Raw genomic sequence first — 121,896 nt, 5'->3', positions numbered from 1 at the left:
ACTAAAACCAAAGTATTGGTGGATAGCCTGATCCAAGTAGAACAGAAGTTTGGTCTGAAAAGCATTCTGAATTAATGAAATGATGAAGTATCACTGTGAAAACTTCAGGGATTTGTCATCCAGACAGCATCAAATTTCAATGTGTGAAAAAAAAAATCTTAGAAAGTATTTGATACATGAAGCAAAAAATTCACAAATACCATTTAAGTATCCTTAACTTCTGAATTTCAGGTAAGTCAGAGATAGTTGAGCAGAGTTCCGCCGATGACCTGAGGCGGAAAAACCGTGCTGTGAATTGAATTTGACATGAATACATCCTGTAAGCTGTCATGAACGCTGCTCTGCTCATCTGACAGAGATATTTCTCAGTGATCGGTTCTAAGAAAACAGCGGAAGGATGATGCAGCTGTGCCAAACGTCATATTTAATTGAAGTCGCTTTGAAACGGCTCCGAGACAAGAGCATTTTATTTTAAATGCCCATTTCCTTAAATCCCCTCTCCTTGTGTCTCTTGCTTTTGCATCTGTGGTGGAAAAGAAATAGAACTGAGTGAAGATTTTTTGCGCCCCACTAACACAACAAGTCCTGAACAAATTATTTTCAGTTAATTTTCACAGAAAAAGTGCATTGAATTGAATTGGTATCACTGACTCTACACAATAGGTGTAGTTAGCATGTGCAGATGGGGAAATGTGTCACTTTGGTGCATCTGCAGCTCATATGCAAGTTTAAAGTGAAAACAGTGCTGCTTGAATCACATCTAGATTCTAAGTTTGAAGTGAAGTTGACCACAAGTAACTGATTTCACTAGTTTTTTTCCTCCTTGTTTTAACTGCTAATCCTCCACTTTATTAGCGGCACCTGCTTCATGCAATTATGCATTCAGCCAATCATGTGCTGTCCAAAAAATCCTGCAGATGCAAGTCAGGGGCTTCACTTCTGCTCACAATCAGACATCAGAATGACTGTTAGCGCCAGATGGTGGAGTGTGAATATTACTGAACTTGAGCTGTGTTTAATTTTTCCTCAGGATGGTGCAAAAAAACCATCCAGTCACATGGAAACGCCTTGTTGCTGAGAGATGTTAGAAGGGAATGACTGGACTTGACACAAAGGTTCCCTCAGATAACCCCTTTTTACTTGAGTGCTGAGCAGGAAATAAACAGCTCAGACCCACAGCAGCACCTCCTGTCAGCCGAGAACATAAAACCGGAGGTCGCAGTGGACACAGATTCACCCAAACCGGACGGGTAGCCTGGTCTGAGGGCACGCAGATGGTTGAGGGATTTTAGCAGCAAGGAGCCACAAGCCCAGGCTGTCCTGTGTCAACAGTCCAGGCTGCTTCTTAGGGGGGGTGTGACGGTGTTTTCTTGGCACACTTTAGGCCCCCGATCAATCATGGTTTGGATGCCAGGGCCTTGTGAGGATTGTTGGTGCCAGTGTGCATCTAGTCATGACCGCAGTTCACCATCGACAAATGGCTGCTTCCAACCAGAGAAGAGTTCAGCGGCGTCCAAGTCACCAGATCTGGATCCAGGAGAACATTTTTAGGATTATGTAAGTAAAGGAATACTTCCACGGTGAAGAGTTGAGGCTGCCATTTAGATAGAAGAATCCCACCATGAGATGTAGATCAAAAATGTAAATACACCACACTTTTCTTCCCCCTCTAAGCGTAAAAAGATTCCAAGAACTCCCTTTGACATGATGAAATGTGCCTTTGTGTTCTTGTCAAACATGGAGAGGAAGACTTGTGCAGATGAAATAAGAGCAGCAGGAGAAAAAAGAGAGCTTCAAGCAACAGAAAGCAGACTGGAGGCTTCACAATGTACCATCAATTCCTATGAGTTTCACTTAATGATCTTCTGACCCCCTGACATTAAACTCTGACCCGATCAGTCAATACATTTCTATCTTTACATCTGCTCAGCTTACAGATCAGAGTATTTCACATAGGAGCATCCTTCCCCCTCAGGATACAACTTCACTGATCCCTGCCCTGAATTCTTACCTCCTCCTGACATGAGACACCAGAGATGTTCTTTTAAACACGTGTACAGTTGGACTGCAGATCGTCCATGAGGTGTGTGGCTCTGAAGCTGCGCCTGTCACGCAGTGTTTCAGTCTGTGTCCATGAATTCTGTTGTCTGACTGTTGTTGTGATGCAGGTAGCCTCGTGGTGAGGGTCTGACGGCGGCTTCAGACTATTACGCACACACGCGCACAAACACCACCCCGCCGCCCGCTGTTGAGGTTTTTTTTCCCCCCGGGGCGTTTTAAAGGCGCTGTGGGTGATAAAAGCTCAGGCGCACTTATTGCTGAGCGGTGGCCGCGCACTGAGGAAGGAGCGCACCTCTCTCCGGAGCGCACGGCGGAGGGGCGGATCTAACAGGACACCGGCATCTGCTGCCCCAGTCCTCATTCACCCGCCAAGTCTCGGACTGGACAGCTTACAAATTTCTTCCTTTGAGGCGCCACATGTGCGCAAGCCACGGACCGAGATTCCTCCGTGCGCCTCCGCTTCTCCAAATGAGTTGACCGAGTGAGAAAAGCACCGAGACCGGATGGTTCCGTCCCGCGGTGCAAACTTCCGACAGGTCCAAACAGCCCGGCATGATCATTTCCAACGTGAGCCTGAGCTGTGCGCACTGTCCCGGGGGAGCAACCGGCGGCACCGCGGCGACGGACGCGTACGAGGAGGTTTCCGGTTCTCTCCCGCCTCCGGTTCTCTCCCTGAGCCCGACGGGGCACCTAGTGGTGGCGGTGTGCCTCGGCTTCATCGGTGCCGTCGGGTTCCTCAGTAACTTCCTGGTGATCACGCTGTTCTGCCGGTACCGGGCTCTGCGCACGCCCATGAACCTCCTGCTGGTGAGCATCTCGGCGAGCGACCTGCTGGTCAGCGTGCTGGGCACCCCGTTCAGCTTCGCGGCCAGCACCCAGGGGCGCTGGCTGATCGGACGCGCTGGGTGCGTTTGGTATGGCTTCGTTAACGCGTGTTTGGGTAAGCAGCTGCCTTCATTATGTTTTGGCATGAGAGCACCTGGTGAAGTCTGTAAATCTAAATCCAATCTTATTCTCCCTCCTCACTTCACGTTCAAAAACTGAAATCAGGGTGAAATGTTGATTTTTGTTCCTACTTTTGCTGCAAGTTGCTATTTTTTCTCAGCACATTTAGGTAGCATGCTGCAGAAAGTGTTCCAGTATTGTGATTTTTTTTGCGGTTTGGCCACTTTGACGCGACCAAAACTCCAAAAGTCACAACATTTCTCTTTTTTTTTTTGACAAAATCCTTTCTTTTTTGATAGCAGCTTGCAAGAGAATAGAGAAAATATGCATTTCTTACCTGCAGCAGTGGGCAACATGCAACTCAACTTAATTAAAATCCTTTAAACTCATTCAATTATCTGCTTAATTCCCGTTTTTCTTCAATCCTGTTAAGTTTTGAAGTTGCAATCTGCTCCTCTCTGCTCATAATATTCAGGTTACTAACAGAATTTCCTTTAAATGGAAATAAAATACACCATCTTCTCAGTCCCAGAGGCATCAGTGTTTGGGACAAAGACACTAAAATAAACGTAAAACATGGAAAAAGCATTTCTGATCGTATTACATAATGAATCTGCTCCTGTCAGACTCTGCAGACGTGGAGTCTCTTGCTCAGATTGGTGCACAGGACTGTTGACAGAGCTCTCCACCATTGCCGGACTCAAACCTGTGACCTTTCAGTTTCAGGACAATCACTCTAATTACTGTCTGGGATTGATTGATGTCACCCCTCTGCTCACAAAGCAAAGCATCCGAATTTTCTAAGCACTGGAGCGATGAGACGCAGCGCAGAGAGATGAAGACTGGGGTTGATCCTGCTGTGCCAGTCAGCGTTTTTCATTCTCATTCTGAATTTCGATGTTCTCCCTTTTCCCTAAAGGGATTCTCAGTTTTAAGTGAACAATCAATCTGCTGATAGACTGAAGCACAGACCTCTCTCTAACCTGTACTCACCAAATCAATATACATCCTTTGTTTTATCTTTGTGGAGTCTGGACTCCAGTAAAGCGCTGTTTCTCTTAAATCAGTTGAGTTTGAACTCGCTGTGATTGAATCACCTTTTTTCTCTTTGGAGTTTGGATTTGTTTAGGCGTTGCTCTTAAATCAGGTGTCTTTTCTTTTTGAGTCTGGACTCGCAGTAAAGTTATCCTAGTTGCTATATCAGTTGTTTCCTCTCAGGAGTCTGGAGTTGACTCACAGTCGTTACTATTAAATCTTTCGTTTCGACTGTGAAATTTGGACTTTCAATAAAGTTCAGTTAGGTGATGTTGCCCTTAAATGTGTGTTTTTTCCCCTCTCTTTGGAATCTCCATCTACAGCAACGTGTTTCTCTTAAATTAGTTGTTTTCTGTTTGGAGTCTGGACTTGCAGGAACATGCAGTAAGCTGTTGTTGCCCATAAATATGCTATTATTTCTTGAGTTGAACTACTGTAAGGTGCAGGAGATTGTTGCTCTTAAATCTGTTCTTTCTTGAGAAGTCTGGAGTACCTTTGCTGTAAATGAGCATGTTTTTGTTGCTCCTAAATCTGCTGTTTTCTGTCTGGAGTCTGGACTTGCAGTAAGGCGCTCTGAGGTGTTCTGAAATCTATTGCTTTCTGTTTGGAGTCTGGACTTACAGGAACATGCAGAAAGGTGTTGTTGCTCTTAAATCTGCTGTTATTTCTTGAAAAATCTAAAGTTGAATTACTGTGAGGTTCAGGAAAGTCTGGACTTCCTTTAAGGGGTTATCACTCTTGAATCCGGTATTTCCTCTTTGCAATCTGGACCTGCAGTTAACAGTTTCTTCCTTGATTCTGTTTTCTCATCATTTTATCATTAAACTGAAGAAACCAAATTAAATTCCACCACTTTGCAGCTACTTGCTGGGCCAACAGTTTTCCAACACCATCCTGGATTTCTTGTTTAATGAGACGCACACAAATCTAATTTGTAGTTTATTCATAGCCAGAGAACTTGCATTATTAATTTTGCACAACCTTTCTCTGTGGTGCATGTTCAGGAGCTACTGTAACATAAAACAATAACCAACGAGATCAAAGACAAACTGTCGAATAAGACCTGAAATAGATGCTTTAGAGATTCACTTCTGAGCTGGAGAAGTCATTGGAGCTGTGGAGCTACTGGAGTGGAGAGATGGGCAACCTGGCATCAAAGATTTATGAGAGTAGTGAGTGACTGATGACAGTTTGGGTAGAACTGATCACATCATGGAAGAAGAAGGAGGTCTGCAGCTCCAAAATAACCTATAGGGTGAAATCACTTCAATTCATATTCAGTGAGGTAATCTTAATGAAATGCTGTAGGATTTGATCCTTACAACTTGAAGCGGAGTGAGACATCAAGCTAGACTGTGTTTTAAGTGGCATAAATTGCAGCTTGAAGAGAAGATGTTTGTTGCATCATCAGAATGTATATTTAGATTTAATTTCTTTATGTAAAGTGTCTTAAATTGGTGCAGCAGAGTAATTTCTGTGCATGCAAGTGAGAGTTGAGAGTTCAGTTGTTGCATAAGGACACAAAGGAAAGCTGCATTTCTATTGTTCAGTCTGTTGGTTCTAAATTATATTCATGCAAAGTCAAACCCGCTTACAGCCCTGGATAAGCAGTGATTCCAGCTGTAAGAACCGAAGAAGCGTACAAAAACCTAATCAAGTAAAGTAATAGAAGTTCATGTAATTGACTACTTTAATCTGTCATTTGTCAATACGTTACCAGACATTTACGTCAAACTGGACATTGGATCCCTTTCAGGCCGATTAAACAGCGAGTAATCTATTTATTTTGGTGGAGGTCGAAGTGAAAATAGAACTGAGACCCCTTGTTTCACCCTCCGCCTACGAGAGCTGATGTGAAATCCTGTCTGTTTGTTAATTCACTAATGAGACATTGTTCGTCCCTCTGCAATGACCCAGACAACATGAGAGCTACTGTAGCGTGCCGTCAGGGACAGTTAGTGAGCTTGTGATCAAGCCTCATCAGGTCACCGTCGCTGGAGCAGGATCATCTTCATGAAGTCACAGAGGACAGCTTTTCATATACTAGTGTTTCTCACATTCTCTCTTTCTTGGCCTGTTTCTCTGTAAACAGTCCAACAGTAGAGTGGATGGATAATCTATGGAGGGAGACATTTATTAATGGGCACGGTAAAGACAGAAATGTTAGCTGTAAGTTTATCAGACATGTGTGCATTCTTTAAACTGGCATGATGGACAAACAGTGAGAATAAAGAGAAGCTGCAGGAAACATTTACATGTACACTACCAGTCAAAAGTTTGGACCCAGCTTCTCATTTAATGTTTTTATTTTCATGACTGTAGATTCTCACTGAAGGCATCAAAGCTATAAATGAACACATATGGAATTATGTAGTAAACAAAAAAATGTGAAATGAGTCAAAACATGTTTTAGATTTTAGATTCTTCCTTTTGCTTTGATCACTGCTTTCCACACTCTTGGCATTCTTCTATTTTACAAGAAAACTCAAAATAAGTTTAATACAGCTCAAATTAGGAGGTTACATGAAAGCAAAATCTATTTTTGAGTGAAAAACTACTATTTTTTTAGCATGTCTGGCTTATTTTCAGACACCTAAGCTTGACAATCCTGGTAAAAAATATATATATAAGTTTTCCCAGCTAATTTTGAGATATCAGTATTCTAAAAATCATATCTTATTTCAAGAGATCTTACCAAGCCATTTTTCACTTGTTCTATTGGCAGATTTTTTCACTTATTTCAAGGTAAAAGTTCTTTGAAATAATTTTTTTTTTCTTGTTTTGAGACGGGCATTTTTTCCAGTGTAATCTAACAATAGATTCCATAGAGGGATCATTGGACTCATTAAAGCCACAGATAAGTTTGTAGCTGTATATATTGCTCTTGTAGAAGTTTATTAAACTGATGACAGAAGCTTGTGTGATTTGGATCAAATCAGCATCACTGGCACATGCTGCTGCCAGAGTTAATGTGCAAATCCACTCTGAGGACGGATGTGTTAGAAAACAGATCAACAAGTGCAGTGAGCTGGAGTCTGGGCTTTTCCAAAGTGCTTTTACAAGTTGTTCAGGTCCTGAACCTGCTATGAAATCTGATTCAGTACTGGAGGTTTGCTTTTTCCCACAGTGGAAGGGATTTTAAAAGCAGTAGCATGCAGATAGCAGAAGTGGAAGAGAATGAAATATGTGCCAGATGTACACTTTTTCCCCCTTCTTTGTATGTGCAGAATTGCAGGATATGAGTAGGAGGATGTTCTTACTGACTGGGAATGATGTGTGGGAATTATATGTTCTGATAACGCCTTTTGAATGCTATGATAATGTCCAAATTTAGTGACATCCAGTGAGTCAGACTACATCTGGCTCAAAAACAACTCTTCACACAAGTCCCAGCGCTGAACAATACCATCATTCTGCAGGATATTGTTCTTGTCCGGCATCTCCAGTACCTTCTGTACCTACGTGGTACTGTAGAAAAACACAGACTGTCGCATTTTCAGTATTTTTGCATTGAATTACCATGAAAGTATAGCATTTTCTGACATCCATGTACTTCAGTGCAAAGTTTTACCTTCCGGGAAGAAAATCACTGAAACAATTGGTCAACTAAATTCTACAATTGAAAACTAATTTTGAAGCAAAAATATTCATGTTCCTACTTCAAAGTGAACATTTGCTGCTTTTCTCTGCTATTTTGGTGTTTTATTGAAATTTCGAAATGATGAATTTTCCATTAGGCTGCAGAAAGTAATTATAAAATTCAGGGTATTTTATTAACAAAATGAGAAAATAATTTGCATGTTAATCAGAAATTAAAATAACATCTCATCATACTGCTGTACCAGTGATGCTTTCCATTTTTAGTTTGTGACACGCACACATGTGAAAAGTCAATCACACAAGGTTGATTATTATAATAACGTGGCCCAGATCCTCCTCCGAGAAAATCCAGAAATCAGGTTTCGCTAATCCCCTAACCTGATTTCAGAAGCCAGGTTTGTCATTTACAGGACACTGAAGGAATTAGGTTCCCAGTTACTTACAGTAAATGCATGTAAACACACTGATGGAGGTTGAACCGAGAGGGCAGCGACGGGGTAAACACATCAAAACGGTCTGATTTGGCTTTAGCTTTCCCTTCAGCACCGGGACCTGAAGCAAGAAATAAAAGAGGCTGAACTAAGAAAGGGAGACGCATGCAAAGAGACACAGCAGGAGGACAATACAGAGGCAGCAAAGACAAAAAAGTAGTATGAGAGAGACAAAGGAGAAGGAGAAGAATAATGGGTGGAGATAGAAAGCATGGAGAAGCGAGAGACAATGAAGCATGATTAGCTCCTGTGCTGACTCAGACCTGGGACATTGGGTCATTCATTTTGCCGTAAATCTATTCCACACCACCCTGGACTTGGGTGAAGAAGAATCAGGCCTCAGGTGAAAAACCCATTAAAATGCATGCTGGAGAATCAAAGTGGGCCATGTTTGAATCAAAGCCAACATTGGGGACTGATATTCCCACCAGGCTCAGAGTACAGACTGCAATCATTACAGGAAATGAATGGAAAACTGGTCGCTGTTAGGAGAAGTTGCCCAGTTTGCAGAGGCAGCAGACCATTTATATTAAAAGAATCCACTGTAGGAGGCTGCAGAGGCCCTTGCCGATGGTATTTTTAGGATTTATTGACACACGATTATAGAATTTTGGTTTTCTTTTCCATGTCTATGATAATCTGGCAGGGGACAAACGGTTTTCAGAAAGATTCTCATGAACAAAACATTAAAGCTGCACCAATCGATATTTTTTGTATTAGAAACGGATCAAACTATGACTGTGATGCAAGCGACAAACATAGGGGGAACTATTGTTGAAGATGCCGGTCTTCTGAACTTAATGCAGCTTTTTAGCCTCTTTTAGCCCTTTTGTTTTGGTTTTCTGGCCCACATCTGGTGCTTTTATCAAAACTAAAACTAAAATCCTCTATAAACCACCTGCTTAGCACCAGACTGAAAGTAGTCAAAGTTAGCTTCTATCTAGTGGATACGAAATGTGATCAAAACGTCTGAGCAACAGGTCCGCATTTGAGATTTTCACCATGGAACTGCAGAAGCAACACTGTGTCAAATGTGTGAGGATCTCCCACTACGAGTCAAATGTCATGTTGAGGATTATGACTGAGTTGGCTCTACGATTACACCCCAGAGACCTAACGGCAGTCTACAGTCTCCAAGATCAAAGGAAGTCATGTCAGGAGCCCAGGGAGCGCGTTACCGTCACTTTCTTCAACATTCACAGAGTTGTAAACTGTGAATTTGTCCCCCAGGATCAGATTTCCAATGCCAGTTTCTATCACATCCAGCAACATTCGCTGCATACGACATGAACTGCAGTGTGACTACATCAGGTGCTTCATGACGATGCACTCGCTCAGAACACATTGAAGAGGTTTTTGGTTGCACAAACACAACTCCTCACCTGATTCTCATGTGATTTGGTTCCTTCAGACCTTTTGCTTTTCCCCAAAATGAAATTCAAATTGAAGGGTCAGTGTTGTGACACAGTGGAGGGGATCCAGCACACTTTACAGATGCTGCATGAGGACTTTTCCAAGTGAGGCAGGAGAACTGGGAGCAGTGGATCGGTGCACAAGGAAACCACTTCGAAGGAGATGGTGACCAAATTTAAATCAGGGAGGACTTTTGCTTTTTCAAGGACTCAGAGCGTTCTGATCACACTTCATATAATGGAGCTGAAAAGTCGGATATTTCCCTCAGGAGATAAAAATAGAGTCAGTGTTGGAAACAAAACTCTGCTAAACATGTAACTATGCAATGTTTTGCCAACTTTATAAGGTGATAATATATCCAACAGCTTTATAAAATAAGGACATTTATGTTTTTTCAAGCAAATCACCCCAGCAAAAGAAGTTGAGACTAATTTATACAATAAATAAAAAATGGTCAAAAGTTATAATAATACTCATAAAATAGAAATAACAAAGACAACAGTGTGTTTAGGGAAAATAAATATAGGAAAACTAATAAGGTACCCCCAGAGCCCCCAAAGGTCAAAGTGCAAATGTTTGTCTTATTCTCTGAAGATTTGTTTGTTTTCTTGCTTATTTTTTCTATTTTTTGTTGTTGTTTTGCATTACCTTCCAATGAGCTGCGTTATACTGTATCATACATTATTAATAGGGTATCTGAACCCTCAGCTGTGTCTGTCAGGCACAAGTCTGCACCAAAGAGGTTAAAAAGATAACTGGAGAAGCAGATTGTAGTTGTGAAAATGACTGCAGTCATGGGATTACGTAGCTATCACTGTGTGATTGTGTTCATGCTCCGGTTGTTGTGATTCTGTCTGTAACGCTTCACTTTTTATTGGTTGTTAAGCTGCCTCCATGCTGCGTTTGGATGCGCAGTGCTGTTCGGTCTGGCCGAGCATCCCCTTCCTGAACTCCTGTGGCGTGTTGGTAACATATTGGACATAGAAGCGCCGCAGGTTCAAATAGTAACAGCTGAATAAAACCACAGCGCCACAGATTGAACCACAGCTGCAGCCGAAGTCTGAAAAAATCACCACATATCCAGCAACAGCTTCACCTTCACAGCCAGGCAGAGCAGCTGCAGCTGTACTCACAACCAGCAGCTGTGTGTCTCACACACACACACACACACACACACACACACACACACACACACACACACACACACACACACACAGTTTTCACACTAATATCCAGCTTGCACAGACACACCAACATAAAATCATTTCCATTATTCTCAAGACTCTCACTCTTGGCTGTTCCTCTCAACACGTCCCACGGCCCCAGCTTTCTGTCCACACCTAACAAGGCACGGTTTCCACCAATCAGAGAGCTCCATTATGCACAGAGGTGCTGTGATTGTCTGTAATCAAAGTGTCTGTCCCTGGTAGACTCGGCATAATGGAGGTAAAGTGCCTCTGCACCAGCACTTTAGTCTGCATGTGCTGATTAGCTCTGATTTAAGACTTAAGTCACTTCAACAACTGTTTACTGTAGTGTTGCACGTTCATCAATTAGCAATTAACACGGAGGAAGAGAGTCCATGCAGCAGTGCTCCTGTCTGAATCTGTGACTGTTTCACTCGTTGCTGTTTTTAATGATGATTGATCTAAGAGAATGGTTGGACTTGCTCGTTATACTTTTAAACAAAGTTTGGCTGAAAATAAACCGGAAGAAACAGAAAATTCCTGATTTGTTTTCCTTCAGAGTTCACAGGAGCTATTTAATTAGTTGGCTAATCGATCAGTTAATTTACTAAGAACTGACTGGCAACAGAAAATAATATTAATGATAAGAAGAAGAAGAAGCAGGAGATAATTAACTGTTTAAGCCATTCTTTTCAGTAAAATTACCAATGAATTTGCTGCTTCTCCTTTTCTTACAGGGTAGCAAGTCGATGTTGTTCAGACAAAGCAAATCATTTATAGACATCTTTTGGTGCCTAAGAAAGTGTGATGTGCTTTTTAAAATTGTTTTCTACTAATAGAAAATAGGAAAATAATGAGCAGGTTAATCAGTGATGAAGATAGGTCCAGCTGCAACCTTGTTTGGAACATTGCAACATCATGAAAATAACAGAATCATAAAATTAAACTGCATAATTAAAAGGAACACCTTGATTGGACGTCCAAACTCTAGCTAGACGAAAGACTGCAAGGAAAGTGAGCTAATACAGACAAAAATAGAAGAGTTTTGCTTGACAAGCTGCAATCACACATCTGCATGAGTTGAAAATGTCACAACTTTACTCGCATGGCTCCATAAATGCACGTTTGGTAATTAGTCCGTGGAGCTGTTGCGCTCGCTGTAGTCGTCACGTCTTATCTGCGGAACATGTCAGCTCATGAACTTGTCAGTTTTTCTCTGTTGTGCCCTAAAGATGCAAAAAAATGAAAAACCATTAAGATGATCAAAGCCAGCGTAAAATCTTTGTATCTCAGTAATTATCTGGGAGGGAAACGGAACACAAGATGCTGCAGTTTGGAGAAAATCTGCTCCACGAGCATAAATGTTGATAAGATTTTTGCTGATATCTTGATCCGCTCTCTCGGATCTTGTCACATTTCTGCATTTTACTCCACACCTACTGACCCCCTGTCCTCCCTCAGGTATCGTCTCCCTGATTTCTCTGGCTGTTCTGTCCTACGAGCGTTACTCCACGATGATGACTCCCACGATGGCCAACAGCAGAGACTACCGCTCGGTGCTGGGAGGCATCTGCTTCTCCTGGCTCTACTCCGTGGCCTGGACTGTGCCTCCACTGCTGGGCTGGAGCAGATACGGGCCCGAGGGTCCCGGCACCACCTGCTCAGTCGACTGGAAGACCCAGACGGCAAACAATGTCTCCTACATCGTCTGCCTGTTCACCTTCTGCTTGGTCCTGCCGTTCGGCGTCATCCTCTACTCCTACGGCAAGCTGCTGCACGCCATCAGACAGGTGGGATCCTGCAGAAACCTAGATGTTGTTTGAGAGAGTTTGTTCCAAAGTGAGAAAATCAGCCTTTGGGAAAAACACACATGCTGAGTCTGATGAGTTGTGAATCTCTCTTTTTTTTTTTTTTTTTTACTCCAGCTGTCTGGGAATGAGCCAGTAAAATCACTCCAAGGTAGATTTGAGATAGCACGGCAGGATAAAAAAGTTGATCTATATGTGATTTAAATGCACGGCGGCAGTGCGCTCACTTATCTGTGACTGATCCTTGCCTGTATCAAAAGCCTCTGTCCAGTTTGCGTGTTCAGCCCGAGGCTGCGGAGCTGACAAGAGAGCAAGAAGTATGGGTTCAAACGTTTCAAAGAGTCGAGCTTGAAAGCTGGGAAATTTCAATCTCCAATCAGGTTTGACATCTCAACAATGTCGCGTATTAAAGCTGCCAACATCAATTTCTTCTCTTGTCTGCAGTTTTACACCATCTCTGACTGAGCGTCGGGCATGCTTAGGCCAAACAGCCCCTGTGAGATGTTTTTGATGCCGTGCCGTGTTTGCAGAGGCATAATTTACACCTCGATGCACGAATAGCAGCAGACAGGGGAGATGTCAAAGCATGACCTGAATTCTGGATGATCATAATCCATAATTTGCGCCCTGATGCCGCTGCTGAACCGGTGAGGTGTTTGTAACTGCTCCCGTCATGTTTTCCTAACAACGTCAAAGTCAGTTTTGTGCTAGCTGAAGCTCAGGCTTTCCTTTTTAAACTTTAATGCCTGCGCTGCGTGGTACGAGCAGAGATGATAGAGGGTGAAAGTTTGGGGCGAGACCTGAAGATGTGTATCTCATTTCAAGATGTTTGCTCAGAAATAATGCATGTTTTGGGTCAGATGTAATCTTTATTTTGCTCCTCTCACCAGACTTACAGTATCATTGAAGTGTTTGCTTGCATCATTAGGTGCAGAAAGGAGCAAAAGTGAGCAGAAACCATGGAAAAAAGCACAAAATCACCAAAATTGCAATCAGTGCTACAAAAGTTCTGCAACTCAAGGCTTGTTGTACGATTTTTGCAAAAAAAAGAAAAAAAAAATCAGTAGGGCTGCTGATTATCTAGAGATTATCTGATAATCAAATGCTTGGTTATCAAGTGATCTTTCTTTCTAAATTAGTTGGTTAATCATTTATCTGTCAGTTCTGTTTCTGAATGCTGGGTTCTGGCAGGTGCAATATACACATGTAGCTGAAATAATCATTTATTAGTCTGAAGTTACAGTGAAACAGTTTCAAGTAGCAGCTGAGAGATTTTCAAAGAGTCGAGTTCGGAAGCTGAAACTAGTTGGGGAGGGGAGTAGAGAGCAGCACAGACGTCGAGTCTGCAGGCTGGTGTTAATGACAGGATTACAGACAACTGTCTTCATTATACACTGCTGTGGCGCTTCATTAAGCCTCAAGGCTGCAGACCTTCGCACCCACTGTCAGCTAATCACAGGAGACAAAAAAAACTCTTTATATAGCTCAGTGTGTGTGGAGGACCAGAGCTGTGATGACACCGAGAGCATGCATTCATATTGTCTCTGGCAGTGTGGGGGCTCTTTACTGGGTGTTGAAAGTCAATTATGATATTTTTAGACTCAATAGGCCTCATGCAAAAACCACTTGTACCAGCAGATTTGTTCTAATGTGGCACGTTCAAGTGATTCAAGGGTTTTCTTGCATGTAGAATTTTGACTTTGATGCCATTCAGCTTATATTAATCCTTTGTAACTGATACTGACACAGCTAAGCTTGTTGGCTGATTTTCAACAGGAAAACCTTAAACTGTGCACTGTAAAGGCCTTTTTTTCTTTTTAGTAACGGATTTCTGACTGAAACTCTCCCCAAAACACAACAGAACATGGAGCTTTAGGTTTCAAATCTGGAGCCACAGACTATGACAATATGGGATGTCCTGAGCCCGATTAAGGCCATTTTTAACTGATCGATATTGGCAAGAACATACACTACCGTTCAAAAGTTTGTCACTTACAAATGTCCTTATTTTTGAAAGAAAAGCTGTTTTTTTCAGTGAAGATAACATAAAATTAATCAGAAATACAGTCTAGACATTGTTAATTTAGTAAATGACTATTCTAGCTGCAGATTTTTAATGGAATATCTCCATAGGGGTACAGAGGAACATTTCCAGCAACCATCACTCCTGTGTTCTAATGCTACATTGTGTTAGCTAATGGTGTTGAAAGGCTCATTGATGATTAGAAAACCTTTTATTCATGTTAGCACATGAATAAAAGTGTGAGCTTTCGTGGAAAACACGAAATTGTCTGGGTGACCCCAAACTTTTGAATGGTAATGTACATGCGCTGGGTGGAGGTCATTAAGCCTCAGAAAAGTCTTTGTCATGGTGCCCCTTTACTAGCTAAACTCCCACAGCACTCTCCGCTTGCTGACGGGGAACTGTCCATCGTCTCTGGCTGATACACCATTAAGCTGTGAAAGGCAAAACTGTATAAAATTTAAGGGGCATGTGGTCACACTGGGACCCGGCAGGAGGTTGATGTAGCGAAGAAATTTGCTAAGAAGTTTGTTGTGTGAGTGGCAGCATCTGGTTGTTCACTGTTGTGGTGATTTATTCCGCGTTCGTACAGTTGTTTATATTTTCAGTCAAACATCTGCTCAATTTCTTTTTCTTTTTTTCAACTTTTGGAAGTTTTTCAAGCTACCACAAATCCAGATTTCTGTTTCAATGGCAATGCATTGTTTCCAAGCAATATGTGCCGTTCAGTCGCTCCTTTATTCACGCTTTTAGGATCTTACAAACCCTGAAGCCCACAGCTGTGACAGCAGTTAAGTTTACTGCTCAGGCCTGGCGGATCTTGAGATTGGGACCATAGTTAACCGTTTCTGTAGTATCTGCTGGTGTGTGGACGCCTGCAGTGACTTTATATGTAAAACAAGTTGCTGATTAAGCAAAACAGAGATCTGTGTGAGACAATCGCTGTTCTCAAAACTATTTAGCAGTTTATAAGCTACGAATACCTGAAATTAGAAGTTTATAGGCACCACTAGTGTTTTGTAGTTCGAGTGCATCATGTGTACATCAAGGTCTTACTACTTTTATACATCAACCACAGATTTAGTAGACTTTCGAATAAGATGTGCGGGTGAGAAAATGTGAAATTTATAGCGTTTTATAATTACTTCAACAAAAAAATATTATTTTCAAAGAAAGCTGCATATTTAGTGAGTGTCCTCCATTCTCAAAGAGACTAATAAGTAATGAATGCTTTAAAATATCAGTATCTTCTTCAAGGTGAGTCATTAACTGTCTCTCTGTGATGTTTACCTGAGAAGTTATTAAGCATTAAATAGAGCAAAGCAGCTGATGCAGAAAGAGAGTTTAGTAAATCTGATTTGGACACTCATTCAAACTCCTGGAGAGAAACAGGAAACGTCAAGGACATGAAAATGGTCTTGCTTGAGGTTCAATACCTAACAGTTTTAAAGCAAAACAATGTTTCTTAAAGCATTTCAAACTGCATTAAACACATGTTGGGCGATAAAAGTTACAAAAGGCATTACTAATCTGCAGAATGATTTAAAAAATGTGAAAAAAGCGATGTGCCGTGAACAGGATTTCCAAAATCCTGGCTGTTCACCTGCGTTGTGTGCCTGTGAATGACTCCTTGTTTTGATTGTTTTCCTGTTGATAAATTATTATTTTAAAGCTCATCTGTTGAAGACAGAGTGTGTCTAAGAATTGGGCTCGCTTCAGTGTTTGGTTATGTGTCATACGTCTTCACACTAACTGTGTGGGATGGTTTAATTGATTCGTAACTGCGAACCACGCTGTTCATCTCTATGAGTCCTGGGTGTTGTTGTGTTGATGCTGTTTGCACAAGAATTTAATTTGCCACATCATTTGCTGGTTCACGTGTCGTGCTCCTCTGGGTTTCTGCCATGCCTCCGAACACAGGGAACTTTTGTGAGCTTCACTTTTGGAGCCGGGTTCTCGATTAAAGTGTAACTGAACAAATTTGTGGAAACAGATGATTGATTAAAATTTCCCCCTTGTACTGCAAAGTGTCAACAAAATGTTTGGCCTCAACAGGAAAAAATAACAGTTTTGTGTGAATCATTTTGAGTTGTGTTCAAATTGGGTTCAACCAATAGACGATATTGAGTTAAGGGAACTAGATTTTCCTCTAGAATCAAAGGCGTTTTTGATTTCCACTCAATGATTTGTAGCTGAAGCACAGTTTTGTCAGTCAGTTCAAATTTTCATGTTATTTGACAGGAATTTTAAAGCATTATACACTTAATTATCATCCATTTCCACAGAGATCTAATGGAGCCAAAAGACGAGTCAATACGATGAGCCGGTTAAGAACACTTCAGTACAATTTTGGTAGATGACAGTTACTTAAATAAGAAAGAAGTCATGTTTTCCTGTCAAAGGGATAAATAAAAAGCTCTCTCTAGCTAGACAGATTTGTAAAATGAATCCTTATCAGTGTTATCCATGAGTAAACCTAACTGAAGGGTAGGATGGCCATATTTCACCACTAAATATGACTGAACAGCTTTAGCTACATGCAGTAGGACAACATATTCCACCAACTGTATTAGCAGGTGTAGCTAAACTTTTTACACAAGTCCATTATTGGTCATATCCCCACTGAAAATACTCCCAAATTAATTGCTTTAGTGTCACTTATTTGAAAAAGAAATTAAACTTACCTTGAAATGTCCTTTGTACTGCATATTCAGCAGGTTCGCCCACAGGTGGTGGATTGTGTTTTCTCAGAAACACAACTGTTGTTTCCTCTAGCTATCAGTAACCATGCCAGACCCCTGAAACCGACTTACAATCCGCTCTTTTCACTCACAGCCTTAATTGGACCTTTTAGACCGACGTAAGACGGCTGCGTTTCCTCATTTGGAGCGGTTGAATTCACATCTGTTGTCGCTAAATGCCTTAAGACCCCGGGAAGATGAGGAGTGGGGGAGCTAGGACAGAGGAAGAAAGGGATGCTGCAGTTACTTCGCCGATGACGCCACCAGAATTAATTAAACTGAAGAAAACAGAACCAGATGTAGTGAGAAGTGTCTCAGCTTTCTGCTTCCTGTCAGCGATGGCAGGTGGTTGATGGATCCTCGTAGGTGTAGAGAGGAGAAGTGAACAGAGAAGGGTTAGTTGAGAAAGAGGTCGGTGATGGAAGAGTGACGGCTGTGATTTTTCTAGTTTGTCAGGCTGGCAGCTTTACAGTTTCATCCCTCTGCTTTTGAATGTACTTCAGAGATTGATGGGGTCGACACCAAAGCCTCTTGATCCTTTGCAGAAATACATACTTTTAACAGAAACATTTTCTTTAAGGCCTGGTTGGTTTTATTCTCAGTTCCTCAGGAAGCAACTTGACAATGAAGTGTTGAGAAAAGACCTAAAGATGCTTTAAAGACGAGTTCAGTACCATGAATGAAACAGCTTTTGGGTTGGAAGGTTGTAAAAAATCTCTCTTCCTGATGTCTTGATTATCTTTTTTTTGAGACATGACATTTTTCTATACATTTTCAGTCACCTATTAACACTTATAATTGCAGCCGACTTATTAATTTAAGCTGATTCCTGACTGAAAACCTTTAGCAATAACTTATTAGCTGGAATCCAGGAAACCAGGAATGTTAATTAAGTTCTTTGACAGCTAGATAACATTGACATTCATCCATATTTATGAGTGAGATATGTTTTATTTCATTTTATTTAACCTTTTTTTAACCAGATAAAAGACCCTTTTAGGGGTGACCTGGCCAAGAGAGGCGGCAGCAAACGTTAAAGTAAACAAAAAACAGACAGATAGCAATAACAACAAACATTAAAACATTAAATACAAGCAATTAGAAACATAAAATACAGGAGTCATTTTTACAGCAACAGTTTAAGAACACAGACACTGTTTGAGGGATATCCATTGTCGATATCTGGTTGAAGCACACAACATCGCCATAATCAAGTATTGGCAAAAAAATGTAGCTGACATCAGAAGCTTCCAAGCTCTGAGGGAGAAACATGATTTGTTTCTATAGTAGAAACTGAGCTTCACCTTTACTTTAGAGATCAAGTTTTTGACATGAACTTTTAGAGAAAGGTTCTGAAATGTTCTGATATAAAGAAGAGTTCAGTCTTTTGAAGAACTTGAGAAACATTTTCAGCTACGACTTTGCTGGACTTTTCTCATCGACAATTAGGTGCCTGAAAAGATACTTGGCTTGTATACAACTTATTCTTGGAGAATACATACAAATACAAATGCAGTTAATTGATCAGTTGCCATTAATAATTCATCCAATTGAAAATACACTAACTAGTAATGCAGAAAATGAGTGCTGTTAGGTGGAACTGTTAGAAAACCAACCATCATAGATTTGCTGAAGTACACATTGAGGCCACTAGATTGAGGCTTGTTGGCGACAGAAATGTTGGAGCGAATGTTACAGGTTCCTGATTCTGCTAACTGGAGTAATTGTGTTGATGAACACAGCAGCTTAAAGTGGATGTATTTGGACCTGGGTATTCAGGGTTACAGCCTTGGATGCTGCACCAGACCAATTAGTCTGTCAATCATGCATTAAAGTCCTCACAAATAAGATGAAATCATCCATCAAGTAGCCTACAGGTTGCACCCACTATGCGTCGTGTAATCAGCTGATGAACTTCACACTTCTCGGCATTAACGCGTTTTGTATGAGCATGTGTGAGAGAGAAAGCACCAGCTGTAGAGTTTGCTATTGTTGGCATCTGGTGGTATCCAGCTAACTCATTCACTAAGGGAGGAAGGGATCAGATGTAAGAAGACTGTTCAAAAAGAGAAAGGATGAAGACAACAAGGTTCACATTGTAGTTGAAGATGTGGAGGAAGAATCTCCTGTCGCTGTAGATGCAAAATGTCTCACTTTAATTTAAAATCTACTGGTGTAAAGTGCATTTTAAATTAAATCTACTTTAGCTAAGACACACAGTAGCTCAATCTACTACAGCTAGTTGATACAACTGGGAACCTTTGTCCAACTCAGCAGTTGGCAAAGATTTTTGTCTCAAGGCAAACCTTTACATATGATTCTAATTCCGTAAATCATCATAAAGTAGACTAATTTCAAGACACACAGCATGAGAACCACCAGTCTAACCAGCCTCAGCTCACTGTGATATAATGTGCAACATGGGCTGAGCATAGAAACCAAGTAGGATGACCTACTTTACTCTACTTTGCTGGTGTCTATTCATCAGTATTTACGCAAAACGACAGACTAGACTGAAGTCTGCTGTGAGAGGACACTGGGGTAATACAGGTCCTGTATCTATTCAGTAGCATAGCAGGTTATTACTGTTGAACAGTTTCATTTGTTAGATACGTCCAACAGTTTTAGTCTGATCTAATTTATTTCCTCTGTTGAAGCCTGGAGGATGTGCAGCAGCTTTCTGTGTTTAACACTTGGGGTTTTGTCAGTCCTTCCATAGCAGCAGACAAAAGCTTTAAATTATGTCATTATTTTTTGTTCTTTAAACAAAATGCTTAAAAATGGCTATTCAAAATTATATGACATGTTGGTAAATGATTTAAAATAAAGCCATGATATAATTTCAGAACTTACACTACTACTGTTGGAAGGTTTGGTGTCACCTAGACAGTTTCATGTTTTCCATGAAAACTCACACTTTTATTCATATTCTAACATAACTGCACAAGGGTTTTCTAATCATCAATGAGCCTTTCAAAAGCATTAGCTAACACAGTGTAGCATTAGAACACAGGAGTGTTTACTTGTTGCACTGCCTCCATGTGGGCAAAATATTCTACTAATTCAGGTTTTAAGAAACTATTTGATGCGCTGTTAGATCACTTTTATTCTCTGTTATTGAGGAATAAAGTAGCTGGTATCATTATTTTTGCTTTATTTGAGCAGAATAGTCTCATCAGACCCATCCAAGCACACTTTTGTCCTTTCTTTTGGCCACATTAAATAAATCTGCTGAGCAAAATAAACAAATAAAACAGAGTGCTGTTTTGGTACCACATAATGACACTGAGGAGAGGTTGAGAAAGCCTATTTGTAATGTTGTCGCTTAATAAAATCCAATTTTTGCGAGTGAGCCCCGAAGGCATCAAGATGACGGTCTTTGTCTCATCTATTAGTTTTGCAACTTGCAAATCTTTATTCCTGCTGGCGATCCACTTTGAGTTATTAAACTATCTTCTTAATTACCAAACGATAAGTGATTTAATAAAACAAACACGTTACCGGAGTGAGAAAACAAAAATTGTACAGATAGCTGCTTTAGTTAATGGACTGATATTGATCCTAATCATTTATACAGCTTTGTTTTGATGTGATGACTTCACAATCTAATGGTCTGTGAAGATCTCTGGCAAATTTGCTAATTAACCACAGCAAAAATCTTACCTTCATGTGGAGAAAGACAAGAGGAACTGCTCAAGGTGATGGCGATTGGCATCAGGCGTGGAGTGTGTTTCATTTTGCTCTGCTGGTGTGTGGATGTGCACGTGTTCAGCATCGTCTCGCGGCTGCTGAGGTGTAAGGTTACCTGAGGGGAAGATAATCCGTTGCTTACACACCATGCGTTTTTCGCACTCGCAGGGCAAACACAAACATGAAGTCATTCGCAGAGTTTTGGGGAATGCGATTAAATCTCATGAGCGCGTATCAGGCTTTTGCAGTATTTCCTCTCGCTGTGAGCTTTATTTGTTTCTATTCTCTATAATAGTCGTTTTATTTTCCTCACAAACCTCGCAGCACTTTATTTGAATTATTTGAGTGATAATCCACATTACGGTGCATTAGAATTTGATCTAAAATAGCTTTTCTTTGGTGATTTAACATGTAAAGCATCAAAAATACCGAAACAATGACAGTAACAGATTTGCCACTCATGTCAGTCCTCTAAGCAATATTAAATCTTTAAAAATCTGAACTGCTGAAATCCGACAGCTTCCACAGCGTTTGCTCCTCTGTCCTGCTGTTATTTATGTCTGAACCAGCTGCAGCTCCTTGACTCATTCAAGTTGAGTTGTGACGTTCAGACCATAAACATCCCCGGCTTATGTGACATAATGCTTCATAGGCAAACAAAACACATAAATGTTGCATAAATACCAAAATTTGAAACAACTATGTGGGTGCAAAAAGCATTAGTTTCACAATAAAGACTGTAAAATTGTGTGATGCCCTCATTTTTGTGGTCATATCATGTGACTTGCAAGTTTCACAGCAAGTCACTTGTGAGTTTTGTTTTGCTTTGCACAAAAAAGACACACAAAGTCCACAATAGGAAGTTGGAGGAGTGCTTTAAACATTAATAACAGAACTTTGAGGCCAATTACCCATTCTTTTTGTATTATTTTTACACTTTTTTCTGTTTTCTGTCATTTTCTGTCTGTTTCCTTTGGTTCACAGTGTAAAACTACTTGGTTAGATTTAGGAAAAGATCATGGTTTGTTTAAATTCTTCTCTGGTGCTTCTGTCAGGGAAAGTTACAGTGCAGCAAAGGAGGAATCGCTCACAAAACCAACAAAAAGGGAGCTCAGGTTAAATTCTGGATTGTAGATATTTCACACATTACAGGGCTGTACAGACAGAAGAATGTTCTAAAAGTGCAGACATCTGCACTGAGTCCATTATGGATCCTGAAATTTGCACTCTTGCACTCTCTTGCCCATTTTCCATTGTCTGTACAGCCCTATAACGCATCACATGTTTGAAACTCCTGTTCTAGCAAACACTTGCCACAAAGCTCCAGTTGTTGGACGACAAGTTCTACCGCAACAACAGCAACAACATTTCACAATTTTACAGCTTTTGTTAAAATAATGTGCTTTTCTGTGAAGCAGCATAGCTGTTGCACATTTTGGTGTGAGACTGGGGTTAAACAAACCTGTTCCAAGGCTGTATTTTTAGCTATTTCACTTCACACGCTCTCTGAATAAGGTTACTGCTGCACTACTGTCTCCATAATCTCATCTCTAATCAAAATATTGCAAAATCCTGATTGGAAATTCCCCTTTAAACCAGTGAGAACAAGCACGGAAGGAAGAAAATCAGAAAACTTTTAAGAGAAACAACCAAGACAGTCGCAGAAAATTGCTCATTATTACAAGCTAATTGCTTTTCAAATCCTTGTAAAGCCACTTTCATGCACGCCGCTCCAACATGTGGGCTGAACAGTCATATCAGGACACATCATTCATTTGGGCTTTAGATGCGGCTACAACCGTGAAATGTGACTTTTCTGGCAATCTCGCCGCCTTTTGCGACTCACACCTTGCGTCATCCTGGGACCTCCAGTCCTCTTTGTGATTTACACCAATCTTTGTTGTTGCTGATGCTGCTGTTTTCCCATCGCGTCGTCTCTCAGGTGAGCTCAGCCATGTGTCTTTTGAAATGAGAAAAGGAAAACGTGCAGGTATATGAATTTGCCCTCCTGCACCGCAACAACTTTTTTTTTTCCTCTGCTCAGGTGCAGAGTTAAGATTCAGCACGCATGCTCAAACTTCTATCATGCACACAATTGTACAAATTTATTCGCGTTCGTCCTTCAGTCCCTTCAGTATAATGGACAACCTGGTCACAAACTTTCCCACCTATTCAGGTCTTACCGATGATGCATAGACTGCCTTCTTAATTAGTTTTGTTTAGGACGAATGCACAGGAGGATTGAATTGAAAAGGTGCCCTTGGTACAACCGTCAAAAAGTTTTACTTTTGAAAGAACTGATTAAATTACATTGTGAAGGGATATGTACATCATAAGGTGTGTGTGACAAACTTTCATTTGTCACACAGACACAAGATTAGTCTTATTAATCTTATTCTTAGCAAGAAAAACTTCTCCAAAAATGACTTCATCAGACCAGATTTTAGCCTTTTCCATTACGATTTCTTCCTTTTAACTGTGTTCTTGGTGCCTTGGTGGTCACATGTGCAGCATCACTGAGGTTTATTCCTATCAAGAGCTATGTTAACACAAATAAAAGCAAAATAATAGCTTGTTTTGACATGGAACTTTTGTGTGGATCAAATAAACAAGATATACCTCTCAATTATTAAACTTTAATTTAGCTTTTAGTTTCCATTTGCTTCCAGGCTTTGTGCTGAGCTATCCAGCCAAGGTACACACAACAATGTTATTGATCTGTTCTTCTTAAAATTTATTTTAACATCTTTATATCTGAAGCAAGCCACCTTTACTAATTTTGTGCTAACTTTTAGCTCTTATTTGCCACGTAGACACAACATTAGTGTTAAACCAGCTCCCCCAGAGTGACTTTACCAGACCAGACTGTAGCTTTTTCTCTTATTTACGATATTCTTGGTACCCTGGAGGTCACATGTGCAGCATCTCTGAGGTTTGGCAGCCCTGCACCATGATGGATCATGTCCTTGATCTGCGTTTGCTCTATCACTGACCTCACGCTGTCACATGTCGTAATGTACTACAGTTTCTCCTGCACATGCTGCAATAAGAAGCGACTCCACTGAGCCGGCGGGAGAGGCCTGGAATACTCTTTAAACATCCCCGACATTCAGCTGACACAGCAGCTGTCACCTGGATTGAGAGGCTACAGTTTGCTCAGTGTAGCGCAGACGCCATGATTTATTTCCGCAAATAATTGTTCAAAGGTTGACAGCTTAAAGATTCACGCATGATGGCAACGATGCTCTCTGTGGCTCCTCTGTGCTTTTTAAAGACAGTCACACTGATAAATTTATGTCAAGAGTTTTGGCTGCTCTGCAAATACTATAAAATTGAATCTCCTTATAAGTACATTAACAATGCGTGCTATAAATACTTATCTTTCCAGGTTCAAATTTATGTTGTACTGCTTAGAAAAGTAATTTTTAAAGACTTTAAACCCTTTCTTTATTGTCTGTTAAAGTAATATCTCGTCATAATAAAGAAACAGAGACAGCTTTGCTCCTTGCGGTTGCTTTCAAGGAGATTCCGATGTCTAAAACTTGTGTAGGGCTATTTTTACTCTGCCTGTGTTCCTTGAAATTTCATTACAGATATAATACCACAAAATGAATCTTTCAAGGGAGTTACAGTGCCTATAAAAAGTATTCGCCCAGCTTCAGAGTTTTGTCCTTTTATTACTTTTTTTATTGCTTTTCAATTCGATTAGTTCTTTTTTCACAAGAATTTACAAAAAAAGTCTCTTTCATGTCAAAGTGGAACTAGATTTCTGCAAAGTAATGCCAATTAATTAAAAATACAAAAGGAGTGATTACGTAAGTATTCATCGCCTCTCAAAAAAACATCATTTTATATGAACCTATGCTCTGTAGAATCTGAAATTCTCTAATAAACAACTAACTAAAGCTGTTAAATATAGTTGTTTTAAGAAGTATTCACCCCCTTTAGAAGTTTTGCTCTTTTATTGCTGTTAAGCATCGAATCGTGATCAATTTAATTGGCCTTTTTGACAAGAATTTACAGAAAACATGCTTTCCTGTCAAAGTAAAACCGGATTTCTACAAAGTAATGCCTGTTAATTAGAAATATGAACTAGGTGATTGCATAAGGATTTACCCCCTTGAAAATGACTCACCTAATTTAACACAATTGCAGAAAATTGGTGCTAGAAGTCACACAATTAGCGGAATGGAGATCATTTGATTGCAGCAAATGAGACTCAAGTGATTGTAGTTTAAAGACACCTGTATCTGGAAGGTTCAGTCAGCGGTGAATCACTACTACACCATGATGACCAAATAAAACTCCAAGCAACTCCACGAAAAAGATATTGAAAAGCATAAATCAGGGGATCGATACAAAAACATTTCCAAATCATTGAATATCCCTTGGAGTACAATTAATTCTAGCATTAAGCAATGGAAGGAATATTTCACAAATCTGTCTAGAGCAGGTCATCCTGTGCAACAAAGAGACTCTTGAGGATGGCCACCAAGACACCTATGACTCCCCTGAAGGAGTTTTTGAGGAGAATTCGATGGTGAAAAAGAATAAAAGTTGAACATTGCTAATTTACATCCGTAGTCCCTAGGCAGGTAAAAACACAAAACAGAAAAAAAACATAACAGTGAAACACAGGACAATAGGTCACGATTGAAGGACAACCGGTCATGGTAACAGGACAATAGGACACAATAATGGGACAGTAAGTCACAATAAAAGGACAATAGGACACAATAATGGGACAGTAAGTCACAATAAAAGGACAATAGGACACAATAAAGGGACAATAGGACCCAATAAAACAATAATCGCAATAAAAGGACAATAGAGCACAATAAAAGGACAATAGGTGACAATAAAGGGACAATAATCACAATAAAAGGACAATAGGTCACAATAACGGCACATTACAAAAAGTACAAAAAGAAGTTAAGGGTCAATGGTCACCAGAGTGGTTCACTTTCAGCCACTGTTTAAGGTTTAAGGAGTTTTGAAGGTTGGTAACGTGGGACCCTCCCTTATGGAGAGTGGAGGACTGTTCTACATCTTACTGGCCTTTTTGTCCGAAGGTGGTTTTTCTGTGTGGGACCTCACAGTCCCCTCTAAAATAGGCCCTGGTCCTGAGACGGCTGTGAGCTCTTCTTTTCACAAAGTCAGACATTCTTTATCCATTTCTGTTGCTTGCAACCAGGACCTGAGTGCTAATTTTGTGTCCTGTCATGTGAATACATGTGCTGGTATGACAATAAAGAACCTTGAATCCTTGGAAGGTTCCTAAATGGCAGCCGTTTATAAGAACTGGTTGAATTCTCTAAATGCTAAAGAAAAGGTGCCTCTCTTATCTCCCTTTGCATAGGATACACTGTGCTTTCACAAAGAAAAGGACTATCACACTTCATATGAATATCAACAACATCCTCCTTTACATAATTATGCAGCCTTTTGTGAGTGGAGTCAGATTCTATTAGCACTGTAGACGTCTTTTCTTTCCTCCTTCACATCCTTCCTTGACCTCTTGGCATTTTCCATTGAAGTCAAAGAAAAGTGTTTAGGAAAGTATAGAGAATAGAGTTTTATGGAATATTCAACCACAACCTATGACCAGGTCATTTTCAAAATGCAACCTTCTGCCTTTATCGGAGGCTGTGAAGCCTTGCATATTCAGCGACGAGCCGCTTGTTGTGCTTCATTTCTGTTGCATTACATTTGGTGGAGTTGAAACTTTATAGATCAGGTTCATCAGTGTCACCACCTCAATGTTATAAATCTCATATTTACTCTCATTTTTGATCAATCAAAAGTAAAAATGTATTTTTTTCTGCTGAAATTTTTCAGATCTTACTGTGGTGTGGTGATAAACAGGCTTTATTGTATTTCAAAATCCTTCCTGGTTTCTACAACCCATTGTGTTAATAAGTTTAGCTTTACAGTTGTTGCTGATTGAGTTTGGGGATGTTTGTTCTTCTCGTTCTGCCTTCTGACTCTTTGGCAACCAGTCAGAATGACAAATGATGAGCTGTCACCATGACATTAGATCCCCAAGACGCATTTCTCTGAGTTAGAATTTCTGACAGAACGCTGTAGTTCGTCGAAGTAATAATTGATGGCAGCCGGCTTTCTGTTGTTAGATATGGAAGCGTCCTTGAATTTGCTTTTCTCTGCTCATGAGAACCACATTTTTGACCATAAATTGGGCACACCAAAGATTGTAAAAATTCTTTAAAGGATGCAAAGTGAACAGTTGCAGGAATGAACTGTTTCTCTGCCATTTTTTGCAAATTGTTGATCTCAAAAGCATCAAGAAACAAGTTTACTTTCAGTTCATTATGAGCAAATACAGATACAAAGCTTTATATTAAACTGTGCATGAAAAATCATCTAAATTGCACTTGACTTCATATTTGTGGACTTGGAACCAAAAGCGGCTTCCCTCAGAAGAAAGTTGGCAACTTCAGTGCTGAGTTTGTCGCTTTTTGTATCTCTCAAGTCCAAAAAAATCAACTTCAGCAAGACCGCATCTGCACGGTTCTCTGCTCACATTTTTGACAGTAAACTGTAAACACCCAGGATTTTGAATATTCTTGAAAGCATGCAAAACCACTAATGTGAACACCTAAAGGAAGAAACAGTATTTATCCATTTTTTGCAACTTGTTTCTCTCCAAACCCCCAATGAACAAGTTTACTCTCAGTTCACTGTGAGCAAATACAGATATAAAGGTTTATATTAAACTTTGCATGAAAAATCATCTAAATTGCACTTGATATTTGGAGACTTGGAGCCAGAAGCTTCTTCCCTCAGGAGAAAGTTGGCAACATTAGCGCAGAGTTTGTCTCTTCTTGTAACTCTCAAGTCCAAAAAAAAAATCAACTTCAACAAGGCTGTATCTGCACAGTCTTTCTCTTTTTCTATGTTTATTTTTGACTTTAAAATTATATTGCCATGTTTATGAACATTTAGGCGTTTGAATAAATGCAATATTCATGCTTGGATTGTGTAGGTTTAAATGTCTTTGTGGCTGCCGGTGATGAAAATTTCCAGGAGATTCAGTTTTCATCTCAGGAGATCAATCGATGAATTGATCCGCCGCGTCTCTCAGGTTGTGCTTGAGTTCCATAAACTAAGCTCAGAGTGTTTCATAATCCGGTTTCAGTTAGAGCAGAGAAGATGATATGGAATGGAATTTATTTAAACCAACAAAACCTCATTGTACAAAGAGGGGAAACCAACAGGGTTAACTAGACAAAACCAAACCTAACTAAAACAACCACAAGGACTAATATAACCTTCACAAATAAGGCAGAATAATATTACTAAGTTGGGAGACAGAAACTCAGGGCCAGATAACAAAGGAGGTGAGGGGTAAACTAAACTGAGACCAACCAAATTTAGTACAGAAATCAGGAAAAATTACAAAAGGCCAAGGAACAGCACTCACTGCAAACAGAACATGAGCTAAGGCAATCGGATACGAACAAACTGAAACTAGACTAACTAAACGGGGTGCTCACGAAACAAGGGGAACTAAACTAAAGGGACAGGCTCGGGGGAATCCAGGGTCCGGCGAGCGCATCGTCAATGCAGGGCCATTGAAAAGCCAGAGCGGGACCAACAGCAGGCAGGGTCAGAAATGGCAAGTGTGTCGCTGATTCAAGTCCACCAAGAAGCAGCGGCTCGGGGACGGCAGGAATCCAGGGCTATGACTGTCTATGGTCTGGCGGCAAGTAGATGACTGAACTCGGCTTTTGTTGACTGAGGTGATTACAGGCAGGCGAGCCGATCCCCACAGCTGTCTCCAATCGCTGCAATCCGCCGGCTGCACACAGAGCAGCAATGAGAAGGAAGGAGAAAGAGGGGCTGGAGCGAGGATCATGGCAGTAACAAGAGGAAGCAGCAGGGATTCAAACAGGTGGCAGTTTCATTCCTGAAGCCTCCTTTCAGTGTCTCGACTTAAGGGCTTCCCCCCCTGCTAGTCGGTAAAATTGAAGAACAAGTGGAATACCAGGACGCTAACATGTGGATGGACCAAAATAGAATTCGTTTCAGGCCCTCTGCAAACCTCCAAAATTACTTCTTGACACCACTGCTCCTACAGTTTGCTTGGTTTGTCTGTAAATTCACAGCTTCCAAAAACATGTGACATCTACGTGTTGCTGTTTATCGGTTTGGAAACAGAAATGAAATTAACTTAGGAAGACGAGACTGTCTCTAATATTAAACCCGGCAGCATGAAATTAATTAAACAAAGGGTTGTGTAGGCAATCAAAAGTGCATTTTTGTGACGTTTTGTCCATTTTCAGGCGTCTGAGCTTCCGTTTAAGGTCAGAAGAGTGTCATGTGAGATCAAATGAGGCAAGAGAAGCGCAAAATAAGTCTGGCAGCATCAACCTTTTCAGGATGTTTTTGATGCTGATTCTCCACAAGGAGAGGCTGAGTTGTGTAAGCGTGTTTCCAGCAGTGCAAACCTCCTGCCTGCGCTCTCCATCAGATTCAGGTTAGAGGTCTCAACAGGTCTCAACTCAAAGTCTTCTCAGTCTAATCGGGTTGGACAGGGTCTCGTTTTACTGCCACAGGTCTCAGGTCTGGGTGTGAATATCTGTAATATAATTTCACTAATAATTACTCTGCTTGTTAGTGCAGGAGAGACAAAGAGGCCTTTTAGTTTTTTTAAATATAAATTGGTTTAAATGTCTGGATTCACAGCTGCAGTTTATTATCATTGTTAATTATTATTTTGCTGCTTTTTCCCTTGCTTGTAAAATGATTTAAGTTGCTACTGTTTTCTCTCTGTTGGGCCCTATTTAGTGCAGGGATACAGCTACTACGTAGTTTTATTATTGATTAATCTGTGAATTGTTTTCTGGATTAGCTGTTTGGTCTATAAAATGTCAAAGAATGTGGAAAAATGTTGATTACTGTTCTCAAATGTCTGGTTTTGTCCACAACCCAAAGATATTCCGTTTGCTGTCATACAGAACTACAGAAACCAGAAAATATTTGCTTTTTTAAAATTATTTTGTTCTTGAACATACTGATTGATCAATTATTAGATCAGATTTAATTTTATGTCATTGCAAAGTATACAAGTACTAAGACAAGAAAAAGCAGTTTAGCTTGCAACTAGAAATCTAAAAGCAGCAGTAAAGTGCTTTGTGTACAGTATGTTACAGATTATCAAACTAGATTAATTTCGTAATTTAAGCTTTGATTTGGGAAAACCGTATTATTTTCTGAGTCCTTTTGGCTCGCTTACCATCCGTTCTCGCTCCCACTGCCCCTTTTTCCAATCACACTGGAATATGTGTGGAGTCACTTTTTGTTTATTTCACATTTACAGAGCCAAGACTGAGCACAAACACCTGATTTTTTTTTCTTCAGTGCACAAACATGAGGAGATATTCAGCAAATTTGACAAAAAAATTAGACAAAGTTTGGTTAGACGTTGCATGTGTTAGGTGGAGCTGTGGTGGTTTCTGATTGGTCAGACTACCACAGAAACAAAAACAAGAAAAGCACTCAGCGCAGTACTTCGCCATGGCTGCTCAGTCATTGTATCATTACCGACGGCTAAAATTCAGAAAAAAATTGTGGCAGATATCATGGCAACATAGAATGTGTCCATTTAATATAGATATACCCACCAACAAAATGACCTTGCGCTGAGCTATGCATGGATACCGAATCGTGTGACCTAAAAATGCAGCGGGCAGCGAGAATTGATGGGACTTGGAAACACCCCCACAATTTAATCAATTGTTCCTTGGATCATTTCTGACAGATAAGTCCTGATAAGTCCGAAGCTGTCAATTTGTAGTAGGATCACAATCGTGATCATCAGCATTCAGCTGACGTAGTGTTCACTTGTTGTCATGGTTACAGTGACGCCGTGACGCTATCTCGCAATGATACAGAAATCTTTAACAAATCCATGGATCCAGAATATAAGCCGCATCACTGCCAAAATCTAATCACTTGGTCCTTGTTTCATTTCTGACCTTCCCTGAAAATTTCATCAAAGTCCATTTTTGAGTAATGTTGCTAACAGACACATAGACAAACGTACGCCGATTGACATATAAGTCCGCCGTTCCTTGGCGGAGTAAAAACGCTTTGATCTATTGACGAGATTAAAGCTACAGTTGGGGAACAGTCAAACATTTTGAGGGAAGACTTTGAACATTATGAGAAAATAGCCATAAAGTCATAATTTCTGGTAAAAGTTGTTCAAGCCGGTTGTTTTCGCTTCACCTTACTGGAAGTTTTTCCTCCTCTCAGGTTCGCAGCGTGAGTTCGGTGGTGAGCCGTCGCAGAGAGCAGCGGGTGCTGGTGATGGTCGTCACCATGGTGGTGTGCTACCTGGTCTGCTGGCTGCCGTACGGCGTGGCGGCGTTGCTCGCCACCTTCGGCCCTCGCGACCTTTTGACCCCGGAGGCGAGCATCACGCCGTCGCTGCTGGCCAAGTTCTCCACCGTCATCAACCCTTTCATCTATATATTCATGAACAAGCAGGTGAGTGTTGGCCGTCATTGCGTGCCTTCTGCCCGCTTTGGGTGAAGCAGCATCTTTGTATGTTCATATAAACCTGTCCTAGTCTCTCATACGTTGCTTGTTATCTAATTACGCTGCAGACAACCGAACATTCCAGCTTAGCTTGTCAAAGTCTGAACCCGTTAGTGTTGACAGCTGGGAGATTTAATCATACAGTGTGTGGTGTCTAATTATGCATAACTGAACAGAAGTGGGTTACATTTCATAAACTGGTTCTTATATTGATCTTACTTTCTACTCATTGTTATACACTGCCTGTCCAAAAACAAAGTCACCGCTTGGATTTAGCTAAGCAAACAGGGAAGATCCTTCCATTGGATAATTACTGCAGTGATGACTACGTTTCAGTTGCAACAACTTATTTAACTCTAGCTGATGCAGTGAGGAGCTTCTCATTTCTTAAACGCCCATGTTGGAAGACATATCCTGTGGTCATGGAAAGGATGCTAATCTGTCTCAAATTATTGGCCCGTATCAAGCAAAGAAAACAACTAAGGAGATTTCTGAAACTACTAAAATCAGGCTAAGAACCGTCCAACACTTATTAAAACCTGAAGGATAGTGGTGAACCATTGTCTTTGAGGAACAAATGTGGTCGGAACAAACTCTTAGATGATCGTAGGAAGTCAACAGGTGAACTCACAGCTATGTTTACTCATGAAACTAAGAGTATTTCCACACACACAATGCAAAGGGAACTCAAGGGATTATGACTAAACAGCTGTGTGGCTCCAAGAAAACCACTGATCAGTGAGGTTAATCAGAAAAAAAGGCTTCAGTTTGCTAGGTAGCATAAAGATTTAAACCTTACTCTGGAGCAATGGAAGAAGGTCATGTGGTCTGATGAGTCCAGATTTAACCTGTTCCAGAGTGATGGGGGCATCAGGGTAAGATGTTTTACATGTTGGTTCTAGTTTTTTGTTTGTTTATTTGTTTCCTGTGAAGTAAATATCCAACAACTGTCGTTTTGTTCATTTTTTTTAATTTATGGTATTAGAATTTAGGTAAGCTGCACAAAAAACATTCCTGAGTTCCTTCTACTTCAAACTATGGTTGTGATGCTTCCACAGAGGTGCAGGAGTTTATGCTGCAGTGAAAAATGAGCCCAGAGTGAGTAAAAATAACACCCAGAAACTGCTTGGAGTTCAGAGTCTCAAATTAACTCATGACCTGAGACTTTTCTAGAGAGGATTAAACCATTTCCACGTGCATTTTCCAAAGTTGACTGATAGAAGAGGGTTAGTTGGTGGTGGTGGAGGCGTGTGGCATCTGCTTGAGTCTTCCATTATCATTAAAGTCAAGGTCAGATTCTCAGAATCAAACTCAAAACAGCAGACTTGCATGTGCTTCTGTACATATGACAGTCAACGGCAGACATGTTGCATACTTGCGCACCAGAAAACATGATGGCAACCTCCTGACAGTAATGAGAGGAGCCGCTTTGTTCATTGTGTTTGGCGGAACAGCATTAAAAAAAGTGAAAACAGTGCGTGCCACCACTTAGCAAGAAACAGGACATAACTGTACTGCACAGACGCTTTGAATAACATCACGAGGATTCATGCATGTGGATTCAGAAACAATTAACTGCCGCTGAAGGTGACGGCATGAGACTGGAAACGCGTCTATCACAGGAGACCGACCTTCTCCGAGCTTCTCTGCAGCTCTGCGCTTGTCAATAACACCTGGTTTATCAGAACATGTGCAGAGTGTTTCTGTTTATCGAAGAGTCAGGGCTGCTTTCATGTCCTGTTACAGATAACTGAACAGGACACATCCGTGATTCGCGTTTACCGGCTGGAATAAATTCAGTTCTGCAGCTTCTTGTGTCATTAGCAAGCTCCCAAAGCAGGGTTTTCAGAATAAATTGGAATAAAAAACAAATAAAATATCAACAAGCCCTGATTGTAGTTACTAAAAACTTTTTTAAAAGCTGGAAACCAAATGCAAGGTGTGCTCTCAGTGAGAAAATGGTCTAATCCTGCTGATCTGGACCAAATTTTACCAAAAGTCCTTCTCATCCTCGTATCTATATCCACTCTGAATTCCAAACATTTTAGCTTTTTGCTTGGAAATACGGCATAAATTACTGCTTTTTCCGAGGATGTCAGTTTGTTTCTTCTGCATAATCTTATTTTTTTGACTGTTTTCTTGTGCATTATCGTCAGTATTTTCACCAAGTTCTTCTCTGAAGATTAAACTAAGAAAGTAGTCTTTGAACTGTTTCATGTCTGCTGTAGAATTGCCTCTGAACAGTGGTTTCAAATGAGCACAACGAGGCTAAACAATCTCTTGTCAAACTTTTATCTTGAGTGCTGCCAATTAGAAAACATTTCCAGTAGTTGATGATATGAGAAGTCGCTGATTAACATTAATTCCATACAATACTCGTCCAAAACCAAAATGACAGATGAATATTGTCTCGTTCATGTGCTCAATGGAATCCAGTTTCTCTACTGGCATGTTTGGATGAATTCAATAAAGGATGGATGGATTTGATATTAGACTCAAATTGGATGAAATGCTATTATGTCCCTGCATTTCCCAGGCCAGAAATAGTTATTTGTTGTTATACTTTCAGGCTATTTGGGTAACAGTGCTTCACAGTAACCATCTTATTAAGCATTTCTAAGCACTGTTAGGTTAAGCTTAGGCACCAAAATGACCAAACTAGGTCTAAAATACACTAATTCACAAGATTAACCATGTGTGGAAGTCAATCAGATGTCTATTCATGTTTAAAAATGAGCTCAAATGTGATCCCATGAGGTCCTGACAAAGTAATTCTAAGTAATCTGGAATAAGTAATAAAAAATGCATCTTTATGGGTCAATATATAATTGAGGGACTTTGGAAATCCATGGGATATATCTTGCACACATTTTTATTAAAAGTTAATAAACTAATGTTTTTATGTTCATTATGATCATGTCTTTACAAATTCCACTATTATTTATTATGGAAACAATCACTTATTAATAAAAATGACTGGATATCACTAAAATGTCAACGTCTGAATATATTAACAGCCACCTTCTAATTAGCTAAACAATAATAAAATGAACTTATTCAAAAATAGTTTTGATTGTGTTCTTTTTTTTAAAGTTCAGATAATCATTACAGATATTTCTTTTTTGGCAATCTATCAAATTTTATATGGAAAATAATAAATTGTATCTGTGTCCCAGAAATCACTTTGAACTAAGTTACCCATTACAAAAACACCTCTCAAGGAAGTGTGTTAATTCCAGATCACATGACCTGCTCCACATGATGTCATTTCCTCCTGAAGAAAAGACTGGCCAGACTCCAAGGCTTTCTGACTTATTTAATATAAAGTAGTGTGTGAGTCAAGTGTGGATTTATGGCATGTCAACAGGTTTACTACAATATCTTTATAAATAACTTTGAATTTCAATTTTTTCAAAATGCCATGTGGTGTTTGGTTATAGGCGGCCATGTTGATTTTAGGCCTAAAAACAGCAAAAATGTTAACTATGATACCTGTCAACTAAGTTACAAAAAGTCCTGCAGTTATATATTGACCCTTATAATACAAGAGTCTACAAATAATGACAAATACTGTAGATTAATTTGCTTGAGGCTTCATTACAATATGTTGAAAAGCAATTATTTATTGTGTTTCAGTTCTGATGGGTAAACACAGGAGACAAGAAGTTGGTTTAAAGTACAAAAAGTGAGCTCTACATACAAAATTCCTGGTCCAGGCTCTCGTAATATCATGCATCGACTACTGCAACTCCTTTCTGCATGTACGGTCAAACCTGTGCAGATGATCCAGAATTCAGCAGCAACCAGCCAAAAACAGCACATCACCAAGCTGTTCAGATCCCTTCACTGGCTTCCAGTTGCTGTTTGCATATAATTCAAAACTGTGACACTTGATTTCAAAACTAGAATGAAAACAGCTCCCTCCTACCTGAACTTTCTCATTCAGGTGTACACTCTCTCCAACAAAAGGCGCCTGATACAACCACCACAACAGGGCCAGTCGATAGACTCCCCCTCTAGTCCCTCTCAGTCTTTAAGAAAAGACTGAAAACCCAGCTCTTCACTGAACACCTTTGCACTTGACAGATTGCAAAAAAAAATTAAAAACAGTAAATACTAATACATCTGCACTGCCTGTATGCACCACGGTCCTACTATCACACATGAACTTGTTTTATGGCTCTTATCCAGGTTGTTGTCTCCTGACCAGATCCTTGCTTGTGTTGTATCTACTCTCAGATTTATGTCGCTTTGGTTAAAAGCGTCTGCTAAATAAAATTGTAGAATTGTAGAAATATTCTAGATGATAAAAACAGGCAGGCAACAGAAAAAAACAATGAAACTCGTGAGAAATCAGGAAAAAATACTACTAAACCTCATACCATTACATCTGCATAGTGTTTGGAAATGCTCAATGGGGAGGCATTAAAGTTAAGTAGAAGGTTTTTGGGTTAAAGAGAAAAAAATCTGAACTAAACTCGGTGTAAATCAGAAATCATGCGTTCTGCGTCTAATTATCTGCTCCTCTTCATTCAGTCAGCAGACCCGACACCCAGGGGAGGGCGCACACAGACGCACAGATAAAAGACGGAGCTGTGACATTATTATTATGATGGTGTCAAAGTCGTAACGGCATCAACGCTCCTCCGCCCCCCGTGCAGCTGCGATACAAATCACTGACATTCAAGGACACTGCGCAGGAAAAAAAAGTAATGAAAAAGAAAAGGCAAAGTAATCTGGTTGCTGCTGCTTGTAATTGACAGCAGAGCAAACTTCAAAGTGCTTTGTGCAGCATTTCAGCATCAATAAATCATTAAAGGAGTCATTAGTAGATTAGAATGATAACTGTAAACAAATATGAGCAGCGCAGGGAGGACGGCGTCACACTGCTTTTGACATTTTGAACTTTTCATGCTGTACCTGCACAATTTTCCCCTCCTCATATTGTCAGCATTATGATTGTTATCAGCTCCTATTGTTGCACTTTGACCCTCTGAACCATAACAGGTTTGAAATACATGTCATCTTTTATAAAACAAACTAAAAAAACAACAAAATAACACAAATTATCACAGCTAGAAAGTGCACAAACTGAAAAAAACATCAAATTTTCTAATTTTTGTGAGGTGTGTTTGCATCTGGAAATATAACCAAATCTAAGCTTAATATGATCTTAATATTCAATGTTTTAATGATTTTTTTAATATGTCATGTTTGACGTATGGTTCCATCAGGAAAAATTAACCAAATCTAAGCTTAAAATTATGATATTTCATTCAAATCGCTTTATGCTACATGTCTCATTCAAAAATTTGACAAAAAAATTTTTTTTGCCTGAACTAGATTTTCTGAAAGACAAAAAATTTTGCACTATTTTGCACAACTGTGGTGCTTTTAGACACTCGGCTACAACCAGCAGTCATGTGACAAAAAATCTGTGACTTTTCAGTTGAACTGGGCTGAACTGCAGGCAGTGTTTATACAGAGCAGATCAGAAATAACTGTGGAAGATAATTAAAAATAGCTTGTAATATACTGCACAAAACATGTTTAGGTTCTCTGTATTTCTAGTCATGGTTGTGTGTAAGTTGTGTTTAAATATCCTCCAAAAACCAACTCTTTCCTCTGACCAAATTCTGTAAAAAACATAAAATTCAGTGCTCCTTGACACAACTATGGAGCCATGGCTGACTCTGCTGCGCTTAACAGTAACATGACAAAAATTCAAAGACTTTTCTGTGGAACTAGGCTGAACTGCAGGCAGTGTTTACACAGAGCAGAGAGGAGACAGGCATGGAAACAAATGAAACATGTGAGTAGTAAAATATCTACAATACGCAGAGTTACCACATTTGTTCCCATTAATCGTAACACTTGCAGTAGTTTCATTAATGGAAGATGAACAGATGATTGTCATATAAATAAATGATAGCCTAAGTGATTACAGTTCATTTTACTTTCATAAACTTTTGTCCTTGCCCTTCTGGAAGAGATCCAGACATCCTTGTGACATCTGGCAATTTCTTTTTACACTTTTTAGCCTCTTTCCTCTAAACTCCAAGACTCTTTTTTTTTTATCTGGAGCATCCAAATTACCAAACCTTTCTGGGACACTTCCCAGGTTTTGCCAACATTCTCCAAACTGCTGAAATTCCTCCTCTTTTCACCTCTTGCAAACCAGTCATTGCCGGTTGTTGCTTCCAGTGCACCAGAGATTTAAAACGCTACCTGGCAGCGTTAGGCTTAATGAGCACCGTGTGAACTTGTTAATGAACAGCCATTTGTATGCAAAAGTCCCACACTGTAGCTTGAACTGAAGCTCCTGGACTGTAGCTGCAGAATTTGATGCGTTGCACTGCTGCCGCAAGACGAGACAAATGAGCACATGTTCCCGTGAAAAGGAGAATGTGACGGTTAATTTTTAGTAAGTCGGTGGTTTCTCAGACTTTTATGAAACGTGTCACTTTGCATCACCATGTCTCAACCTACAAGCTTACAGAGACGCTCATACTGAGGCAGCTGCATCCAGTGGAACACATCTTGTTCATTAAAACCTACTTTTAACACAAGGTTTATATGTGTATTCTTGTATTTTGTGTATATCTGTGATATCTTTTTTCCAGCTGTTGTTCACAGTGTGAGATCTCCTGGTATTTTCTTTAATTTGTTTTGTGCCCCACAGTGTCTTGTTTGTATTAATCTGTCATGGTAGGATGGTCCTGTCATGAGTGGCGCTTTTTAACATATCATCAATGAAAGGGGGATATGCAGGATGGAAATACACCGATCAGGCATGAGATCATGACCACCTGCCTAATGTTGTGTTGGTCCCCTTTATGTGGCCAAAAATGTTCTAAACCATTGGGCCTGGACAAGAGGACCTCCCAGGGTGTCCTATGGGGTCTGGCACCAGGATGTTGGCAGTGGATCCTTTGGGTGCTCTGGGTTGTGAATCAAACTTGTTCCACTGCATCCTGCTGATGCTTGATCAGAATGGGCTCTAGGAAGTTTGGAGGTCAAATCAACATCTTGGGCGACTGTCATGTTCCCCAAGATGTTCCAGATTGTTTGATGTTTTTATGACGTGGTGGGGTGCATTTTCCTATGGGGGTAGGTTGGTAACATTTAGGATTTCCCTTTGCATGAGTGAGTGTGGTTGTTCTGGGACAATGTTTATTTGGGTGTCTAAGTCTCATCAACACGGACGCCAAAACCCAAGGTTTTCCAGCAGAACACCACATAGCACCAATATGATCAATGTTATTCATGTCACCTGTCAGTGGTTTTAGTGTTCTGGCTGATCGGCGTGTAGTACAAGGAAAGAATCCATCCATTATCTATACACCGCTTAATCCTCATTAGAGTCATGGGGGGCTGGAGTTTATCCCAGCTGACTCAGGTGAAGGCAGGGGACACCCTAGACAGGTCACCAGTCTGTCACAGGACTACATATACAGACAAACAACTCACATTCACACCTATGGACAATTTAGAATTAACTTCAGCATGTTTTTGGACTGTGGGAGGAAGCCAGAGAACCCGGAGAAAGCCCACGTTTACACAGGGAGAACATGTAAACTCCATGCAGAAAGATCCTGAGAAGGCCGGGATGCAAACCGGGTATCTTCTAGCTGCAAGGCGAAAGTGCTAACCACCAAGCCACTGTGCAGCCCAGGAATGAAAATAAGAAGGCAAAATCAAGCCTGAAGGGTTAAAAGAAGCAGGTGAAGACCATGAAAGGGGTGAAAAGAAAGAAAAAAGAAAGACAAAAGGTGCAAATAGGAAGTGAAACTAGTGGGAGGGTTTGGATGCAAAGTAACAGCAAGAAGATGGACCTTTAAAAGGAGCAAAGAAAACTGAAAGCAAAGAAGAACGTCTGATGAAAGAAGGAAAAGACAGGATGCAAATAGGAATTTGGAAGGAACTGGCAGTGAAAGAAATCTAGTAGAAGTTGGAAATGAATGCGAGATGTGGGGATGAAAAGGTGACAGGGAGGAGGTGTAAAGCACAAAAGTTCTTTTTAATCTCCAAAAGGTAGCGCCACTTTGATTCTGATTAACATGTTACTATCAGTGAGCGACACGCTGCGGCGGTGACCTTTCTTCCCCCCTCCACAACACTCTTTTATCTGCCCGTGTCTCTTTTTATCTGCCGCTGCCTCCGTCTGTCGCTCAGCGTTTCCAGGTTGTCACTTCTGAGCTTGTGAGACATTTAACTTCCTTTGATGGCTGACTTGTTGCGACGGCGGAGTAAAGTTTGGTTCTTTTTCTCGCTCCTGTGGGATGATTACGCCGCTAATGTGAACTTTCCGGTGGCTGCAGGTAGAAACGCTCAGGAGGCCGCACTGTGTGGCGCTTTCAGTCTTCAGTTCCTCCCAGCCCATAACTATGGCAGCAGTGTGTTGAGGCGAGTTGAAGACTTCAAGCGCTGCGCAGATTCACGCCCCGGACCTCAGCTGGCAGCCAACAAATTACAGCCTTGCACCTTTCGCTGGCATGTTTCTGCACAAGGTGTCATTACCGATGTCAGTCTGGGAATCTATGTATTCACTCCTTATAGATTTCCAATTGGTCGTGTCAACTGCCATATTTCCTCAAACGCTGACTGGGGATTTTTATTTGAAGCAGGTCCTTATTTTCTATTTCCGCCGTCTGATTATTATAATATTAGTTTGATGTGCTCCCATTTGCCTTTGAAAGTTACTGCAATATGCTGTTAGCATTGTGGACAACCCAAAAGAGAGTTTAACCCTTAGATACACAAGTGATTGAACCCTACGCTCTTCCATAAGTGGGTCAAAAATGTATTTTTATGTCATTTTGGTTGAGAATAATAATTTACATTATTGTTTGTGTTATTTTTTTCTCCACACAAGAATGATTTCATGTTTGAAATATGTTTATTTTTCACAGATTTTGAACTTTTTGATGATTGAAAAAGACAAATATTACACAGAACAGCAATAGAAGAATGTCAACATTCATTTTTTTTTAAATTTTCCCTCCAGCTGTTGCTGCTCTCCGTCCCTCCAAGTTTGTGCATCACCTCTTGTATGATATTATCAGTGATAAAGAGCTTGGGGTAGTAATGCAAATATTACAATTTCTTTAAAAGTATAAAAGGTAACTTAAAAAATTTACGTTGTTACGTTGAAAACATGTTTTTTGAGGAATAGCAGGAATATGAAGTGATAAAATCCTTTCATTACAAAGATATTGCAAGAAAATGACCTCACCGGGTCATTTTAGACCCACTTATGCATCTAAGGGTTAAAAGGGAAATCACCCTTAAGAAAAAACTTAAAAATAGCAAATTCTACTATTTATTAGATCAAGAAACTGTAAAAAGAGAAAGATAAACTCATCAAATCTGACCTAACTTAAGCTTAAAATCATATTTCCTCAAAATCACTTTATTCTACGCGTCACATCTAATAAGTCACCACAAATAAACTGTTTGCACCAGATTTTATGAAAAAAAACCCCAACAATTTGACAACAATTTGGTTAGTTTTCAGTTGAACTGCAGGCGGTGTAGTGGACAGTAGAGTTTGAGAGGCAAATATAACATTTCAGATACAGCATGGCTGAAATACTGTAAACAGAGGAGCAAAGTGTTTGAAAGATACATCCAGTATGGTGAAATATGTTTCCATAGTTGATGGGATTTTAATTTTATTTGTGAAAAATACCTAAATTGTAAAGGTGAGGGTAAAATATCTATAGACATGGAGCCATTAATACTTTCACACCTGTGGTTACTTTAAAAATGGTGAATTTTTTTAAATTTCAAGATTTGTTTATTTACTTTTTGAATGCTAAATAATCAAAAGAAATCAATCATTTCATGTTTTATGGCATTTTATCTGTGTCATACTGCACAAAACCCTTTTTTTAAGTTCTCTTGATGTCTAGCCATGGTTGTGCTGTTTGGTTGTTGTTTTGCTCAGAAGATAAGTCATTCTGCATGATGAGTATTTTAAGGCTCACTCGAGTAAAGAAATGTAAGTGTAATTTCAACTGGACGGTATGTTCTTAATTTAAGTTTGCACCAAACATCAGCAGACCTTCTGATTATGTACATCAGTTACAATTTGCATCATCTACGTTGCACCGTAATCAAATTTGGAAACTAAAAAACACAGAATATGAATTTTTCAACTGACTAATCCAATAACGAGCGTCCTCAGTTCACCCCACATGTATGTTCATTGAAGGAAATGGTCTGAATGCTGCTTGCATAACTAATAAAATGACATAGTTAAACTGAGGGCTGTAGCCAGGATTATACAAACACTGAGGTAAAAAAGGTAAAATAAAAACCCATTATGTATAATGCTAGCGATTTCTTATTAGTCTGGATATTTTGATTTCATTTTTAAGAAATAATTTTGATCTTTTCATGTTATTTTTGCTTTCAAATTGCTTTTAAGTTTCTCTTTATGTTCGCAAAACCACGCTTTTAATTATTTTTTTTTAGCTTGCAAGTCATTTAAATTGAAACATTGTCTACATATTCAATAACCATCTGTTATTTTATTACTGTTTTTTATGCACTACAATTCAAGTTTGAGGTCACTTAGAAATGTCCTTATTTTTGAAAGAAAAGCAGTTTTTTTCAATGAAGATAAAATTAAATTAATCATAAATCCACTGTAGACATTGTTAATGTGGTAAATGACTATTGTAGCTGGAAACAGCTGATTTTTAATGGAATATCTCCATAGGGGTACAGAGGAACATTTCCAGCAACCATCACTCCTGTGTTCTAATGCTACATTGTGTTAGCTAATGGTGTTGAAAGGCTCATTGATGATTAGAAAACACTTGTGTAGTTATGTTAGCACATGGATAAAAGTGGGAGTTTTCATGGGAAACATGAAACTGCCTGGGTGACCCCAAACTTTTGAACGGTAGTGTAATAATTACTTTTTAGAGGCCTAAAGATGTAAAAATGTTCACGAAAAAGCAGCAAAAATGAGAGAAAAATCTTTAAAAAATCAGCACAAATTTGTGTGACAGAATGTTATGTTATCTTGTTTGGGAACCAACTGTTTTTTATGAGATTTCTCCACACTGTGTCTGAGAACGTCTAAGAAAAGGTGAAAATCTAAAAGCACTGACTGTAAAAGATATTCACTTTTTATTGAAAAATCCTACCAGGTTTCATTGTAACCTCTGCAGCATTTTATTGCTTCTTCGCAGTTCAAATGTCACTTTTGTTTCCTCGTGAATGAATTTGTCTTCTGGGATTCATCCGGCACCCTGCAGTCTTTTTATCAGCTGCAGTAGATAAGTGAGACATGCAACGAGAGTGGAACGCTGCCGTTACCTCATTCTGACTGTTTGCATCGATGCATTCTGTTGTTGCTCTCAATATTTCGGTCTTTCTGTCAGAGGAGAAGCTTGAATTATTGGGACGATGCACAATCTTTTTACAGCACTAAGAAAAAAAATAACAAAAGCAGTTGAGCATAAGGACTTTCTTTTGGGATATTTTGGTTGTTTTACTTACAATCATGTTTATGTTGTAAACTGCTAAAATACTCTTAGTGAAAATACATTTTTAGGGACATATAAGGACATTTTGTCATTACTTTTTCTCTATATAATACGCAATATGCAACTGTAGCTAAAAGCGTAATTTTAACTTTTATTTCTTAGTTTTTAGGCATCCAGAAGACTTTAAATTTAAGGTTAAAGAGAGATTATGGTCTTGATATATTGGAAAAACTTCACAAAATATATATTATTACTGCATAGTTGATGAGAGGATTATTAAGACACAGTTCATTAATAAATACTAAGATGAAAATCTTAGTACATTGCTGTATTTTTACTATTTTCTACATTTTAGAACAAGATTGAAGACCTGAAAGCAATAAAATGACTTACGTTGAATTAAATAAGTTCAATAAAAGCAAATTCATACATTAGATTCCTCATAGCAGCCTCCCTTCGCTTTGAAAGTTGCTGCGTAATTCTTCACCTGGAGCTTTTCCAGCAGTCTTGAAGGACTTGTTGGTTGTTTTTCCTTCAGTTTGTGTTCCAGCTCGTCCTGAACCTTCTCAGCTGGGTTCAGGTCACAGATTTAGAGGTCAGGTCACCAGACGCAGCACTCCTTCAGTCTCTTTCTTGGTCAAACTGAGCTTGTAGATGTTTCAGGTGTGTTGTGGCTCCGTGTCCTGCTGGAAAAGCTAACAAAGGTGCCACTAAGATCAAGCCAGTTTGGATGGTGTGATGCTGCAGAATGTTATGGGAGCCATGATGATTAAGTGCTTTGGAAGTTTTCTGCTCCTGGATTTCAAACTGAACCAACAAGGCAGCTTATATTATAGACTTTTGCACATATTATGTAGATAATTCACTGAAATGTGTTGCTGAAAAGATTTGAAGGCAATAATAAGTCATGCCGCTGTTGAATCTGTCTTCATTTAAGATCAATAAAAGTTACTTTGAACTCAAGCTAAACGCCTAAATCTCAACTTTATATTGATCAGGAGTGTCCAACTACTACTATCATAACTATCTCTGTACAGTTACTAACTTACTTACCTACTCTATAAGCAGAGGTGGTAGAAGCACTCAAAAAAGTAAAAGTACCAATACCACATTGTAGATTGTTACAACTAGAAAGTCCTGAATTTAAACCTGGAAACTAAATGTTAGCATCACAATCTACCTAATGTCCAAAAAGTAGAAAAAATAAGCTGTGCAGCTGCTGAATCTGTCTTCATTTTAGATCGATGAGTGCTACTTTGTAGTTTTTTGGGAGTTTTCAGAGGTGGCAACTGAAGCTGGACACCCCTGATGTGCATAAATTGGCCTAAAACTCAACTTTATATAAATAAGAAGCGACCAGCCTCTCAAAACACAACACAATGCTACTGTAATGCTTTGTCGCATAGAAAATGAATGGAAAAAGTGGAAATGATGAATTGTGTGGACACCATTACAAACATATGGTCAATGTCTGTTCAAATGTTTCATTGCATTTTCAGAAGTTTGTGAAATTCCAATTGAAGACAACATGAATCAAAGCATGTTTCCATCAGCTGACAACTGCAAATGTGAATATTTAAAAGAATTTAGTGGCAAAACTGCTTATCCTTCCTTTATACTTCTTCTCTGCTCCATTTGAGTGGCAGATATTCTACATTTTACTTCACATTTATGTGATCAGAGCAAAGTCCAGGTCTTCACTGGTCCCTTGTGTTTGAGTTCTTCTTCCTCTTATTCCCTCACTAGTTGTTTCTTTGCAGCAGTTCAGCCATAAGTGTCTGATTCCTCCAGCTGCTGATGCTGAGATGCGTCTGCTTCTTGAACTCTGAGTGACATTCGCTGACAGTTTCTGAGTCTCTAATGAACTTCTGGCCTGCAGCAGAGGGAACTCTCGGCTCCTGGATCGGTTCTCCTGAGAGCCAATCACTATTTGAAGAAACTCAAATATCCAACTGACCTTCAAATTTTTGATAGACGTCATTGTTGTTTCTCTTAACAGAGTCGAACGGCCGCTCTGAGGAATCTGAAATATGAAACATAGCAGATGTGTCCATATGTTTGTCTGGTACTGTATTAAAATATATTATCACAAAGCAGATTATCAAGAAGATTTGAAATATTGGCCATAAAAGTCTAATTCATAAGTGATATTAAGAAAATTTCTAAACAAGCAAGAATTTACTTTTATTTTACAGCTTTTCCTTGTTTTGGGACAGATAACTAGTTAAACCACAGAAAATAAATATTAATTTATATCAACCATAGAAAACAGGCAAAAAATTTAATGTCCACAAAAATAACGAAAACTAAACAAAATAAATTATATTTGTATATATAAAATAGAAAAAATATAAAATGAGAAAACATACATGTAAATTTATAAATAATAGATAATAGTAATAAAAAAATAAAACTGATGTTGTATTTCTGCAACAGTGGGAATTACAATGTTATTTCCAAATATATATAATTATTTATTCTTATTTTATTTTTTAATGTATTTAAACCAGCTTAAAATATTATTTTACAGATATTTGTTGTTGTTTTTTTTTAAAAGAACATGTATGTATTTTAAGGACAGCAAAATGTTAAATCATTTTTAAACTATTATTTTACAGACTTTTCCTGTTTTGTTAAATTACAGATAAAATCTAGAAAAATGTCAGAGAAAAAGTAAGAAGTTACATGTTGACTGTTCAAAAAAGGCCAAAATTTTACACAATGCCCATATAACAAGTTTGTATTTTTACAAATAAAATTTTATATATTTATTTTTTCGTTTTTTACAGTTTGTAAAATTTCTTCATATTCAGCTTTTTTTTCCTGATTTTTTTCCAGGCACCTTTACTGCCATATTTTCACAGTTTTTTTTGTATGGATTTTATTGATTTATTTATGTTACAGTGTACCATATGACCTGTTTGACTGACCAGCCTGGATTTTACTTGTGAGGTTAATTCACTGCATATATCAACAATAACAACAAAAAAGAATTCCTGCAGACAGTAACTCAGGTCCATCTATGTTGTGACGTAAAACAAGACCATCAACAATCCTGAAACCTGACAAACAATCCCAGCAGTGTCGCATTTTGCGTTTGGTTTGTGGTGACAGGTGAGGATTTGGTCGCTGCTCCGTCTGAAGATCTCCATCTGATCTGAGCTCTAATCCCTCCTGACGTCAGCTCGTCCTCCTCTTCCTGCTCTTCCTCTCCATTTTCCCCTCACTTCTCACCCCCACTTTGCACATCTGCCCTCTTTGTTTCCTCCGGGGTTTCACTTTCAAACCAGCATTTTCTGTTTTTTTTTTCCTTCCTCCTCCTTCCCCTCCAGCAGATTAATAAACTGGGATTTGAAACACTAGAAGATTTAAGACGGAGAGCTAATTTTGAAAGCTGCATAATTTCCTCCGGGTAACAGAAATTAATTGGCTCATATTTGACGAATTGGCTGCTGAAGTGTCTCCGTTAGAAAGCGCCACAAACTGCTCTCATTTGTCATATCAATCAGTGGATGTCTTTTTCTGTTCCTCAAAGGGTGGAAACACGCCGGAGGAAAGAGGCTGTGCACTTTGATGATGTAATAAGACGTGGAGAGGTGTTGTGTTTCATGCAGCACGCCTGTTTGATCTGCGGCTCTCTGGGGAAATGTAGTAGACTTTAAGTATACGTGTGGAACTGGAGAGTATACTAAGTACACTACGTTTATCCAGGGGAAGCCTGCTGGACGCCGGAAAGACGACAAGAAAACCGAATCCAGAAGCTGTGCTTTATTTTCAACGACAGAAGTCACCCTAACTGTACTGCATGCACTGTTGTGTTGCTTCAAATAATATTTTCTGCTACTACAACACATTTACTTTATTGCTTCTGCTACTTTATCTACTAAATGTTCCATTTCTACTACTACTATCATAACTATCTCTGTAATAGTGAACCTACTCTATAAGCAGAGGTGGTAAAAGTACCATGAGTAAACTGCAGAATTAGCCTGTTACAAGTAAAACGTCATGCATTTAAGTTCAGAATAAAGTACATATGTTATTGGATTAAAGTAATGTTGTTGTTAAAGGTCATTTAACTTTTTTATACAGTTTATCTGCTGGATAATTTGTGATTTTCCTTCTGGGATCTACAAAATTTCATCTCAATCTATAATATGACTTCATAATTTATTTGTAGATCATATTTTGTTATTATTGAGTGAAATCTGCCAAATAACTCAAGTTAAAAGTGCTATATTTGCCTCTGAAATGTGCTACAGTAGAAGTATAAAGTAGCAAAAAAAGGAAGTACTGAATGTACTTTCCACCTTTGTTTATAAGAAAGTAACTGATGTCCTTTTTTTCCAGCACATCCTGGGTTATTTGAATGAGTGTGTTGATGTAGTAAAGCTTGATTTATACCCCCAAAAACAACTCGGTGTAGGTCCATTTTCTGAAAACTTGTTGCCCGTCTTCAGGTAACAAACACTCGAATGTGTTAAGTCCTGTAGTTTACAACTGGAGAGACTGCAGACGGCTTAAGAATGTGTTAAGGGTGTAAAAATGAAAGTAAAGTTCAGTTTCCTGGGTGAAAGTTCTGCGTTGGACCAATCCTCCAACCTCCGAATGTGGAATTTGAGTCCATTTCTTTCAAAATACAATTGTAAATGCAGTTTAGTTGTGTAGAAACGTAATTTTCTGTTGCTGCTGTTACCACGCTGCTATAATGACAGTAATCCGGCGTGTTTGTGCAGTTTTACAGGTGTTTCATGGCGTTCTTCAGCTGCTCCACCCCCGAACAAGTCTCCAGCATAAAGACATTTTCTCGGGTGACCAAGACCCTCCGCACCGCCCGCCAGGAGAAGGAGCACCACGTGTCGGCCCCGGCCCCGTCCTCCGTCATGCCCACGCCCAACTCCGTCCACGAGTCCTCGCAGGGCGCCAACCACGTGGGCGCATCGGCGACGAACCGAGACAGCGGCGCCTCCCAAACCCCCGCTGCTGTCAGCCCCAAACCCAAACTGATTCTTGTGGCTCATTACAGGGAATAAAGACGGAGAAACAACAGGAGCCGGGAAGAGAAGGAGCTGGGGCGCAGGTCTCCAATTAAGAAACAAATCCTCTTAATAGCAGAAAAGAGCGAGCGCAAAGTGAGCTCAGCGGGAGTCTTAAATGCAAGCTGGGACGTTGTAATCCCAGAACAGGTTATCGTTGCTGCGAGATCGACAAACAGGGACACACACACACACACACAGACACACACAGACACACACACACACACACACACACACAAAACATCTCATCCTGCTTACCGGAGGCTCTGTGTACAAAGCAGAAGGAAGATATGAAGATTAGGGCTACACATTCTGCTTTGTTTTGAGGTTACACCCTTCGTCTGCCATTAGGATGTACTCGCCACAACACAACCGTCGTGCACAGGAGCACAAACGTTGCATTCAAAGCTCACTTACCTCTACAGGTTTGCAAAAAAGGCCTCGAGGGATTCGTCCCAGATTCACTCTCAGCAAACCTGCATCCGTTTGTTTCTTTCACACAGCAGCAGGGCGGTTAATGTTGAGTTGATTTTGTGGAAAAAGATGAGAATTGTAGGGTCAGAGACAGGCCCACGCAGAGCCAGTGTGGAGAGGCTGATTATGAAACAATCGGGATGCCTGTTCTTCTGGAAAAAAAGAACAAAAAAAAACTGATACGTACTTTCACAAAGTGATTACTCATGCTGGAAGGTGTGCTCTGCTTGCAAAAACATGTTTGTGGGGACAAAAAGTACATTTAAAGAGGATGCAACGGTAACTCTTTAATCTCCTATTTATTATTTAGCAGTTATTAGCAGTATGTAAACATTTACTAAATCTCACTATAGTGTGTTTGGAAGCAGACATTGCAAGTGTTTGTTGGTGTGCATCATTGTCAGCAGCTAGAATTTCCATAAAAGCATTTAGTAAATGTTTCTGTACTGCTTAAAAAATGCTCATTTGGAGACGCGGGGCTGATGCATTCGGATCCGAAATGAAGTGCTTTTGGAATTAAACCCTTTAATTCAGACGTGTATATTTTTGGAGGATTTTGTTAATGAATGTGCAGCGTGCAGCATCTCCAGGGGGAATGTGTTCGCTACGAGCCAAGAATTAGCATGTTTATTAGGTTGCTATTAGCTTGTTGGCAGCATACATGGAAATAAGCACGATTGCACTTTACCGATTTCCGAAGAACTGCGGAGAGGAAGACATGAAATCGCGTTCACTCTGCCCCAGTTAATTCAATTACAAAAACAAATAGAAATAAGCAAACAAATCCTCATAAATAGGTCAAGCTTTTTTGCTTGCATTGATGTGTCTTTGTTACATAACTAAATGACGTTCTTTCTTAATCGGAGGAGTAATTCAGGAGCATTTCAGAGAAGCACAGTGTTCTTTGGTGGCGATTTCAGAAACTATTTGGTGTTCTTTTTTGTTACATTTTTTTTGTAAATGGGGCATATTTTGTCGGCTTAAGTGTGTAGCGACTGTAGCAGAATTATTCTTTTTTTTCTCCTCCACAACAATAATTTAGTCAAAAAACCAGGTGAGTATTTCTCATGACCCCGTTTCCATGCCTGATATTTTGGGATTTAAAGATTTGTTGAGCAACTCCATGCATTTTTAGAAGTGAGAAAGTTTTTATTATGCCTTTATTTACACTTTGCTGTGTATCTCCCCATCACGAGCGCTGGGACTGTTATGAAAGCCATTAAAGGGACATTTCACCCCGTTATGTGGGACATGTATAGAGATTTCACAGTTTTTGAGTTGTCTAGATGTTCCTGAAGCTGCTGTTTCTCTTTGCTTGGTGGAAATGTGGTTTTGTGTTGTCTCCTAATGTATTTTTTTCCTTTACTTATGTAACATAAAATGAAATCGTATCACAAACGGATTGGGATGTCTCAATCTTTTTTCTTTTTTTTTTTTCCATTTTCCTCACTCAAAGTGTGTCTTTGCTTGAGAAACTGGAGCTCGGTTTCTCTCGTTTCTCTCTTTCTTCCACATTCACACGTGTTGATTAATCCATGAATTATTAGCGCGGGCATTATTACAGGCAGGGAAAGCAGATTAGCGCTCTAAATTACAGCCTTCGTCTCGGTGAGAAACAAACAGCATTTTGAGCGTGCGGATGGGATATTGCAACTGCCAGCCATGAATGCATAATGAGCTGAGGGCTGCAAACACACGCAGGCGAAATAAGGCAAAAAGTCAATAATAGAGTTTGCAGAACGTATTGCTCAATCTCATCTACTGGGTGTTCGAGCTCTGCAAGACTGAAAAGTGGCTGTGGATAAATTCCCAGCAGCGGGATTCGAAAAGTGGCACTTGCAAAAACGCTATTTCCATGAAAATCGCTTAAAAACCTCCTGCTGCACAATCCAGGCCTCCTTTATCCGTTATATATGTGGATCTAAACGGTTATCAAAGGTGGAAGAAGCACCAAAATCTTATATAAAAGTAGCAGCAACTCAGTGTAGAAATACTGTTACAAGTAAAAGTCATGTATTTAAAGTTTTACATAAAGTATCAGCATCAAAAGTATTCATTGTGCAGAGCATTATTATTATTACTAAGGAGCTTTAGTTGAAAAAAAAGCAGTGTAAAGGAGTAGAAACTACAATATTTACCTCTGAAATGTGGTCGATCAGTGGAAAAGTATCAGAAACTGGAAGTACTCAAGGAAATGAATGGACTACTTGAGTAACTGAACAGTTTATAGCAGTTCTTTATGTTAAGTAAGTATAAATAAATACTGGATTAACTGCACTCAGATGATCTAAAGTCACCAACTTGGCTGCTTTGTGTTGAATTAAAGGAGTCGCCTTTTTATATGTTTAAGTATTTGGCATTATTTTGTAGAAATCTGTTTTCACTTTGACATGAAAGAGTCTTTTTTAAACATAAATTCTTGCTCAAAAAGCCAGAATAAATTGACTATAATTCAATGTATAAAAGCCACAATTGTCACCATTATTTTTAACCAACACGCTAGTTTTACTTAAGTTAATTAAAGCAAATGTTTACATAAATTTCTTTGTTCCTTTTACATTTGAGACACCTCAAGATGATCTAAATTGCACTATTTGTGGGAATTTTAGCTCCTATTGGCTGCATTTGTGTTGAACTAGAATCGCCACTTTTTATATTTTAAATTATTTGACATTGCTTTGTAGAAGTCTGTTGTCACTTTGACATGAAAGAGTCTTTTTAAGATAAGTACTCGCTCAAAAAGCAAAACGCAGACGTTTGTTGCCACATGATTGCATCAAGCTGCATCAAGAGTCGAGCCAATTAAAGTTTTCTTCACTGCACACTGGACCTGTCTCTTCTTCTTTCTCTCTTTTTATTTTTGCACCCCTGCTGCACTATTCTGCGATTGGGCGAGGAGGGTTATCATGGAGATGAATGCAGAAATGGCTCTCATGTGCATTTGAGGATCACACTTTGCTTGAAGTTAGTTTAAAAAAAAAAAAAAAAACAGCAGCATTGAAACGTTTCAAAGGTTGAACAAAACATCTCGAGTATAATTTGGGTGGACTGACCCTTTTTGCACAAATTGGCTCCGACCTCATTCAACATTAATGCGATGCTGGCTGCTTTGTGCACGCATGTGTGAGTTTGTATCGAGTCTTTTTGTCTGGGATGTGGTTATAAACAGTGCAGCCGTGGCCTTATCGCTCGCAGAGACACCTATTGCGTAATCAGACAGATTAGATACGATTATCAGTTCCAGACATCTGCGACTAACTGCAGCGGCCTTTGTGTCATACTCTATCATAAACTGTTACTCTGTTGTTATGGAGTGTCAGGACACAGCGCCCGCATTTTAATCAAATTAGACTGAGAATTTGCAGGAAATGAATGCTACAAATTGAAGTAGCAGGCATGATGCCGCTCGGCTAATATTCTGTGTTTTGAGCGCAGATCAGGCCTGTTTAACTAATTAATGCTTCGGAATTAGACGTCTTGGACCTCGGGTTCTTTAATTAGTTGCTCCAAGAAGCCGAAATATGTCACTTTAGTAAGTTTGATGTCACAGCAGTGCAGAAGCTGAGCATATACCACAACAGTATCATCAAATATTAACATTTTGGAATGAAATGAATCACGTTAAGGCAAATCTAGGTTCATATGTACAAAGCCTGAACATGATTCCTCACAGATCTGTGTGTTTTTATCAGAAAATGGTTTGTCTCCAACCTCTTGGACCCCTTTTTCGCTTGAGAGATCTAGTTGATGAAGTAACACAGGATATGATGGGTATGGTAATCAACGCAGCAGTGAAAGTTTTCATCAAGGGCAGGACCAGCCGCTAAGATCGCCTCCGTTTTCATTATACTGAAGAGACACTTCACAGCTGGGCACCCTTAGCCTGTTTATTATCGTCAGGTTCGGATATTTAATGCACGCTGTCCTCAGTTTACCTCGTCTGCTGCAGGTTCTACAGCAGAAGGAGAAAATACAAGCAGGTCAAAGCTGTCACCAGCGCTGGGGAGCACATTTGAGATGTTTTATTTCATTCTCAGCAAGCAAGCAGGGACAATATCACAGTGTTATGAGCCAAAGGTCTATATTTAGGGTTGTATGCTGCAATAAACTTTGATATATGTATCCTAGACTGAGCCGCACTGTGGTTTCCTGGCCTGACCCTGCTACCAACCATGCACATTAATCAGATAAACTTTTCTTTACCAAGAATAAAGTAGTGCACAAATGGAAAATGCCAGTTTTTAGACACAGATCTCTCCCGCAAGAGACTTCATCATATTTAGAGTAATATTTGTCTTTCCTTGATGGAAAAAAGCAGTTTTCTTCTCCAAAAGTACATGAGGTTCCATGTAGGAAATCTAAAAATGTGTTTATTATTTCATCAACCACAGGAAAGCCATACACCGATCAGGCATGACATTATGACCACTACAGCTGAAATAAATAACACTTATTATCTCTTCATCATGGCACCTGTTAGTGAGTTGGATATATTAGGCAGCAAGTGGACATTTTGTCCTCAAAGTTGATGTGTTAGAAGCTGGAAAGATGGTAAGGCATAAGGATTTGTGTAAGTTTGACAAGGACCAAACTGTGATGGCTAGACAACTGGGTCAGAGCATCTCCAAAACGCCAGCTCTTGTGTGGTGTTCCTGGTCTGCAGTGATCAATATCTATCAAAAGTGATCCAAGGAAAGAACAGTGGTGAACCAGCAACAGGGTCATGGGCAGCCAAGGCTCATCGATGCAGGTGGGGAGTGAAGGCTGACCCATGCTGACCCCTGTGCGCCGCTGAAAGACCAACAATGGGCACCTGAGCATCAGAACTGGACCACAGACCAATGGAAGAAGGAGGCCTGATCTGATGGATCGTGTTTTCTTTTACAAAAAAGAAAAACATGCAGATCTTGCTGGTATTCCTCATTGTTTACACTGTTCTTCTCCCAGCTGTGCACATCATTGCAAGTAAACAAAAGCACTAAAAAATGCCCAAAGTTATCCAAATCTCGTCAAAAATAACCAAAACTAGTCCCAAATTACTAAAATTTGTCCAAAATGCATAGAAAATTGTCTAGAATGACCCAAAATTAGAACAAAACATGCCAATGGAAGAAAGAAGGTGCAAAAATAACATGGCCTTTTGTGCACTGTTCTGCTTCTAGTTGCACACATCATTGCAAATGTACAAAACTAGACTCAAAATGTGTCCACAATGACAGATCTTGTCAACAACTACCCAGAAATAGTCCAAAATGACTAAAACTTTTCAAAAATTTGTCTAAATTGTGTCAGACATTAGGTGAAATACATCCAGAAAATTGATCCAGAATGACAGAAACAAAAGTCCACTTGTGTCCTGAATGACTACAACTTTTTCAAATGGCTCAAAATTAGTCTAAAATGGCATAAATCTTGTCAAAAATGTTTTTCTAAATGCCCCAAATGACTTAAACTTATCAAAAATTCCTAAAATTGGTCAAAAATGAGGTGAAATCCGTCCAAAATGGCCTAAGTTCATCCAAAATTTATCCAAAATGACTAAAACTTGTCCAAAATGCATCTGTGGGATGTGCTGGACAAACAAGTCCGATCCCTGGAGGTCCCACCTCACAACTTCTAGGACTTGAAGGATCTGCTGTTAACATCCTGGTGCCAGATACCACAGCACATCTTCAGGGTCTAGTGAAGTCCATTAGACGGTTCAGGGCTGTTTTGCAGCAAACCAACACAACATTAGGCAGGTGATCATAATGTTATGCCTGATCGTATATATTTGAAAGCAAAAAAGCAACTTTTAGGGATTTACAGTTCTGAAAAGCTTTGCTGCTGTGTAGAATTACATGTTCCACAGTATGCTTACACATAATTTAACATCCCAGCGTGTTGCCGGACGCTGTGTTAAAAGCTGAGTCAGGCATCTGTTTCAGCAAAAGCTACTAATGATGAATGCTCACACAGATTGCAAATGATGATTTGGCCACATTTCACAAATACCTGCAGGTAAGTCTGCTCATATTTGGGTCGTCGGTGTGCTGTTTGCTTTGATTAGTGGATTGTGTTGAGACGTGTGGGAGGGAACGATTCCGTGTCGCAAATCACAGCTTGAATGTTTCCAGTTTTGGAGAAGCAGGCCACGGGTTTAACGTTTTTTTTTGCCAGATGGCTGTTTGTTTTGTTTGTTTGCTTTTCACTGAAGCCCTGAACAGAGGTGTTTTTAATTCAAATGAGGAGGTAGAGATTTATAATGCAGTGTAATTATAGGCTTCAATACAGATAAATGACATGTGTTTAAACTCAGAAGTGGATTATCACATAGGGAAAGGAAACAAGTACCCCAAGGCAACCTGGCAGACATATTATATGTGTTTTTGTTGAAGATTTTACAGGAAATTTGCACAACTAATGTACTAAAATAACAAATAGAGCATAATTGCCTAATGTAGCCAAAGACTTTATAGAAAAAATGGAAGTTTGGCTTCAGATTTGAACAGTAAAGCAAACATGGAAGCCATCAAGAAAAATGCTGTGGCTTCTTTGCATTTTTTAAAACCACTCACAATCATCTCAGGAGGAGCTAAGCAAAGTATCTGGCTTTAGAGTTGTCTCAATATAGTGAAGGGTAGAACAGTTGTGGTGGAACATCTGCATGCACTGAGGGCAGAACTGTGATTAAATTGGATAATCCAGCCTCCAAAAAACTTGAACTTTTCAGCGCGGTAGGTTGCTAGCCTGGAGGTTGTTGTTATTTTTGTCTTCTGTAGCTGATTTGACTTGTAGCCTCCGTCTATATCCGGTGAGTCAAACTAACTCGCAAGTGACTTAAACCTGCATTCTTTCTATCAGCCGACAGGGGGCGACTTCTCCGGGTGCAAAAAGAAATCAAACTGTACAGAACTCTGTTAGAAAATTACATTATTTCTCTCTTGATTGTTTATGTCAGTAAACATTTCCCTTGTGAGTTTATGGTCTCAATCACTAGCTATGAGTCTCCTTCAATACAGCATGATGCTCATTTTGTGAATTTTGGTCCCATTTAGAGTAAAACAGCTGATAAAGTAAGATACGCTTTACCTTGTGATTGACAAGTGGCCACCATATCAGCATGTACAGCTTCCTCAACTACTCAGTCATGGTTGCTTTGACAGACAGTTCTGTGGTTGTGGTGAAAATCCAGCTTTTCTGTCAATGTCGCACATCATTCACATACATACTCTCCTCCACCTTATATTAGCCCAGAGGGTGTATCATCATCCATGCTTCACCCGAAAAATCCTGTTTTAAACCCTCTTTCAGTTTACATTAAGAAGCCATAATCTATATTCCTAAATCAAGTTGTATTACTTATAATGTGTGTCCACGTTGGCATCTTTGGATGGGAGGATTTGCACCATTTCCCACCATTATGTGCTTGATGTGTGTGCGATTAGGCAGCGTCATGAGAGATGATTGACTTTCCTTCCCTAAAGGAGGTAACCTGTACAGAATACGCCCTCCTACAGCTGCACAAACACTGAGAGCACCTGCCTGGATGAAGACTTCACTCCCAAGCTGTATGGAAACAGTTCACTTACATGTGTTGCTGCTGAATATATCTTCATTTTCAGATTAACAGCGGTTGCTTTAAAAGCTTTTTCTGGAGTTTCCAGAAACGGCGAGTTGTGCCGGACGCCCCTGATTTGCATAAAGTAGCCCAAACCTCAACTTTATGCAAATGAGGAATGGCTGAGGTGACGTTCCATCTCTTTGCAGCTCTACCAGACTGCACTGCATGGCTGTTGCACCTTGACAAGTGGAGCTTTGGTAGTTGTTTTGTGCAGCTCTACAGGCTGTAATGTGGAGTTTGCTGTGACAATGCACACGCAAAATATGATTTTGGCCCCTGAATCAGCTCACCCTGACCATGATACCACATCCATCCATCCATCCATTGTCTAAACACTGCTTAATCCTCATCAGGGTTTCGAGAGGCTGGAGTCTATCATACCCTGGACAGGTCACCAGTCTATCACAAAGATACATATAGAGATGAACAATCACACTCATTCACACCTACAGACAATTTAGAATCACCAATAAACCTCAGTGTGTTTTTGGACTGTGGGAGGAAGCCAAAGTACCTGAAGAAAACCCATACATACACAGAGAGAACATGCAAACTCCATGTAAAAGATCCCTGGAAGGCCGGGATGCAAACCGGGGATCTTCTAGCTGCAAGGGGACAGTTCTCGCTCATGATACCACAGTTTTATGATATTTTATGAAAATGTGATGCTAATTCAGCGCACTCTGGAGGCATCATTAAACGACAGCTGTGATACTGATGTTCATTGTGAACAATTAAATGAGATGAACTGCCGTTTCACTCGGCAGCGCTCTCCAGACTGTTGATGCCGCTGTAGGGATCACGACAAATGTGGATTAACGTTCGTCCACACAAACAAACACGATAAAAAATGAGCCGCAAAAGATAAATGAGCTAATTTGCGACGTCCCTTCGTTTGCCAAACAAACAAAAAAAAAAAGCATCAAAGTGGAAACAACAGGAAAACACCTCCATTATTAACAAGTGATTGTTTGACACGTCCTCAGCCTGTCCCTCCTCTCACTCAGTTATAATTAGATTGAGCAGAAACGTCCCCTCGTCACATCGCCGCCTCATTTGTAACTGGACCGAATCCAAACCTTCTGGGAGGAATGTTGGAAAAGTGAGCGCTAAATCGCTACATGCATCCTCATTAGCCCATTGATAAAGAGAGGAGGGAGGGGATTGGTTTAACTAATCGCTGCGCTTTCAGGATGAATGTGGAGGGAAGATGTTTTCTGACTCTGACTTTGGAACATTTTATTCTCAACTTCACCTGAAATATTATTGGCTCCTTTATGGATTGTGTTTTGTGCACACAAGATAATAAACTGTGGCAGGAAGATATATATAAAAATAAAACTTTTCAAGGACTTCTGTAGTAGAGAGAAAAGCTCTTGCTTTGTTTTAAGTGTGTGGGAGGAGAGTTTGATTCCTAAAATGCTTGTTTACATCTATAGTATATGTGTAAATTTCAAGTAAAGGTGTTTTGTTTGATTCTTGAGTGAAGCCAGGTGTGGATGATGTGTCACTCAGGTGTGGCCGTTTGGACTTCAAGTGAATCACAAAGGGAGCCACAATTAACATTATCATTTCTTCTTTTTGTTGCTTCTGTCATGAGCAAAGAAGGTAGGCAAGTCTTTAAAAATGTGGGGGAAAAGTGATGTTAAGGTGGAAATTGCATGAACATTTCTATATGTTTTTTGATGCCATTTGTTGCTTTGGTTTGCTGTTCCCTATAGATAATGTGAAAAATGCTTTATTTATTTCTCCTGGACAACTATGACATCTGTGTGAAACTAAAATGAGACTATTGCCGAATAAAAGGACAAAATCTCAAATTAGCCTCCGTTTGAGTTTCAAAAAGACCTCATTAGATTGGTGTTTTGGACCTGATTCTCATTTCTGGATTTAAAAAAAACTATTTAGAGAAAGACACAGTTACATAAAGTTTGCATTAAGTTAATATAGTGTATTTTCACAGCTCAGACTGAAGCAAAAACAATCTCAATTGCGTCGCTGTTGTGTAGCTTTTCAGTTTCTAATGTGATCCTCCCTGCAGCGGTAATTTGAGGAGGGATGAAAGGCGACGATGTCCCCCTTGTTAACAAAATGACCCAAATACGTTCCCCTTGTTAACCTGCCATCCCCTCTGTGTGTGTTTGTTGGTGGTGTTGAAACAAACAGGGCTCAAATTGGACCATCTCTCTTGTTAAAAAATAACAAATCTCCCACTGGTTCGCCCAGTTGTCGAGCAAATGAAGATGTTTAAATTTCCATTTTTTTTCTGAATCCATAGGAGATTAAAGTTAAGCTTGGAGGGGCAGCAAATTTTACAACTGATTGAAGTCCGTTGCTACTTTTCAGCCTCGTGTGCAGCGCTGCAAGCTTAAATACGCCTTAGTTTGATGGAATAGTTGGAAAATGAGGCAGCTTCTTAAAAAAAAAAAACGACCTGGAGTGGGACTTTTTTGGCCCCAATTTCCCCGTTTGTAATCCTTTTTTGTTATTTAATTCCACCTGTGCCTGTTTTTTGTTGGCAGAGAAAGTACAAACCATGATTTTCAGGTCCCACTTCAGCTTTAATTTCCCCAAACAAAGCTTGACTCTTCTTTTCTTTTAAACTACTAGCCACCTCTCAGTCAGGGATAAAGACCTCCAACTAACAAATGACCCTCATTCAGCCCAGCGCTCCCATTAACTCCTGGTCGATAAGCAGAGGTCCTGCTGAAAACAACACTTGAGAGGAGGCAGAGCCAACTCTGATCACACTTTTTTTTTTTACCCCCAAAAAAAGCCACTGAGGGTGAAAATCCATCACAAAGCCGCAGCTCGATCAGACATAACTGCAGTTAAAATTTATGGTGTCTGTTGTTAAGGTAGAAAATTGATTTCTCCTCCCTGAGCGCTTTAGCTCCTGATGGGGCGCCGGGATTATGGGTGCTGAAAATGTGCCAAAAGTAAGTGATAAATGGGGTATTTATGGTAAACAAATTATGCTAAAAAACAAATTATGAAATGCAGACCAAACAGAGTATGACAGAGCGAGGGGTTGGGGGGGCTGGTGAAAGCAGAAATAGGACGAAGATAAGAGCTCAGATAAGCGAAATGGATAAAACGGTTAATTATTGTGGGAGATCTCTGTTGCAAATGAGATCTGAGAATAAATTACATGAATTCTAAAACACAAATGCAGATATGAGGCCTAAACTAAATGAAAATAAATCACATCTGGTGGTGTTTTCTGATAAACAGGTTCTGTTCTAAACCTCCAGTTTGGGCTTTTGGACAATCAGCTGCATAATTTCTAAGTATTTATGATGCTATATTATGTAAGTTGAGTGGAGAATGAACACCATTAGTTTACATTCATGTAAAATATGTTCTATTTTTAACTTTTGAAGCTTTAAATGATGTCTGACTATATCACACAGTATAGTATCATACAGTTAATGCGTTCTTATGGTGTATAAACTGCAAAAAGGCCATATCAGTAGTTTAACTAACAGCAAGTATGATGACTTTAGGCAGTTTTTGGGAGGCTGGCCTTTTGGACAGCATACCACTTGAATTTCTTGTCCACACATTAATATATTGTTAAAATATCTACTAACATTAGCTGTTTCCAAACTAAATCTGAACCACTTTCTTACCAAAAAGAATTTCTTATTCCGGTACCAGCATAATTAAATTCACCCAGCTTTGGTCACAAGTTTACAAGTTGTTGCTAAATTGCAAATAAGTCAGTCTATAACTTTTTTTGAGAATTGTAATAAACTGACCAAAAATGTGCTATAGTTGATGTTAGCTGCCATCCCTGCTCAACTGCTAGAATGTAGTGTGCACAACTTTTTAGGACAAACTTTATTTTTATGTTACAAAAGCAGCTAAAAGTGCTGCACAAAGACAAAATTGCAAGCAAAGTGTTTCACATTAAAACAGATATTAAAGAAGAATAAATGGAAATAAAATGCCATAGTTGGTATAATATAAGACTGGAAATAATAATATATAATAATATATGGTCTAAAAATAAAAAACTGGGCATACATTGGTTGCACAACATTACATGGAAAATTATGCAAGATTGATGGTCTAGAGGGACTTTTTGCACAAGAAAAAATGTATCCAAGATTAAATATAGACTGGAAGAAAATTCATATTTAAGTCGTTAGTGAAATAAGATCATAGTTTCAACATTTTTGCAGCTTGTTCCGCACTTTAATAGTGTTTCATCTCAACAACAACAAAAACCTTAACGGTAAAGTTTGCATCAATCTTTTTGAGTTGAGACAACTTTTAACGAAATTCTGTTGAACCAACAAATTGTGCCAAGTTAGAGGAATTAACTCTTCCTCTACAACCAAAGGGGCTTTAAATTACCAGTGTTAATGGTCTTGAATTGTTAAAATAGAGGAAGCGATTTAAAATTCTGAACTCAAGGAGAATAAAAATTAAGTTCCGAGGCCAGTTTCATGAAGTTACATCAACCTGAATGAAATTTTAAGTAAACTAACACAGAAATTTGAGTTTAAATTACACACAATATTAAGTTGATGCAATCACCAACATCATGTCAAGTCAGCCAATCAAAATATTGTTTGTAACATAAATACTCCATCAAAATCGGTACGTTACATTTCTATTTTGCAACCATGCATTTAATTAAGCGATGGGAATAGCTTCCTGGAATTACTTTTTAAAATGCATTTACATCTGAAAGCAGTTTATTTGAATTATGCTAATGCTAAAGCAATTAGTTCAGACAGGTGGTTTGCAGTTAACCATTTCAAACTGCTGTGTTTCAGTCTTTCTTGGCTTCTTTGCTCTACAAATCAGTTCAGTTGAAACCAGGTACGGTAGGCGTTAATGGAGAAAGCCTCACTGCTGCTTGAATTTGTCGACTCACCTGAGTTGTGTGCCACCTCAGACAAGAAAACACAGATTTTAAGCCACCTGGACTGTTGAGGGAACTTGTTTGATAGTTAAATTATGCCTGACTTGAATTAACAACTCAGTGCAGCCCATTTGTTTTCTTTAGAGCCTTTGTTCATGCTCGTTTCTTCACTAAATATAATTAGTTTCATTTCATGGCCTGTAAATTCATGAAGCTCCATGAATGTATTGCTGATGCGGTTATTAATTTCAGGTCAGCAGTCATGCATTAGTCCACTTGTAAAAACTCCCAAACCTGCTGCATTTTGTAGAGTTTAATAGTCTTTTTATCTTTTTTCCCCCCCTATCTGCCTCATCAGTGTTGGTGTCATTTGACCAGTAAGTTAACCAACAGATGAGTTTCCTCAAACTGCTGGGCTTTCTCTGACATCATACAATCCTCTTGCCAGAGCTTGAGCTTGCAGTTTATTTCTCACCTCCCTGTGTGATCATTAGCACTTAGCATGCTTCATTGCTTCCCAAGCTTTTAGCCCATCTTCTCCGCATCCGTCTCTCTCGCTGATTAAATATTCCATCTTCCTCTCCTTGCCTCTCTTCTGTGTTCTCATCCGATTCTAACTTTTAGACCAAGCTAAGCCGGTTAAGTCCGATAATGCCATTTGTGTGGAAACAACGTGCAGTTTGAGGTCTTAATACACTTGGAGACACACAAACAGTGCAAATGATTTCTCACAATGCATCATGTGTGGAAAACTGTAACAGGTGTGAATGTGTTTGTTGATTGTACACATGAAAAGTGATGGATTAAAAGAAGGCTTCAGAGAATTCAAATCCTACTTTGTCGCCTTTCCACATTGAACCAGCCAGACGTCTGTTTGTGGAAAGTTGTGATAATTTTCTGATGCTGCTTCCTCAGATAAGGTGAGATGTTAGAAGAGCGATAGCGTATAGCATCAGACACAAAATGGTTTGAAAACTTCCATGAAAACTGTCCAAATGGACTTTTTTCAGCTGCACGATCAATCATCACCTCTTTGTTTTAATAAAGCCAAACTGATCACTTCTGTCACTGTTTCCAGACAAATAAACAAGCAAAAAAACATAGTTTGACTCAGCCTCATACTGTACTGTTAAGCCCAAAGTGATTCATAGTCATGCGGAATTTTGATTTACAATAGAATTTCATTGGACATTGTAGGGTTCCTCTGGTTGGAAATGACAAACAACTGACAAAAGATTCGTTGTTGCCTAACATCTAGAGATATTAATCACAAATTCTAACCATTTCTGTGGATATTTTTCCATTTTTACTAAATATCGTGTCCAAAGTTTATTTCAATTCCCTTGAAATTGTCACAGTTTTTGGAGACAGTGCAATTCCTATACCATTTCAAATGTTCCTGGTCATTTCTACAATGTCCAAGGCCATCCTGATGAATCTAAGCAACTCTGGTAGCAACTTAAGGCAGATAGTCCAGTAGACACTGCACAAGGCTGACCTTCCTGGACACCAAAGAGGACTTTACTACTTCAAGATAGGCACACAAAGTTCACAGTCTTTGCAGAACTTGACCTAGACTAAGAAGAATGCCTTCTGTGGTTAGATGAGACAAAAACTGAGTTGTTTGGACACAGGGGCGTGACTTTTATTTGAAAGAAGGGAAATTAATTCAACCCCAAAACACCATCCCCACAGTCAGGCACGGTGTTGGGAATATAATGCTTTGGGGGTGTTTTTCAGCTGATAAAATGAGAAAAGAGGACTACAGTAGGAATCTCTGAGGAACACATCAGGCAGTCTGCAGGAATAACTTGGCCTTGGGCAGGATTGTACTGTCCAACAATGCAACAATCTGAAACATACAACCAGACTGGGCAAAAAAAAAAATGGTTAAAAGACAACAAAATCATTGTTTTTAGTGGCCCAGCCAGAGTGCAGACCTGAATTTTTATTAAGAATCCATGGAGGAAAGTGAAGACCAGAGAGTGATCCAAAATCCCAGCGGAGACAAACAGCTTGTTTGCAATTCTAAGGACTGCTTGATTGCAGTCGAAGAAAATAACGGCTTTGCCACTGATTACGGAGAGAGGGCATAAATAATGCTGGTCATGGCATTTTTAGCAAAAATGAAGGAAAACATAGGAAATATTTTTTAAAAATCAACATCTAACACAGTGTCTTAGTGTCTTTTGTCACTGACTGGTCGTTTGTTCAGCCAGAAAATCATTATAAATCAAAATGTGGTATGAATATTTTTAGCCTCAACAGTTACTATGTTTTATGGTTGAAGTTAAATAAACAGGATGAAAAAATGACACTATATTTGATCAACTATAAAAACATTTAACGTGAGAGATTAGAGAGGTGACAACACAATTTTACTGCAACACTTAACATGGCAAAAGCTAAATGCAAAACCATACTGTGGAAACTCTTCTCAAAAAGTCCAACTAAAAGAAAGATTGAGAACATTTTCTCATTTCTTAACTGGCAAAAACATAAATAGGCTTGTTTTCTTCTCGTTTTACTGTCTTTCTTCTGCAGTGCTCATTGTGCTGCTAGTCTGTAATCACAGCTGCGAGTTCATACATTTTTCCTGTAAACAAGACTTTAAACACACGTATCTATTATGCACATTCATCCACTCGTTTTGTGTTTGTCTTCGTCGTCTTCGCCGCTCCCCAATGGGCTCGGGGAGGAAATGTCAAAGGTCGCATTGAGTAATGATTACATTCATCACAGCAAATTACTCTCGAACAGTTGCACCCACTCACACGCTGTCGGATTTCCACCTGAGCGTGCACACACATGCGACACGAGCACGGCCACGTGACGCTTGTTTATTGTCCCGCCATTCGCTTCCATCCATCATCCCTCACCTTTGTCCTTCCCTCCATCCTGCGCCTGATCACAGCGATGAAGACAAATGCTGCCGCTCATCCGCACCTCATAAAAACATGCTCGCAAATATCCTTGACCTGCGTGGCTCCTGCTTCAATGCTCTCCTTCCTCCTCTGCCGGCCCTTTTCTGCTCGCACTCTCCCTGTTTGTTAACCTCTTGTGCTACTCCGTGTCGCTTAGATACAAAGATATCACGGAGGCAAACAATTCGGTGCCGCTCAAGAGGCAAAACACAGTGGAAAAAGAGGCGAGAAGTCTTACAGGAATGATTAAAAATTACTATTTATTGGTCACTTTTGTGCCTGACCTCTCATAAGTCACTTTCTCCCTTTTTGTCAACCTCCTATTTTAATGTGTACATTTGTGAGTTCAGCGCTGGTTAGACGCCTGCCAGCTGTGAACAACTCGGCAGACGACGACACTGAACAGGAGAAGCCGAGCTCAGCTGGACTGTGATGGATACTGTGGGGAAAATTGTGGGACTAATTGTGCTTCCTCTCACGTCGGCTGCTGTTCTTCCTCACTTCTGGAAGTGAGATGTGATTTTTAGGATATTCGAGGTGTTGTAAGATAATTCCTCTCCTCTAAAGCAGCTATTATTTTTAGCTTTGAACATACATTGGAGTGTGTGTGCTATTGCAGACTTTGCACATGTTCACCTGGAAGGACTTAAATGAACTTTTGAACACACGGTTTATGATGAAATCCTATATTTTACTTGTTTTACTATATTCGGCTGCTGATATTAAGTGTATTATTCCTTTGTATTTCTCATTAACCGTATGCTCTCTCCCATGAAGACTTGCCGCTAATCCGGCTGACCAGGAGGCCTTATCTTGTCTCTCTTGCAGATGTAAATCACAGGACATAGTTTCAGGGAGGATGAAAGATAATTTTGTGGAGTGACAGAGTGTCTCATTAGTAAATAAAGCTTGATCTGTATATAACAACTAGACAGATGAACATCCATTCTAAAGTAGTGCGTCAAGGTTTGGTAAACACTGAGTGGAGATTTGTGGTCTTGTATTCAACATGTTGGATGCAAGTGAGGAAAAAATTCTAACTACAAGGCTTTTGATGACTCCAGACTCACTTCTACGTATCCAACCCAGTCTTCACAAACTTGTGTTCCTATACAACTAAACTGCTTTCTCCAGTTAGTTTAGAGAGAAAATAAATGTTTGCCAGGTTACGTTAGTTTGTAATGTCAAATATGTTGCTGATGAACATGCTGTATTTTTGCCATGTATTTTACTGCTTCAGTCATCTGTCAAGTAACCCAGAAAATGGAGGAGAATCTTCAATTATGTCGTGGGAAAAGTTGTATTTTAATGAAAAACCCAAGCATTTATCCTAACTCTACCCAGTACTTTTGGTGCCTAACCTTCTTCCCAAATTTATTACATGTAAAAGGGTTTAGCAAGGTGGGACATTTTCCTAAATCTAACCACAGTTTTGGTGCCTGGACTTAACTTCAAAGCAAATAAAAATTGAAAGTAAACGACAGAAATCAAAACTTAACTGTGAGACTGATGGTCTCTCGTCCGCCACAGGGCATGAAACTATAGGCTCATCTCATTTCAGACTCCTCGGTCCTCTGGGTTGTGACCCGGAAATCGATCTTTGTGCATCATGACAATCTCAATCCCTAAAATGCACATAGAGAATCGAAGAAGCTACTGGAGGCTAATCCTCGCTGTGTCCTTGATTTAGTCTTGAAATTTGCAAAACATGTCGTCAACAGGATGGGCAAAACCTGTTTCCTCGACGTCTTGCATCTCCTCCGCTTGAATCTGAGGGACTAAAAAGCAGCGAGAGGAGCTGAGGAAAGGAATCAGAAGATGTGCAGTTTGTGAAATGAGATAATGGGCCGGTCTTCTGGGTAAAAGTCTGGTTGTTGGGTCATGCCACCATCCACCACCTCCTGACTTGGACTTTGTTGCTCTTTCAAACTGGCTACATTTCCCACCATGTGACGAGAAAATTAAAACTCTAATTGCGAATGCATTTTAGTTTAGCTGTGGAGATGTGGTTGCTAGCTGAGTCCTGCAGCATATGAGGCAGGTGGTCATATTGTTTCAGCTCCTCTGTGCTCTTTCCTGGCTAGTATTCGATCTCCCACCGCTGAGGTCTGTCTCGCTGCTGCTTAGCTCTTTAGAACTCGCTCATTCTGCTTCCCAGAAAGCTAGCCTCTCTGTTGCCCCAACTGCAAGCTGCCCTCAAGCTTATGCCCGCTGGATCAGTTGCAAGTCGTCCTGGATGGCCGGCTTCGCTCTCCAGCAGTTTCTCTTTGCCAAGGCTCGCCTCTTGACTTTGTTGCTGTGGAAGAAATCTGGAAATGCAATGATTTATATCAGGATCTAGACAATCAATCCTGTCCTAAAATGGTATTGTTCAAGCTGATGAGCAACTGTTGCCACCAATCCTGCTCACCTGAACCACTTCCTGCCAAACTGTGCTCCTAACACCTGTGAAAATAGCCTGTTTTCACCAACTTTGGCACCGATTCTCCTCAGTAAAAAGACAGTGTTTCCTCCTGATGCTTTTTCCGCAGTGATCTCTAATAGCAAGGTGCTTTTTTCACAGGCTTTTATAATTTATGTCTTCCTGTTTGTGCAGGGAGTCGCTCTTGTTGTTGCAGACAGAAGCATCTCTTACAGTCTTATTAAGCTGCCTGAACATCTCCTTTCTGAACTACATATATAACAGGCTTTTTTGCCTTGGAAGACAAAGTGATTTGCAGCTGTTTGCCTCTCAATCACCCATTTTCTAACGGCAGTAGATGCAGAGCTGCCATACAATCATTTGACCACCATAAGGAGGGTTCAGTGTCTTGCCAAATGACACTTTGGCATGTGGACCCATGGATCCAATCTCCAACCCGCTCCACCAGCTGAGCTACAGCCGCCTTTCCTCTCTAATTATTGTGTCGGGCCAATTAACAGCTATTTTTGAAGGCAAAAACTCCATCATCTATAGAGGCATAGTGGTGCTTGTTGAAGTAACAGAGCACACCTATGATGTGCTTTACTTTATTTTAAAGGTCATCCAACCAATGTTCTGACCTGAATGATTCCATCTAGTTGTGCCACATTTGAATCATCCATTCTGTAGAAAAAGTTGCACTGCAAGCAGAGGTCAAGTTAATCTCACAGGTTAAGCTATGGAGATGCTGCAAAGCGAGCTTTCACTTCCCGCAGGCTTCATGGATGCAGCACAAGCTGTCTAGGTTAAACAAGCCGGCTTTGTACTGCATCACAAATAAAGAAGAAAAATCATCACAGGAGCAAATGGTGGATGAATGAACGTTGTGCAACCTTTTAGTCTTGGGTAGCACGGTGCAGAAAGAAGTAGAGCTCACTGTGCTGTTCCAAGGCCACTGGGGTCAATATGGGTCAATTCAGACAGAATCCAGGAACTATGTTGCTGCACTGAGTTTTTGTTCAGTCTGCATGAATGTGTTCATCCACGCCAAAAGCTATTTTTGTTTTCAGCTATTCTAGGCCTCAAACATTTTATTTGGGAAGCCGTTTTGTGAGTTCAGTGACAACAGAAATATAGACTCCCACAGCCATGAAATTTGGTGAGGAACCAGACAAAATGGCTTCCAGCAGAGAATTGGATCTTCAAGCACTTAACAATCTACAAATTTCAGCAAGATTCTACAAACTCCATGTATTCTATTTCCTCATTGAAGGAAAAAAGTGGTGTCCAAGTGGTGCGCTTTGGCTTCACATCATTTCAGGATTATTCAATGATTTTAACTTTATGCAAAAACAACTTACTCCAAGATGTTACAATCTTGCACATAAGTACTGGTTTGGTTAATATATAATTGAGGGATTTATGAAGTACATGTATACATTTTTTATTAAAAGTTAAAAGACAATGTTTGTTCATTTTGATCATATCTTTACAAATTCCATAATTATTTATTATGGAAACAATCACTTAAGAAAAATGACTGGATATCACTAAAATATTAACTAAATAACAGCCACCTTCTAATTAGCTTAACGATTATAAAACGATCTTATTCAAAAATTGTTTTGATTGTGTTCTTTTTATTAAGTTGAGATAATATATCAAATATATGTCAAATTTTATATGGAAAATAAATTGTATCTGTGTCCCAGAAATCACTTTCCACTAAGTTACCCATTACAAAAACACCTCCCCAGGAAGTGTGTTAATTCCAGATCACATGACCTGCTCCACATGATGTCATTTCCCCCTGAAGAAAAGTCTGGCCAGACTCCAAGGCTTTCTGACTTATTTAATATAAAGTAGTGTGTGAGGCAAGTGTGGATTTATCGCTTGTCAACAGGTTTACTACAATATCTTTAGAAATAACTTTCAAATTCAATTTTACTCAATTGTATATATAATATTTTCAAAGAATCTTTCAGTAAAAATGCCATGTGGTGTTTGGTTAGAGGCGGCCATGTTGATTTTAGGCCTGAAAACAGCAAAAATATCAACTATGATACCTGTCAACTATGTTACAAAAAGTCCCAAATTATATCATGACCCGATTAATTTGGATATATTCAATGTTCAGTGCTACAGAAACTTCAAAGTCCAACCTGGCAACATTGCCAACATGGCTTTTAGGAACCTGAAGTGTTGAAAAAGTGGCTCATCTGAAGAGAAAGACTAAACTTAACTTTGGATTTCCTCTGCAGAGACTGAAGAACAACCATCTCTGCTGCAATTCTGAGTAAACAGCATTGACAGCCCAACTGAGGTTTTCCCCAAGGCACTTCTTGATTGAAAGATTGTCATTTAATGAACCAAATGCCAGAACAGACAAAAACCAGGTCTCTCATTTCCCAAACAATATCATCTCTGTTCTTCTGATGTTTTTCTGCTGCTGTGGTTGGGAATAAAACTTCCTCTGCAGCACTTTAAAAATGTTGAGTTACATTACAGCACAGTAGCAACCGGAAGCACACAATCGACGCAAAGACCAGGAAATCAGATGTGCAAAAACCCACATATGCAAAGCTGAAATTGTACATCTATTTTTTAAGATTAAATTTTGATGCCAGTATTGCTAAAAAAATTAAAAACTGATGCGATTTGTGAACACGTTATTAAACAAGGCCACTTGATTTCCAGATGAGTCACTGGGACGTCGACATGAATATATCAAGATAATTTGTCACATCCCTCTTGGCTCCAGTTCAGCACAGTCCTCAGCTTGAAGTATGCAAGAGTCAGTGATAGTCGAATTTTAATTCTTCGACCCGATGAAATTCTCGGAAGATGTATGAGCTGAAAAAACAGATTTTCCTTATTTCTTTTCTTCCTGGAACCAAAGTCCTTCTGAAGTGCTTAAAACTGACACTTTTTCATAGTTCTGTCCTCCCAGCCAGGAAATACAGTCCAGCGAAAACACCAGCACTTTCACATTTCTTTAATAAACCTCCTGCCTTCTCGTGCTGATGTGTCTCGCTGCATTTTCCTGCTGAGTCCTGAACTTTGTGATACTTTGCTGTCAGCTCATCTGGGGCCAGAAACACAGAAGCAAGAGAAAAGCACGAAGATGAAAAAGACTTCTTGTTTCATTGATAAATTGCAAACAAAAGCAAACTAAATGAGATTTTTTTTTCTCCTCTTTGCTATTCACACATATCCCTAAATTTGGGAATTGTGAGGCGCCTAAGCTTTTTAAGCCTTTGCACACTTACTGGAAGCTGCTCCATCCACGGCTGGATTATGATGGCACCTATGGTTCTTGTGGAAGATGAAACTCATCAAGTTTCTGCTGGAACGTGGCACCAATTCCGAGAAAAATCTGAAATGCAAATGAATGCACGCTTCCATCCGCCACTGTTACAGGAATGTGAGTCGTTGGTTCACGGAAACAAACAGCTGTTAATTCTTCAGTCGGGTTCTTTTAGGTGACTGCAGTAGAAGGAGGTGCACGTAATTAAAAGAGCACCAGTTAAACCTCAGTGTGGAAAACTGATTGAAATCAGACTCTTTACGTCTTCACAGATCTTATATTTCATCTGCAGTCATTTTCCATGCTTCATGAGTCTGTTTTTACTGCACTTTATCACATTTTGCTTTAATCAGAACACCAGTTTTTCTAACCTCATCAGTCTTTTCTCGCAATATATCAACCTCTTTTAATTTCCAGCATTTCCACTCATTGTTTTATCTTCTGCAAAATGAAAATGCAGGTTTGTTAGAAGGTAAAGTGCAGTTATTTACTATTTTTTGCCCGGCTGCTTGGCATTTCTGACAAGAAAATGTGTTGATATTGTGGAGGGCAGGGGTTAAATGCAGCAGCAGCAACAGGCAAAACATTTCCCAATACATTTCTACAAGGCCTGTATTTTAATGAGAAACACTGTAGACATCAAAGTGTAGGTCTATGATTGACGTCTTTTGACAGACTGTGCTTAAAGTTCTGATGCCTGCTGACAACCCTGAGCTCTGAATGTGGTAGCTGGTGCAGTAAAACCTTTGCAGGTACACCCTGCTGGGTATCAGTAACAAATACAAAAGTGGTGGTGTCAGGCTGCCACTAAGAAAGCAGAAATTATTAGCAATTAATTAATTAATATGCATAGACCGGTATTCATACTTGCATTGAAAGGAAAGAAACTGACACTCCACAGTTGTAAAGTATTAGCTGTGTCTCCCAAAAAATATGTTCCTCTAGAACTAAACCATTCTCATTTATGTTTGGAGGAAAACTTAGTTACTGCAGGACTATGCTTGTTTATCTATATATTTGTACTGTTTAAATTGCTTGGAAGCAACTGTAATATTAACAATTTCCCCTCTGGGATCAATAAAGTATTTCAAATTCTGATTTCTTATTTAACTTTTCAAATTGTCTAGTTATGTGAATATATGCACAGTTTTTAATTTTGTTGCACACAGTGCAGTGATGATCAAGGAATTCTATTCTCGTGTATATTGGGAGGGATGAGACACCCTGATATTCAACAAAGAAATGGAGGAGAAGCTTCAAACATGTTGTAAAATGGGCTTGTTTTAACACACACTGTGCTATTTTTCTAAACATAACCGTGGAATTTTGGTGCCGAAACTTAACGAAGCTCCTAACATGTAGTTAGGAGTTTTGTGACGATCGCCACTGGTTTGTTTGTCTGTCTGTCTGTCTGTTAGCAACATTACTCAAAAACAGACTAATGAATCTGGATGAGATTTTCAGGGAAGGTCAGAAATGACACAAGGACCACCTGGTTAGATTTTGGCTGTAATATATTTATAGTCTGGATCAATGGATTTGTTATTTTAAGTATAAAGGATGTTTAAAATTGTGTTTTTTAATAGAAGTGTGGGCAGGTCACTGGTGTGAGAGGAGAATATAAGAACCAGGTGGGCAATCAGTGTAGTGTGTGAGAAGGAGGGGGTGAGGCTGAAGCTGAGGCTGAAGCTGAAGCTGAAGCTGAAGCTGAAGCTGAAGCTGAAGCTGAAGCTGAGGCTGAAGCTGAAGCTCTGCTCTGCTGCTGCAACTGCCATCATCGACTGCACCTGGGTGAGTCCTTTGTCTGACTGTTTGGTTGGTGAGCTATATTTTGTACATGGAAACTAGTAAAAAACTGGAGCTCTGGAGCAAAACCTCTTGCTGTCAGCTGCTTTTTATGGTGCCATCATGCTTTGCCTTTAATGCCGTTTGGCTCATCCAATTTGTAGAGGCTTATCACCATCAAAACCCTACATGGTTACATCTATATTTTATGGTGCCGTGATTTTTGCCACAAATTCTTTCAAGATTTTAGCCATCGGAAAAGATACGACTGAGCAGCCTTGGTGAAGTACTGCGCTCTGAGTGCTTTTCTTGTTGTAAAAGTGTCAACTAAAGTAGGATTTTTTCCAAACCTAAGCATAAAGGTGAAAGTCTTGTGGCTGACTTGTGTCTTTTCTGCTTTGTCACGGTCTACCCTTTCAGTTTGAAAATGCATTTCTTTCAAAACATAAATGACAGCACAGTTTAGAATGTAATTTTTGTTGAGATGGGGTTGTAAAATATACACAGACATTAATGATAAATGATCAAACTAGCTTGCATTACCCAGTCATGTGTAATTTGAGTTGCTCTGATAATCTGCTCCGACCACACTGGCTTGCTTGACTTGAGCTCTCCGAGTATCTTATTACCACAGTTAGATCACTTATCTAAGGCTTATTTTTACTGAAATAGCGTTTAGCAAAAATTGACATGTATGTTGTTTAAGCAGACTTTCAGAGCGTATTGCATTCATGAATAAATCAAAGTGAGCATCAGTTTCTGACCAGTTTCCATCCATCTAGTCACTTCACCTACACCTTGTGACTGACAGAATTGGGGGTTGATCTACAAGATATTTTGGGGGTAAATTCCATCAAACAGCCTATAATTGCAAGTTGCTTAGTCAGAAATTAAATGTACAGCACTTTTCACACAAAAGAACATAACACAAAGTACTTTACAGAAGGAAATAAGACAAGAAACACAATTTCCCCACTCCCTGTCCTCTCATATTGCCACAGAGGAGACTCAATAAAAAGAGACTGAGGAACTTAGGAAATTCTATCATGAATAAATGTAATAAGAAAACACCAGAAACAGGATGAGTCTAAGTGATGGATCAAAATGCACAGAAACCAACTGAAAGTCCGATCAAAGAGGCAGACAGGCCAGAAGGAAGGCTCACTGCGGGCTTTTTGTTTACATATTGGGTATAATTAAAGGCCACTACCAGAGGACCTGAGGGTTTTGGAAGATCTGAAGAATAAAAGCTTAATCTGCCAGGACTGAGACCATTAAGAGGCTCTTAAACCAATAAAAGGACTTTAAAATCAGTTTTTGCCAGTGCAGAGACTTTATAACAGGGATAACAGAGCACTGCAATCGTCAATACAACAAGCAATAACCAGCTACCAACATCTCTGTATCGGCTTGAGAGACAAATTGTTGCAGTGTGGCAACATGCTTTAAATGGTAAAATCCATTCTTAAGTGCCTCATGTGGGGCTCAAAACTGACATCTGTAGTTTTTTACGTGTTGACATCAATTTAATGCCAATGTTCACAGTTTTAGACTTCAATTATTTTCCTGACTGAGCTGTAAAACATTCTTTGCCATCGATAACTTGGTGTCCGTTAAGGTATTTTAGATAATTCACAGATGCAATTAGTCTAAATTTAGTAGACCTATCATGTAAATCATGTTTCTAAGCTCCAGCTCTAATTTAACATGAACCAAATCTGCACAAGTTTCCACAGTGTCTGTTTTGTAAAACTCGAATGATTAAAAGTCTCTGGAGAGATTTAACTCCCTAGAAATGCAAACTGGGAAGTCTGCTTTTATGCTTTTTATACAGTTTTGCTTCCTATAATGTTTATTTTTTTGAGTTTGATGAGCTCTCAGCTGTTCATTCAGCCAAACTCATCAATTTTAGTCAGAATGATAAGTAAAAATAAATAGCTGTGAAGTTCTAAAGTGGTCAAAATTTGCAAAAACTTATGCTTTTACATTAAATCAAAAAGAAAAGATGAGTTGATCTGACTAAATTCCTTGGTACATTAATTAAAGAGAAGTGTAGAAAAGAGCCAAAAATCAAAATTAATCTCTTCAGTTGGTAACACACAACTGATTAAGATTATCCAAATAAAAACAACAATTAATATTAAAGCCACTGTTTTAAGATGTTAGATGTACTCAAGTCATTTGATTCCATTCCAGTGAGCAACTTAATTTCGTGGAAAGTCAACTTTACGTTTCCATTCCTTCCAACTTATTTGCTTCAACTTAAATATAAAACAAGATTTTGTCATTAGACTGTCTGTCCTTTACTCTGTTTTACTCAAAGAGCAGCCCTGGCCTTATTCAACACCAATGTTGAATATGTCTGACAGAAAAATGTATTTATTTTTGCAATCAAACCAGTCATTTCATTGAGTCGGGTTAAAGTAGATCTGCTTTTCTAAACTTGGAGCTGCCAGGAAGTGAAGCGTCAGTCAGGATATTATTTAGCAAGTGATAAAATTGTGTCAAACTAGGACAAAACACAGATGAATTTAAAAATGCTTCACAAGTGAACGCTGATCTTTCATGTGAGGGTCCAGTTCCAAGGGTTAAATGCGACAGGCTTCAGGAGAGAGGAGGAGGAGCCATCTGTTGCCGTTTTAAACAGCTGCTCTCCACTTCTGATGTGCACGCAAAGGCAAACCTGAGGCATCGTGGCTCCAGATGGCGAAGCTTCGTGGCCAAACATGGAAAGTTTGGGAAATGTACACAGAAAGAGGCAGGCTGGACGAATTCAGAGACGCACTCGCTCACATATTCAGGCAATTTTCATTAGAATGGACTTTGTCACGCTGAGCAAATGGCTGCTCCACTTTCATATCCCCTTCAGATTTGCTTTCTGGAGTGTTTCATTACTTTGCTTTAATTAAAAAGTGGAAAAAGGTGACGCGTAGAGGGAAATAGAGCAAATGTTACTTCTGTTCACTGCGAAATGGAGGCAAGTTTGGAAAACAAACATTGCCAACTGGGCTTGTAGAAGGAAGGAAGTGGAAGTGGAGGAAAAAACAAGAATGCCTGGCAGTGTTTTAAAAAGTGATTAATATTTAATCAGAGGCGCCGTTAGCGAGGGATGTGCCCCCTTTTGAGCGGCAGGATGATGAATGAGGGCTCACGGCGAAGGATAGCAAGATAAACACCAAAGCATTGCCAAGACGACAGCAGGAGGCGGGGACATCTATCACGCCAAGGTTGCCAGGACAACCTGTCGCCGGCTGTCGCCAGGCGACCGCTCCATGCCGCTCGCCTCTGAGAGCCGTGGCCCTCAAGCGCCGCACGATCCAACTAATCAGAGTTACACAACGAAGAGACGGTGGGGGGGAAACTTTTGTGCAAACAAAAGGGAAGCACATGCAAACATCTGGCCTTCGAGAACTCAGTGCGATTTTAAGTCCCTGACAACAACCAGATGAACCGAGCCTCGCTCACACACAAAAATAGGCAACATTTACATAATAATGTCTGCGTGCAGATCGAATAATTGTTTCCAGTATACCTAATATCTCCAAGTAATTAATAGTAATTTTCATGTAAATCTGGTATGAAATTAGCCCATGGTTTTTAGTCTCTGAGCGACCCTGCTCCAGAATGATAAGAGAAGCCCCACCCCTCCCTCCGCATCTCCCTCGCTTCCTCGTCCTTGTTAAAACGGTTTCCTCGGGGAACGAGGAGAAGAACCTTAATGACTGAACTAGAAAGAGAAATGAACTGACGCCTCGGCCGCAAACAAACGGCACAATCAAAACCTTCTAGCGTTACATTTATTCATGTCTATGGGACTTACAGTAACTTCATTCCTCGACCTTGAAAACTGAGAAGCAATCATCAAGAGTCGACTTTCTTTAGTTGTTTTTTTTTTCTTTTCTTGTGGCAGTCATCAGGAAACAAAGTGCACAAGTCGCCGTTTAAAAAATGAGCCGTACTTTTCGAGAAGGCCGATCTCATGACCTTGACGAAGAGCGAAAGCAAATTCAAGCTGCTAGAAAGTTTTTGAGAAAAGGAGGACAAGAAATGAATTTAAAAAAACACTGCAGGGTAAAAGCGTCTTCCTTTAAATCCCCCCATATTAATATTGTGGACTCTTCTTGGGTCTAATCCTGCAGATATAAAGCCTGCGTGAATCTGCCTCTGAAAACCGCTGACTCGGTCTTCTTCTGACCTCTGAGTGACGTCGGACTCCTCCATGAGGGTTACACACCACCGACAAGTTCATTATTACTCATAAAATCCTGCCATTTTAGATCGGCTTCATTAATTGTAAACATTTGAGAACTTTTTATCTAAACAGAAATAGTTTTTCTTGATAGAAACCAATGATTTACATCAAAAACAGCTGAAATGGCATCATCCTGTTTTCTTCATTTGCTTCCTGACAATTTGATTTAAGATCTAAATGACTTCATCCAATCATTAGTTAAACTGAATTTATCCTTCAGATGCTTACAGAAATGGAGATCATCCAAGCTGACATTTGTTGGGTACACTTGGATACGTCGCCTTTCCGTCGCAGGGCTAAAACAAAGAGACGGATAACCATTCACGCCCACATTCACCCCATGATCAAATTAGAATCACAAATTAACCTGACATGCATGTTTTTAGATGAGGGGAAGCAGCATCCAGAGAAAACTCAGGCAGGCGTAAGGAGAATATGCAGATTCCACACAGAAAAATCAGCTGCAACAGTATAATATGCAGTACAATGTGAGGTTTTGAGGAATTAACATCGATTTGTCAAGTGAATTTAAAGTTAAGATGAATCTAAAATGTGATTAAAACCATATCAAAAGGGTGTAATCACTGTTGTAATGTTAAGTAGCATGACTGTACGTGAAAGATGTCATTTCCAGTGATGAACACTTCATTGAAGCTTGTTTCCCTCAGCTTTACAGACATATTGTGCCTTTAACTTTGTATAAATTGTCTGGTTTGCAGCTTTACTGTTCCAGTGTCTGAAACTGAAGCCAATGCAGAAATGACTTAAGCCTGCAATTCTTTTGAACAACCAGCAGGAGGCGACTCCTCTGGTTTGAAAAAGAAGTCTAACTGTAGAGAAGTCTATGATAAAATGACTCAAATTCTCACTTGTTCTGTTACCTCAGTAAAAAAAATTTCCACTGAGTTTATGGCCTCATTTGCTAGATTCAAGTCTCCTTCAATACAACAATATGTTTATTTTACAAATTATGATCCCATTTAGAAGTAAAATTAAGATAATAAAGCAGGGTATGTTTTGGTTCGATCTACCCCACTTTTGTCATGTCATGTTTCAAAAAATCTACTTGGTAAAGGCCAAATTTCAAACTCAAGGTTTCAAAACGGTGATCAACAAGCTATCTTTATCTTTAATTTACAATATTTCAATATATCCCATGCACATTCACGCTGATGCACAGGACTAAGGGTTCAAAAAAGGGGTAATGGGAGCTTAAAGGATGGTAAATCTGAGGTATATTATTTATTTATCATCAATGTTTATCCACAGTACATTATTGCTACGAAAGTCTTCTCTGAAATGATCAAAAAATTAATTTTTGGAAGTTTAAATTTTACTTTTATTCAATCCCATCTTGAGTTTGGGGTTCTTTATGCCAAAAAAAAAATCACATTAACTACTGTACTGGCACTTGACCATTGCTATTTTGCAGTGATTATTAAAAGATATTCAACAACGCAACATGATACTGCTACTTCAAAAAGTCTGCTGGAAACTCCAAATTATTATTAACGCAAGTCTTTAAAGCTGCCCATGCTGATTGAAATAATCAGCCTCGACGCCCACACACAGCCAGGGTTTTTATTTATTTGCCACGTCTTGTTATAATAAAAGTCACAGTGTAATATTTCTAACTTAAAGTACTGTACCAGAGAGCAAGGTGAAATCGATTATAATGAGGAACCGGCTCTGTTTAACTGAGATTTAAAGGCCAATAAGTCTTATGTAACCTTTATCAGCCTGCACCGCTCAGTCTGACCAGCTCTCCCTCAACACTCACATCATACATGGTGCACTGTTTGACGCTGTCTGAAAAATAAACCTCTGACTTGGAAAAAAGAACGAAAATAAGCACTGAAGCAATGATTCAGTTGCATTTCTCCTTCACATTGTGACGTCTCATAATCAATGACGTGCGCTGGAATATTCTCACGCACCGAGACGCTGGACTCGGCCTTTTTAGCCTGATGCCTGCTGTTTCCCTCTTTTTCTCACCTCCTCTCCAGATCATCATCAACATCTCACTTCTAAACTCCTCTTTGTTGTTTTTACCTTCTTTGCACTTCCCCTTGTTCTTGCTGAGGGTCACTAATTGGAAGTAGGAGAACAGTGTGGACCCCCCCCCGACGCCTTTTCCACCCCATACCGGCTCCCTCTTCAGAGCAAAAGGTGACTGAGATAACACCTTTTTCTTTTAGGTGATGCTTCACGCTGACATTTCTAGTCATTTGTAGCTGTTCGTCAGGTAGATTTTTTTTTTCCTCTCAGTTTTGTTCTTAGAGCAGGTACATCGTAATTTCAACCAAAGAACCCAATTAAAACTTAAAACTTTTAAGGCAAATTTATTTTATTTATATTCATGGCCGTTGATGCACTTTACTTGTGCTGTAAGCAGAGAGATGCTTGAATTCTGCTTTTTTTGCTCCTATGTCTTCTTTAATTAAGACCTTGACTTTGGTTCTACATGAAAAAAACAAGGTTCACTGATTGGAAACTTTCTGGAGATTTCAGCCACACACTTGGCTTTCATTAATGAGCAGAAAGTAATCCTTGTGCTCGTTATTTTTTCTCATCGGGACAGTTTTTCTTATTTAAAGACAAGGATGCAAACACACTGGTTCATATTAATGAAGTATCACAATATCATCAAGATGAATGGCAACAAAAATCCAGTATTCATTTCTTAAAATATCTACAAAACTGGAAAATGTACCTCTTTGATTCCCTGTCTGTACATTCTAGTGCGTTTTCACAGAGTTGGGTGTCATTCTGTGGCACTCGGCACCAATGGTGATGATGTCGAGTTTGATTGGCAGAAAAGTCTGGGCAGGTTGAAAACTTCAGCCAAAGAAAACATGATGGCGGATGATCTGTGGCTATCAAAGAGCACACAGCAACAAGTACAGTTGTGAACAAAAGTTGTAAAGACTGTGTACTGTCCATCATGGCAGTCTGGAGTGTCCAATGACTCCCATACCTCTAAATTTTCGATTCCTCTAGAATCGGCAACTTAAGGCTCAACTGAAGTTTGCTGCTGATCATATGTACAAAGAAAAAACCTTCTGGAGGAATATTCTGTGATCAGATGAACAAAATTTACTGTTTAACCAAAAATATTTGGCGGAGAGAAGTTGAGGTCTTGAACCCTGAGAACACCAAACCTACTGCCAAGCACGGTGGTGGCAGTATCATACTTTGCTAGTGGAACTGGTGCTTTACGCAAAGTAAACAGAATAATGAAGAAGCATTATCTTAAAATTTTTCAGAAAAACCTAATATCATCGGTGGAAAGGTGGGATCTTGGACGCAGTGGATGTTCTAAGATAATGATCGCTAGCAAACATCCGAAGTGGTAAAGAAACGGCTAAATCAGGCTGGAAATAAGGTTTTAGACTCATCTCCTAAAACCAAGAACTTGTGAACTGTACTGAACAAATAAGTCTGTGCTGGAAAGCCAACAAATTTAGTTGAACTGAAGCAATTCTGTCAAGAGGAGCGGTCAAAGATACAACCAGAAGCTTGTGGACAGCTACCAAAATCACCTGGTTGAGTGGAAAATGGCAAAGCGAACATTGCTGTATGTATATTTTTGTCCCTGCAAATTTTATCATGTTTCCAGAACTTATAGTCAATTCATTAAAGAATCAAAATGCATGATTATTTTCGTGACATAGATGCATGTTTCACATAGAAAATTAAAAGTTTTAGGAGTCATTGGAAACTCAAGACTGCCATGATGTACTTGGTCTTTATAGGTAAACTTAAATTTATGTTTACAACTGTAAGTGATGGATCAGAGCGACTGCAGCTTAAAGCTAAAAGCTGCAGAGATTGACTGAAAATTTGTAATATACTTGAGCACAAAATCAACACTGACTGTCCCCATCTAAGACCTATTATAATTTACATTGACAGTGATATTTCTTGTGTTTTATCAAGCTGTGTTTCAACTAATTAGTTCACAGAAAACCTTGAGCAAGGGCAGTGTTAATCCATCAAGAGCACTGTAGAGCTGCAGGCAATGATTAAGTTCAGCTGTTATTTCTTTGAAAATCATTCACTGTTGAGTGTAAAATGCCACAACATGAACATCATCGCACTTAGATTAGTCAATAACACCAAATACTTGACAAACTATCACAGAAAATGAGCAAATATTTGCATTTTAGAAGCTGGAACAAGTGAATTTGTCATTTTTTGCTTTTAAAAAGTGACCTAAATTATGAATATGTGCCAATTAATCTTCTACACTTGGGTATTTACCCAAATTCAGGCAATTTAACATGATCCGTGCAAGTAAAGGAGATGCAAATGTGCTGGTTTAACGGTGTTGAATGCGTCGTCATACATTCCACCCTCTAACAGCTGATGACAGGACAGAGGTGTTGAGGATGTTTGGTAATTAGCTTGACAGTATGTTCTATTGTTAGGCCTCAACAACTAATCAGCCTTGACGCTTGTTGACGGCTTCGGTGGTGACTGATGTTCACCTCATCTCCTCCTGTGCATCAGCCACCACAAGAGGGAGTCCCAGCTTTAATGTGTGTGTGCTCGGCAGTGCAGGGGGTTTGACTTTGTCAGCAGCTGGAGGCAGGATAAGACATATTTAGGGATGAGGATCTCTTTCTGTGGCACACAGATGAGACACGTGCCATCGCTCACTTGCATGGAGTTTGTCTCACGCTGTCTTCCCTTTTGATTTGTTGGTTTCCTCTCTTGTTGTTGACTGAAACCAGATGCGGGATGCAAACGTAGGTCTGCAAGGAATAAAAGCAATTTGTTGCCGACAATATGAGTCATCAGCAATGTGTGTCTTTTTCCCATTAACATTTATGCTTTCGTGACAATATCACAGGTTCCCAGTAAATTGCCTCTGGTGAGAGTCGCCATCTCCCCTGCTACCTCCTTCCGGCGTTGTCATCCTATCAGCAGGACAGGAGGAACTTTTGCTGTACAGCAGTTGATGCTGATTACCTCCTGCTGAATCTGTCCTTCTGTCACCCCAGGAATCCAAGTCTGCAGGGGGTGACTCCCCTGGTTGCAAAAAGAAGCCTGATTGTATAGAAGTCTGAGAAAATGACCCTACATCTCCCTTAATCTGCTAGATCACAACATTTTTCCACTGACCTCAAACAGCATGATGTTCATTTTAGGAAATCTGGTCTAATTTACAGTGAAACAGACAAAAAAAGCAGGGTGCAGTGGAGGTACAGTTGCTACAGTATCACCATATACAGTGTCCTTGAGTTGTCAGTCAAATCCTCTCCTTCGCTTGTTACCTCCAGTTTCTAAAGACCAAGATCAAAGTCGAATTCCAAACTCGAGGCTTCAAAACGGTCGTCTGCAAACCAACAGGTGACGCCACGGTGGCTTCGTCCATCTTTTGAAAACAGGGAAAAACTATTTTTGCCAATGCTCAGAAGTGGGAATGGAAGTGATGGAGGGATGCAGGATGGAGAATGAGTGTGGCTGGTTGGGTTAGAGTTCAGGTTCAACTGGGACATGTGGAAAGTGGGATTGGATTGGGTAGTTTTCATTTGACAGCACAGGAATTGATGAATTTCAAAGAGGCCGATGAAGTGGGGAGAGACTTTTGGAAGTAGTCTTTATAGAGATTGCCCGTATAGAAAAGCCAAACTTTCTGACCTGCTTGTATGGTCTGGTGGAGGTCATCAGTGCATCGCTTGAGATCAACTGGGCTCATACCAATGCTGCTCCGATCTCATCCTCCTGAACAGGGAAGAAAATAGATTTGTAGTCATGTCTTTAGGTTTTTGTTGTAGTTTTGGTTTCTGGTTTTACTTTGTAAGATGACCTATGTTGTCTTTTGGTTTTCCCAGTGTCTCCTCTGTTTCCCCATGCGCATATATAGTCTCGTCTTTCCCCGTTTAATTGTTAGTATTTACCTATCTATTTGCATCAGTTTTTCTTTTTTGATTCAGTTTTTTCTTTTTCAGTTGTTTATTTTGAGACCTTTCAACTGTTTCCATTAAAGTTTTACCTGTCTGCAAGCCTCTGTTTCACTCCCACTAAGTATTGTTGAGCAGTACATTAGTAATCTCATTGCCCGAGGCCATAGAGTTACAGTATTGCACATTGTATAGGTTGTGTTGCCACAGGAACCTACATGCAGAATGATGCAGAAAACACATAAATGTTTTTATACTTGGTCCTGATTTGATGCAAAGTCAGTTTTGCACTGCAGCTAATGGAACCAATTATAAAATTGATGAGTCTGTTAGTATTTATCACATTATTCAATCAATAACAATAATTTCATTTGATTTGCCTCAAAACTAAAGTGATTAACACGTATCCTTCATTATGGGACACTGTCAGACCTAAATACATTTCCTCAATAATTGTTCAAATCTATGAAGTTTTACGTCTTTAAAATGTGCAGCTTCACTGAGTGGTAATTGAAAACCTATTAGCAGGACTAACAATTTTCTACCAGCAATCCTCTCTTGCGTCATTGCCTTTTTACCTTAATACATTTTCTGTTTCTGTTTCATAGCTCTCCTTTACAACAACCTGTTCCTTTTGACTTTAGTAGGTGGGACATGATCAGTCCTTATTGTGTGGAAAAAGATCCAAGTGATGCGTCCATTGCCACCTTTTTTGTGAACATTTACAGAGTTTGCAGGGGGGAAAAGTCTGGTTTAACCCCTCTATTCTGTCAACTTGTTAGTCCTAAAACCTGAAAAAAGACTCACTGAGCCTCCGAGGGGGAAAGCGTTCAAAACTTGCAAGATAAACGAGCGCCCCTGAAAAGTGGGGAGGTATAATCACGAGAGTTATATGGTGAGGCAACTCTCTTTATCAAGCAATATCGATGCCATCAAAAGCACTGTGGCTCCTCTTTGTCTTCCCTGCATTTCCCCAGGTCTCCAGAACAATCTTTGCTATCAGGCACATGAGACTCAAGGGGAAGATAAACTGGTTGAAGAAGGAAGACAGAGGTGCAGTAAAAGTCAGGCTCGGTGGGGCTCCAGACGAGAACATTACTGATATGAGACATGCGGTCAAACGGAGTCTGGACTCTCTGGAGAGGCTTTTTTGTTGTTGTTTCTTCTTGGTCCATGTTTGTCAGATTTGCACTGTTATGATCAACCGATTGAACCCAGATGCAGGAAGCAAACACAGGACTGCAAGGAATAAAAATAATGCTGGGCTTATTAATAGATGTAAGATCAGTGTGAAGGCTGATGAGGCTGGGTGAAGGTGATCCACAACACCGATACCAACATACAAATATTGTTGAAAGGGAGTCCAAAGCAGGGAGATAAAAATGGTAAACTGTCTGAAGTAGAGGTAAAGGTGGACGTGTCACACATTTTATTTTTATAGCACTGGTTTTATCTCTTTCTTTGCCTCCAGCACTTAAAAACAGGCAACTCACAAACCTTAAAACCTTAAAGGAACACTCATTTTAATGAGGTAGCTGCTGTTAATGTCACTGGATATATGTGTATATTTCATTTTATGTTTCCCGAGGTAGCACCAGGCCCTGCTAGGCCTAATTGCAGGATCATTAATCAGTTTGACTGATGGTCTCTGCTGCCCATCCCTTGTTAAACATCAGTTACAGAATGTAGTATCCCCTCAAGCAGAAATCACAAACATTTCTCATTTGTCTCCTCTTCTGAGCGTCATCAGTCTTCGTATGTCGAAATATGAACAGTTTAATATGATCTTTTGGCATTCAACTCAGCCCAGGGTTCCATATTTTCCATTTAAGCGTCAATTTGGTGTCACTTTCTTACATTCTCAAGATAAACTGTATTTGTACATCTTCAGATATCAGCAGGAAACTAATATTATAAAGATACAACGTCCTGAGTAGGAAAAAAATCTGATATAACGGAACAGAGGGACAGAGACGATTACCAGTTCTGCAAACAGAAAGAAGACAGATCAATAACACAGAGTCATGAGCTGACTTGTGGTGGAAGTTTTGCGAGAGCAGATGTATGGTTTACTTTGGATGAGGGGTTTTCCTGCAGGCAGGACACAGTTGAAAGAGGACAGCTGTCAGATTTAGCCTGAAAATAGTAGAAGGTATAATTACAAAGTTCAGGTTTAGTCTATAAGCAAGAGCCAGGTTTGGTTTCTGCACAATGAGTCGGCATATCCTGCAGCCTCACCTAATGCCAGGTTCAGACTCCACAATGTTAGTGTGGAATCAGATGATCACTGTGGCAGATGAGATGATTATGTACTCAAATCCTTGCTGTTACAGACGACAGGTTGGCCACTCATCAATAGTCAGATGGTCTGTGTAATGTCATTGGGAAGACAATGCCAGAAACACTTTCATGAAACAGAATGTAAACAAACAATGCAGCGAATGATCCTTTCTGGCCTGAATTTGGGATACAAATGAAGAAAAACAACCATGGACACATCACTAAGAGGATAGTGTGAGTTGTTTCTCCTTCAGACATGTTGTGTACTGAAGAGCATTTTGGGTTCCTATTGGTCAACATTACCCCTAGTAACAGCATCAGACTGTATGCTGATTTTGGTACAGCTGACAAAAAAAAATAAAGCATGCAATCATTGGAAAAGGAGCAGCTGCAGAATGGTTAATTTGATCTGTTTGGTCCAAAAACCAGAGGAAAGTCAAGAGGAGATGCATCATTTTATCCCAGCTGCGTGTGCAGGAAGCCAACAGGACATTGGACAGTTGTGCATTGTCTCTAATGAATATGCTCTGTGGGGAAGAATTGCTGTAAGTGTGCAGAATATTTTTTCAGCTTATGAGACTGTAAATGAATATTCAGTTGTCCAGTTGCCCTTTATGCGGCCAATGTATGGGCTGTATATCATGATGGATGAACCTTATGTGAGGTCACCTATAGGTTTCCTGATGAGGGGTTTTGAAGCTCAGTGTGGTGGCTCTGGGGCCTGAATCCTCCAAACTCTTGGCTAATCAACAAAAGAGCAAAGAGGTAGAGAATGTTATCTAATTAATTGGGCCTAACTTTAGGCCTTAGTACAACTGAAACAAATGAGTTACATAACTACTCACCCTACATACAGTTGCCATGTATTTAGAACTTAGCTATAAAGACTAACCAGCTTTTTGTACCAGGCTGTAAACATGTTTATTTTTGCTGTAAAGTTGAGCTCTTTAACATGGCAGTTCATTGTAATTAACTCGCTTTTGAGGGAGACCTCAAGTGGCCGTCCAAGGAACTGCGGTTTTTGGCACTTCATCGTTAGCTTAATTTTTCAGCCCTTGAGGTTTGTTCTAGGGTCACCATCATGAACAGGAGAGAAGATAAAAATACTCTGAAGCACGAGTCTTTTTAAACCGATGGCAAAAAGGCATCCCAGGCGTGGGGTTGGTTGTCATCAACTATGATGCACCACATGATAAATTACCTTGTGCCATCTTCCAGGCTATTTTTATGTCGATATTTTGCAGTCTTTATGGCAAAACACTGACAGAAAATCTTTCAACTCCCTCACCAGACCTGCTCCTCCACCCTGAATGCACAATTTGCCTACATTTATATTAAACATTGAGCTCTTTTGTAACGTTTTCAGACCTGTGTACAATATTTTGCATTTGTAGATTATGCTATTTATTCGCACACATGAAATACATTAATGACATTATTTTGCAGCATTGTGCATTGACAAATTTCAATAGATCTAACAGTCACTACTGAGCCTTGAAATGTTTATCCCCATTATGTATTCCCATTTAAATATCTCCCTACACGATATATAGGAACCCCAATGGTTTGTTTTTTTCACCCTTTTGTCTGAGAAAATGAATCATTTTGGCATGATAAATGACTCTAAATACTACAATACCCATGAGTCTGTGGTGCTGTGGAGTGAAAGCCAAGCAGATGTGTGAATTGGAACATTTCTGTTATTAACAACAGGTAGATTCTGTTTTCACTGGTGTGACGCTTGTCAGCAAAACGCACCTTAGAAGTCGTTAACTTCTCCAGTGAATAATTAATGCAAACAAGCTTGTACCTTATTAAAGATCCAGATGTTTTGTAGCGCAGCTATTAATCATCCGGACTGATGATTGAATTGGCAGCTTCATGCCGATTCGTGTGGTCCAACTGGGAGTTGTGTATCATTTTCTATTGGAAAAAATTAATGTGGATTTCCAGCGCCAAATGGCTCCCATCAATTCACAGCTTTACAAGAATCAACATTGTTAGATCCATGTTTTTTATCAAGTATGTGACCAAGCACATAACAGGCATATTTTACTGATTCATCTAAAAAGTCCATGTTTTTTGTAGCAGTTATGCAGCATTAAAACTTCAAGACATTCAGGTCAAGAGCTTCATTATTACCTTTATTTCACATTTAAAACTACATTGCTTAACTATTGTAAACTGTAAAGACGTGTAAACACATGAAGTTAATGGATGAAATAAACAATGTGTTGCTGACAGTGAAGTGTAAAAACTGAACAGTCACAAAACAAGTTGTATTGTGAAGAGAGGAGCTGAATCTGCAGCATTATTGTTATTACTGGAAGGATGAGGAGGACATCAGTGCTGCTCTTCCTCACAGTGATGAAGGAGAGAAAACTCTTCAGACAACCACAGCTGGATGTTCATGTTCTCTGTAGCTCTCAGTCCATCAGACTAGATGTTCCCAATGATCCAGACCAAGGCTGGAAGGAAAAGACTAACAGTGAGGAAAAGATCTACAAGGTTCTTTCATTCCAACTGCAGGAACATTAAATATCAGAACACATCAGCATATGAATGGAACACAAAAGAGTGTTGTGTTTTTGTTCTGTTTTTTAATCTTATGGAAATGTTTGTTTTCCTGGTTGGGGCTAAAGACCATTTTACTGCCTTAGATGGACAATAAAGTTTATTCTGTTTTATTCTAATGTATCATTAGCATTAACATGAGCTCCACAGTTATCTCACCATACACTGTTGTAGAGAAAAAAACTGAAGCAAAAAACAGAGATATTAACTCAGAACTGAAATGAGAGATTAACACTCATCAGTAACAGTTCTGTGGAGGAACATTAACATAGATTTATTTATATCTGCTGATAATTAAAACAGCAGTTATTGATCCGTTATGATTGATCAGCTGTGACCTGCAGGAAAATTAGCTCCAGCTAACAGTTAACTAGTTTATGACACTGACTAACCTGATTTAACATCAGGGTTAACACTAAATGAGGAAACGTAATCTCAGATTTACAGAACAACTTCAAAACACGATGTTAGAACATGTTTATATCAGAGGTTACAGTCTGATGTTAACTTACAGTAACTTCACTGCTTTATATGTGATGTTGTCCAGATGTGGAGAAGAGTATGTTAAGAGTAACGTTAATGTTCTAGTTGTCAGTAATAAGCTTTAATTTGACACTAACACAGACTCTGATAGTTCTGAATGACATCAGTTTCATTAATTTGTTGAAAATTGTGTCATGTGTTGTTGTGATGTTGCTGCTGATTCATTAAATGTCATGAACACAGCCTGAGGCTGTGGGCGGGGCAGTGCTCTCTCCTCCTCCGGCTCTATTCTCTCCCTCTCTCGCTCTCTCTCTCTCTCTATCTTGCTCTCAGGTGTGTGTTGGTGTAGAAGGCTGCAGCAGGTGTTCTGAGTTGGTGATTGGGTGATTGTGTGCAGGTGGAAGTCGTGCAATCAAGCTGCTCCCGCTCTGCTTATAATCAGACGCCACTCTGTCTTGGATGTGGGATTGTGAACAATGAACAGTCAGTGCTCTGCTTAGTTCATGTCTGCGCCTCCGTTTCAGTGCTCTCAGTAATCCTGTTTTCTTTGTTTAGTGCCGACTTCTGCCTGCTCCACCTGGTTTCCTACCTCCTTTCCATCTCGGAGTCTCCTGGATGGAACACCTGCTGTCAGCCAGACCTCGCCACCTGAGACGCCAGAACCATCCAGGTGGATAACAACCTAGTGGAAAGCTCGGATGCCTCGTAGCCATACCTCTGCCCCAGCCGCTCCATCGTCCAAACACCTGCAAGAGGATTCACTGACCTGGACTGGCCGAGCCCGGCTTTCCCCCCCCGTCCTGAACTCTGTTCCTCCATTACAGCCAGTTAAGTCTCTGTTCCCGAGTAGGATCAAACTATTATTTACCAACGTTGGTATTTACAGTCGTTCGTTTGTCGTATCCTGTAATATTCTCTGGTAAATAATTATGGTTTGTAAATAATAGTTTTGGGTTTAGGATTACTGATAGTATTGACTCTGGGTTTTTTTGTATTATTTAGGATTCCTACCTTGGTGTTACCAAGTGTGGGTTTTCAGAGTTATCTTGGTTCTTGTAATTATTCCGTCAGCCCGTTAGAGGGGCTACCTCCGTTTCATAGGTCCTGGTTGGTTATACTTCCGGTTCTGTTTCCTGGGTTTCTGTTCTGTTGTATTTCTTATATTGTAAATTAAAGCATTCTAAAACGCTACCAGTGTCTGTAATCTCTTCCCTGCACCTGAGCCTTTGCACTCACCGTAACATTAAAACCAGATGAACTGTGTTGAAGATACGTTTAGTACTAGTATCAGAAGTACAAGAAGGAAAATGGAAGTTTAGTTCTGCTATGTCAAAGATTTCAGGAATAAAATTAGTGTTTATGTCTCAAACTGTATTTTACAATAATGAAATAATTACAGCTAATAAAAAATGTAAGAGAAAACCTGAGAATAATTTCCTGAAAATCTATGAAGGAAAAGCAGCTTTTTATCCTGAAAGATCAGAATCGGCTCCTGCATCTGACAGCATCAAGTCAACCAGAAAGAAAAAAAAAAAAAAGAAAATGGCTTCTTTCTGATCACATCTGTTCCTTTATCATCCGCTTTTTAAAGTTCAGCAGACAGGTGCTCTGCGTTGGAGTGTGACGATGTCATCGGTGATGTGGAGAGTGAAGTTTCCGTTTCACCCACAGCGTGCTTTAGGGCAGCTGGGTCGGATTTGATGTTTGAAATACTGACCGACAGCTCAGATTTAACTGTCTGTTGTTCCGTGTTGATGTTAAATTTTCATTCAAAGCCGCCAGGAGCTGGGTCTTTAAAATAACTGCCGTCTCGTTACAGAGTGAAAGCAGCAGTTCCTCCTTAAGGTCAGAGATCGCAGCATCCGAGGGCCTCTTCAAAAGAAGACGTAGTTGATGAAGGCGTTCTGGAGCAGGACCAGAAAGACCACGACCAAGCAGCCTTGAGATCTTAGACAGCGTCTCCCTCAGGTGGGTGTCAACGGTGTTCACAGTCAGGTCTGTGGTAATCCTGTCAAAAAACAAAACAGAAAAAAATCTAGATTATAAATGAACATGTAACCAAAGCACTCTGTGTATAATGCCATAGTATAGGATGTAGTTCAGAAAATGTCAAAGTATAGTATACTTTACTCAATAATAACATAGTATGGTCTGTAGTTCATAGTACAGCATGTTGGCAAGAAAAAAAAACATAGATTATTATGTGGTTCAAAAAGCGCAAAATGATAGGATGTTGCCTAAAATTGTCATGTATGATATGTGGTTCAAAAAATGTCATAGTGCAGTATATTGTCAAAATAATGTTATTCAAGAAAACATCAGCGTATAATATGTCATCTAAAAAACGTCATAGAATAATAATTTCATTGCACAAGTAAAAGTATAGTAATTTTTAAAACGGTTTAAATTCTTATGTTGCTAAAAAACAAAAAAAAACAAAAACAAAAAAAGTCACAGTAATATGTCAATTTAAAAAAGCCTATAGTATAGCGTGTCCCTCAAAAAACATAATAGTATAGCATGTCGCTCAAAAAACGTCATAGTATAGCCTTTGGTCCAAAAAAACGTCATAGTATAGCATGTCGCTCAAAAAAGTCATAAATAGCAAGTGGCTCAAAAAACATCATAGTAGAGGATGTCGCTCTAAAAACGTCATAGTATAGCCTTTGGTCAAACAAATGTCATAGTATAGCATGTCGCCATTCAACATGTTGTAAAAACGTGCCATATGATGAAATAATGTAAAGGAGGCCGTGAAAAACACTCCAGAAAGGTTTTCTTTGAAAAAAAAATCACCATGAATTTTGGCACAAAAAAACGCCTTACTATACTATGTCAAAAAAAAATGTGATTTTTCAAACATGTTGTAAAAACGTGCCATATGATGAAATAATGTAAAGGAGGCTGTGAAAAACACTCCAGAAAGGTTTTCTTTGAAAAAAAAATCATCATGAATTTTGGCGCAAAAAACGCCTTACTATACTATGTCGAGAAACAGCCTTTCGTCATAGTATAGCATGTCGCGCTTAAAACGTCATAGTTTAGCATGTCGCGCTTAAAACATCATAGCAAACGTTGTAGTATAGCCTTTGGTCCACAAAACGTTGTTTTGTCCTGGCTGTCTGAAGTAGGTGAGGAGCAACACAAAAACAGTCCAATCGCTGGTTTCCAGAGGGTTAGACGAGTATTTATTTGAAAGAGTAAGTTTACAACAACACAACATGTGAGGGGGTTAAAAGCAAATGGATGTTAGTAAAATAAAAATAAATAGAACTTAAAGTGAACTTCATGTTGACATTGATGGGCATTCCAACCAGGAACAAAGTAAAAGATAATCAATACAAAAAAAACTCTTCCTGTTCACGTCTTAAAACCCAAAAACACACCGCAGTAACACCCTAAACTAAAACTACCAATGGGTTCCCTGTTTTCCTTTCTGAACAATTCAAAGGTCCCTCTCTATCTCCCCACACATCCACCAACCACTGGAACACATCTCCAAAGTTCTGCTGGGCCAGCTCAGCTTCCCCTCAGAAGAAGTGCTGCCACCTGCCAGATGAAGGAGCCTTTTGAGAGGCAGCTGGCATCGTGATTGGACTGTACTTTGGTCTGTTCCAATCCAGCTTCACCTCCAGAGACGGCAGGCGGGACGAGTCAACGGAGGCCGGGTGGACGAAGGCATGCAGCTGAGTACAATCCAGAAAACAACAGAGGAGGAGTGCAGTGGCCCAAGGCCAGAACACAGTAGCAAAGTATGTCTCTTAGAAAACATCATAGTATAGCCTTTGGTATGAAAAAACGCCATCATATACATCGTATATTGTACAAATAACAAGTCAAAGGAAAGAGATATACATTGTAGAATTGTAATTGTGGGCTGACTGATTTACTGATTATCATTATTTTATTTTTTTACTGATTTACGGTAATAAATACATTTAAAAATGGTGCTACTTTGGCTCTGAACCTTTATTTACCTGTGGTCGCTCTGTCTTCTGGAGTGATTTGATTGGTTATACGTCACGAATAAAACTCCTTCAACTTAACATCTGTAAACAAAACAAAAACGTATCAACAAACTTTTCTGTTAGAGTTCGTGTTCTTCTAAGTTAAACTCCAAGATTTTAAATACTTTCATTTACTGCAAATGAATATCAACTCCAAATGTCTCACTAATAATCATTATCAGCCTTAAAAACCCACAAAACACCCCTCTATACTCGACCACACTTAGTACAGTCTGGTTCCCCCTTCTATAAACCTGCTTGGAATCTTCCACTTCCTGTTTGTCAAAGTGGCCTTCTACCTGGACAGGTTTTGTTGGAGCTCATGCAACAAACATTTTGGGTAACTGCACTTTAATATGGATGGATGACACTGAATTAGAGTCTGTTTTAATGACACTGAGTTAAGATGTGTAGCTCTGTCATTAAATAGGAAATTATTTCTCAGAATTCACAGAGAAAAGTCTGAAATGTTTGCTAGGTTAGAGTCCCACATGTTCTTTGGCTCAGCTTAAGCTAACTTTCTCCAACTTCTGGATCTCTTGAGTTGCTTGTTGTTAAAATATCTTGCTAGAGGTGCTGAAGCTCAGAAAGTCTGAGATGTTTGTTCAAAATAAGCTCATTCTCAAGTCTGATCTGAACTGTCCTCTTTTGTTTGAACTTTCCCTAAACTTAGGAGTTAATGACAGAGCAGCACATCCAGACTCAGTCTCATTTATGTAGAGATTAAACTTTAGTGTCATTCATTGATGTTAAAGTGCAATTTTTCAAATATTTGTTGCACATGCTCCTGACCAAACCAGTCCAGGTGGAAGACGATGTGAAGAGAAAGCTCCAGAGGATGAATATCACACATTTACGTTGGAAATAAATGTCCTTTAATTAGACATTGTCATGCAAAAGTTGGATTTCCCTTTAATGATGTTCAAATCTTTGTTGAGTGCTTTGTTGATGTTGGTTTCTAAATGTTTTTTGACACTCAGCCCCAAAGATTAAAACCTTTTACGACTCACAAGCTGCAACAATTCACACATTATCAACTATCTTTCTGACTAAACTAAGATAAAAAGTGAAAAACTACCTGATTCCTGCATCATGAATGTAAATCTTTTTGGTTTTTATGATAGTAAACTGAATATGTTTGGGTTTTACATTTTATAAACCAAAACAAGAAACAAAACAACAACAGATTAATGGACAAAGAGAATGTGTTTTCCAACATATATGGCTGAATTACTCCAACGTTACAAGATACGTACAATTTGAATTCAATTTTATATAACGCCAATTACAGGTCAAATTGTCTCAAGACGCTTCATTTTTATATTTTTTTGTGATATTTAAAATATGACAAAGTAAGAAATTTAAATCTCTTGACTAATCCAATTTATTATTTGGTTTTTAAGAGACTAATCGACAATTAAAATAACTTTCTCCACTAAAACTAATAAACATGAGGTCAAATAGAAGGAACAGTTTTAAATACTGCAGTCTCACAACGACAAGAATAAAGTTTGTCAACAAAAAGTAAATCCGCTAGTGGATTCCATTAAAGTCCTAATAAATGATAATCAAGTGTGATACTAAAGGTTTGTGGTGCTAAAAATCTCCAAGTAAAGATATCAAGTTGAACATCTGGATGGAGGTTGATAAAAGTTGACCTCCCTTCATTTCTCTGGAGTCGACTCCATGGATTTTATGGATGGTGGTTAAAGACCTGCTCTTCTAGTGGTCTTCCTTCTAGTCGCTGTAAAAAGTCAGTCCATCCTGGCCGACTTCAACACCTCTTCATGACAACTTGTTCTGCCTCTGACCTGGTGGAAACGCCAGAAACTCGGGAAAACCTGTGGAGACTCGAAGAACTCGTGGAGACTCGAAGAACTCGTCGGGCGGGGGAAGGTGTGGTGGGCGGTGGGGAGAGGTGGGGGAGTAGAGGGGGGAGGCCGCCACCCACCTCCCCACCTACTCTCCGCCCTGACTCCACCCAGACTCCGCCTTGGCTCCACCCATGTGGTGACTTCAGCAACTACGATGACAAAGGGACGACGAATTTATTTCTTTGTATCTGATCTGTAGCTCAGTGAGTTAAGGATTTGCCTATGGAGCTGCAGGTCGCTGGTTCAAGACCAGACACTTCTTAAATTTTCTCAAAATCCTGACAAAGACAAAGAAAGAAAAAGGCCGGTGGCTGGTCTCGAACCTGCGACCTACCGCTTGGTAGGCTCTCGTCTTATCCCCCTGAGCTACTCGCTCAGATACAAATTCTTCTTTTTTTTGCGCATTTATCATCTATGTTTTGGCGTTTTCGAGTTTTTTTTTAACTCGAGTCTCGACTCGACCGTTTTTCTCAGGAGGTTGGGCTTCAGCCTTTGAGCTGGAGGGTGGAACCCTCATTTCCAAGACTTTCCAAAGCCTCCACACCTCCCGAGTCCTCAGGACCTGAGCTTTCACACAGTCTGAGGGCTGAAATTTTCTAAGTCCCACAGTAGTTCTCTGTTAGATTGAACTTTCAGACAGTCCACGGACTGATATCTTGAAAGTTCTTGAGTTTTTCTCTGTTAGTTTGAACCTTCAGACATTCTGAGGGCTGAAATCCGAAAAGTTTCTGAGTAGTTCTCTGTTAGTTTGAACCTTCAGACAGTCTGAGGACTGAAGTTTTAAAAGTTTCTCAGTACTTCTCTGTTAGTTTGAACTTTCTGGTTAACAGAAGCTTTAAAACTTGTGACCATGAGTCTTGATTTCACATTTAGACCATTCATCTGAGTTCTTCTCAGACCTTCACCTGTGGGTTTTTTAGAAATCCTGAACAAACTTTGATTCTTTTCACTGAACAGTAAAGTTTGTAGAGATCAGAAGGTAACATTAGTTTGATCGATGCCTTCAACTACTAGTAGACTTTATCTGGAAAGCAGTTTTCTTGAATGAGTTCTTAGTAAATCTGTCCACAATCAAACCAAGAACATAGAAAGAGGAAATGTTTAAAGAAACAACTTGATGTTTTCATTTCAGACTAGAAAACAATTTAAGAACTTTATCTGTTTCTGCTCTTTTTGATCATTTTATTGTCTCTTCTGTTTAATTTGATCTTCTAAAGTTTCACTGGTGTCTTTTCAAACGTTTTGTCTTTAGTTTGATTCTTTTTAAATGTTTAGTTTTGCTCTTTTTTTCACCTTTTATTCTTTTCTAATGTATGATTTGATTTTGAAATGTTTTGTCTTTTTAATGTTTGTTGTTTTTAAAAATGTTTTATCGGCTTGCTTGAAAAATTTCCTTTCCTTTCCCCGTGTTTAATTTTTCGATTAAATTTTTAAGGTTTTTCTTTTTAAATGTTTTCACACCTTTTAATGTTTAATTTTCTTTTTAAATGCTTCATTGTATTTTCTGTTTAATTTCTATTTAAAGTTTTATTGTCTTTAAGATATAATGTTCTAATTAAACATTTAATTTTTTAATTAAATGTTTTGTCTTTTTAAAGGTCTAGCATCTAATTAAATGTTTTGTACTTTTTTAAATGTTTAATATTATTGTTTAATTGTATTTTTTAAATGTTTAATTACCTAAAATATTTCATCTTTAATGTTTAATATTTTTGTTTAAAAAAAATTTAATTGTATAATTACATCTTTTGTATCTGTTTATCTAATTAAATATTTTGTCTGTTTAATATCACTTAATTGTATTTAATGTTTAATTTTCTTTTTTGAAGTTTATTGTATTAAATGTTTTTTTCCTTTGATTGCTTTCTTTAATGTAGTTTATTTCTTTAATCTTTTTTTCTGTCAAGATTTTAACCCCAACCTTAAAAATGAAACAAACCCTGAAATCACAATGAAAATAGTTCTGTTGTCACAATCATGAGTTAGTCAGTTATTCAGTTTATCAATTCAGCTTTATTTGTTTAGCACCTTTCACACAGATGACAAAACTAAACAAGCAAAGAGAAAAAACTATACCATCCTAAAACTATGACTAAACATCAAAAACATTTTTTAAAAAAGATTTAACATGATAATGAAATATGATGTGCCCAGGGGATGTAGGGAGTTTATTGAAGTCTTCTTGGGCTCACATGGTAAATCATTTAAAATATAAACTTGATATTCAGTCTAAAGAAACTGGAAACTGCAGAGTGACAGAAGAACCAACAATATCTCCTGTTTTTTCCTTTAATGAATCGACTCTTCTTGTGCTTTCAGACCAAAGAACTACAGACTCTTCACAACCTGCTCAAACTCTTGGTACAGGACCTCACCACACGGGTCAAGAAGGTTTCCTTCTCATTTCTACTCTGAAGCTCACCTTCTCCTGCTCAAACTGCTGACAAATGTTTCTGCTGCTCTAAAGTCTGCTCTCCAGAACTTCCTAAAAACTCTCAAAGTCTCTTCTGCTGCAGGTTGCTTTGTAGAACTGTTCCAGAAAACCTCACTAAACCACATGGAGGGGCCTCAAGATAGTCGTCCAAATGAAACCATACAAAAACCAAACTAGTACAACCCAAACGCTAAAGTCTCCTGCAGCCTACCAGAGAACCTCTTTAAACAAAGAATCAGGACAGGAACTCTTACCTTCTGGACAACCAACAAACAAGAATACCGAATGTGTCTGACCAAAAACCTCTGAAGACTCACTACAGCCAAGATAAAGACACAACTCAGCTGTACCAAATCCACTAATCACTGCACACATTAGCACCATGTGCCAACTGTGGCTAAAGAACCACATTTACCAAGACAACTATCCAGTACAAAGCCCTAAAACACACCAAGAAACACATTAAAGATGATTTTACTGCTGGAAGCTGCAAGCCAACGCCTGAAGAACAAACTAAAGCAATGGAGCCAAACCCGGTTCAGTGGTGAAGGGAAGCAGAGGAAATGTTTGTCTGCAGCTAAATAAAGCAGGAAGACACTGAGCTCCTCAGGTGTTCCTGATAACACCAAGCAGCCACCTGGACAGCCAATAGGAACACAGCTTCCTGGAAGTCCAGAGGGCTGGCTTAGTGAAGGAAATTTAGTTTAAAGTTGAAGCAGAAAGTTAACAAAGAAAGTTGAAAACCACCTTCTGATACCTGAAATCTCTGAATTTTCACACAAAGAACGCCTGAACATGTCAAACTGGTTCCATAGTAGAACCATCATTGTCAAAACATCATAGTATGGTGTGTTGCTCAAAAAACATTACGACCCGGCTGTCTTGGGTCGCTGAGGAGCAACACAAAAACAGGACAAACGCTGGTTTCCAGGGGGTTAGGAGGCTATTTATTTGAAAAAGTTTACAACAACACAACATGTGAGCAGAAAAATCACAAAGTCTGTCTTTAGTTTAGCTGAAAATATTAGTTTTTGTCTTTTTTATTGACCAAACTTTTCAGGAAGTAGATGAAGAATAATTAAAGCTCTCATGTAGAAGTCCAACTTATTTTGGATCCTTGTGGAGAGTTTAATCTTAGAGTTTGTAAAGCTGTTGAGTTTTTAGAGTCACATGGATTGTTTTGACATTTAATAACCGAGTCCTGAAATAAAATTACAGTTGTGGATTTCTGTCATTTAGTCTAGACTAAACAAATAACAGCAGCATAAATCTCAAACGCCATTATGAGGAGTCTGGATTGAGGTTTCTCACTTGATAATGATCAAAACATGAAATTTAGGTTGGTTTAAAGGAATATTCCACCTTGAATCTTTGAATGTTGACCTAAAAGGTTGGTTTCAGGAAGTATTCCACCTATAAGGTCCTCAGACATCCACCTTCAAGGAACATTCCACCAAAAAATCTCTGGACATGCACCTAAAATGTTGCTTTAACGGAGTATTCCATCCAAAATCCTCAGAGACCTGAGTGGCTGGTTAAAATGAATATTCCACCTACAACCTCAAATATAGACCCAAAAGGGTGGTTTAGAAAAAATCCTTCAATGTAGACCAAAAAAGTTAGTATGGAGGAATATTCCACCTGAAATGTAGACCTGAGAAGTTGGTTTGGAAGAATATACCATCCTAAACATCCTTAAATGTAGACTAAAAGACGGTCTGGAAGAAAATTCCACCTAAAATCCTCCAATGTAGACCTAAAAGGTGAGTTTAATGGCATATTCCACCTAAAATTCACTACTGTAGACCTTGGAGGTTGGTCTGATGGTATATTCCACACAACATCCTTGAACATAAACTTAAAAAGTTTGTTCAAAGGAATATTCCACCTAAAATCCTTCAATGTAGACCAAAAGATCTTGGTGTAAAGGAGTATTCCACCTTAAATGTAGACCTAAAGGATGGTTTGGAGTAATATTCTACTCTAAAATCTTCCAATGTAGACCTAAAAGTTTTATCTGATGGTATATTCTACTCAACATCCTGAAACATTTACCTCAAAGGCTGGTTTAATGGGATATTCCCAGAAGAACCCTTGAACATTTGGCTTGATGGTACATTCCACCCAAAATACTTGGTACAGTATCTGATCTCAGGTCAGTTTTAAACTTTATATTTAACTTTACATTTATCTGATCTCAGGTCAGTTTTAAACTTTACATTTATCTGATCTCAGGTCAGTTTTAAACTTTATATTTAACTTCACATTTATCTGATCTCAGGTCAGTTTTAATCTTTATATTTAACTTTATATTGATCTGATCTCAGGTCAGTTTTAATCTTTATATTTAACTTTACATTTATCTGATCTCAGGTCAGTTTTAATCTTTATATTTAACTTTAACTTTATCTGATCTCAGGTCAGTTTTGAACTTTATATTTAACTTAATATTTATCTAACCTCAGGTCAGTTTTAATCTTTATATTTAACTTTACATTTATCTGATCTCAGGTCAGTTTTAATCTTTATATTGAACTTTATATTTATCTGATCTCAGGTCAGTTTTGAACTTTATATTTAACTTTATATTGATCTAACCTCAGGTCAGTTTTAATCTTTATATTTAACTTTACATTTATCTGATCTCAGGTCAGTTTTAAACTTTATACTGTACCAAGAAGTCAGTGTAAAGGAATTGTAGACCTAAAAGGATTGTTTAAAGGAATATTTAAACGATTATTTTCATTATTTAATAATCTGTTATCAGTCAGAACCCTGGCAAACTTAATTTCATCAGTTTTTTTAGTGGAAGTCACAAATAAAGGAGCTCTTGGTTTTTCCCAGCGTTACTGAGTCAAAAGCTGCTGTTTCAACACAGACATGTTCAGATACATCCACAAACCTCTCAGCACTCAAACACCGACAGACAGGCGGCCAGCTGGACCGAGGCTCGGCAGCATCCTCAGACCCACGAGTCGGGGAGTCGCTGAACTTCTTGGTCCGGTTTGAAGGCCTCTGTGTGGTCCAGTAGAACTCCACATAGTCGGTGTTTGCTTTGAACCGCAGCGACTGGCTGCCATCAGGTGGACCGGCTCGTCCTCGTAGGGCTCCTCCTGTAGCCTTGAGGGGACCACAGGAACATTCAGTAGCTGTTGGAGTTCTTCCTGTCAGGCTCGTGGTAGAACGGCTCTGAAGAATCTTGTACTTTTCTTATCTGGAACAATCTAACAGCCTAAACTGTTAACAGCGGTGTAAAGAAGCAAACACACAGGCATAGATTAGGACTCAAACTAGATTTATTTTAGAAAACAAATCAGCTTAGAGGCATTTGCTCACACATGTGGCTGAATAGGAGGCCGTCCAATCAGATTGGAGGTCTTCACTCTGTAGGTTGTTTGTTTGGTGAGACTCTTGGACCTCCATCAGCTGACATGGATGTTTGATGGTCTTCTTCTCTAGTGCCAGATGATTCATCCATGAATTCAGCAGCTACAGACTGAAATGAAGCTCATGCTGCTGTTATTGAATTCCTGTTCCAGATCAAATGTTCAGAGCTCACCTTGAATGCATGCCGTCTGCTGTCTGATAGTTTTTCTCATCGTAGTCTTCAATAAAGTCTTTTTCCTCATGTCAGGATGTGGTGAGACTCTTTCTCAGTCTCTGCAGATGTCCCTCATTGTGCATCTCCAGAGAAGAAACAGAAAATTAATTTGGGTTGATTATTGTAAACGTGTATTCTGCTCTTTATTTGTTGTATAAAAGGATTGTGATAGTAGGTTTGATATTGTTTCAACATTGTTTCAACATTGAACCTTTGTAGGGGCAACAGCATAATCTTTTAGTTGAACCGCTACAAGTTTGTCTATAAGTGGTGGCAGTGGTGGTGCAACAGTTTAGTCTCTGGACTACTGATCAGAAGGTCAGAGGTTCAAGTCAAGATGCGGCCACTGTCGGGCCCTTGAGTAAGGCCCTTAACCCTTCCTGCTCCAGGGGTGCTGTACTGTGGCTGACCCGTTGCTCTGACTCCCCCAATTGGGGAGATATGCGAAAATCAGAATTTGCCCTCGTGGGATTAATAAGGGATAATAAATTTTTTTTTAAATTCTATCATCATGTTCTGGAACCAGGACTCTGCAGAAGTTCCTTCAATCAGATACTTGTGTGTTTCTATTTAAGGCCTCAGGTTTGAACGTACAGCAGAGGATTAGAAAGGAGTGATTTCAATGTTTAAATCAGTCCAGTAAATGTTTGGAGTAAAAATGATTAAAATTTTGATTTAGATAGATTTGTGTCAAATAATTTTGTAGAGTCTCACTTAAATATATCCAAATGAGTTCCGTGTATCTACATTTTATAGGATATTTGATTTCTTAACCCCATTACTGTAGGGTCTGACCCTAAATATTATAATAATGATGTAAATTTAAAAAATGTTTTAGAGCAGAGTCATAAACTTTAATCAGCTAAACTTACATAATAAATATCACTGTACAATCTTAACCTGAACATTCATATTATTGAGGTAAATTTACATAAATCATGATATTCTAGAGTCTTAACTGGAATATGTCTAACATGAATCTTTTTGTATTGTGCTGATAAACAACAATAACCTGACTTTCAGATAATATTTATTGTCTGTGATTGTGAGACTAAATTCCTCCACATTGTGGAAATTTACCTGCCGCAGCTATAGGAATAAATAAAAATAAAATCTGTTCATTTCCACATTATGCACATTTATTTATTCTTAATATCTCAGACTGAATGGTAGCTGGCAGTAAAAACAAACTCATCTGCTGGACTGAATTTCCAAAATGGAAACATGGACAGAATTTAACACTCATGTATCCATGGCAACGCTAACGTTTCTGCTTCTTACCAAAGTTCACAACACAAGTAAAGATTTTAATGTAAAACTTGTTGAGAAACATGGAGATATGAGATCCCAGAATCAGCCACAAGGGTGAGACTCTGACAGAATAACAGCTAAATAAGGGAACACAGTATGATAGTATAACCTGTGATTTCTAATTGATTCATGCTATAACCTAATAAATGTGTTAAAGCTAACTCAAATGTCTATTTTTATAATCTTGGTGTAGAAGTAACTGAGTCACAGGAGTTTCATTGCAATAAAAGGGATTTTCTGAATATTTACATTTATAATCTTTGTTTAAGAAGTAACTAAGTCAGAACAGCAGCTCACTGTGAAAAGTGATGATTTTGATTAATATGAGGAACTGATGATTTATGAAATGGAAATGCTTTTAAGAGTTTTGATTACTCTTAAACTAAGAGGTTTTTAACCTGGTAATAAGGTGAGAAGTCAAGAGCTAAGGTCAACTGAGGTCAAGGTTATTAAGCCTGAAATAGACTTCAGGGATTTTTGTGAGTCTGACATGTGTTTCTCCATTTCCTGATCAGGAGCCTGTTTTGAGTTGCAGATGGAAAAAGTACATTAATAGAGAAGTGAGACTGAGTGGAAGGGCCCAAACAGTCCAAAATAGATAGTTTGAGTTCCTCAAACATGGAGGGGTCTCAGGATGAGTTGGGGGGGGGGGGGGCTGGCGAGACAGTCCAAACAGGAGAGCAGGTGAGCAGCCGGTGGGGCCACACCGTCTGCTCTCCCCCTCCAAATTACATAGTCTGGGTGATTATTACTTTTCTTAGCTAAAAGCATAGTTCCACTTATGAGTCATATTAAGTGATTGTTCTAAGAATTAATGTTTAATTGATTGTCTGATGATTTATGGGCTATTGCTATTTCCGTGCTGAAATATTATAATAAAATATTCATCCTGCAATTAAAGTTAACAGATTGGAAATTCTATTTATTCTTATCATGATGATGAATTACTCATATATATCTTCTCAGGTTGTAAAAAGTCAGGTTAATGTGTGCATTACATCAAAACAAAAGTTCTGTCAGGTTACCTAGTCGTTGGGGCCGTGGGTGGCCTTTTTTAAACTTATCCTTGGGGTTATCCGTTCCTTAACCTCTAAATTTAAACCTAGCAACTTACCAAGTGCAAAATCCGTTAAGAAAAAAGCTGCCGTTAACAGACGTGACTGGTAATTAATTTGGCCATTTGAAAGTGGCTACTCAGTTGAGTTAGTTATCAGAGGAAGCAGGATAGGCGTCTGGATGGAGGCAGTTAGAAGCTAGGCGAATTTTCTCGCTTACCAGCTTAAACGTTCCTCAGATCCCATCTGGGTTGTACCATATGGGCCGCGGGAACCGGACCCGTTAGATGGAGAGCTGGTCCAGTAATTCTCTGATAGTTAATTAATTAATTTGATTGATTTAGGAGGTTACTGGTACTAGGATTCAACAAACTTCAGGGATGACTGCTGACCATAAGTATTTTGATCAATACTTCATGATCAATATCAGGACAGATGTTACAACTCCAGCTGTTGCATTAGACTGCAGTTATTCACAGAGAAATTAAAACATCACATTCCTCATAAAAACTAGATGGGACTTTTATTAAATAAAGTGTTGGTGAATAAACAGTGTAAAAAGTGCAAAGCAGCTCCATTAAATCAGGAGATGTGAGACTTCCACAGCATGGATCACCATCTGCTGTGTTGATTCATAGCTGAATGTCAGAATGAACTGAGATAGAAAAGCTGCTTTGAGCTGCAACATTACGGTCTGACAATCCAACACCATCACAGTTTTCATCTGGTTGTTTTGCTTCAACATGCTGTGAAGTTCAGTTTTTACCTGAATCAATACAGAGATTCTATTTCCAACCAAGACTGGAATAAAAATTAGAATGTTATGAGGTTATTAATGCAACTAAATCCTTTCAGATGGAAGGATTTACTTCTAAGTTCTAATTCAAGTTTCAGTTGGAGCTCATTGCATTCACAAAGAAAAACAGCGAAACCTTCATAGCAACATTTAATAAACCTAAAGCTTCCCTGTTGGCTCATTGGTGGAGTTTGTTACTGAGCATCTGAACCTTAAATCCAGTGAGACGACCATCTTCAGTCGAGGCCAGTCAGAGAACTTCAAGACCTTCCATCAGCTGGACCAGATGTGGCATCATCTCCCTCTGAACATCTGGATGACAGGAGAAAAGACAGAAATCAAACACAGATCACAGAAATACTATTTATTCACTTTCATCATTTTATAAAAGTAGCATGAACTTTATTAAAACTTGACAATATCAGTAATGAAAGTAAATGTTTTTATCTCGTGTTGAAGCTAAATTTAAAGTCAATTTTAATGACAGTTTATCCTGAGAGGAGTGAGAATGGAGCTTTTCTTTCCTTTTTAGAATATTCCCTCAACATATTCTGTTTATTATTGGCTTTAGAAGCATTTTTCTTTATTTATTTTTACATACCTCAGACTGATACACTTTGCTGGTTTGCAGATGATTTCATGTACAATGACAATAAAGATCTTCTATTATAACATATTTTGCTAAAACAAGAACTGAAACCTTCTCAACCATCTCTCAGTCTGCAAAATTCCAACTACGACAAAGAATTATCCGATATATTTATTATTATTATAATCTTTACTGAACCAGCCCTGGAATGAATAAAAATCTGTATATGGATATGATTTTCTCTGATGGGACCACTAAAACTGCATACAATAAAGTAAATGTCTTCTGCACTGCACACATACTACACTTTTGTATAACTCTGGATGTCAGAGTAAAGGCAGACAGATCCACCAATCAGCCACAACATTCTGATCACTGACAGCTGAAGAGAACAACATCCATCATCTTGTTCTAATGCAACGTTCTGCTGGGAAACCTTGACGTTCATGTGGATGTTTGACATGTACCACCACCTAAACACTGCAGGACAAACAACCCCCTAGTCTCCATGGCAACAGCAGTCCTTGATGCCAGCTGCCACCCTCAGCAGAACAAATTAAAACTTCTCATGAGTGGTCCAAGGAACACGACAGAGCTAAGCTGTTCACCTGGGTTCCACACTCTCCACATCCAGATCTGATGGAGCATCTGTGGGATGGTCCAGGATCAGCCTGGTCTAGGTAGGACCCACCCTGCAACCCACAGGATCCACAGAATCCACAGGATCCCCAGAGGTTCTGATGAACCACTGGGTCAGAGGAGTTTTAGCAGCATAAAGGGACCAACACAGTATTAGTCAGGTGGTCAGAATGTTCTACTGTTATATTATCATGCTGATTATATGATCAGTAAATGTTACCATCAATTATAATGTCCACATTGATCAGGAAAAAAACAACTATCAGTTCATTCAGAAACTGTGGGGTTAAACCTAAAAACACAGACCTCAACAGCAGTTTGTTTCAAAGCAAAACACCAGCTGGTTTTCACTAAAGAAACTTTCAGAGCAACAATTAAATGACAGTTTTGTTCTCATTAAGTTCACAGAGTCCGAGTCAGCCAAAATAATGTATACATACATCAGGAAAAGAAAAACATCCGTCTTTCTCCCTCTGCGTGGCTGATGATCTGCGCAGAGGGGGAGCACCTGCGAGGATCACCCACCTGAGACGCATCATCATCATCACCAGCTCGTTAAAAGAGAGCTCCACACAGCCTTGGGTGTGGGATCGTACTGTTTGACCAGCAGTCCAAGAGCACCATCGGTGTGGAGCAAGAGACTGAGAGCTGAAGGACTTAGAGAGATTCTGAGTCTGCCTGCGGACTGGACGACAGAGCTGTGGGAACCTCCCGATAGAGGTATTTGGACCACACTGGCCTCCAGACAGAGGACGTGCCCCGCCACCCACGGACTGCACCGACCAGCCTTGCCCCAGCTGCCGGACTCCAGGTCTGACTCCCAGCGCCGACGTGTGCCTCTCCGCTGCCGAGCCCCAGAACCTGCTGCCCTCTTCCCACTCGTGAGATTTGGCCTTTGTGGCAGGGTTTTGGTTCGATTGTCAAATAAACAAATCCTGATTGTACCTACCTGTGAGTTCCCCCCTCGGGTTCTAAAAAATTACACCAATCCGTGATATGGCCACCACTTTGAGCACCTCTTGTAATTGTAGAGGCCAAAGATAACTTTTATTCATCTCCTGATGTCTGAATAAATTTGGTATTGAAATATTTATGCTACTTTTTCCTTTTCCTAATGTGTGTAAACATTATTTTGGCTGACTCTGTATAATGGGTTTCTGACAGGTCACCAGGCAACATCTTTTTAAAATAATAACAAACATACCTGCATTCTACAGGAGTGATTTTCCTCATGTGCAGGTAAAGATGTGTGAGGAGCTTAGAGATGACAGGAGCAGGAGTCATCCTCACTAATTCAGCTTCCACCTAGAAACAGAAAGACCACAAACAAATACACTGATATACTCTCAAACGTTCAACCTCACAGCCTCAAAATATCTGTTTAGGAAGTGTTGTGTTTCTAAATTCTGCTGAAAGCATTGACAGACATTCTCTTACAAGGTTGTGTAAAAAAGCAGCCTGTCCTCTGAGCTACTAATAAATCTTCCTGAACAAAGTTTCTACGTGTAAATCAGCTCAACAAAAACTAAAGCCTCAGTCAGAGATAACAGGCATCGCAAATTATGAACATCTTTCTTTAACTCAGACTTTCTGCTTCAACCTCACATAAAAAGGGGAGTTTAACTCGTCAGGTGACTGAAAATGAACGGCTTGTACAGTTCTAGATCCAAAAGTAGGATGTTTCAACTCATGTTTTACTACAAATACATGCAATAATAAATAAATACAATGGCTGGTTGTTAGTTTATTCACTATTAATGTCACTTTATATACTGGATTAAACTTGAGCAGTGGGAGAGAGAAGGAATTTATTGAAACTATGAAGATTCAGAGAGGTAATGTTGCGCAATGTTAAGTGCAGTTTCTCTTTATCTTATTTTTCTTTATATTTCTTTTCTTTTTATCTTTTCTTTCTTTTTCCTTTTTTCTCATTTTTTCCTTTTTTCTTTTTTGTTTCTTTACCTTTTCTTTTAATTTCTTTTCTCTTGTACTTTATTTTCTTTTCTTGTTCTTTTTCCTTTTATATCTTCCCTTTTTTCTTTTTTCATTTCTATTAATCTAATTTTTCTTTTTCTCCTTTTTCTCTCCCTTTTTTGTTTTTTCTCCTACTAGAGCTCCATTAAGTTATGTGAATTTGTTTGTTTTCTTCAACTCGAATTGTCATGGAAAGTTTTGAATATTGAACTCAAGTTTATAAGTTTTAGAAAATTAAACTTAAAGTAATTAGTTGTCTTGACTATTTGTAAGTTTTATCACTACTGCCAGTGTTGATTTGACTTATTTAAGTTATACCTTGAAAAAAGAAGCTGGGTGCTGGGTGGAGGGAGAGGGGGTGCTGCTGAAAAAATACCACAATTTTGGGATTAGTCAAAAATAAAACTGTAAAGCTATGATATCTAAGAATTATCGTGCTCACCAGTTCTCCAAACTGGACAAACCATAGTATTTCAACCACAACTTAATTACTGACGAAAAAATGGAGAAAACAGCGGTGGACTACTTCCAGCTGCGGAGGGACACACTTTTCAAGCTAGCTGCAATCTGACGCAGTGACGCAGGCAGACTGCAACTGACCTGGGCGGAGGGATACGTCATTCTGCTCGGAGAACAGACACGGCGGAGGTAAGTTATCTTCTAGAAAGTGCTTTTGAGTCTTTGTCGATAAAATGTAATAAAAACGTCAGTTTCTTCTGTGATAAAGTGGTATAAAATCAGCACAGTGACAGAGCTTCGCGAATATGACTACATTACCGTGTTTTTCTTTTTGCTAATCCATCCCGTCACTGGAAGTTTGAAATGACGCATTAGTAAATTACACAGCTGTTGTCGATAGGGGACATTTTCGTTGACGGGCGTTCATTTAGGTTAGAAATGCTTCCGACGTGACAGGAGCAATAAATTAAAAAAAACTTTTGAACTCAACATTTGCCTGCAAGCAACTGGTGGCTAATGTTACCCATTTGTTAACTAGCTAGCTTGCGACGCAGTCAAGTCCAAGTCGGTCCGGTTTTTTCTGGTTTGACAGCGAGACTCCCCCCTCCCCCTCCAGACAGCGCTCGCCCTTTATCCTTCAGCACAGTTTTAACTTATGAAATAACATGTTAATGAAGTCTAAAATAAGACTTGGACGCTTATATTTACTGCATATAGTGAACGTATTTGTCGATGGTCCGAGTGTTTGAGGGGAGGCATTTGTGTTTGTACGGCGTATCCTAATGAAACGAGCTGAAATACCGTTAATTTCTTGCATTCACGCGCCGCTGTGCCTCTACCGCCGCGCGCCCTCTGTTCATTCTCTTGCTCGCGCTATCACATCCGAGCCCCCTCTCCCGTTAGCACAGCTGCCCGGTGGATTAACATCCTTGTCAGGTTGCAGCGCTGTCTGAATTGTGTGTGGCTTTTCTAGTTTATTTTTTTTCTACTTTTGCTAGTTAGGTAAAGTTGGCAAGATATTCACAGATTCGGACTTCCGGCATCAATACTATACCTTGTAATAACATAAACAATGCCTCTTCCCCATCGTTGTAAGCTAGATAATGCGCTACAAGGCCAGTTTTATCAAAAGTCACTGTCTTTCAAGCTGCAGAAATAACATTGAGGTCTATGCGCAGCTGGCTGTGCAACGAGTGAACAGGGACCGTCTGCAAATAGCAATTTTAATCATGTCTTAACTGTGTAATTTCATAACTGTGTTTTGTATTTGCTGCTGCCTATCTTGGCCAGGACTCCCTTGAAAAAGAGATTCTTAATCTCAACGGGATCTGTCCTGGTTAAATAAAGGTTCAATAAAAAAATAAAAAAAACCCGCTACAACAGCGAAGAGAGACACTACACAAATATTCAATTACTTTTATACACTGTAGTGTCACCAAATTTACTGCAGCCATCAGTTGTGTCCTGCTGGTCATACTACAATTGTTTTGATACTAAATAAAAAAATCTGAATTTTCAGGATTTTTTATTATTATTTTATTAGTGATAAAATTCAATAACTTCGCTCTTGTTTACTGTAGTGTCACCAAAATCACTGGAGCCATCAGTTGTTTCCTGTTGATCATACTACAATTCTTGGTTTGATACTAAATTAAAATTCTGAATTTTAAGGAATTTTATTATTTTATTATTATTTTATTAGTCATAAAATTCAGTAACTTCACTCTTATGCACTGTAGTGTCACCAAAATCATTGGAGCCTTCAATTGTCTCCTGCTGGTCATACTACAAGTCTTGGTTTGACACTAAATTTAAAAATCTGAATTTTAAGGAATTTTATTATTATTTTATTAGTGATAAAATTCAATAACTTCACTCTTGTTTACTGTAGTGTCACCAAAATCACTGGAGCCATCAGTTGTCTCCTGTTGATCATACTACAACACTTGGTTTTACATTAGATTAGATTTGAATTTTAAGGAATTTTTATTTGTAATAAAATTCAATAACTTCACTCTTATGCATTGTAGTGTCCCCAAAATCGCTGGAGCCATCAGTTGTCTCCTGCTGGTCATACTACAACTCTTGGTTTGGTAATAAATTAAAAATCTGAATTTTAAGGAATTTTTATTGGTAATAAAATTCAATAACTTCACTCTTATACATTGTAGTGTCACCAAAATCACTGGAGCCATCAATTGGCTTCTGCTGGTCATACTGCAACACTTGGTTTGATATTAAGTACAAATTTGAATTTTAAATAATTTTTATTCATAATAAAATTCGCTAACTTCACTCTTATGTACTGTGGGGTCACCAAACTCACTGATCCCATCAGTTGTCTCCTGACTGTCATACTACAACCCTTGGTTTGATATTAAATACAAAATCTGAATTTTAAGGATTTTTTTTTCTTATTTTCTTATTATTTTATTAGTAATAAAATTCCATAACTTTCCTCTTATGTACTGCAGAAAGATTACACTCTATCAGTTGGATCCTGCTGATCAAACTACAACTCTTGGTTTGATATTTAACTATTTTTCGTGATTTTAAGGATTTTTTTTTAGTATTGAAATTGTTGTTATATATCTCAAATAGTTTTTGTTGTAACAGATAAAAGTGCTCATCCATTTTTTGGTAGATTGTGGAACATTAATAACCAAAAGTACCTGAATTTTATTTTATTTGGGTTGTTTATTGCCATGTGAACTTGTGCACACTATTTGGTGTGCATGCTTGTGTGTGAAGTTTAAGGATTATGAGTAAATTAGCTTTGAAGGCTCTTTTCTTGATGTATGTGGTGCTATATTTTTAGATCCACAGTGCACCTATTTGTCCAAATACATGATCCTGAATAGTAATGGAACTTGGAATCCTCACCAAAGATGGGATCAGATAACACCAATATACCAAACTAAACTGTTTAGACTGTCTCCTCAAGTACTGACAATTGAGAAGAAAGACAATAAGATGCCTTACACGGCTGCAGCGTTAACTGAAGAAAAAACCTGAAGGTATGATTAGTAGGACCCTTTTGATGGTTGGATGGAGTTTATTTTTTTCTGCAGTGTTTAAGAGTAAAGTGACTGAATTTTATTTACTACAAAAAAATCCTTAAAATTCTGATTTTTTTTACTTAATATCAAACCAAGAGTTGTAGTATGACCAGCAGGAGACAATTGATGGCTGCAGTAAATTTGATGACACTACAGTGCATAGGAGTGAAGTTATTGAATTTTATGACTAATTAAAAAAATAAAAAAATAATAAAAATTCCTTAAAATTCAGATTTTTTTAAATTTAGTATCAAACCAAGAGTTGTAGTATGACCAGCCGGAGACAATTGATGGCTCCAGTGATTTTGGTGACACTACAGTAAACAAGAGTGAAGTTATTGAATTTTATGACTAATAAAATAATAATAAAAATTCCTTAAAATTCAGATTTTGTATTTAGTGTCAAACCACAGGCATGGCAATTTTCCGCCGTTCCGCCGAAATCCGCCGTTTTAATTTTCAAATTGATCATTTCTGTGAATCGTCCAAATCCGTTGAGAAAATTTTAGGGGGGGTGAGGTATGTTTTTGTTACTCTTGCTCCCGGTTTTTGAGAAGCGCTCGGCGTTTCTCCCGCAGCGTAACAAAGAGAACCAGTCTAGCTCCTGCTGCATTGTAAAAGGCCTTGCGATTGGTCGAAATTGGTTAGCTGCCAACGATTGGACCAATCAAATCTCTCGATGCATTCTTTTGTTACAATTCATGGCGACATGTTCGTGTTGGAATTTTGAGCTATTGGGATCGTTTTCGGTGGAATCATGAGGGTTTTATCGAAAGATTAAGAGTCATCGGTGCTAGAAATAGATGAAAGTGTCAAAAACAAGTGTAGAACTCCAGTGTAAATAGTGTTAAAAGACCTATAGAACTGTAAAAATTGTAGGACTAAATGCAGAGACAACATTGAAGAAAAAGTAAGTTAACTTTTCATTAAATTAACTTATTCATTACAATCTAGTCTTCTGTAATTCTATGCATGTTTTTCATTCTAAATCACCTCTATTTTACTGAAAACCTCTCGGCTCAGGGGGGCTGGGGCCCCCTGGACCCCCCCGAAGATTGGATACCGAACATTTTCAGCTGAAATCAAAATTTGCTGTTGCCATGCCTGAAACCAAGAGTTGTAGTATGACCGGCAGGAGACAATTGATGGCTGCAGTAAATTTGGTGACACTACAGTGTATAAAAGTTAAGTAATTGAATATTTGTGTAGTGCCTCTCTTCGCTGTTGCAGCGGTTTTGCTATTTGCAGACGGTCCCTGTTCACTCGTTGCACAGCCAGCTGTGCATAGACATCAATGTTATTTCTGCAGCTTGAAAGACAGTGACTTTTGATAAAACTGGCCTTGTAGTACACTGTCTAGCTTACAATGATGGGAAAGAGGCATTGTTTATGTTATTACAAGGTATATCTCATGAGTTATTGATGCCGGAAGTCAGAATCTGTGAATATCTTGCCAACTTTACCGAACTACTTTTGCTAATGACCCTACAATCTACACTTAATTTTATTTTTCGTTTAATCTGGTGGTTATTAAATCGATTATTCCATAAAAGGTCAGAAAATAATATTCATAAAATTATTAATCACAGCTTCATTAAGCTCATGGTGACACCCTCAAATTTGTCCCAAATACATTATTTTCACTGTCACATTAAACAAAACAATGGAGCAGTTTTTTTTTATTTGGAAGCTTGTAAAAAATTAATTTGGGGAAATTAAATGTATTTATTTTTATTGATTGAAATACTGGAATTTATTTTCTATATGACTTATCTAATAATATCAGATATTTGTTAGATCCAATCTCTGTCTTTTTTAAATGTACTAGATTTTTTGGTTCTTTGTAGAAATACTTAATAACGTAAATGCAGTTTCATGTACAAGGACCCAAAATATCTCTTTCTCACACTCTTACTCATGCGATATATCATAAGATGATGCAGATAGGTTAAAAATTGATTCACATCATCCTTTTCAAAACATGCAGCTCATTTTAGTTTTTTTCTCTTGCAGTTGTATGAAGCAGCCATTTCATCAAGCAGGAGTTTGACCCTTCAAAGTGTTGTGCAGTACCTTGATAAAGAGGTATGTATAGTGTGAATTTGTTAATGTGAACTTCCGTAAGAACTCTAATATTGCATGAGCTCACTTTTGTCTAACTTTATGTAGGACGCACATCAGAATAAGAGGACAGCTGCCCTTCTTGGTCTTCCAAGTTTCTTCTTGTCGGATACTTCAGAGATCATCAGGATGTGTGATGTAAGAAAATATATTAACATGTTTATATAATAGTAATGATTGACTAGATTTACTGATATTCATTTAAAACAGAACTGAACATCCCTTTTTTCCACAACATTGCAGAACCTTTTTCATTCAACGTTTAGTACATCATTCAAAACTTACTGGCAATTGAAATGTTTTAAAATGAGCCGATAGGCAGTTTTAAAAAGAGAATGTGTGATACGATGATATAGACTGCTGAACTTCACAAGTTAATCACAATAAATGCATAGCTGACTATGAGGTGTATTTTAATGCAACCACAATTTTTTTTTACCACTTTCAGTTTATATTAGGTCACCTGAGACGAAGTCAAGGACCTAAATTAATTACAAATTTCAAAGCTCTTCTTAACTTCCAGATATGGTAGAATCAGTACACTTTGTGGATGGAAGGGTCCAGGCCCCAGGGTTTCACATTTCCCCTTAGGGAGTGGGCAAAGTTTATCTAGAAATAGTAATTGTAACCTTGATGCCCTAGAAATTAAGGTCTTGATAAGTTTGTGAAGTTTGCATTCAGTCCTCAAGTAATGAAGCCACTAAAGTGGTGACAAAACCTTTGTAAAAATTAACCCTCTGGCCTTGTTCGATTACAACATCAATTCAGCTTGTTCGTGGCCATTTTTGGCCACCCACATACTGAGTCTGTAATTTTTTAGATTTTTTGTGTTTTTTGCTACTTTTACTGCATAAAGTTTTTAACTAACATCAGTTCGTATCATACATATAAAATATTCATTCCTTTTAAATTTTTTAACCCTTCAAATGCCAGTTTGTTTGTACAATGCACTTGTTGAAAAACAACCTCAAAAGTGACCATTATCTATATTCCCAGTGCTACTTATTTTTCTTGTTTAATTAATAGCACAGTCTGAGATATGTAACTGATTAACAGCAACACTGTTTATGATGCATTATTATTTTTGAGCAGAGAGGGCAAAAACAAAAAAACTCCCTCTCAGCTTGTTCGTGGCCAAAAATGGCCACCCCCTGTTTGCATTCACAAAATGCTTTAACATTAATATATGTTAAAATATTTTTCCACTTTTACAACTTGATTTTTTTAAAGTTGCATCAGTTCTGTCCATGAAAAACAAAATTTCATTCAAATTCAGAATTTTAACCCTTTAAATGCCTTTTGTTAATGATCTAAAAGGGGAAAAATGCATAAAATCACATTTTTTAACCAAATAATACATGCTACCTGATTTAGTTTTTCACCATAATTGCAGCTATATGTATGTCAATAATGAGCAGTGTCAATGATTTTTATGCATCAATTTTTTGTGCAGTGACCAAAAAGCAAAAAAACTCCCTCTCAGCTTGTTCGTGGCCAAAAATGGCCACCCCCTGTTTGCATTCTCAAAATGCTTTAAAATTAATATATATTAAAATATTTTTCCACTTTTACCAACTTGATTTTTTAAAGTTGCATCAGTTCTGTCCATGAAAACCAAAATTTCATTCAAATTCAGAATTTTAACCCTTTAAATGCCTGTTAGATAACATAATGCTAATGATTTATAAAGGGAGAAAAGCACAAAATCACTTTTTTAATAAAAATAATACATGCTGCCTGACTAATTTTCTAATCATAATTGAAGCTAAGTGTTTGTCAATAATTATCAGTATCAATAATTTTTATGCATCATCAATTTTTTTGTGGAGTGACACAAAAAAGAAGAAAAACTCCCACTCAGCATGTTCATGGCCAAAAATGGCCACCTGCTGTTTTTACAAAATGCTGTAAAAAATACCACATATTATTATTATTTTCTACTTTCAACAGTTAAGTTTTTAAAATTAGAATCAGTCCTGACTATGAAATCCAAAATTTAATTAAGCTTCAAAACTTTTAACCCTTTAAATTTGATTTGAGAAACAAAGCAGCAGTTGTTTACTTTGAACAACAACATGTATTTTGATAGCGAACAAGAGAACAAAAGCAGGGCGTGTGTGTGTGTGAACGTGAAATAGTGTGTTTCAATGAGAGAGAGTGAGTGTGTGTGTGTGTGTGTGTGTGTGTGTGTGTGTGTGTGTGTGTGTGTGTGTGTGTGTGTGTGTGTGTGTGTGTGTGTGCGCGTGCGTGCGCGCGCGCGCGCGCGTGTGTGTGTATGTGTGTGTGTGTATGCTGAAGGGCAGCAGGATGTGCAAACCACTGTAGAGTGATCTTTGCAGACACGCTTTCCACAGCTAGATGGAGTGGATGCTGCTCTTCTCCTGAAGGTGCACAGTTCACACCTTCTCCTCATTTTGTTGGTGGTCTGTGGGTCACACTCTGATTCAGACTGCTCTATCCCAGCAACAGTTGTAGCAGTGGCTTTTGAGCATGGGGGACAAGGCCTTCTTACAGTTTTTTGGGTCACCAGCATGTGCCCCAGCTCTTCCAGGAACACTCTCCTTTGGTAGGTTTTAGGCAACTGCTCAGGATGGACTGATTTCCACAGGACAAAGGCATTGTATACCGAGATATCCAGGAGTTTTTAGAAGAGAGCCAGTGGCCAATGGCTGGTTTTCCTTTCTGACAACTGTAGGTTCTAACAACCTTGTCTAGTTTATCCACACCGCCTTTGCACCTACTGTAGTCCAGGATTGCTGCAGGCTTCCTCTTTTCCCCGTTGCTGACTGATGGTTCCCTGTGCTTTGTGCTGAAAAGAAGCACATTCTTCCCTTGTTTGGGCATTTAGAAAACCACCGTGGTAGTTTTGGTGAAGCAAAGATAGACGACAGAATCTAACTCTGCCACAGCTGGAGGAGCTGGGGAGGTAGCTCTGGTTTGTTTCTCCTGATTGTGCCAATCAGAGCCAGTTTTCTTCTGAGGAGTTCCTCTGCCAAGACAAAGGAAGTGGAGAAGTTGTAAGAAGTGACAGTGTGTCCTTGGAGCCCCTGTGTCAGTTGGAACGTGACCTTCATTCCCTGGTTAACTTCCTGGGAACTACTGTGGGGTTTTCCCTTGTAAATCTGCATCCTCCAGCCATATGAGCTTGCCACATCACAGATATTTTAACACTGTTCTTGTAAGTGACCTCCCAACGCTTTTTGGGTATATATTGGTGAAATCCACAATGACCTTTGAATGCAACAAGCTGCTCATTCACACACACAGGAGAGGATGTGTCCTCATCTTCAGGAGAGGATGTGTCCTCATCTTCAGGAGATGATGTCCTTTCATCTTCAGGATATGTCCTCATCGTGGGTAGTGTCTCTTCAAGTGCAGAGGATTTATCTTCGCTCTCTGATCACATCACAGTCACATTTTTGAAGCAGTGAATATGACCTTCTTGCCATCTTGCCAGAGAAGAAATGATCTGGGAGCTGTTAGGCTCGTCCAGCATTAGTATTGACTGCCCCTGCATAAAGTCCAGGACAGATTTATAAACAGTGGCAGAGTTTGTTTTGGTTTCCTGTAGCTGCATCTTTGATCTCTGCAAAGTGACCTGTGATTTTTTTTTTTTTAGGAAAGTAGATATTTGAGTGTGTAAGGGCTGTTGTGTAGTTGTGTGTGGGATTGTTTTATGAAAACAACAAAGCTACAGGTGCTTTCAACATGTGCATCAAAGTCCAGTTTGCCTGGAACACTCAACGCTCACCAGCCTGCATCAGCACAAATTCACTGCAAGCTGGATCTAAGATGCAACAATTTATTTCTCTCTCTTTCAAATACATTTTTGTGCTGCAATTTCATGCACAGACACAATTTTTCATTATCTGACAGCCTTAAGATCACACCTGTGTCAAAATTGTGTCATTCATTTACTCCATTGGAGGGCAGTAAGCCATCATACGCCCCTATTGGAAACTAAGAATATTACATGAAATTGTTCCTTTGGCTAAAAATAGAAAAATGACACAATCTGGTAGAAAACATTAAAAAGTACAATTTTGAAGTGTTGAGTTAGGAATTAAATCAATTTTACCTAACTTGTATGATTTAGTACTGTGAATAACAAGGAATGAAAATATGTAGTTTACATGGGTTTCAATTGGCCAAAAGTGGCCACGATAGAGCCAAGAGGAACTATTGTTAGTATACAGTATATTTTTGACATATTTAAAGAAATGAAGTTGAAAATTAAAAGATCTGAAGAGAATCTAGACCCTAGGAAAATGTCATTCCATTTGCATTAACACGGCTGAAATGGTCAAAAAAAAGAAAGCGAAGTGGACAAAAATGGCCAGCATAGAGCCCAGAGGGTTAAAAGAGCTCTGAATTAAAAACATTGATTTAATCTATGATGGAGCTGAAAAAATCCGACCTACAAGCATTGGGTGTTTGCTTCTGATATGACTGTAGCAGCATAAATCCTAAAGTCACAAACCCAAATTTGTCTAAATCAAGTTAAAATATTGTTTAAAATGCCTCAAAACAAGATTTAAAAAAAAAACTGACTTGAAATTGTCTGAAATGACTTAAAAGCTCAAAATTTGTCCAAAACAAGTTAAAATATTTGTCTCATACCCATAACCCAAATGTCTCATGACCTGCTCAAAATGATATAAACTGAATTGAAATTTTCTGAAACGACTTAAAAGCTTAAAATTCTACCAAAATGACTTAAAATTTGCCCAAAACTAATTAAAGTTCTGCACAAAATCACTGAAAACTTCAGTCTTGACTCATAATGTGTCCAAATGCATAAAGTTCCTGCTGTTGGGCCTGAATTTTAATATAGGTGTAACCAGGTGGTAAACAGAGGCTAGTAAATATACTGAAAACCACTGAAATCCCTGTTTATGACTCTTCTGCCAATTTTCGTTTTGGACAGCAGGGGGCGTATTGTTATTGTTGTATTCGCGAGACTGGAAGTTGTGGTAACAGAGATGGTCGCGGATCGGGACAGTAAGAAAATGTAAATAATACCATGCTATGAAAGACTGAATTATGAAATATAGTGACAGAGTGGTAAATTGTTTATTTGCATGAAAAATCCGCTTTTTAGTACCGATGGTTAGAGAATGAAAACACTGTGCATGTGCTGCCGGTGCCAATCTTCCGTGTGCTAGGTACGAGACTTCCAGTGTATCGTCTTATGTTCTTACTTCAATGAAATATGAATGTATTATTATATGCATTGTATTTTTGTGTTGGTTAATGATGAGATATTTGTAACTGCTTTTTTGTTACTGCAGTATGTGTTTAGAACAGAGGCTTATACAGGGCAATGTGGTAACTGTGGGTTTTATTTGCCTGCTAAGTGCCACAGCCTTATGCTTCTGTTTTTAGTACTATTTCTGGTATTGTTTCTTATATATCTAGTAATGTGTTGAGCCGTAGATTTTTATAAAACACATTTCAATGTATAAATTCTATTATATGTAAATAACTTGGAAAACAAAGAACCCCCACAAAGTTAATTTGAAGTATTGGTGTCTGATTTAACCCGGCTTCAAATCTAATGTTAGATTCAGTGTTAAATCCACGAACAGAGAGACTTTTGGTGACTTTTCAGAGCGTATTTTAACATAAACTCAGACTTTTGGTGACTCTTCTGTTCGTGTTTTAACATAAACTCAGACTTTTGATGACTTTTCTGTTCGTATTTTAACATAAACTCTGACTTTTGATGGCTTTTCTGTTTGTATTTTAACATAAATTCAGACTTTTGGTGACTTTTCAGAGCGTATTGTAACATTCAGAGCTCTAACTCAGACTTTCCTCTCTTCTCCAGCGTTAAACTTTGTCTGCAGAGAGAAAAGAAGGACTCCAGAGTGTGAGACTGGACGATGTTGGTGGGAGTCTGTTAATCTCTCTGGACCTGACATTTGAAAACCTCCACCTCTCCTCACCCTCCCAGCCCACTGATGTTAGGAAATCCAGCTCTGAACAGACTGAACTTCTAAATCCCTCCTGGAAGCTTCACCCTGAACAGACTACTGTAATGCCGTGGTAGCGGGCAGATTACAGGTAACAGGTATAAACTGTTAGTAACGCTAAGAGTCACATGATGCTGTGCCATTTATGTAGCGAGGCAGAAAATAAGGACGGAAAGCTGCCACATTCAACAGATCACAGTTTCCACAGACCAACAGTTCACTTTATTTATGCACACTGAGAGGAAATTTATCACTTATTTCTGTCAACCAAACTGGTTGCTGCAGTTCCCAGTGTCTGAGTCCAGGTCGCTCCAGATCCCAGTCTCTGAGTCCTGGTTGCTGCAGTTCCCAGTGTCTGAGTCCAGGTCGCTCCAGTTCCCAGTCGCTGAGTCCAGGTCGTTCCTGTTCCCAGTCTCTGTCTCCAGGCCGCTCCTGTTCCTAGGATCTTTTTTCAGGTCGCTCCATCTCTACGTCTCTGAGTCCAGGTCGCTCCAGTTCCCAGTCTCTGAGTCCAGGTCTCTGCTGTTCCCAGTCTCTGAGTCCCGGTCGCTCCAGTTCCCTCTCTCTGAGTCCAGGTCTCTGAGTCCTGGTTGCTGCAGTTCCCAGTGTCTGAGACCAGGTCGCTCCAGTTCCCAGTCTCTGTGTCCAGATCGCTCCTGTTCCCAGTCTCTTTTTTCAGGTCACTCCATCTCCAGTCTCTGAGTCCAGGTCGCTCCTGTTCCCAGTCTCTGAGTCCAGGTCGCTCCAATTCCCAGTCTCTGAGTCCAGGTCTCTGCTGTTCCCAGTCTCTGTCTCCAGGCCGCTCCTGTTCCTCGGATCTTTTTTCAGGTCGCTCCATCTCTACGTCTCTGAGTCCAGGTCGCTCCTGTTCCCAGTCTCTGAGTCCAGGTCGCTCCAGTTCCCAGTCTCTGAGTCCTGGTTGCTGCAGTTCCCATTGTCTGAGACCAGGTCGCTCCTGTTCCCAGTCTCTTTTTTCAGGTCACTCCTTCTCCCGGTCTCTGAGTCCAGGTCGCTCCTGTTCCCAGTCTCTGAGTCCAGGTCGCTCCAGTTCCCAGTCTCTGAGTCCAGGTCGCTCCAGTTCCCAGTCTCTGAGTCCAGGTCGCTCCAGTTCCCAGTCTCTGGGTCCTGGTTTCTGCAGTTCCCAGTGTCTGAGTCCAGGTCGATCCAGGTCTCTGAGTCCTGGTCGCTGCAGTTCCCAGTGTCTGAGACCAGGCCGCTCCAGTTCCCAGTCTCTGTGTCCAGATCGCTCCTGTTCCCAGTCTCCGAGTCCAGGTCTCTGCTGTTCCCAGTCTCTGTCTCCAGGCCGCTCCTGTTCCCAGTCTCTTTTTTCAGGTCCCTCCATCTCTACGTCTCTGAGTCCATGTCGCTCCAGTTCCCAGACTCTGAGTCCAGGTCTCTGCTTTTCCAAGTCTCTGAGTCCAGGTCGCTCCAGTTCCTTCTCTCTGAGTCCAGGTCTCTGAGTCCTGGTTGCTGCAGTTCCCAGTGTCTGAGTCCAGGTCGCTCCAGATCCAGGTCTCTGAGTCCTGGTTGCTGCAGTTCCCAGTATCTGAGACCAGGTCGCTCCAGTTCCCAGTCTCTGAGTCCAGGTCTCTTCTGTTCCCAGTCTCTGAGTCCCGGTCACTCCAGTTCCCAGTCTCTGAGTCCAGGTCGCTCCAATTCCCAGTCTCTGTGTCCAGATCGCTCCTGTTCCCAGTCTCTTTTTTCAGGTCAGTCCATCTCTTCGTCTCTGAGTCCAGGTCGCTCCATCTCCCAGTCTCTTAGTCCAGGTTGATCCAGTTCCCAGTCTCTGAGTCCAGGTCTCTGCGTCCCGGTTGCTGCAGTTCTCAGTCTCTGAGTCCAGGTTGCTCCAGATCCAGGTCTCTGAGTCCTGGTTGCTGCAGTTCCCAGTGTCTAAGACCAGGTCGCTCCAATTCCCAGTTTCTGTGTCCACATCGCTCCTGTTCCCAGTCTCTTTTTTCAGGTCAGTCCATCTCCCAGTCTCTGAGTCCAGGTCTCTGCTGTTCCCAGTCTCTGAGTCCCGGTTGCTCCAGTTCCCAGTGTCTGAGTCAGGTCGCTCCAGATCCAGGTCTCTGAGTCCTGGTTGCTGCAGTTCCCAGTGTCTGAGACCAGGTCGCTCCAGTTCCCAGTCTCTGTGTCCAGTTCGCTCCTGTTCCCAGTCTCTTTTTTCAGGTCAGTCCATCTCCCAGTCTCTGAGTCCAGGTCTCTGCTGTTCCCAGTCTCTGAGTCCAGGCCGCTCCTGTTCCCAGTGTCTTTTTTCAGGTCGCTCCATCTCTTCGTCTCTGAGTCCAGGTCTCTGTTGTTCCCAGTCTCTGAGTCCAGGTCTCTGAGTCCTGGTTGCTGCAGTTTCCAGTCTCTGAGTCCAGGTCGCTCCAGATCCAGGTCTCTGAGTCCTGGTTGCTGCAGTTCCCAGTCTCTGAGTCCAGGTCGATCCAGTTCCCAGTCTCTGAGTCCCGGTCGCTCCTCTTCCCAGTCTCTTTTTTCAGGTCGCTCGATTTCTACATCTCTGAGTCCAGATCGCTCCAGTTCCCAGTCTCTGAGTCCAGGTCTCTGCTGTTCCCAGTCTCTGAGTCCCGGTCGCTCCAGTTCCCTCTCTCTGAGTCCAGGTCTCTGTTGTTCCCAGTCTCTGAGTCCAGGTCTCTGAGTCCTGGTTGCTGCAGTTCCCAGTGTCTGAGTCCAGGTCGCTCCAGATCCAGGTCTCTGAGTCCTGGTTGCTGCAGTTCCCAGTGTCTGAGACCAGGTCGCTCCTGTTCCCAGTCTCTTTTTTCAGGTCACTCCATCTCCCAGTCTCTGAGTCCAGGTCGCTCCTGTTCCCAGTCTCTGAGTCCAGGTCGCTCCAGTTCCCAGTCTCTGAGTCCAGGTCTCTTTTGTTCCCAGTCTCTGAGTCCAGGTCTCTGAGTCCTTGTTGCTGCAGTTCCCAGTCTCTGAGTCCAGGTTGCTCCAGATCCAGGTCTCTGAGTCCTGGTTGCTGCAGTTCCCAGTGTCTGAGACCAGGTCGCTCCAATTCCCAGTCTCTGTGTCCAGATCGCTCCTGTTCCCAGTCTCTTTTTTCAGGTCAGTCCATCTCCAGTCTCTGAGTCCAGGTCGCTCCAATTCCCAGTCTCTGAGTCCAGGCCGCTCCTGTTCCTCGGATCTTTTTTCAGGTCGCTTCATCTCTACGTCTCTGAGTCCAGGTCGCTCCAGTTCCCAGTCTCTGAGTCCAGGTCTCTGCTGTTCCCAGTCTCTGAGTCCCGGTCGCTCCAGTTCCCTCTCTCTGAGTCCAGGTCTCTGAGTCCTGGTTGCTGCAGTTCCCAGTCTCTTAGTCCAGGTGGCTCCAGATCCAGGTCTCTGAGTCCTGGTTGCTGCAGTTCCCAGTGTCTGAGACCAGGCCGCTCCTGTTCCCAGTCTCTTTCTCCAGGCCGCTCCTGTTGCCAGTGTCTTTTTTCAGGTCGCTCCATCTCCCAGTCTCTGAGTCCAGGTCGATCCAGTTCCCAGTCTCTGAGTCCAGGTCTCTGCGTCCCGGTTGCTGCAGTTCCCAGTGTCTGAGTCCAGGTCGCTCCAGATCCAGGTCTCTGAGTCCTGGTTGCTGCAGTTCCCAGTCTCTGAGTCCAGGTCTCTTTTGTTCCCAGTCTCTGAGTCCAGGTCTCTGAGTCCTGGTTGCTTCAGTTCCCAGTCTCTGAGTCCAGGTCGCTCCTGTTCCCAGTCTCTGTTTCCAGGCCGCTCCTGTTCCCAGTGTCTTTTTTCAGTTCGCTCCATCTCTTCGTCTCTGAGTCCAGGTCCCTCCATCTCCCAGTCTCTGAGTCCAGGTTGATCCAGTTCCCAGTCTCTGAGTCCAGGTCTCTGCGTCCCGGTTGCTGCAGTTCCCAGTCTCTGAGTCCAGGTCGCTCCTCTTCACAGTCTCTTTTTTCAGGTTGCTCCATCTTTACGTCTCTGAGTCCAGGTCGCTCCTGTTCCCAGTCTCTGAGTCCAGGTCTCTGCTGTTCCCAGTCTCTGAGTCCAGGTCGCTCCAGATCCAGGTCTCTGAGTCCTGGTTGCTGCAGTTCCCAGTGTCTGAGACCAGGTCGCTCCTGTTCCCAGTCTCTTTTTTCAGGTCACTCCTTCTCCCGGTCTCTGAGTCCAGGTCGCTCCTGTTCCCAGTCTCTGAGTCCAGGTCGCTCCAGTTCCCAGTCTCTGAGTCCAGGTCGCTCCAGTTCCCAGTCTCTGAGTCCAGGTCGCTCCAGTTCCCAGTCTCTGGGTCCTGGTTTCTGCAGTTCCCAGTGTCTGAGTCCAGGTCGATCCAGGTCTCTGAGTCCTGGTCGCTGCAGTTCCCAGTGTCTATGTCCAGATCGCTCCTGTTCCCAGTCTCCGAGTCCAGGTCTCTGCTGTTCCCAGTCTCTGTCTCCAGGCCGCTCCTGTTCCCAGTCTCTTTTTTCAGGTCACTCCATCTCCCAGTCTCTGAGTCCAGGTTGCTCCAATTTCCAGTCTCTGAGTCGTGGTTGCTGCAGTTCCCAGTCTCTGAGTCCAGGTCTCTGCTTTTCCCAGTCGCTGAGTCCAGGTCGCTCCAGTTCCTTCTCTCTGAGTCCAGGTCTCTGAGTCCTGGTTGCTGCAGTTCCCAGTGTCTGAGTCCAGGTCGCTCCAGATCCAGGTCTCTGAGTCCTGGTTGCTGCAGTTCCCAGTCTCTGAGTCCAGGTTGCTCCAGATCCAGGTCTCTGAGTCCTGGTTGCTGCAGTTCCCAGTGTCTGAGACCAGGTCGCTCCAATTCCCAGTTTCTGTGTCCAGGTCTCTGCTGTTCCCAGTCTCTGTGTCCCGGTCGCTCCAGTTCCCTCTCTCTGAGTCCAGGTCTCTGAGTCCTGGCTGCTGCAGTTCCCAGTGTCTGAGTCCAGGTGGCTCCAGATCCAGGTCTCTGAGTCCTGGTTGCTGCAGTTCCCAGTGTCTGAGACCAGGTCACTCCAGTTCCCAGTCTCTGTGTCCAGGTCGCTCCTGTTCCCAGTCTCTATCTCCAGGCCGCTCCTTTTCCCAGTGTCTTTTTTCAGGTCGCTCCATCTCTTCGTCTCTGAGTCCAGGTCGATCCAGTTCCCAGTCTCT

General features: G+C 39.7%; 1 protein-coding gene and 1 long non-coding RNA gene across 2 annotated transcripts; one reads left to right on the top strand and one right to left on the bottom strand.

The window, feature by feature from the left end:
* The first annotated feature begins 2,087 nt into the window (after positions 1-2,087).
* On the top strand, positions 2,088-49,970 carry tmtopsb (teleost multiple tissue opsin b). Its single transcript, XM_023272860.3, has 4 exons — positions 2,088-3,001; positions 12,194-12,522; positions 31,273-31,506; positions 47,795-49,970. Exons 1-4 carry the CDS (start codon positions 2,614-2,616, stop codon positions 48,089-48,091), a joined length of 1,248 nt encoding a protein of 415 aa, XP_023128628.2. The 5' UTR covers positions 2,088-2,613; the 3' UTR covers positions 48,092-49,970.
* LOC129347947 (uncharacterized) lies at positions 44,423-48,643 on the bottom strand. Its single transcript, XR_008600299.1, has 2 exons — positions 48,512-48,643; positions 44,423-45,081 (listed from the first exon to the last, which is right to left on the bottom strand). It is a non-coding gene; the product is annotated as an uncharacterized LOC129347947 (long non-coding RNA).
* Positions 49,971-121,896: the final 71,926 nt, after the last annotated feature.

The sequence above is a fragment of the Amphiprion ocellaris genome, chromosome 22, assembly GCF_022539595.1.
Source record: "Amphiprion ocellaris isolate individual 3 ecotype Okinawa chromosome 22, ASM2253959v1, whole genome shotgun sequence".
In the NCBI taxonomy this organism is placed as follows: Eukaryota; Metazoa; Chordata; class Actinopteri; family Pomacentridae; genus Amphiprion; species Amphiprion ocellaris.
This window is presented reverse-complemented; position numbering and strand designations above follow the sequence as displayed.

Excerpts from the sequence above, each read along its gene's own strand:
- tmtopsb (XM_023272860.3), top strand. The coding sequence starts at position 2,614 with ATGATCATTTCCAACGTGAGCCTGAGCTGTGCGCACTGTCCCGGGGGA. Across the intron at positions 3,002-12,193 it reads CTTCGTTAACGCGTGTTTGG|GTATCGTCTCCCTGATTTCT; the intron begins GTAAGCAGCTGC and ends GTCCTCCCTCAG. Across the intron at positions 12,523-31,272 it reads TGCTGCACGCCATCAGACAG|GTTCGCAGCGTGAGTTCGGT; the intron begins GTGGGATCCTGC and ends TCCTCCTCTCAG.